The following is a 124712-nucleotide window of genomic DNA, read 5'->3' as shown; positions in this document are numbered from 1 at the left end:
ATCGGTGAATACTCTTATAATAAGTGGTTTAGCAGAAGACACACGCATTAGAAACAGTCGAGGAAGAAAGCAAATTCAGTTGTCACATCTATATCACTGATAACTCTTTTGGTGCTTTTTCTCTGTGTAGGCGTGGCAGAGCTGGGAGTAGAGTCTCGTCAAAAGTGAAAGAGGTCTGGAGATCTGAGCGGGGAATACTTTGAAATATGTTCCCAAAGCCCAAACTTGGAGGTGAAAGTCTTGGGAGAAACTCAGGCAGCTAAAAGGACAAGGATCCTGCTTCCCTGGACAACCTACTTTCAGGGACTTGGTGTCGTTGCTGGGTAGGGCTCTTGACCTCTCCTTGAACTTGCCCCAATATAGAGCCATCTTTTTCCACTTTGATCTCTTGCATCTTTTACTCTTACACTTAACCCCTGTCCTAATGCCCTTTTTAGGAGCTTCCCTTCCTGTCCACCTCTGCCTCTCTCTGTCTACCCTTGCTGTGTTTCCCTTATTTCTGGAGTTGTTTTCAGTGGGAGTGACTCCTGGCAGCTTCTTTGTCCCTGCTGTACTCATCCCTGAGAACCAGTTCTCACTGGAATCACTCTCCAGTGAGCTGCTGTCTTCCAGTTTCAATCCTGTGCTGTCTGTGCCTCTGAAAACCGAGGGTTTGTGGGTCAGGTGGTTTGTTAAGATGGACATCACTGGTGCCTACTGTTCTGGTTGTTTGGGTGGTAGCCCTGAGTCCAGATCTGCAAAGGCAGAAACTCACAATCCATGGATTTTCAGAAAGTCAGCCTGTTCCCAAGGCTTCAGGAGAGACTTCTTCATTCCCTCCTTGACTACTTCCCTCCTCCAGCCATTGGGTTAGGGTGGCATTGACAGCCCTCCCTCCTGCTCTCAGGATTCTAGCCTCCCCTTGGTATAACACTACTGCTACTACTAATAGGCCTTTCTTATTCCCTAATCACTTAGATCATCAAGAATGAAGCAAGAGGGCCATCTCCCCTAGATCACTTGAGTATTACCTGCACATAATGTTCTGTTGACATAGGTTTCATCATGTTCATCAAGTTGGGGTAACTCCCTAGCCTTATGTTACCCGCAGGGCATGAATGGTGATGACAGTGGTAATATCTAGATTTGTAAAGTACTCTGTGCCAGACCACGTTCCAAGCACTTTTACATATGTAAACTCATTTAATTCTTACAACCCTATGACATACTATTTCCCTTTTACGTATGAAGAAACTGAGGCACAGAGAGATTAAATAACCTTCCCAAAGCAAGTGAATAGGTGAGTTAGTATCAGAGCTCAGGTAGTCTGCCTCCAGAATCTGTGCTCTTTGTACCAGCTTGATAAGGGACTGGATGACTGAAGAGTAGAGAGTTTTGTTGTCGAGGATGTCGTTCAGCCTAGTTTAGAGGGCAGAGAGGGCCAAGCTTCCCTTAGCTGAGCCCAGGCATATCTACTTGGTCCCTCATAGCCCACACAAGTAAGACCTAGACCCTCTGTGGTCCCCCATATTTCTAGGGGACCACCAGCTCTGGCTTTACCTGATTGTACTGCTAGACTCTTACCAGAATTCTGTCAGTGGCTTGACAGCATCCAGCTGCCTCCCCTGGTGCTGCAAGGAATATAGGGGCAGGCCCTCTGGAATTAAAGGTGGTTTGAAACGAAATGGCTAAAGAAATGTGGCACAGAACTTGGCGGGTAGGGCTGATATGCATGCCCAGAAAAGGAAGAAGGGTCAACAGACTCACATTAGGGTATAAAGGTGAAGAGATGCGGGCATCATGAAATGAAACCAAACTCTTCTCTAACTCCTGGGAGGGCTCCAGGTCTCACTTAATCCCCAAGCCAGTTCTCAACAGGAAGATGTACTGCCCTCTAGGGGCTGTTTTGGAAGTCCATGGGGGTATTTTTTTGGTTGTCATGATATGTAGAGGGGTGGGGTGGGGATGGGGGAGGGTTTCCTGGTATTGAGCTTTCAGAGGTGAAAGATGCTAAACATACTGCAATGACCAGAATAGTGCTGCACAAAATAAAATTGTCCCCCATCCCACATGACTGTTAAAAATACCATTGTGTATTAATGTGAAAAACCTGTTATAATCTGAGGGTACCTGGAACCCAACTGCATTTTACATATGAACACAAAGTACTTTTTGCACCATTTTAAACACTGAATTTTCAGAAATGCAACTAACATGTAGATTGAAGGAACTTATAATTTGTTTTGTTCAGAACTTTATCATGAGTTGCTTACCGTTTCAGAAATCCACGTCGTCAATGACAATACTGTTTATGGTATTTGAGTCACTGATACATATGCCCCTATCAGTTTGCATTTGTTGCTGTTGTATTTACAGTGATTCTACATGTAGGTTCAAGTCTCCGCTATGTTATATGCTTCCAGTGTAGTTATGCCTGAACATTACATATTAAAATACAGACAATTGTATTATAAATTAATCTTTTATTTCACCTTTATAATATGGTTAGAGTATTATATTTACTTTTTGAAATTATGTTTATAGTTTATATTACATATGAATATCATTCCTGGATAGTAAAACGGGCACTGTGTCTGAGGGGTTTGGGAACTGTTGACCTAAGCTTTTGGAAAGTCATGCCCAGCACTAGCCTGAAGATTCAGGAATTCATCTTTCCCCTGCCTCCACCCCTTTTTTCTCTAAAAGAGGCCCCCAAACCTTACTGCCAAGCTGTAAGTCTTTACCATGAGCTGGACACTCAGAGAGGGACCACAAGATAAATAGTGGGGACTCAGCTGGAAGCCACACTTAATGCCTAGAAAGGAAAGCCTTTGCAGGACAAAAGGATCATGTCTGTGTTGTGATGATGCCTGAATTGTGAAGCAGACAGTAGTAGATGGAGATCTGACCTGTGGGCAAGTTAGGCCCCCCTGCCTGAGTGCGTATTGGGGGAGAGGTTCCCCACTTGCTTCAACTGAACAGAGGGAAAAAAGGGAGGAAGAGGATGACTAGGAACTAACATGGATGGGGCTTCCACTCTATGCCAAGTACTTAGTGACATGGTTTACATATATTCTCAATTTCTTCTTTTAAGTGCACCATAGGATAGATATCAACTTAACAAAACTCAAGGTTCCACAGTCACGTGATTTGTCCCAGGTCACAGAGAGCTTCAACAGGAATTAAAGCAAGACTGGTTTGATCCGTGTTTTAGGTTGCCAAAAACAGGGGTGAGTTCCTTCTTTAGACCATTCCTAATTTTGGGTTCTTTTAGAATAAGCAAAGAGGGACTTCCCTGGTGGTGCAGTGGTTAACAATCCACCTGCCAGTGCAGGGGACACGGGTTCGAACCCTTGTCCGGGAAGATCCCACGTGCCGCGGAGCAACTAAGCCCGAGCGCCACAGCTGCTGAGCCCGCGAGCCACAACTATTGAGCCTGCGTGCCACAACTCCCGAAGCCCACGCGCCTACAGCCCGTGCTCCGCAACAAGAGAAGCCACCGCAATGAGAAACCCGCGCACCACAATGAGGAGTAGCCCCCGCTCGCCGCAACTAAAGAAAGCCTGCGCGCAGCAATGAAGATGAAGACCCAACGCAGCCATAAATAAGTAAATAAATTTTTAAAATGCTTTAAACAAACAAACAAAAAAATCTTCTAGATGACTCCAAAGCTGAGTGCCTAATATGTCAACAGCAGAGACCAACACTGAGTCCCTAATATGTACTACTCCCTGGGGGGGACCAGCCAGACACTTGATGTCAAGTTAATTACATTGGATTTCTTTCATCATGGAAGGGGCATAGATTTGTCTTCACTGGAATAGACGTTTTGGACATGAATTTGCCTTCTTTGCTCATAATGCTGCTGCCAGCACCAACACTGGGGGAATTCACAGAATGCCTATTCATAGTTATGGCATTCCCCATAGCATTATGTCTAATCAAGGAACTTATTTCATAGCAAAGGAAGTTGAGTAATGGGCTTGTGCTCATGGAATTAAGTGGTCTTACCATGTACCCCATCATCTGAAAGCAGAAGCTTATTTGAAACGTGGAATGGTTTACTGAAGATTTACAGCAGCAACTGGGAGACAATACCCTGAAAGAATGAAGTTCTGGCTTACAAAATGCAATATATGCTTTGAATCAGAGACTATTACATGGTGTTTTCTCCTCCATGGCCAGAATACAAGGGTTCCAGAGTCAAGGGGTAAAAGTGCGGGTGGCTTTTTCACTATTACACCTAATAACCAACTCACAGAAGTTTTGTTTCTCCTGGCAACTTTGAGCTTTACTGGTTTGGAGGACTTAGTCTCCAAAAGAAGAATGCTTCTACCATTAGACACAATGGTTCCACTGAATTAGAAGAGGAGACTGCCACCTGGTCATTTTGGGCTCTATACATCACTGAACCAAGAGGCAAAAAAAAAATGATTACTTGGCTGGCTGGTGTGATTTATCCTGATGACCTAGGGGAAGTTGGGATGCTGCTACACAACGGGAGCAAGGAGAGCTATTTCTGGAACCCAGGAGATTGTCTGGGGCACCACTTAATACTTCCTTGCCTAATAGTAAATGTTAACATAGTAACCAAAAAAAAAAAAAAAAAGACAGGACAGATCTTGAGTCAGAAATGGAAGTTTGGATCACTCTACCAGGTAAAGAACTCTGACTATCTGAAGTTCTGGCTGAAGACATAGGAAATATGGAATGAGTAGTTGAAGCAGTTCACAGATATTAATTACGGCTTCTTGACCAATTACAGAAAAGAGGACTGTGGTAACTTGGCATATTTTCTGTTTGCTTGTTTTAGATATGTGTTTGTCTAAGTTAACCATTTTATTCATCTCTCCCTTTCTTCTCATTTTTATGTTATTATACTAGTTGTTGGAAGTGAACTCCAGAATTTAATCTTTAGGTAACAAAAAATTAAGTGGAACTCTGGGTTTAAGGAGTAGCTAATATAGCCAGAGATGGACATGATGACTGGTGGCCTGTTTGAGGAACTGTGAAAAGCTCTGTTTTGTAGTCTGACTTTACCTCCCTTCTCCAACTTCACTCCCACACATAAATATTTGTCCAATTTCTTAGACGTTTTAAGGCAGAGCAGCAAATTCATGTTAAGGGTGGTCGGGCAGGTAAGGAAATGAGAGTAGTGAGAATTCAGGCCCTATCTAGAGGAAAAAAACTATATTCAGTTCAAGATGATTGTTGCCCTGTGACGCTCAAATGTAGCCTTAATTTAAATAAACAAACACACTTCGTGAGGGACAAAAGATGTCTTCCTGGTTGTTTCAATCTCTACTTTAAAATTGTCATGCAGTTTTCAAATACATAGGAGAAAAACCATCAGTGTGTTTCAAGGAAGCCAAGAGATAAAGTGTTATCAGAAAGAGGAAATGGCCATTAATGTTAAATGCTGCTGAAAGGGTGAGGAGGACTGAAAAATGACCATCAAATTTGGTGAAATGGACATCATTAATGCCCTTGGACAGGAGCAGTTTCAGTAGAGTGATGGGGTCAGTGTGTTGAAGGGAGAATGGGAAGTAGGAGATAGTGCCCTAGACTTGTTCAAGAAGTTTTGCTATAGAGAGAAGCAGAGAAATGGGACAGTAGCTGAAGATGCGAATAAGGGAGATATTAGATTGTTATGTGTAGGAAGATATTTCATTTGTGTTGTATTTTTCTCCACAATTACCAAGTGTCTTTTGGTTTCATTTATAATATATTCTGCCATTAAAGAGGTTCAAGATTTTATGTACTTCCTTTAAGATTTCTGGACTTCCTGTCTTGTTTAAAGGCCTTTTCCATTTGAGGATTAAATGAATATGCTTATTTCCTTCAGATACTTGTATTTTATTTCTTAATATTTAGATTTTATTTTTATATATGGCATGAGATAAAGATCTTACCTTGTTTTCTTCTAGACATATGTCAATTGCACCAATACCTTTTGTTAAATAATCCATTAATTTACCACTGAAGTGGAATGTTATTTTTATAATAAAATATGTTCCCATGCTTATTTGCATTTCTGGACTCCATATTCTGGTCTACTGATAAAGACTCTTTAGCTTAGATATTCCCAACTTCATTGAGTTGTGACTAAGCTTCCTCTCCCACCCTGAAAAAGCTATGTAGACTCTATTAGCTTTTATTTTCCAATTTTAAAAAATGTGGTAAAATGCAATTAACATAAAATTTACCTCTTAACCATTTTTAAGTGTATAGTTCAGTGGTATTAAGTACATTCATAATGTTTTGCAACATCACCATTATCCATCTCCATAACTCTTCATCTTATAAAACTGAGACTCTATCCCAATTAAACAATAACTGTCCATTCTCCCATTTCCCCAGCGGCTGGCAACCACCATTCTACATTCTGTCTCTATGATTGTGACTAAGTACCTCATGTAAGTGGAATCACAGTATTTGTCTTTTTATGCCTGGCTTATTTCACTTAGCATAATGTTCTCAGTTCATTCATGTTGTAGCATATGTTACAATTTTCTTTCTTTTTACAGCTGAATAATATCCCATTGTATGTATAGATATACCACATTTTCTTATCCAGTCATCAATTGTCCAGGGACCTTTGGGTTGCTTCCACATATCCGCTATTGTGAATAATGCTGCTATGAACATGGGTGTACTAATATATTTTCAAGACCCTGCTTTTAATTTTTTTTGGATATATACCCAGAAATGGAACTGCTGTATCATATGGTAATTTTGTATTTAATTTTTTTGAGGAACCTCCATACTTTCCACAGGAGCTGTACCATTTTACATTCCCAGCAACAGTGCACAAGGGTTCCAACTTCTCCACACCCTTGTCAACACTTTGTTTTGGATAGTAGCTATCTTAATGGGTATGAGGTGGTATCTCATTGTAGTTTTCATTTGTATTTACCTAATGGAATCTATTAGCTTTTATATTAAAATGAATTTGGGTTAATTTTTCTTTTAAGAGAAGTGGAAGACAGCCCTTGAAATAGATGGAAGCACTCTGGGTTTTGGCAAAGCTGCTGTTAAAAATCTTATCTTTAACGTCTTAACAAGGTGAAGAAATGACTTGTGAGAATCTTGGGTTTTTTGCTATCAGTAACCACCAAGGGAAAAAGATATATATGTTTTTCCATAATTATTTAAGGATTCCAGGATATTAATGGTGTATCATTAGCATACCAACAAACCAGCTAATGAGCTATTAATATTATACCTAAAATGCACCAACAAAACAAAGTTGTGTGTGCATGAGTTTGTAGGGGTGAATGAGATTAGTGCTAGTGTGTAAAGTGTAATCCTTTAGGCAAGATTGAAAGGACTCCATCTTTAAAGGACTGATCCTCAATATCTTAGTTGTATATCAATGTATAGTTTACAAAGGTTTCCATACACAGGATGGAATCATGTGATTCTTACAAAAATCCTGGGAATTCAGTAGGGCAGGTATCATTATCTCAGTTGTTTACAAATGCAGAAACAGGCTTACCTAAGCCAAGTGACTAGCCCTGGATCAGCTTGTGAGTGGCTGGGATATTTTAAAAATACAGATCTTGGTGAAGAGGGAATCTGTTATAACCCATGTAAACGCAGAGCCTGACACACAGTTTAGCACATAGTACAAACTCTGTGTACTATAGTACGAACTCACTGAATATTTGTTGAATGTATGAATGTGTCTTATGAGCCTATTTCAGAGTTCTTTCCACGATACTATGTAACCCCATGCCATGAAATCAAATTCTTAACAACTGAAACCGGTTGGGGAGAAGAAGTTGGGGAGGAGAGGGATTGGGGAAGGTGGGAGGTTGGGGATGGGATAAGGGGCAGGGATTATTCCCAGAAGAATGAGGAAATTGGAGATGGAGGCAGCAGCTTCTGGAAATGTCAGTGTTTATTAAACATTTAAGGAGATTTGGGGGTTTGAGAAGAAATATACAGAATGTAGAAAAATCCTAAGAATCCCCTGTGGCTAGGAGTGCAGCCTCTTCCCTTTCCCCCCTGTTTCCCATTTGTTTTTCCTGCTTTGTCTTTGGTTATTGAAAAGCTATTTCTTAAGGCTCATTTGTCCCCTCCTCAACCCCCTCACCTATGAAGATCCTTTGTCTCTCCCTCTCCTTTCCCGTGACCTTGAGTCCCAGAACAGTGCTCCAAAGTGGTCAGGGGGCACCATTCCTGTAGCTGAGGTTTGAGGATCAGGGGCCCCTCTGCTTGGGCTGGCTCTCCGTTAAGGATTTAATGGGGGGTGGGGAATTGCCAAAGCCGCATGACGTCATTGGTACTCAGTCATGGGGGGAGGGTAGAGCATGGTCACAGATCAGATAAACAAACAAACAAACAAACAAGAATGGATTAAAAAATAAAAAATAACTAACAACCTAAATAAAACCTGAAGGAGAGTCTGATCTGGGTGACCTGGGTGTTAGCTGGGAGGGCAGAGTCTGGAGCTGGGCCACCTGACAGAGGGGAGGGAGGGTCAGAGAGAAGAGAGTCAGAGGGACAGGCTAGGTGGTGCAGGGGATGGGAATATCAGGTGGCCTGGAGTTGAGGCAGGGGGTATCAAGGTCCCTTTCTTCTCAGCGCCAGAGGAACGGGCACCAAACACAGAGTCCTTGGGGCAGGTGAAGCGTAGGATGGAGCCCTGGGCTTCCAGAAAGCCAGGGGGTGAAGGTGGGGGAGAATATGAAGTGCCTGGGGAATGAATTTTGGAATGAAACTTACATCTCAAAGGGAAGTGAGGGCAGGGCAGGGCTGGGGAGCTAAGGAGGAAAGCACCTAGACGGGGGATAGAGGAGCCTAGGTTCCCCTTTTCTGGCAGGGCCTTGGTGGGGGGGGGGTGATCACTTTTCTGAGTCCAGGCCCATCATGTTCTTGAGGGCATTCTTGAGGCTGGTTCTGCTGGGGGACTTGACAGCAGGCCGGAGCTCCGAGCTCTGCTCATCCTTTCGTAGCTCCATCTCTATGACCACCATCTGAGAGCCTTTGGAAGACTCCGCCCCTGACCCCTTACCCCCCGCCTGGCCCGCTAACCGCTATTTCTTATCCTTGCGAGACTCCCCCAACCCTTTAGTCTTCTTCTCACTGGCAGCTTTGGTGCTTCTGCTGTGGTCCAGCATGGCATACAGCACTGGCGTCTGTGGAGAGGAGTGCACGCATCAGTCACCGGTCTGGTGGGGCTTGACTGTTCCCATCCTGCCCCTGACTGCTGCCCGGAGGCCCCCCAAGTCCCGCTAACCTGCCGGCCGCGCTTCGACGAGTCCTTCACAGACTTGTGCAATTTCCCCTTCTCCATGGCACTGCAGGGAAAGGGGGTGCGATGGATTTGGCCCTGTTGGAACCCCTCGTAGAGGGGTCAAGGCTTCCTTTTCCCTTTGGCCCTCCCACCCATTGGGTTAGTCTCCGCCCAGATGGGGAGTAGTGGGTTAGGGAAGGGGAGTCGGCTCCGCCCTTTACCTGAGTCTCCTCTGCAGGGCCGCCTGCCTGCGTAGCCAGCAGTACCGAATCAGGTAGAAAAGCAGCAGCAGCAATAGAACACCCCCCAAAACACCCCCGATCACGGCTCCCAGCACCACCCCGTACCTAGTAGGCACTAAAACGGGAAGGAAAAGAAGTGGGGGAATGAGCAGGGACAAGTATCTTTGGTTCCTAGCCCCACACCTATTCCCTACGGTTCGGGTTGTAAGACACCCCAACCAAGGCTGCCTTCTGCCCACTCTCCCAGAGGCTGAGGGGCATTAGCCCCGGCATTTTGCCCCTTCCCCCAGCCTCTCAGGGAGGCCCGATCCCCTCTCTGAACTCCCTCCCATACCCACATCCCATCTCCTCTCACACCTTTTTCAAAGACATAGAGCGTGACCTGAGAGGTCTTGCCCACTATGTCTGGTGGGTTTTTGACGTCACAGGTGAAAGTGCCGTTGTCACTATAGTCCAGGTTGTGTATGACAATGGAGCCATCCTTCCAGAGAGGGTCCCCTACCCACTGAATGCGCTCTTTGAAGGTCCCCACCTCATCGATGTAGGGTTGTCCCTTGGCATAGTGGAAGATCTATGAGGAATGAGGGGAAGCATGTATTTCTAGCCTCAGGGTGAGGAATTCTGGGCTGGTGACGGTAATGCTGGGGAGGGGATTCAGCCCTAGTCAGGGTGACGAAGATTGCCACTTACCTTGCCAAAGATGGGGTTATGGCTCATAAAGGATTTCCCCTTCCTTAGCCCAAGTTCTCTTTTCTGTGGTTCTTTGAAGCACCCTTTCTGTTATGCAATCTCAGGATTCCCCCCAGGCACTCACCGAGATGGCATCGCGGCCTCCTTCTGGCTGGTAGCGCCAGGTGAAGGAGATGTCATCTGAGACCCACTCACTGGACCAGAAGGAACAGTGCAGGGTCACCTGGGAGCCCACAGCACCGTGGACCTCCTTGTCCGTGTAAACCACAATGGCCTGGGCTGGGGAGAGCACTGCAAACATAGAGAGGGAATCAGATGCACATGTGGGCCCAAAAAGGGATATAGAGCGAGTGAGATCAATAGGAAGTCAAGCCTGAGTCAGAGGCCATAGCAAAGACTGGGACAGAAATGACGAATTCTGAGGTCCAGGTCTCTCTCGCCTAATTGAATAGATGAGTGGAAATGCTGTGTTGGTTCGAGCTCTTCAGCATGTTCATAGAAGAAATGAAATCAGCAGTACCAGAATTCTCCTGAGGACTTCCAGAAGTTGAATTCTGTCTCCAAGTCTAACTTTCCCTTGGGATCAGTATCTAATTCTTAAGCTATCCCTTAGATGCAGGCTTTACAATTTTTAAAACTTATTATAAATTATACAGGTAACACATAGTGCATTCTTCTTATAACTATTCAAGCAATAGAGATAAAGAGAGCTAAAGTCTCTCTTGACCAATTCCTTTACTGTAGTCCCCTCCCAGATATTACCAATGTTATCAGTTTAATGTGTAACAAGTTTCTATGTGTCAGACTCAATATAAACTCAAGATACACACGTACTTATAAGAAATAGTTTTTTCCTGTGGAGCTTTCTTTTCTTTCCTTTTTTTTTTTTTAACATACATTGCATTATAGTCTACTTTTTTTTTTTGCTTAAGAATATATGTATAAAAAGAATATATGTATCTATTGGGAGTGTTCCACTTTGATGCACACAGATCAATATTATTTTTAACAGCTACATAGTATTTCACAGTACAACAAACTCAAATTTCTTGCAGAAAAATTGAAGATAACTAGAGAATGTAAGTCTTCTTCCCTGACCCAGCTGTCTTCATTGCTGAATCTCTGATTGCCATACAGCTGCTCTTGACTGGGGGGTCACGGAAGGAAGGACCTCATATCCCTCTCAGGGGAAGCTTGATTCAGAGCAGGACCCCCAAGCCCAAAGCTCAGATGACTCTGCATTTGAGCCCCTTGTGGTTCTGGTTTGACCCTCCTCACCCTCCTCTTGGCCATTTTGTCCCAGTGCCACTCCCAAGACTCACCCACACAAGGCCATTCCAGGGAGATTATGTGTGTGGGCTGGCCCTGGCTGGGGGCAACTGTAGACCCTTTTGTTCTGTGGGAGGGGGAGGAAGCAACCAAATAAATAGAGACCCATTGTCTGACCACTGACCAATGTTGGGGGCTCATGCCTCCCCTCCCCTCACTGCCCCCCGCACCCCGCCCGGGGTCCATAGTCCCAAATCTCCCACCTCAGCATACAATACCAGTGACTCACCTCCTGGGACTCAGCCTTAGAGCCTTCTTGGGTATCCCAAATGTAACAAGGAAGGTTATTCATTGGATCTAACTTCTATTCCTCCTGTTCAAATATCAACCACTGCCCTTCAGCTCTGTTCAATGGTGCTATGAGTGGGACAGAACTCTCTCTCCCTCTTATACTCCAAGATTCCCTCTCCCCATTTCCCTCACCACGCCCTTCTCCAACTCCCTATCTTTAACATTTTCTCAGGGTACCTCTGAATAGTCCAGTACAGTCCAGAAGAGTCTAGCTTCTAGGTTTAGGACTCAAGGAGCTGACAGCAGAGAATCTCAGACATTCTAACCAGCCCTTCCTCCCCTCCCCCCATTTGCCCTACTTCTCACCCACTGCACTAGGCTTCAGGGCAGTTTGGAGAAGGGAACAATCCATTCAGATAACCCTGCTTTGAACTTCTCTTCCTCACCCAATATCTGCCCTGGGGCAAGGAAGGGGCTGGTCAACTTATGTGGAAGATAGCTTTAGATGGGACAAGACCCTAGAATCTCATAGAACCTCCCTTCTACTCTGTTCACCCACATAATGGACGCAGATCCACAGAGAGAAACTGAGGCACCAAGAGACAAAGGATCTGAGGAGTTGGGACCACAAACCTTGGGCTCCTTCATTAGATCACATTCCCTGACTTTTCTCTTCAGGGAAACTAAGGTTAAGTTACCTTCTGCACGACTAGGGAATGAGTAGGGACCAGAAACCAGATGTCTGAACATGTTCCTTACCAAGCTCTAACACTGCTTCCTACTAGGCCTTCACCACCGCTTTGGGGGCATGTTATTGGTTTCCAACCCGGGTACAGTCAGGTCCACTTCAGGAGAGCTCTCTACACTCTTTTACCTTTTCCCTTCACAGAATACCTTTACCTTTACAGCCTCCCTCCAAACTATATATATATTTTTTCTCTGCATAGAATATCACCTTCCTGCTCTTGCTCACTCTTTCTTTGATTGCAGTGAGGAGCACAGCGAAGGCAGAGGAAAGCTTGCTGAGAGACAACCTGAGCCCCGGGGCCCCCAGACTGGGGTGGCTCAACTTACCCAAAGAGGAGAAGAGTAGCGCAGCCAGGACAGGACTGGGGCTGGAAGAGGGAGCCCCAGGAGCCATAGCTGGGGCAGGGCTAGGGCCTGGAGCGTCTGCGGGGTTGGGAGAGTGGGGGACAAGGAACTGAGCGGGGGTTCCTGGAACCCGCTTAAAATCCCCCAGGGCCCCAGTATGAGGGGGCTGTCCTGAGCCAGTAGCCAATTGCAGCCTGGCATGTGCAGTTGAGAGGTGGTGGGGAGGGGGGCAGAGTGCAGGGAGCAGAAGGGGCATTGTGTCCTCTGGGTGGAGGGGTGGGGGGGACACATACCACCCCATACACTGAGGGCTTTGTGTCTGCTGGCCTCCCCCTGCCCCAGGCTGGAATGTCGGGGGGGGGGGTGAGGGGGAGGGACAGAAAAAGGGACACAAACACATTTCTCTGAGGGACAGATGGGTGGAGGAAACTGAATCCTAAGGCTATGAAAAGGGATTCCTCCCTAGCCTCCATGCCTGAGAGTGGCTCCCCTAGAGCTCTAGGAGTTAGAGGCGGGTTTCCCCCAGAGAACTTTGAAAACAGGATATCCCTGTTATCTTGACTACTATGGGCTGCATTACAGGCTTCTTGAGATGACCAAGTCCTTTGGGTGTCTTTTTTTTTTTCTCTGCATCTTGGGTGATTCTTTCCAGATAAAAAACTTTTTTTCCATGGGAAAATATCCAGGGAAGAATCCCTGATTTTTCCCTTTTTTTCAGGAAGTCCTTCACTGCCTAATGCTGCAGATTAAGTCCATTTCAGTTAAGAGCAAGGCAACAAAATTATATTGAGTGCCAGCCAGCTACATATATGAGTATGCGAATATGTGGGTATGTGAGTAATAGAAAGAGGAATAAAAATTAAGATCCTCCTTCAAGGAGTTCAAAATTTAGTTTGGGGAGACAGAGAGGGGAGAATCAGAGGACAAACCCATTAACAACGAAATATAATAAACCATGATGCTTGTATAGCAGACTGATGAACAAAGTGCTGAGAGTATAAATGAGGGCACATAGAGCTACATTAGGAAAATTAAGTTATGTAACAGAGATTAAACACAAAAATATCAATAATTTTCATTTAATAAATGAAGTTCAGAGGAAGGGGGAGTCATGTCTAGAAGGCAATATTAGATGTGGACCAACCTTTAAGGATGCATGCCATTTTGAAAAGGAGAAATTGGCAGTGAGGGTATCTAGGCAGATAGAACCACAAAAGCAAAGACAAACAGATAAGAAAGTGTGTGTGTGTGTGTGTGGGGGGGGGTGGGTAGGTTTGTGAAGTTTTGGGAATATTCAGGGCAGATCTGGTGTCCTCCATTTTTACTCGATTTGGGGGATCTTGAACAGGCATCAGAGGAAAGGAGTCTGTATAGGAAAGTTGAAGCCAGTTTGTGGAGGGCCTTAAATGACAGACTAAAGGGGGTGGATTTAATTTGGTACATCATAAGAATTTGCTCATGGTTTTGGGATGGTATTTGGGGTTAGGAATGGGAGTGTCTACATGGTCAGAGCTGAGTTTTAAGACAAATACGTTACGTGAAACATTTGAAGAACTAAGTGAAAGAGGCATCCATTGGATTTGTTAATGTGAAGCTTCCGAGGGCCAAAGCAAGATCAATGACTGGAAGATCAATAGCAGAAAACTGTATTTTACCATAACAACTTCCTAATGACTAAATTGTTTACTAAATGAAACTTGTTTTTTGAGGTACCCATTATCGAATGTGTTAGAACACACTCTTGAAGATCAGCTGTCAGCAGCGCTACAGAGGACATTCCTGCACTGGAGAGAAAATCGGGTTGGAGAGCCTGTAAGGTCCCTTCCAGTCCAGAAGTTTATTAAAGTGCTTTCTTTGCCAGCATTATAGAAATGCAAAATAGTATATTCATTTGATGTAGAAATAAATGAATCTGTGCTATTTAAGTCCTGAAAGGAAAAGTACAGAAGCCCTAAATATAAATAAAATCTGAATATTAATGTAACGAATATGTTTTTATTGCTGAACAGGAGTTGCTCTGGGCTGTCTGCTTCACTTCTCCTCACCCTTCCTCCTCAAAAGAGGCTCAAGAACTTTTGCGCTTTTCCGTTCCTTTCCACTTGCTTGTTTTCTCCCTTATGTTATAAGTGCTCTGGAAGTGATTGCTGTGCTTGGGTTCCTCAAAACTGTTTTTATGTATATAAATCAAAGCGAGTTCTCCCCCACCCCTACCCCAGGTTCTTCTAGCAGTGGGTGTCACCCACATAGCCCTGAAACAAGGAACAAGGGAGCGTTGTCTTTGGTTAGTGGGCATCTAGCTCATGCAGCAGCTCAAGCCCAGGAATTGTGAGACATAAAGCTAATCGAGGTGGTTAGAGGACGCTCCCCATGCTCGGAAATGGTGCTCTGAGAGGTTCTCTCCCCCATGGATCTCAACTTGTGCACTATCTCTGTATTGGTGAAGACGGTTCACATAAGAATGGGAAGGAGCCCAAAGTATCTTTACAAAAAAATTTTTTTTAATTGAAGTATAGTTGATTTACGAAGTTGTGTTAATTTCTGGTATACAGCAAAGTGATTCAGTCATATATATATTCTTTTTCATATTCTTTTCCATTATGGTTTATTACAGGATATTGAATATAGTTCCCCGTGCCATACAGTAGGACCTTGTTGGTTACCTATTTTATACATAGTAGTTTGTATCTGCTAATCCCAAACTCCTAATTTATCCCTCCTCCTTTCCCCTTTGGTAACTATGTTTGTTTGTTTTCTATGTCTGTTTCTGTTCCGTAAATAAATTCAGTTGTACCATATTTTAGAGTCCACATATATGTGATATCATGTTATTTGTCTTTTTCTTTCTGACTTACTTTAGTATGATAATCTTTTGGTTCATCCATGTTGCTGCAAGCCGAAAGTATCTTCTTCCCTGCATGTCTCAGTCACCCTATAATACTTTTTAGTCCCACCTGGGAGGGGGAAGGCATGAAACTAGACTGAGAAGTCCTCAGTGAAGAATCTGGGCAAGTCCTCTGCTTTGTGGTGCTAAACAAAATGAGTGTGTTTTTAGAGGTGCTACCTGTGAAGCACCTCTAAAAACAAAAAGGTAAAACGCAGACTGCAGAATTTGAGCCAGCGGCAGTCCTGCGGAAAACTTGTCACTTTCTAGAAGTCAGCTGAGAGAGGCGGGGTCAGAGACTAACTGCGCACAGAAAATCTGCGAAGAGTCGGAACTAGGGAAGAGCCGGAGACGCTCCCAATCCTCTGAAAGAGCTGGTGTCGTCACGTGACAGAGGCCCCGCCCCCTCCCCTCGCCCAGAGGTGGTGGGGCCGTCGGCGTCACTTCCGTCCAGGCCGGAACCCAAGATGGCTGCGCTCTTGTTGAGGTGACTTTAGTGGGGGGTGGGAGTCGGTGCCGGCGGCTCTCGGGAGAGCTGCACTGGCCCCTCACGTCTTGCTAACAGCTATTTACCCCGTGCCTCGGCAGGGAAAGGACCTGTGGGTGGAGGCCACGCGCTTTGGAAACGTAGAGACCCTTCCCCTCCCCTAGCGTCTCCTGTGCACCCTGTAGGGCTTCGGGGTCCCTGGCCGAGTATCTTTTCCTTACTCGTTGCGGATGGGTCGCGGGGCTCTCGCCGCTTCTGCTTTCCCACTTCTAAAATAGTTTTTCCCCATTTCTAAAATAGTTCTTCCCCAGATTGCTCTCGGGGCTGCAGCGAGAGCCGAACTCCAAGAAAATAAGTAGGTCTAACTTCTCTTATTTGGGGCTTGGGCCTCGAGGAGAAGGATCTTGGTGTACTTTACCTTTGCGTTTTATTCCTGCAAACACCAGCCGCTGGCAATGAGTGGGCACTGTCCCAGTTCCTAACGGGCCCCTGGCAGAGAGTGCAGGAGGCCTAGACCCCTATCGGGGTGACGATTAGCAATAGCGCCGATAGTGGTCGCTCTGCTGCCCCAGAGCAGCCAGGAACTTCAATTTTAGTTTATTTTTTTACTTGGTGGGTGAGGGGAGTAGATGCCCCAGTTTTTCTCTGTAGTGTCAACTCCTTGTCCAGAGAAATATCCTAGATTGTCTTCCATTTTGAACTGTCCACTGTCTACAAACCTCGTTCTCTGCTCAGAGCCTTTCTAGCCATAGCGATTTTAGACGCTCTTGGTACGAATCCCAGCATAGTTTCGTGCCAGCACTATTTTTGGAAACTATTTGTTATGGAAAGTTAGTTTTAATGCAGTTGAGATTTAATTCCTGATTTCCCCAAATGTCTTCTCATTTCTCTTTCCACTTCAATCACCCCGTATAAAAATAGACGGACTTTATTTAGTTTTTCTCTGTGACAGAATGATTCCTCTTGGAGCTGAGATCAGGAATGGTTTATCTTAATCCTTCGTTTTTCTCCCTGACTCTTATTTCCAATTGTGTCTTTTTTCTAAAGCGTGTCAGGGCTAGTCTTGCCAGATTGCCTCCTTTATTACAAGTAGTTTGACCATAATTGAATGCTTTTGAATTCTTTGATATATCATATTTTAGAAGATGTCACAGGCTTTTTGGTGGAATTAACGTTTAGCTTGTAATGATCATATTGGGTCTAAACAGTTCATTTTAGGAGTTTCATGATTAGCGCTTAGAAACCCAGGATCACTGAACACGTTGAGTATGTCCAATCTGTATCATTTTGAGCTGTGTAAGGCTGTCATCACTAGGATTCATTAGTGGTAGTACAAAACTCTTATGGAAAGGGCACCTTAAATTCTAGGAGCTAGTTTCTAGTTCTAGTAGTGTCACTAATTCCATTTATTTTGGACAAGTCAAGGTCATTGATTGCATGATTGTGGTTTCTTCATTTGTGAATGAAAACAGTGATAACTTGAACTCACTTAAGAGAAATATTGGCTAAACATTTTTAATGCTTGATTAACTAAAAATTATTAGTTACCACAGTATTGTATGTCATGGCTTTTGAATAGTGCTCTATATTTTGTGTACTCCCTAAAGTTCATGGACTAGCTAGGGAGGAATAACCAGCTAAGTAGCACAAGCTCCATTGGCAGTCAGTCAGGGAATGACTTGCCAAAGCCAAGACCGAGATAGAGAACTAAGAACAGCTAGGCTTCTATCTAGTAATGTTCACGCAGCTTAAGCACAAAGCCACCAAGTCATTAACCCTCCGAACGTTGCTCATTATATTAAATGCTACACGTGAAGCACCTCCAAAAACAAGGTTTAATTTAAAGTCTAAATTCTTAAGACTGCTTTTTAAAATAAGCATACTAATTCACAAATCATTTTTTTGAGCCTCTTCTGTCATATTATTATAGGTGCTATAGATGCAAAGTATTCCAGTTCTATTCTTGAGGAGCTCAATTTTAGGAAAGGAGATAACTGGATTAATTAATAAGCTACATAATGTTGATTTAGATGTATGAACAAGTGATGTGGGAGCATGACAGGTGCAGCAGGTAAGGCTAAAGGAGTGGTGAAGTTGCCATTTGGGAGTTGTTGGATCTTGAAGGATGAGTTTATCAGGCTGCGAGGGAGGTCCACTCAGAGAATAGTCTGAGCAAAGGCATGTGGTAAAAAGAAACCATGCTCTGTCTGGGGGTAACGTAACATTCAGTGTGGTGGAAGTATAGAGGGCTGAAGGGGACTTGTGGGAGAATAGCTCTGGAGAATTGGATTAGGTCATGTTGAGAAGGGCCTTGTTTGACTGCAGTGTGAACCTTATAAGTAGTGGGGAACTGTTAAAGACTTTTAGGCAGATGATTGATGAAGTCAGCTTTATTTTTCAGTAATTTAACTCTGGTAATATTGAACGATAGGGAAGAGATTGGTGCTAGGAGATCAATTCAGGAGCTCCTGTTATAGTCCTCCTAGTGAGAAATGAAGAGAATACATACTAAAACAATGGACTGAAGTTTCCTAGATAGTATTGGTAGGATTGGGTGATGCCTTGCATATATATGGGGGGATGTAAGAGAAAAGAAATCAAGAATGACTTACATTGTATCTTTGGAGTTAGTTGGGTGCTCATACAATTAATCAGAAATTTTGTATATAAGTGATTGCTCTTCATTGTGTCCTTCAAGGTTATATAAATATTTCAATGTTGCAGTTACCTCAGACATTTATGAAACTAAATTTTGACATGCCATCAGATCAAGTTTAGAGGGCATACAAGAGAAACTCATTATATTATAGTCACATCTTGTTTTGGACCAAAAATGGATCTTATTCAATTTGATCACATAGACTTGGCTTTGAATAACTTTTGGTTTTTTCCAAAAGTCAAATCCATTTTCAGCAGATGAATATTTTTACACTGTGAAGAGTTTTAAAAAGAACGTGATGTGAATTCTAAAGACCTTTGGGAGACCAGTGAAATAATACCAAATTGCATATATGTGGTATATTGCAGTTTAGAGAGTGCTTTCCTATACATTTTCTCATGCAGTCCTCCCAACAACCAATAATGTAGGTATTATCAATCCTATTTTATAAATGAAAAAGCTGAAGCTCAGTGACTCACTAAGTTACACAACTTATGCAGATCTAGACCTCCAGTCTGGCTTTTTTACTTTGTCCAGTGTTCTTTTTACATACTGTTGTTGCCTCAGTACAGAGAAGAGTTTCAAAAACAATTTGAGCCATGATTACATTTTGGGGGAGACATGTATAATGCATTTAGAAAGGGACTGGCACTAACTAGAAATAAGTTCTGGCTTGTTAATTAAAAATAAAACAAAGAAAGTACTATTACTTTCTAGCTATAACATATAAAGCACTCTTCCTGGGTGGAAAAAGAAATCTTTTCAGGGTTCCTGGTTTCACATGAAAGGCAAGGATAGATTAGATATCTACTCTTGTCATATTTCAAATAAGGTTATGCAGTTGTGCAACTAGTTTCTGTTAGGGCCTTGTGGAAAGATTACATTGGTATTTGTCTGGGAGACAATGGCACTAGACAGAGAGTGCTGTAGATTCCAACCCACATCTGCAAACTCTTGCTGGGTAGCTGAGTGACTGGATGTAGCCTGGTGTGAGGAATGCATGCCCTGCAACTTCAGAGTCACAATTACTTCAATTGATTTAAAGAGATTTGTTCCCACTTCTTTCTTTCTGGGAGTCTTGGATACACAATGTCTGTATTCACCTCTTGCCTCCAAAGCTGGAAAGAGGGAAGAGCTGAAGGAAGTGTTGGTTGGATTATTTTTCCTTCAAATAGTGGGCCCTTCTAGTGTTCTAGTGTAGAGTGTAATGTTCTTGAAATGTTTATGCATCTAATATCAATGGTATGAGGGACATCATGAGCTTTTTTAGAAGATCATTGGATCCTAATGTGATCTTGTATCCCCACAGTGCCTTGCACATAGTGTATATACAATAAACTTTTGTAGAATCTCAATGTATTTGGTCCCAGAGCTTCACTCTGAAAACTTTCTCAAATACCTTTGGAAAGATTCGATATAACGTGAGTTAAAGGGGTGTAGTGATCATGTGTTTTTCATAATACCATGTAAACGCTGGATCAGTTAAATTCTCTTTAGATAGAATGCCTGGGTACATTTTAGTCTCAGACTTGAAAAGCAGTTCCGGTATTGATATATACATTTCAAAAATAGCAACATTTTAGTAGAAAACTTGTGTTACCTTCTTCAAGTACCTTTTCATGTGGATAGTAAAGAAATCTACATTCTCATATTTTTGCACTATTATGTGACAGCCTTTTTTTTAAAAAAAATTTATTTATTTATTTATTTATTTATTTATTTTTGGCTGTGTTGGGTCTTCGTTTCTGTGCGAGGGCTTTCTGTAGTTGCGGCGAGCGGGGGCCACTCTTCATCGCAGTGCGCGGGCCTCTCACTATCACGACCTCTCTTGTTGCGGAGCACAGGCTCCAGACACGCAGGCTCAATAGTTGTGGCTCACGGGCCTAGTTGCTTCGCGGCATGTGGGATCTTCCCAGACCAGGGCTCGAACCTGTGTCGCCTGCATTAGCAGGCAGATTCTCAACCACTGCGCCACCAGGGAAGCCCGACAGCCTTTTTCATGTAAAGTTCATCCAGGTTGTCTGGAACTTGTTGGTAGTTACTAAAATGACAGCTTAATACTTGGGACCCTGCCTCCTCAAACCCCTTGTTCTTTAAACCTTTTAAATTCATCCATTTGCATCAGGTGTCTGCTTTGGCTAAGTTGTATAGTACTTGGTGTTGCCACTGGCTTATTCTGTACCCAACCCCCTTTTTAAATTTTATTTTATTTTTTATTTTATTTTATTTTTGGCCATGCCTCGTGGCATGCAAGATCTTAGTTCCCCGACCAGGGATCGAACCCTTGCCCCCTGCAGTGCAAGCGAGGAGTCCTAACCACTGAACTGCCAGGGAAGTCCCCCTCTTTTTTTTAAACCCCTGTCTTTTAACCATCACCTTCTTTAACATCTAGCTTAAAAAATTTGCTTTCTGTATTTCTTTGTTGAACATTACAAACTCTGATTATTCTTTTACCTTGTATTATTTGTGTTCAGCTAAAACCTTATTTTGCATTTGTGAGTAATATTTGTGATTATTCTCAAGTTATTTAAAGTTGTAGCTTTCCAACTAGAAAAAATCTCAAAGATCCTGATACTGTCATTGTTTTCATCTTATTCCTAATTTTCCCCTCCACCCCAAGTCTAATACAGTAAAAAATAGAGAAGTTGATTTACTGAAGTAGGTCTCTAAATGTATATTGACTGTTGGTTCTCTTATCTTTCAGACGTGTTGGCCATCATTGCCTCCGTGCCCACCTTAGTCCTCTGCTCTGTATCAGAAGGTAAGTTTCTAAATATGGAGATTATTATTAACCTTTTTTTCATCAGGGAAAAGCAGTAGGTTGTTGACTGATATTTTGGGGATATGTACGAAAGCAGGTAATTGTAGATGGTTCGCTGAAAATTTAGTGATTGTGGTACCTATTTTTCTCATCTGGTAGTAGAAGAAGGAAGGATAAGAATATATCTTTGGTTTTTTCTTAATTTTCCTCACTTTAAGCTTTTCTGCTATATCTAACTTTATTGATTTGCATTTTGGGCAGCTCCCAGGCCTTAGTCTTTATATCTGTTTCTTTCTGCTATATTCATTTCTAGTCTATTGACTTCAACAATTGTCTCTTTGTGGTTCTTTTCTTTTTTAACGTTTAATTTTAGAAATATTTTGTACTTCCAGGGAGTTCCCTAGTGGTCTAGTGGTTAGGATTCAGTGCTTTCACTGCCACGGCCCAGGCTCAATCCCTGGTTGGGGAACTGAGGTCCCGCAAGCTGTGTGGTACTGCCGGAAAAAAAAAAAAGAGAGATAGAAATATTTTGATAATTGGTACTTTCAGAAAAGTTGGAAGAATAGTACAAGGAGGTTCTGTATACCTTTCACCTACATTCATCAGTTGTTAACATTTTGCTGTGTTTACCTATCACTCTATATATTTTAGGTTGTGCTATATGAAATTGCCATTTTTGTGGGTCAAAACTGGCCTAGTAGTGACAATTTAGTGTGGTTCAGCACAATTTAATTATTGTGATTATTTTCTCTGAATTCTTTGAGATTAAATTGCAGACATCATGACCTTTTACTTCTAAATACTTCTAAGGGAATTCCCTGGCGGTCCAGTGGTTGGGACTCCGAGCTTCCACTGCAGGGGGCACCAGTTTTATTCCTGGTCGGGGAACTAAGATCCCACATGCTGTGTGATGCGGCAAAAAAAAAAAAAAAAAAAAAAAAACTTCTCCTAAGATCAAGAGCATTATCTTATAAAACACAGTATAATTATACAAATGCAATTATCAAATTTGGCAAATTTAACATTGATGTAATCTTATCTGATATACAGTTGTTTTTCAGATTTTCCATTTGTCCCAAATAATGTACTTTATAGAAATACAGTCCACCTGTCCCCCATCCAAGATCTAATTAGGCTCACATATTATATTTAGTTGTCATATTTCTGTAGTATCCTTTAACCTGGAACTATTTCTTAGCCTTCCTGTGTCTTTTATGACATTGACATTTTTGAAGAATACAGGTCAGTTATTTTGTAGTCTCTTAAGTTAGGTTTGTCTGATTGTTTTCTAATGACTAGATTCAGGTTATCCATTTTTGGCAAGAGTAATACATAAATGATGTTGTATTCTCAGTACATCACATCAGGGGCATATGATGTCATTTGTCCCATTAGTGATTTTAACTTTGATCATTTGAATACAGAAATGTCTGCTAAATTTTTTCCCAGTATGGAGTTACTGTTTTTAACTTTTGCAATTAATAAGTAATCTATGGGGAAATATTTTCTTGAGGGGGATAGATCATGTTTAATATAGGCACATAGTAGGTTAAAGTGTTGAACACAGCTGTTTAACAGTTGGCTTCAGGGACTTCCCTGGCAGTCCAGTGGTTAAGACTCTGCACTTCCACTGCAGGGGGCGCAGGTTCAATCCTGGTAGGGGAACTAAGATCCCATATGCCCCACAATGCAGCCAAAAAAAAAGGAAAAAGAAAAGAAAAAGAAAAAAACAGTTGGCTTCAGCCTAGCCCAGTGACAAGGAAAACCAAGAAGCTATTCAGAGGTACTGAGCTGAATCCACTTCTTGATTTTTGAGAACCTAAAAAGGAGTCTTGAAGAGCCAGATGAGAGCAGGTGGTAATGTATGAGATATCACCCATGGCCTGGGAAAAGGATAATCCATTTATGTAAATGGTTTTGAAATATATTTGCCCTGCTGCCCAACAAGAAAGAAGTTTAGCCTCCATTACTGGACCTGTGTGTTGGGGGATTGGAAAGAAGAGTTATCCTCTGATATGACCTCACTGGGTGATTGAGGTTATTAATAACTGAGTCAAACTTGGCAGAAAGATAAGGTGAGTGGACAAACCATGTTTTCCTAATACATAGGTTCATCTAGCCCAGCTTACCTTTTTATATTTTAACTTTTTGTTATGTGAAAATTTAAACCAAGTTTACTTTTAATCATTTTAAAACCTTTTGGTTTTATTTTAGTGCTGTCCCTTTGGGAACCACAGCCAAAGAAGAGATGGAGAGGTTCTGGACTAAGAACACTGGTTCAAACCGTCCTTTGTCTCCCCATGTCACTATCTACAGGTAAGGGCTCTGGAACCAGGGGATTTAGTAGTAGTGGATAAAAGTTCTGGAGGTTGCCCCATAGCCTCCCTGATTATTTCCCTTAGGCCTTTTTTATAACAAGATGACTAAATTCTCTCTTCTGGCCTTAGAAGGGTAATCTAGCCTGCAAAACTACTATTTGGAAAATTCTGGTAAGTCAAAATGTAATTCCTATTAATTAAAAAAATTTATTTTGAAACAATTTCAAATTTACATAAATGTTGCAGAAGTAGTGCACTGTGTTCCTCTATACCTTTATGCAGATTCCCAATGTGTTATAACATGTCTGAATGATTTAAGAACAAGTGCAGTGTTGATGATACCCCATTATTCCTGTATTAGGTTTCTATTGCTGCTGTCACAAGTTACTACAAACTTGGTGGCTTACAACAGCACATTTACTATCTGACAGTCCTGTAGGTCAAACTCTGGCTCATGTCTTACAGGGCTAAAATTAAGGTGTTAGCAGGGCTGCATTCGTTTCTGGAGGCTCTAGGGGAGAATCTGTTTCCTTGCCTTTTCCAGTTTCTGAAGGCTCTTCTGAATTCTTTGGTTTGTGGTCTTCCTCCATCTTCAAAACCAGCAGTGGTGGGTCAGGTTCTCTCATCCTATCACTTTGAACCTGCTTCATTGTCACATTTCTTCTCTAACTCCCTACTTCTGCCAGACCCTTCCACTTTTAAGGACTTTAAAAGGATTATATTGGGCCCATCCAGCTAATCCAAGATAGTCTCCTTATCTTAAGGTGAGCTTATAGCAACCTTAATTTCACCTGCAACCTTAATTCCCCTTTGCCATTTAAGGTAAATACTCAACAGGTTTCAGGGATTAGAATGTGGACATCTTTCTGCCTACCACAATCCCTGAATACTTGAGTGTATGTTTCCTAAATTCAAGGAAACTCTCCATACTACAACCGTCACAGTCAAAATTAACATTGATCCAGTGTTACCATCTAATCCTCAGATCCCATTCAGATTTTGCCAGTTGTCCCAATAATGTCCTTTACAGGTCCAAGAGCCAACTCACGATCATGTATTACATTTAGTTGTCTCTTTAATCTCCTTCAGTATGGAACAATTTTTAGCCTTTCTGTATCTTTTATGATCTTGACAGTTTTAGGATGTTTCCCAGTTTGGGGTTTATCTGATGTTTTCTTGTGTTTATGCATTTTTGGCAGGAATACCTCTGAAGTGATGCAATGTTCTTCTTAGTGCATCCTATCAGAGGGTGACACATGATGATGATTTATCCCATTGGTAGTGATGTAACTTTTTTTTTAAAGATTTATTTATTATTTATTTATTTATTTAATTTATTTATCTTTGGCTGCATCAGGTTTTAGTTGCAGCATGTGGGATCTTCGTTGTGGTGCATGGGCTTCTCTCTAGTTGTGGCGTGCGAGTTTTCTCTTCTCTAGTTGTGGCGTGCGAGTTTTCTCTTCTCTAGTTGTGGGGCACAGGCTCCAGGGTGCACGGGCTCTGTAGTTGTGATGCATGGGTTCCAAAGCACATGGGCTCTGTAGTTTGTGGCACACAGGCTCTAGTTGAGGCACTCGAGCTCAGTAGTTGTGGTGCACGGGCTTAGTTGCCCCGTGGTATGTGGGATCTTAGTTCCCTGACCAGGGATCGAACCTGCATCCCCTGCATTGTAAGGTGGATTTTTTACCACTGGACCACCAAGGAAGTCCCTGGTTGGTGATGTAACTTTTTATCACTGGTTAAGGTGTGTCTGCCAGGTTTCTCCACTATAAAGTTAATGAATAAAGATGTATTTATTAATTCTTATTTTGTGGGGTGGTACTCTGAGACTATAATGTTCTATTTCTCGTCAGATGTTTACCCATTAGCATCTTTCGATGGTAGTTGCCTGAATCAGTTATTACTGTGATGGTTGCCAAATTGTGATTTTTCTAATTCCATCATACCTTGTTTATTACTATAGGGTAAAGCTTGCTTGCTTGCTTTCTCTCTCTCTCTCTCTCTCTTTCTTTCTCCAGGATTTCTAACAGGAAAAACTCTTCTCTACTCTTATGACACCAACTAAAGGAAAGACACTAATGTTTCCTCTCTACTCTCAATACTTCTGATACCAAACGTGTACGGGTTTTCCCACATCAACCAATTTTTCAACTCTCCAGAAACCAACTGGGTGTCCGACAATTCAGTTATGACACTAACTACTTGGAGTTAGCACAGACCCCCCAGGTTAGAGGCTCAGTCCCACAAGACTGCCTGCCACTTCGGATGCCAATCGCAAGTCCCAGGTTGTCACCTGTACTTCTAAAACTAATCAACTATAAATCAAGAGTTTTCACAACACCCTCTGTGGAGTCAATAATTTGTTAGAATGGCCCAAAGAACTCAGAAACATTTATTTAAATTTACTAGTTTATTATAAAGGATATTACAGATGATACAGATGAATAGCCAGGTGCCCTTTTTGGTAGTTCTGTGTCTGGAAGGATCCTGAGCACACTAGCTTCTGTCCCCATGGAGTTGCGGTACACTACCTTCTTGTCGTGGATGTATTTACCAGCCTGAAAACTTCCCAAACCCTGTACTTTGGGGATTTTTATGGAGGCTTCAACACGTAGGCATGATCAATTATTAACTTAATCTCTAGCCCTTCCCTCCCTGGAAGGAGGTGGGGGTGGGGCTGAAAGTTCCAAGCTTCTGGTCATGGTTTGGTCTTTCTGGGGACCAACCCCCATCCAGAGTCACCTCATTAGAACAAAGATGGCTCTTACCACCCAGGAAATTCCAAGGGATTTAGGAACTGTGTGTCAGGAACCAGAGCCAAAGACCAAATAAAAAGATACTCCTAGCACCCCTATCACTCAGGAGATTAATAAGGGTTTTAGGAGCGCTGTGTCAGAAACTAGGAACAGATATATATATACACATATATATATAGACTTCCTTGGTGGCGCCTGCCAATGCAGGGGACATGGGTTCGAGCCCTGGTCTGGCAAGATCCCACGTGCCGCGGAGCAACTAAGCCCATTAGCTACGACTACTGAGCCTGCGCTCTAGAGCCCATGAGCCACAACTACTGAAGCCCATGCTCCTAGAGTCCTTGCTCTACAACAAGAGAAGCCACCGCAGTGAGAAGCCCGTGCACCACAATGAAGAGTAGCCCCCGCTCACCACAACTGGAGAAAGCCCGTGAGCAGCACCAAGGACCCAACGCAGCCAAAAATTAATTAATTAATTAATTTAAAAAATATGTATATATATATTTTTTCCTATTATTGCACAATTCCTATTTTGCCCAAAGAGTTACACTGTTACTCTGATTTATTTTGTTGTTCAGATTGTCCCAGACTTAGCTAGTGGGAGTTCTTTCAAGATGGCTCCTGTGAAATCAAGGTCTGGGTGCTAGATGTGCTCATTGCTACCAGGATATCATTGCTTCTAGGCTGTTTCAGTAGATAGAGCTATGAGATATATGTATGAATACACACATGTACATGTGTATATGTGAGTATATACATATGCATACGTACATCTATTTCTGTTAATTTGTTGTCTTCAGAAGTAGCATTGATGGCTGTTATGCTGGTGTCTCCCCAGAAAACCCCTATAGATCTGCTCCTTTCTAGCTAACTCAGCAAATCATCTTGAGCTCAGCTACCATCTTTACTTGGGTTCCTGCCAGGGAGGCTGGTCATTTTTTAACCACCTCCACAAATACCACAACCCTTCAGATTTTTTCCAAGCCAGATTCCAGAAATAATTCTGATTGAACAGTAGAAATTGGCCATTCTGCTAAAACAGAAGATTAATAAGTGTTCTCAATCCTTGCTACTTTATGGTAAAACTTTTTTTTAAGAGATGAAAGATGTGGGGGAGGATTATAATGATGAAGAACTTCTCAAATTATTTTGAGTCTATATTTAAAGCCCTGGCCTTTTTTCACAGGTCATATAACAAACAGTAGTAAGCTGATGAGACGAGACTCAAACTACCTTGTTTGCTCTTCTGGTTATGAAACTCTAGACATATTTATGGGAAAAAAAAATAGCAGGAAACATAGAGCTGTTTCCAAGGTGAAATGTCTGGGAAAGATGTCTGAGATATCTGGAATCATATATTTTCTGTTGCTAACTTTTATAGATTTTTGGAGGTGGCATGGAAGTATATGGTCAAATTAGCCCTTTCTGAAGTACTCTTTTTTTAAAATTTTTTTTTAAATAAATTATTTATTTATCTATTTTTGGCTGCGTTGGGGCTTTGTTGCTGCACGCAGGCTTTCTCTAGTTGTGGTGAGCAAGGCCCGTGCAGAGCACGGGCTCTAGGCTTGCGGGCTTCAGTAGTTGTGGCTCATGGGCTCTAGAGCGCAGGCTCAGTAGTTGTGGTGCATGGGCTTAATTATGCTGCAGCATGTGGGATCTTCCGGGACCAGGGCTCGAACCCGTGTCCCCTGCATTGGCAGGCGGATTCCTAACCACTGTGCCACCAGGGAAGTCCCTGAAGTATTCTTTATCTCTTTTTTTTTCTTTTTTAAATTAGTGATGTCAGAGCTTTTGTTTTCCTTTTTTAAATTCTTTTGTGCATTTCTTTTTTTTTTTAAATAAATTTATTTATTTATTATTTATTTATTTTTGGCTGTGTTGGGTCTCTGTTTCTGTGCGAGGGCTTTCTCTAGTTGTGGCAAGCGGGGGCCACTCTTCATCGCGGTGCGCGGGCCTCTCACTATCGTGGCCTCTCTTGTTGCGGAGCACAGGCTCCAGACGCGCAGGCTCAGTAGTTGTGGCTCACGGGCCTAGTTGCTCTGTGGCATGTGGGATCTTCCCAGACCAGGGATCGAACCCGTGTCCCCTGCATTAGCAGGCAGATTCTCAACCACTGCGCCACCACGGAAGCCCCCTCTTTATCTCTTAATAAATTAAGTCAGTTTATCAAAGTAAATGTGTGTATTGGGATTATGTTATTAGGAAAACAAGTCATTCTAAAGGACGTTAGAAAAATAGTTTTAAAAACTTAAGAGTTAGAAATGTTCTTAAATTTTAATTTAATCTTCAACCTCATTGGTTTTAAGACTGCTACTTGGGGCTTTGGATATTCCATTAAGCTTCTGCAGATAGTTGTGTGGGGCTGGCCAACATGCAGATTGCACTGTAGGCCCTTAGTTCTGGATAACCAAAGCAACTTGACTTTAAGGATTTTGCATTTGAAGAAAGGGTGCTGCTCAAAAAATAATAATAATAAAAAAATTAAAATAAAAAAGTTTAAAAGCCACTATTGTACCTAATGAGTGAATTTCCTCTGCAGTATTTTCATAAATGGATGTCTACCTATGCTTGCACACCTCCAGAGACAAGGAACTCACTACCACCCTTTTCCAATTTGGGAATTTCTCTTATTATCAGAAAGACCCTCATTTTATTGAACTTACTACAACTTATATCTTCTGTACAGTGGTTCTAGTTCTACCTTGAACCATATAAAATAGATCTAAGTCCATTTTTTTTCTGACAACCTTTATTGACGTTGAGTATCTTTTTATGTGTTTATTGGCCATTTGTATATCTTCTTTGGAGAAATGTATCTTCAAGTCCTATGCTCATTTTTAAGTTGGGTTGTCTTTTTACTTTTTTTAAATTGTGGTAAAATGTATATAACATAAAATTTGCCAGTTTAGCCGTTTTTAAGTGTATAGTTCAGTGGCATTAAGTACATTCACATTGCTGTACAACCATCACCACTATTCATGTCCAGAATCCTCTCATCTTCCGAAGCTGAAACTATACAATAATTCCATTCCCCTCTGCCCCCAACCCCTGGCAACCACCATTCAAGTTTCTGTCTCTATAAATTTGACTACTCTAGGTACCTCATAAGGTAGAATCATATAATGTTTGTCCTTTTGTGTCTGGCTTCTTTCATCTGGCATAATGTCTTCAGGGTTCATCCATGTTGAAGAATGTGTCAAAATTCCATTCCTTTTTAAAGCTGAATAATATCCCATTTTACGTATATACCACATTTTGCTTATCCATTAATTCGCCCATGGATTTTTGTGTTGTTTCTATCTTTTGGCTCTTGTGAATAATGCTGCTATGAACATGGGTGTACAAATATCCCTTTGAATCTCTGATTTCAATTCTTTTGGGTATATCCTCGAAGTGGAATTGCCAGATCATATGGTAATTCTATATTTAATTTTTTTTAATATAAATTAATTTTTTTCTTTATTTTTGGCTGCGTTGGGTCTTCTTTGCTGTGCGCAGGCTTTCTCTAGTTGAGGTGAGCGGGGGCTACTCTTCGTTGCGGTGCGTAGTTTCTCATTGTGGTGGCTTCTCTTGTTGCAGAGCATGGACTCTAGGTGCATGGGCTTCAGTAGTTGTGGCTTGCGGGCTCTAGAGCACAGGCTCAGTAGTTGTGGCGCATAGGCTTAGTTGCTCCACAGCATGTGGGATCTTCCCAGACCAGGGCTCAAACCTGTGTTGCCTGCACTGGCAGGCAGATTCTTAACCACTGCGCCACCAGGGAAGTCCCTATATTTAATTTTTTGAGGAAGCAACATACTGTTTTCCACAAGGGCTGCACTGTATACATTTCCACCAGCAGTGCACAAGGGTTCCAATTTCTCCACATCCTTGCCAACATTTGTGGTTTGCTGTTTTTGTTGTTGTTGTTTTAATAATAGCCATCCTAATGGATGTGAAGAGGTATTTCATTACGGTTTTGATTTGCATTTCTCTAATGATTAGTGATGCTGAGCATCTTTTCATATACTTACTGGCCATTTATATATCTTCTTTGCTTTTTACTTTTTTGGTGGTATTGTTTGCAGCGTAATGTTAGGTCACTTGCTGAAAATCATATATCTTATGTCTCTAGCTTTTCCTTGACTAACATTCTACTAACAGTCAAAAAAGGAAAAAAATTTAACACACTTCAAATCAGTAGATATTTGTTAATTGCTCACAGTGTGCTTGGTACTTTTTTAGGAGTTGGAAATACAAAGATGAATAAGATATAATCTGTGTTCAAAAGGATCTCAGTATTTCCTGAAAAAAAATTTTCCAAAGGGAAATCATACTGGCTCCTAGTGATCATCTTTTCTGTAAGTGAATTTAAACAATCTTGATTTTCTGTGCTTGACTCTTATCTAATGTTTGAAAGGAAATAGTGGGGAAGATCTGTCTCTGCTCCATGATGTCTGAAGCCTCAACTAGAGAACACAAGGCTGGGACTGAAATAATTTGAAGATCCGTTTACTCACATGTCTTGGGTTGATTCTGGCTCTTAGAGGGGACTTTGTTTTTCTCTCTATATGGGTCTTGTTACATGATCTCTCTGCTGAGGCTATTTTGGGCTTCCATATTGCATAAGAGAGGGATGGACGAAGGGATGGAGGGATAGAAGGAGGGCAAGTGATTTGGAACTCGTGCAGTGTCAGTTCTGCTGCATTCTATATCTTGAGGCAGTCAGTCATGAAGTCCTGCCCAGAGTCAAGGGGCTAAATATAAATACTTGCCTGATGAGGAGTGACAAGATTCTGGAAGATCATGTGAGACTGGAAATAATATCATGGTTGTTTGGAAAATAAAATCTCCCTTACCTACTCAGTACTAGGCTAACCAGGCTATGGTTTTAACCATTTTTAAAAATTTTTTTTTAAAATTAATTAATTAATTAATTTATTTATTTATTTTTGGCTGCATTGGGTCTTCGTTGCTGCGTGCTGGCTTTCTCTAGTTGCGGCGCATGGGCTTCTCATTGTGGTGGCTTCTCTTGTTGCAGAGCACGGGCTCTAGGCGCACGGGCTTCAGTAGTTGTAGCACATGGGCTTAGTTGCTCCGCGGCATGTGGGATCTTCCCGGACCAGGGCTCGAACCCGTGTCCCCTGCACTGGCCGGCGGATTCCTAATCACTGCGCCACCAGGGGAGCCTAACCATTTTTTTAAAATTAGGGTAACATTTGACTCCCATTTTCCATTTCAATATGTCTAAAAGATTACTAGAACAGTGCATATGTTCCATGTGTTAGCTCTTGGGATTTAATTCATCTTGCCAGGAACCCTAAGTGCACTTGGAATGCTAAGCAATGTCTTATAATTTCCCCACTTTTTTTTTTTCTTTCAAATCAATATTTGTTCTGTCTTTTTCAGTCTGATAATCATTCTCTTTGACAAATAAAATAGTTGAGCAATCTGCTTTGCACTCTGTCATCCATTAACATAAAATTGTCAACCCCAGTTAGGAGGCTGTCTTTCCCTGAATACAATTTTAAAAGCCCCTTGTTGTTGTCCTTGACATTTTTGCAAGCCTCAGCTCATTCTGGGTTTTAGTCTCCTGATTCTTCTAATCAAATTATGCCATTGTTCTCCGCTTGTCCTTTGTTATGAGGCTCTTCTTCTGCCTTTTATATTTATCTTGTTAGTCTGAGTTAATCAGAGTGGTGTCTAGCCAGTTATTTTGGTTTCTTTAGACATTACTCCTTTCTTACAGTGACCATTTTTAATACATAGAATTTCCTTTTGTGGTCCTTTCAACCTACTTGACTTGCTTCCCTTTAGAGTATGGAGTACGTGGTCTGATTATGCTCTGCATTCCCTATCTAAGCTGACTTTCCAGGATGAATGTTAACTTTATCCAAAGATGCCTGTTCTTTCCATTTCACTAACCAGTTCCCTCTTGAGCATGAGCACTAGGTCCAGAATGTAGCAGTGTTGGTTGTCCTTCCATGGAAATGCTTTGGCAGATAGACAAATCAGAACATGATTGATATTAATTAATTAATTAATTAATTAATTAATTTTTGACTGTGTTGGGTCCTCGTTGCTGCGCGCGGGCTTTCTCTAGCTGCGGCAAGTGGGGACTACTCTTCGTTGTGGTGCGCGGGCTTCTCATTGTGGTGGCTTCTCTTGTGGTGGAGCACGGGCTCTGGGTGCATGGGCTTCAGTAGCTGTGGCTTGCAGGCTCTAGAGCGCAGGCTCAGTAGCTGTGGCGCATGAGCTTAGTTGCTCTGCATTATGTGGGATCTTCCTGGACCAGGGATTGAACCCATGTCCCCTGCATTGGCAGGCGGATTCTTAACCACTGCACCACCAGGGAAGTCCCAGAACATGCTTTAAAAAGTGGTTTGATGACAAAGTATTTTAAAACTACTGTGGATTAAGAACATATACTAAATCCAGCAAAATGAGATTTTAAATTTGGAATAGGTAATATATTAGGGAATGACTGATATGCTCAATTTGGATATTTTGGGGTATATAATAAGAAAGATCATGGATGACTATATGTTATATGAAACAGTGGATAAATAAAACTCAGGTTTTCTTCTACTTCTGTCTTATGACTGGAGAAATGGAAGGACCCAGGTGGTTGTAATCTAGTGTTTATTTTCTAACTGTATGCAACTTTAATTAATGTTTTTGACCCATGTTCCTTCTTCTTATGAAAGGAGGAGTTTGAGTTTTAATTGATTCCTCCTCTCAGCTCTGTTAGTGATGCAATCTGGAAAAGGGAGTAATGCTTCTCCTTAAGTAAATCATTGTTCTTATTTTCAAATTAGAGAGTGGAAACACAGGAATGTGAAAGCTGTTTGTTTTTGTTTTGTGATAAATGGTTGCCTATTTCCGAAGTGGTTTATATTCTCTTTGCCAAGACGGACTCTCTACTATGGTGTCATCTATTCCTTTTTTTAATTGCTTTTTTGTGTTTCTTTTCAGATGGTCTCTTCCCATGGTGATGTCCATTTGCCACCGTGGCACTGGTATTGCCTTGAGTGCAGGTATGTATATGTGTTTTTATGCGCACGTGAACACACAAACACACACACACATACTGCTTTGAAAAACTTTTCTGTTTCTTTGGCTCTTGGCAATGCCTCCTTGGCAGTGCCTCCTCAGAAACTTGATTTAGAGAAAATGATAAGTCATTTAAGCTTATTGTTTGTTCATTTCTTTAACAATTAATTATGAGTTCACACAGTGCTCAGGTTCTTTTCTTAGCCAATTTTTTTTCTTTTTTTAATTCTTTTTCTTATTTTTTCTTAGCCAATTTTTAAATCATCCCTAGCATGTCCTGATAGTATGTTTATTGACATTACAGAGAACAGATATACAAATATAATGGAGATAGACTGGCTGACTGACCAAACACAGTCCAAGATTAATCATCAACCTTATTCTTTCAGAAACTCAGTTTTAGCACCCAGTTTTCATCACCTATAATTGATCAGATGCAAAAACATTAACTCATTCTCCAATCTCAAAAAATCTTGGTTACAAATCAGAATGTCTATTTATTTATTTATATAATATGAAATACAGCTGCAGAGTGAGTCGTATGCTGGTCTTAGTGCATCCTTTTCAGGTAGTAAGGTTTATTACAGGTAGGATGTACAGATCATAGTCAGGTTTCTGGAGTCTGATGGATCTTTCCACAGTAGGGAAGTACCTTATGAGAGGATCAGCTGTATTTTAAAAGTTTTCTCTGGCTAGTGCTGGAGACATGGACGTATTTTTGTTTTTCATAATATCCTTTGGGCCCCCTCCTAGGCTTCCGTAGAGTATGTTTTCACTGAAGTGGTCATCAACAGGACTAGTGGCTCAAATATAGGGATCCTGTATTTAGGGAGCTGCTGCTGAGACATTGGAGGAATTACCCAAAACTAAGTCTCTGCTATTAACAATTAGATTAGTTTTGTTGGTAAGCAAGTAAAGATAGGAACTCCTATCTAAGATCCGATGTTATCATTCCTTTGTTACCATTCCTTAGGTTATTATATAACTTGTAATTATTTTATTTGCTTAGTTTTTATAAATCTGTCTCTTTTATTAGGCTGTCAATTCTTCATAGAGTAGGAACTGCATCTATCTTATTTACTTTTCATATCCTCTAGCACTCAGTAGATGCTTAGTAAATCTTTATTTACTAAATGAGTACAACCATGTAAATCACTTTGCTCATAGTGGTCATTTCAGATATGTTCGTTCCTTCTAACTTCTAATTAATCTCCTGTTATGCATTAGAAATTGGATAGTGATAATAATAGCCTCTACCCTCAAAGGTGAAAGAGTCTAAGGAGTAAGACAAATAAATATTTAGAATGCACTGTGATAACTTTTTAATAGAGGTATGAGATCCCAGTGGGGAGAACAACTCTGCAGGAATTGGAGAACTTGAAAGAAGGATGAGTAGGAGAATTCATGAAAAGGAGGTAGAGGAGGACTTTCCAATGGACAGACTACCTTATGCAAAGGCACAGGGTTTGGAAAGCATCCAGAGTCCTGGATAATGATAACTAGATCTGCTTGTTTAAGAGTTGTGTTATGGGAGAAGCAGCAAAAGATAAGGCTGGAAAGTGTGCCAGACAGTAAAGGACTTTGACTGCTGTGCTGAGAAGTTGGAACTTGATCCCGTAAACCATGGGAAGTCATAAAAGGTTCATGTTCTCACTTGTTTGGCCTAGACAAATCCATGATTAGGTATTTATTCAGACTATAGAGATTTTGTGGCCGATATATAAATTCTATAAAGCATGTTGAACTAAAAAAGCATGATGACACTAGTTTGACTTTATATAGAATTTATTGAGGAAGACCTTTACAAGCAGTCCTTTAAAAGGTGGAGAGAGAAGGCTAGTAACACTCTTTCATTGCTTAGATTCTGTAGGGATTAAAATACTCGTGATTTTTCATAGTGACAGACAGTATAAAAATCTAGGTGAAATTAGGTAAATTGCTTGAGAATGGCAGGTAGCTGAAGCTGCAATGTGAATGAGACTGGGAAAGGGTTATCAAGATGCAACATACAACAATAAAAAGAATGAGATTCAAAAAAGAAAATATGAGTGCCAAACAACAGATATTTTAGAGGAATACAACTATAAATAAATTGTACAATTAACTTGAATGGGTAGAAGAATGGTCCTGAATGTTTTGGATAGTCTTTAAAAACAGGTTAGATTGGAGAATCAGAACTTCAGTGAAAGGTCACTTGACTGTGTAGGCAAACCTACTGCTCAGGCAATCGTTTCTTTTCTAGAAAAGCCAAAGGACTTATAGATATATAAAGTAACTAATGGAACTCTGAAATGACTGTTTTTTTCATCTGGGCTTTTCATGAGATGGGACCGGAGTTATTGATTCTCAAATGTGATGTGTTATACCCTGGTCATTCCCCACTGAGGCAGTTTAGAGAAAGAGAAAAGAGCACAAACTTTGGAGTTAGATCTGAGTTCAATTCCAACTCTGTCACTAACTAGCTACTGTATCATCACTTCTTTTTCTGGTTATAATAATGCCTAGTTAGGACTGTGAGAATTAAATTAAATATATAAAATTTGAGCTGTAAATCAGGGTTCCCATGACCCCTTCCTCAGGTTTGATAATTTGCTAGAAGAGCTCACCATAACTCAGGAAGACACTTTATTTAGACATACTGTTTTGTTTCTTTTTTTTTTTTTTTTTGCCATGTGGCTTGTGGGACCTTAGTTCCCTGACCAGGGATTGAACCTGTGCCCCCTGCATTGGAAGTGTGGAGTCCTAACCACTGGACCGCCAGGGAAGTCCCAAGTCATACTGGTTTTTAAAATAAAGGATCAACTTCTTTATTTTATTTTATTTTTTAAACTTGCTTCAGAACTTTTTTTTTTTGGCTGCCTTGGGTCTTCGTTGCTGCGCTCAGGCTTTCTCTAGTTGCGGTGAGTGGGAGCTACTCTTCGTTGCAGTGCATGTGCTTCTCATCACGGTGGCTTTTCTTGTTGCGGAGCTCGGGCTCTAGGAGCGCAAGCTCAGTAGTTGTGGCGCACAGGCTTAGTTGCTCCCACATGCGGCATGTGGAATCTTCCTGGACCAGGGCTCGAACCCGTGTCCCCTGCATTGCAGGTGGATTCTTAACCACTGCGCCACCAGGGAAGTCCTCAACTCCTTTATTTAAAAAACCAAACAGAGGAGATACACAGGGCAAGGTATGGGGGAGCAGAGAGGGGAGTGTGTATGGAGCTTCCATGCCCTCTCTGGGCACACCACTCTCCCAGCACATCTTTGTGTTCAGTGACCTGGAAGCTGTCCGAGTCCTGTAGTTTAGGGGGTTTTATGGTGGCTTCATTGCCTAGGCAAGGTTGATTAAATCATTGGCCATTGGTGATTAGCTCAATCATCAGCCACTCCCAGGTGTGGTGGGGTTGGGGGAGGGAGGTGGACAGGGAACGGGAGGGGGAGGTATGGGACTAAAAGTCCCAATCCTCAAATCATGCCTTGGTCTTTTTGGCAGCTAGACCCCATCCTGAAGCTGTCTAGCCGCCCGCACCCGGCGTCCCCGCCCAGCTACTAATTATCTCATTAGCATACAAAAAAACTTTCCTTTCACTCCAGAGATTACAAGGGTTTTAGGAGCTGTGTGCCAGGAACTGGGAAAAAGACCAAATACGTATTTCTTATTGTATCACATCTTCAAACAAGGAATATCAAGTTAATCAGAAGCGATTTTGGCCAAAGCTTTCCTTTTACAAATGAAAAGTATATGAGAAGAAATTAAATATGAAATTTCCTAAATCATCCTCTGATGTCTAGTGTACTGGGAGGCAGGAAATAGCCTCTCCTCCTAGAACCTGAGTGCCTGAGGAGGGACTCCTCTAACAGCCAAACAATTTAAATTATGAAAACAAAGCCACTGAAGCTGTCCCATCTAATCACTAAGAAAAATTAAATGGTGCTTTCACTTGGCTGCCAGGACCAATTTCGGCCTGCTCCTCTGCAGTTAAGTGCTACATACAGAACGGTGCGGATTGTCAGTAAGTCCTATTGCCACTTCCAGAAGCCATCATAAGTTCCTTCAGACACTTCCTCCCAGCAAGCCTCTGCAGATGTCACCGCAAAGAGAATGAAAACATCTAAAAGGGACTTGGTGGACCTGTCCAAATGATGCTTAAAACTCAGGTTGGCAGTACCTGATTGCTGTCTTAACTAAAGTGTTGTCAAACTAATCTCATCATATATTCTGCCTGTCTGCTTCCCGGCAGCCTTGTGGGGGGGGGGGGGCGCGTGGCGGGCAGGAGTAGTCATGCCTTGAGGGAAAACAAAGCATTTCTGAGAAGCATTTTCTCCTCTGGTGACAATCAGTTTTTCCAGGTCATCCCCTCTTGACAATTCAAGGACCAAGACATGGAGTAGGAAGGGCTAAGAATGAGATTTTTAGCTACAAATGATCAGACATTTTCTGAGAGGTAAAAGATTAAATATTGCAACTATTAATGTAAATAATAATCACTACCAGGCCTGTATTAGGAACTTTATATATATGTATTTAATTTAATTCTCACAGTCCTAACTAGGCATTATTATAAGCAGAGAAGGAAGTGATGATATAGTAGCTAGTTAGTGACAGAACTGAACTCAGATCTGTCTTAACCAAAGTTTGTGCACTTTTCACTCTCTCTACACTGCCTCTGTCTGGAATGACTGGGATTCCTAACATATGACATATCACATTTGAGAATCAATAATTCATGTCCCATCTCACAAAAAGCCCAAGAGAATAAAACAGTAATTTCAGAGTTCTGTTAATTACTTTGTAAATCTGTAAGTCCTTTGGCTTTTCTAGAAACGAAGCTGACAGCCTGAGCAGTAGGTTTGCCTGGTCTCTCACTGAAGGTCTAATCCTCTAATCCGACTTGTGTGAAGGTCAGTGTGGAACAGGAAGTAAGGATGGTAATGTCCAATTTAATTTCTGTGGTTTGAGATGTACGATATCCAACAGCATATTAGTACGTAACTGTGGTTATTTAAGAATAAAATTTTTTTCTTTCCATTTACAAGGATATTTTTTTCAAATAGCTGCTAAATTATTAGGACATAAATATTTAAGTTGTTTGAATCTAACTACTTAATAAACAGAACTGTTAGGTTTTTCTTTTGGCTTAGGGGCATCATGAAAAAAATTCCTGAAAACACTGAGGTACCATGGAACTGAGATAGTTTGAGAAGGTTTGGGAGGAAAATATGACCCAAGAGCATTCAAGGATCTTTGACAGTCTGGATAGATAGGAAGCTAGACGATCACAGGAGCTCCCCATTATCCTCTGAATTTCAGTGCAAACCTGAAGTTCCGAAACCTCGACAGCCACACATATGCCTCAGATACCAGGCTCAGCTCTGATCTGTGCACCAAATGTGACAGCAGTCTAATAACTGAGTCCCAGGAATGGCCACTCAGCCACACTTACCTCTAGGAGACCAGACTCTGATGTGGCTGCCTCATCCTAGGGTGTGAACAGCATGTCTTCCTTCAGCCTTTGCTTCTCCTATGAATGCTATAAAATTCTGACGCATCTGAGGTTTCATCAAAGAGCTGGAAGCCATGGTAGTTATTCTCAGCACCAGCATTCTTCCAGACTGATGGAGAAATGGACAGTGCCCAAAAGTTTTTAATTTTGATGAAGTCCAGTTTATTATTTTGTTGCTTCTGGTTTGGTGTCATATCTAAGAAACCACTGCTAATCCAAGGTCATAAAGATTTACTCCTTTGTTTTCTTGGTGTTATGGTTTTAGTTCTTACATTTAGGTCTCTGATCCATTTTGAGTTAAGTTTTTGTATGGTAGAGATTTGAGTGATTTAAAATTTTTTCTCATTCTTTTCCTTGGACTGAATGTACTGTTATTATTTTTTCTTACCGAGATGATGATATAGATGCAGCCAGAGGTGGCTTCTAAAATGGTGGGTGAAGTTTTTATAGAGAGAGATGTTGAAAGAAGGAGCAATATGCTAAAATATATGGCAAATTTAAGAGATTAGGGTCAGATTCCAAGTAGCGAATCTTTCACTGCAAATGTGAACATTAGTTTAAATCGTCCCCATTTTAAAATGGTTTAGAATTGTGTGAAGTCCTAGGGGCTGTCATAGAACCCAGTTTTATGTGTTACATTGGTTGTAGCTGATGTGTAGCTGTGACGGGCTTACTTTGTTTCTCCTCAGGGGTCTCTCTTTTTGGCTTGTCAGCCCTCTTGGTCCCTGGGAGCTTTGAGTCTCATTTGGAACTTGTAAAGTCCCTGTGTTTGGGGCCAGCGCTGATCCACACAGCCAAATTTGCACTCGTCTTCCCTCTCACGTATCACACCTGGAATGGGATCCGACACTTGGTAAGTTAATTGTAGACTTGTGCATTTTCTGGGTGAAAGGAATGGAGAGCCTGGAAGGATTTTCTCTTTCCTGGTGTGGGTTTAGTGCTGTTCTTAAAGTTAGTTGTGCTGGACCTTTGTTCAAGGGCCTCTTGGGGAAAGCTAAACTAGATGCCCTGTGCGTTGCCAGGTAGCGCAGCTGGTGATGTAGCTGAGACTGCACGTAGGCCTGGAAGATACTTGCAGGGTCTCGGTGAACTCTTTTAGTTTCGAGAGGGATGTTACTAAAAGAGACCCATGAAGCCAGGCCATACATCTGGCATAGAAGGCATATTTATCAGACAAATAATAGTTACTGCTTTCAGTCTAAACTTCCTATCAACACAGAGTGACAAATCTGGCTGGAGTCAAATATACTGACGTTTATTATCTTGTTATTGGATTGTGTTAACTGCTTTTGTTTTTTGTTTGTTTTGAACTATTAGAGAGAATGGGGCCAACTTTAACAAGCACCTGGGTGCTAGGATCCCAATACTGAGTTTAGGAATCTTTTGATAGCCTGAAATCAGACCATGTTGCTTCCTACATGACCTTGGGGTCAGTTCAAACTGGTGTCTCCTTCTCTTTATTAAGGAATTAAAGCTTAATGAAACCTGCCCCAGGTCAGAGATGAATCGCTCCTATAGCACTTTAAGATTTATATTTTGTGGTCTCCCTACCCCTAGTCTTGCTTCCTTTCCCAGGAAGATAATTACAGCTTCATTCTTTCTGGTTTTCCATTATTTCTCAACCTAAGCCATCTGTCAGTTGGATGCTCTTGCCTTAATTAGACCTTTCATAACTTCCACATCAGAGCCTAGAGATAAGCACTTTCTGAATTGTAGTCTGGTCCAATAGACAGTTTAATGGAATCAGAAAAGTGAGAGACTAGATGATCTACTAAATTAAGTGTATCTATCAACTGTTCCCTGGGGCAGTGTTCAGTTTGATTCAAAATGACTTTACTTCCCTCAGGAGGAGGGGATGGAGAGGGAGGGCAATTTCCATTAATGACTTCTTATTCCACAGAACAAAGCTCTCCAATGGAATCAGCTGATCAGCTTCCTTTGTTGGCATCCTGGCTCAGGCAGGGACTTGCCATATATTTGCTTTTGTCTCAGTATGGGGGGAGGGAAGGGGAAGAGATTTTATAAAATGTCAGAACTCAGTCAAGGCTTTTCTTAATCCCTTAAATCTGCTTTTGTTTGTTGTTTTAGCAAGTCCTGGCTCTGAGTGTGGGACAGGATTTTATCTGTTCTCTGTGACAGTCCATAGTTCTTGCACTCTGAGCTTGATAATTGCCTTGCCAGAAGATCTAGTGGGGGAGTGGAGGGTGGAATTGATATTAAGAGAGTAGGAAGTGACAAGGTCTCTGGTATGCTAGAGAATATTCCCCCATCACCACCACCCAGTAGGTCTCGATTTTTTGGTAAAACAATGTGCCTTTATAAGCAAAACGGCTTTTTGTGGAATCTGTTTGACTCCTAATCTTATCTAGGTAGAAGCTCTTTGGCAGCTGAGGTAGGGGCATCTTCTCATCTTGATTATTTTGGGAGCTCTCTAATTTTTCTCTGAAGCAATCCTAATTTATTCAGTTTTACATTCAGGGTATAGGTATATGTGTGTGTTGAGACAGTCATATGTGGAAAGTATGAAACCTGAAGACTCTACTTTTGCCTGAGGGGATCTTTTAGAGTACAATATGTTAATGTCCCTAGGGCACAAGAGAGTCTAGATCAGTATTTTTTAAATTGTGTTTTTTTGACTCAATGGGTAGAAAATCAATTTAGTGGATTGCTACCAACAACAACAAAAAAATTTAAATAGAATACAACATATAGAATATAACACACATGGTAATGATAAATATTGCTTATTGTTTCGTGAACTTTTATATAGTATATATTTTATATATACACACACACAGACACACACATACATACACACACACACACACTGGGTACTAATTAAAAAGATATTTCTTAGTTGGGGGTGTGGGTGACAGTCAAAACAAAATTGAGAAATAATGTTCTAGACCCCAAAGAGTATTTTTTAAAAATATTGGTCCTGGACTTCCCTGGTGGCCCAGTGGTTAAGAATCCGCCTGCCAATGCAGGAGACACAGGTTCGAACCCTGGTCCAGGAAGATCCCACATGCTGCAGAGCAACTAAGCCTGAGCGCCACAACTACTGAGCCTGCGCTCTAGAGCCCATGAGCCACAACTACTGAGCCCTTGTGCCACAGTTACTGAAGTCCGCGTGCCTAGAGCCCATGCTCCACAACAAGAGAAACCCCCGCTTGCTGCAACTAGAGAAAAGCCCGTGCGCAGCAATGAAGACCCAGTGCAGCCAAAAATAAATAAATAAATTTATTAAAAAAAAAATACTAGTCCTCTGATGGACAAATGTTCCTTCTCAAAGGGGATTCTGTGGTTGGCTATACCTAGGAAATCATGTATATTATATCCATTTTGGAGATTAACAGTGTGCATTAATAAATTGTTTGAGAAGTCTTGTAGTTATTAAACTTTTACCAAATTAATTTGACCACAGAACTTTTTTCCCCCATGTAATGCCTTTTAACATTCTGAGGAACTAGTTTTTGGAGAAACACACTTTGGGAAACACTGATCAGTTTTTTTGTCACGAGGGAAAGTTTTTATCTATTCATTCTGGAAGATCTTACGGGCTGAGGATGGATCCCTTTACTGTCATTGGGATAAGTGGGTGGTCGTTACTGTATTGTGGGTTTTGAGGAAAGTGAAGGTCAGGAATATGGGGAGAAGAGCTTTTCTCTAGAATCATGCTGAGAGGAATTGCCTGTTCCTAGGTGGAGTTTCTTTCTGAGAAAGGAGCTGTGAGAGTGACCAGGACCCTGATTGCTGAAAAAAAATTTTTTTTTCTTATTTCTACAGATGTGGGACCTAGGAAAAGGCCTGACGATTTCCCAGCTGTACCAGTCTGGAGTGGTTGTCTTGGTTCTTACCGTGTTGTCCTCTGTAGGGCTGGCAGCCATGTGAAGAGCCGACGTTTCCAGCATCATCTTCCTACCAGTTATTGCATTGACCTATCTACCTGTTTGTTACTCTTATCTTAGGCCATGGCAAAGTTATCTTGATTTGTTTAGACCCTTTTGTGCTTGCAGATCCCCTTGGAGCTCAGCAGTAAGAGTACCTTATAGAACCAGAGTAGTGGAAAAGGATCCAGTTTTCCCCTTATTTCTAAAGATGGAATGACTGTAAAAACTCCCTTTTCCTGCCCCCAGCTTGCAGCCTACTCTGGGCCTGGGAGCCCTCATTCTCTCTCCATATTAGGCCTTGATTTGTGCTGAGGGTCAGCTTTTGGCTCCTTCTTCCTAAGACAGTGGAAACAATGCCACTCTGTGGCCTCTGCCTTGGGGACTGGGAGTGGGGCTTGGGTTGCCACTGCCTGTGGGTTGCTGGCTTAAAGGACAATTCTGTTAATTGGTCAGAGCCCAGGGTCTTTAACACCCACACAGTGTGACTGAAAGAAGAGGGGTGGGGGTGGAGGGGAATTAGCCTGTCCCGGCTAGAGGGAGATGAAGAGAGTAAGTTGGCTCTTGGAGAACATGCTTTGGGCAGAAGAAGATATATAGCTTTTGATGCAAGGGGAAGATCCAGAAAACTATCATTGAACCTATTAAGGATTATTTCTCTTCCTTGCATTTCCAGAAAAACCAAGCCTCTTATTGTCATGTTTTCTAATCCAAATTCATGTGACAGCTTTTTCTGAAATGGAATTAAAATTATTATTTTGTCTTTGACTCTCCTTGATATCTTGAGAAACCAAGACAATGGTGATTGGGGAGGAGCCAATTTCCTCCCCCTCCCTCTGGTCTCAGGCGATTACATCCCCCAATCCGACCTTTCTCAGGAGGGAAACAGTTTGTCCTACAAGTGACCACTGGAAAAATTTTCAGGGAATCAAATGCAAGTAGCCAGGGTTTTAACATCTTGCCGAAACCTCAGGGAAGGAAGGAGCAAGAGAGAGGAAGTTAAGCATGTGGAGAGATGTTTGGTTATTACAGGCTCCAAAATCCCACTGAGAACTGATTATTATAAGCCTTAAGGTACAGTTCAGCAAATTATGATCCAGTGGAACAATGGAGGGGACAGCCACGGGACTATGAATATGAACTAAGTATGTCCATTTGGGGAGAAAGGGGAGTAGAGGTAAGAAAGGAGAGATTGTTGGAAACCTGGCAAACATTTGTAGTTTAATGAGAAAACTTGCTACTTTTATAATCCATGTAGGCCAGGCTTTTGGGTCCCTAACTGCCTTGACAGGAGTGCTGCTTTGATAGTCTTTGGAAACTCTGGGGTGACAGATCTATCTTGCTGTCACTCTGAGTTTTTAGCCAACCAGTTAAAGCTGTGGGTTGGAGAGAAGTAACAGTGGCTGTAATTGGTGTCAGTTGGAGAGGAAGACCTTACTTAGTTGCCTCAACAGTCTTCATCCCAGCTCCCAAGTAGTCTTTGGCTTTAAGTGATGATCACTTCTCCCTTTTTGCTACACTGGCCCTGGGAAGTCTTTGTAGCCTTCCTCCAGCGTATACATATGTCCTCTGTACTTGTCCTTGGAGTTAGGCATATGTGTTTATCAGGGAACAATTGGGCACTGGAACTGGGAAAGGTTTGGCAAGGGCATTAAATTTAACAGCCAGTGCCAGGAAGATGCAGAATGGGGATAATGATAAACAAATTGGAGGCTGGGAAATAGATAAGGGACTTTTTTGGTGGCTTCTTATCATTCAGGTGATTGGGGTGGGGGGAGTGGCAGTGTGGTCATCATGTATGTTATTCTGTCCTAAATTTCTACTTGTTGTCTCCCTTTATTTTTCTTCTCTGTCTTCTAATCACTTCTATATCTTCAGTTTTCAAATTATATTTGTATTTTTGCTTGAGTTTTGCTTTTATAACTCTTTCTAATTTGTTTTCCCTGTGTGTTCTGTCATCAGATAATGAAGTGTTAGACAAGGATTGTGTCTTCTACTCTGGCTTTCTGTACCTTTTCTTCCCCACCTTCTCCAAATGCACATACACACACTCTACCCTAAATGATTGTACTTCTGACTTTGAAGTTGTAGTTCATGCTCAGGATGAAAAGTGAGCGAGTAGGGGTGACAGACTTGTTATTTGAGGTTTCTTTTGCTGTGATTCAGACCAGCTTCCTCCTGGTCATTTCTGGAAATGACTCAATCCTGGTAAAAATGTGTTCTACCCCCAAGCCACTGTCATGTTCTTTTCCCTGCTCTATTTCCTCCAACCCTCCTCCTAGTTATGGGTTAAAAGAGGCAGACATAGCAGGAGGGAAAAATCCAAATCAGTAGAAGATTCAACAAAGAATGTTTATTTTCCAAATTTGCCTTTATTCCCATCCATAATTTCCCTGACTGGGGGGTCTTGCTTACATCACTCAATCTCTAGACAGGTTTTCTTAGTGTGGTCCCTTAGTCCCTAATGGAGTTCCAGGTTTGCATTTCTGGACCTCGGCTAAATTAGGACCTGCACAGTGTTCTAGCATACATGGGCTTCCAGGTGGACTCTTTGGAGAGTTGGGTGGGCTTTGGGGACCCGGAGTGTGACCTTCGGAGGGGTGTGAGCTTTGGAGTTGATCTGGGGAATTGAGATTTGATTCTGGGGAGCTTAGGATTGTAGTTGGACTTGGTGCTTGCTGTACAGTCTTTGTGATAGACTTCTCAAGTTTCTTCTGACTATCTGGATCACGGGGCTGTCAGGGGTGGAATAGAAGAGACAATTATGTTTCAGGTTAGGCCTAGATCATTCCCAATCCATCTCAGAATTCTAGATCCCTTTCTCCCCATTCCATGAACAAAAGGTCAGGTTTCAAATAAGAGTTAAATTTGATACTGTTAACTTCCCCTTGAGATCAGCTCATTTTGTACTGTGTGGAGGGGGTGTGAGTGGGAGGGTGTGGATAAGATGCCCTTAGCTTATCCCTTCAGGCCTCAGAGGTTGTTTAAGGACTAGACAGGGTAAGACAGAATTGGTTAGAGGTTCCCCCTGCTGGGATTGTGGTAGTATAACATTAGGCATTTTTGAGGTTGAAAAGAAGTGAAGACAACAGGATTGAGGTTAGATGGGAGGAAGAGATACCTTGCCTAAGATTTCAGGATGTAGCCCATTGGAGGCCTTGAGTAAATCAGGATTTTTCTGTATCCATTTGGTAAGGGAGGCAGCACCAGCAGCTGTACGGGAGGTCAGGGTCACCCGAGCAGGGGGTACCTTCAGAGGCATTTGCCAGGTGCCCATGAAGGAACCCCAAGGACTTGCCTAAAAGGAAAAATGGGATTCCTCAACAGGGCTTCTCACTCCCAGTAACTGACCTATTGGTGGGCCTTCTGTTTGTCTTATTTCCATCCTTTACCTTTGGGAATGCATCGTCATGAAACAAGAATGAAAGCATAATTTCCCCACTCTTCCTTTTCCCCCTCTCTCATTTAGGCTACCCTAATTTTTTCATCCCCTTATCTCTGCTGGCTTAAATTCCATATCCTTAGGTTAAGTTTGGCAGCGTACCCACTGCATAAATGTTATCACCTGAAGGTGTTCATTTTATACAGATCATTCATCAGCTTAAGGAATTCTGGGTGTTAAACACAACCCTGTTCTGTTGGATAAGCTGGCTGGAAGTTTGGGGGCACTCGTGTTACAGTGTGAATTAGATTGCACTTTAATTTCCCAAATAGTAGCTGCAGGAGATTGCAAGTCTCCCCGCTCTGTTACTACAGTTCTGTGCCTCAGTTCTATACCTTTCAAGATGAGAATGGAGGTGAGTATCTCACCTTGGAACGGGGCACTGAAGGCAACAGATGACCACGATCATTGGCGATAATCTGAGTGTAGCCTTCATGAGAAGAAATCCTCTGGGGTAGAGGTGGGGAGAGAAGTGCTTGTGAAGATGGAGTGGAAAAGTGGAAGAAAGTATCTGAAGGGCTTGAATTAAGGGCTGAGGGAGAGGAGGATATGGGAATTCAAAGAAGGCTGAAAGAAGTTAGGTACCAATGAGTTACATAGAGTATGACGTAAAGAGCCAGAAACTGGCATTGTGCTGTGCTGAACGTGGAATACCTCTTTTGTTGGCTTGGCGAGAGACCAGTTCTGCAGATACTTGGGTGAGAAAGCTTTTTCATACTGTGGAGAAAAAGATGAGAATCCCTATGAGACTCAAAGGCCCCAAGCCCAGGAAATGATAGCTAGGCACAGTTCTTCAGATTTGAAGACCGAAGACATGAACAACCATGCTAAGTAAGCTTTAACTCACTTTAGAGAGAATGTGATTTGTTTCATCTGTGTGCTGTCCAACAGGGAGCCACTAGCCACATGTGGCTATTGAGCATTGGAAATGTGACTAGTCCAAATTGAGGTGCTTTGTAAGTACAGTTGACCCTTGAACAACATGGGTTTGAACTGTGCAGGTTAACTTACAATAAATAAATAAATATGTACTTTTCAATAAATATGTATTACAGCACTACATGATCAATAGTTGGTTGAATCTGTGGATGTGGAACCCGGGTTATGGAGAGCCGACTGTAAAGCTACATGTAGCTTTTCAACTGTGTGGGGATCTGTACCTTAATCCCTGCCTTGTTCAAGGGTCAGCTATATAAAATACAATGGATTTTGAAGACTTAGTACAAAAAAGAATGTGAAACATCTGATTATAACTTAAAATATTAAGTGTTGGAAATAATATTTTGGACTTAACTGGGCTAAATTATGTTATTATTATTATTATTATTATTATTATTTTGGCTGCGTTGGGTCTTCGTTGCTGCACGCAGGCTTTCTCTAGTTGTGGCGAGCGGGGCCACTCTTTGTTGCAGTGCGTGGGCTTCTCATTGCGGTGGCTTCTCTTGTTTTGGAGCACGGGCTCTAGGCACGTAGGCTTCAGTAGTTGTGGCACACGGGCTTAGTTGCTCCACGGCATGTGGGATCTTCCTGGACCAGGGATCAAACCTTTGTCCCCTGCATTGGCAGGTGGATTCTTAACCACTGCGCCGCCAGGGAAGTCCGTAAGTTATATTATTAAAATTATTTCTTTTTAATTTTTTTCACGTAGCTACTAGAAAATTTAAAGTTACATTTGTGACTCACATTATCTTTTTATTGCAGTGCTGGTCTAGACCAGCGGTCAGCAAACTCTGGCCTGGGCCAAATCCATCCTCCTGTCTGTTTTCGGATGGCCTGAGAAAGCTAAGAATTGTTTTTATAGATGAACATTTGCAGTTGATTTGATAAAGGGGAACACTAACTTTGTACCCCAATTAAGCGAAATATTTTCTCATTCTATAAGAATTTCATGCTTTTCATTAATATTACAAAAAATTGCACTCAGTTATTGTATTTTGAATTTTGTCAAAATTTTATGGAAAAGTGTTTTCTCTCATACCTATATAATATCTCTGATTTTGTCACTCGACCCACAAAGCCTAAAATATTTATTCTCTGGCCCTTTTCAGAAAAAATTTGCTAACCTCTGGGTTAGGGCCTACAAACTTAACCCAGAGATACCTATTACTTGTCCTTAGGCCCTCCCTCCCCTGAGGAGCTGAGGAGGTAAAAAAAATACTATCTCACCTGACTCTTAGCTATATATTCAGTCATCAGAATCCTATGGGAGGGGTCAGGCCAAAGGTGGAATCTGGAAAGCAAAATTAAACGTTAAAGAAATGGGAAAGAGTACTTACTTGGTTGGCACTGTAGTTAGTGGCCATGATCCTGCCACTTCCTCTGTTTACCTGTGTTGCCTGGCAACCGCAAGAAGGCCGACCTTCTCCGACTACCTCCCAATTAGCAGGGGCTGCCTTTTCCTTCTTGTTAATCACTTTCTTGGCTGACACTGCCCCCAGTCTTTTCCCCTGAAACTTAGGTTCATTTTCATTTTAGAGATGGGAGGGGCAGAGTAAATAAATGTGAGAAAATTGGTTGAATAGTGGCCCTGACTTTTTTCTAGCATAACTTCCCCTGCTTAGGAACTTCCAGGTTGTCTTTGACTGGGGTCTTTAACTACCACAACAAACCATGGAGCCCCAAGAGCTGTGTTCATTGGGCAGTGTGGTGTAATGTACCATAGACTTTAGAGCCAGACACTGGGGTTTGAGTCCTTACTCAACACAGGAACATAGGAGCTGTATGGCATTAAACAACTGACATCCCTTCGCTGAATTTCTATAGTCATTTGTATTGTGGAGATAATAGAACAATTACAGGGTAAATGAGGTGAGGTGAATAAAGTATCTAGATAATGTCATACCATGGTAGGTACTCAGTACTGCCAAGACCCTGTTTACAGGGTCCACTACTTCATTTTCTCAGAATAACAAAGGAATGATGTTTTTATTTATTTATTTATTTATTTATTTATTTATTTTAAATAAATATATTTACTTATTTTTGGCTGTGTTGGGTCTTCGTTGCTGCACGCGGGCTTTCTCTAGTTGCGGCGAGCGGGGGCTACTCTTCGTTGTGGTGTGCGGGCTACTTACTGTGATGGCTTCTCTTGTTGCAGAGCATGGGCTCTAGGTGCGTGGGATTCAGTAATTGTGGCTCATGGGCTCTCTTAGAGCACAGGCTCAGTAGTTGTGCCGCACGAGCTTAGTTGCTCCGTGGCATGTGGGATCTTCCCAGACCAGAGCTCGAACCCGTGTCCCCTGCATTGGCAGGCGGATTCTTAATCACTGCGCCACCAGGGAAGTCCAGGAATGATGTTTTTAAAAGCAGCTGATTCAGATTTGTCCCCAGAAAGAAAAACATATCCTTAGTCCTTAAATGACTCCTGTCTCTTCCATCACTCTCTAGAATCACAGAGCCTAAAAACAAAGGTGCTTGATGTTGGCTGGGATGAGGTGGAATCAGGAGCTGGTGCCAGGAGATTGAGCAGGGATGATGAAAGAAAGCTGTAGTGTGGAAAGCATCAGATTTAGAAAATTAAGTGGTGGTGCTATGACACAAACCTAATATTTGTTGGACTAGGAAACCTGTCTGAGACTAATCTAAAATGGCATTATCAGAACCATCTACTGGGTTGTTAGGGAGAAAGTAGAATTGTGTTTTCTGAATTATAAAGTTTATCCATAAGGTATTAAAATGAAAGGAAAAAACTAAGAAGTAAGTTGTCCAAAGAAATAGATCATTGAGAACCAGGGGAGCATTTTAATGGATGATTGTAAATCCCTTCTCCCTTCCTTCTTCTCCCAAAGTCCTCATCCCAACCAACACACCAAGTACAAGAACACTCCTACACTTCTAGAGATGGAGGTAAAAACAGCTCTTGTTTTACAGACTCTGGCAGTTAACAGATGTGCTTATGTGAGGTCTGGAAAGGGGACTCATGTGCTTAGTCCCTGTGGTTCTCATTACTCTCTAGAGTGATAACATTTTGGTTCCTAAAGCCACAATGATATTTAAGCAAGCATCATTTCTCTTGGAACTTCTGTCTTTAGCTGGTATGCTTTTCTGATAGAGATGCAGTGTTATATGATGGCTGCAATCTTATTTTTTTAAATTAACTAGTTTTTGTTTAATTGAAAAAAGTGTACATGGGAAAAAAATTCCACTTTTACGGAAAGGTATTTAATGAAAAGCAAATCTCCATTTGACTTCAACTCCTAGTCTTGCTCCTCAGAAGCAACTACTGTTATTATTTTCTTGTGTCTCCTTCCAGAAATATTCCATACATTCTAAGATTAATGGGAGCAAGCCGTTCACGCTGTTTTGTGATTTGCTTTTTTGACTATCTTGGGGATTTTTTTTTTCATGACAGTTTATTATTTCATTTTAGGGTGTACCATCATGTATTTATTTAGTCTCATTTGGATGACCATTTAGGTTATTTCCAGTCTTTTGCTGTTACATACATTGCTGCAATGAAAATCTATATCTACATATATATCTTTACGAATATAAATATATATAGAGAGAAATATATGTATATATCTTTAGGAACATATGCGATTAGTAGGATAAATTTCTAAAAGTGAATTGTAAAGTCAAAGGGTTTATGAATTTAGAACATTAGTAGACAATGTCAAATTGCCACTCAAAGACATTGTACCAGTTTATACATCTGCCAATGGTTGTATGAGAGTGCTTAGTTCTCCACTCCCTTACCAACGTTTTTCCTGTTTTTGTCAATCTAATAATAAGAACTAATGTAGTTACTATATGCCAGGCACAGTCCTAATTGCTTTTTATTATATTTTCTCATTTGGTTCTCACAAGAACCCCAGCCTAGGAAACTGGGGCATGCACAGTAAGGAGTAGAACCAGGATTTAATCCCAAGTATTCTGTCTCTAGAGTGATCAGTTTTTGTTTTGTTTTGTTTTGTTTTTTTATAAAGTGTATGTCTGTATTATTTAAAATTTTTATTTATTTATTTTTGGCTGTGTTGGGTCTTCGTTTCTGTGCGAGGGCTTTCTCTAGTTGCGGCAAGCGGGGGCCACTCTTCATCGCGGTGCGCGGGCCTCTCACTATCGCGGCCTCTCTTGTTGCGGAGCACAGGCTCCAGACACGCAGGCTCAGTAGTTGTGGCTCACGGGCCTAGTTGCTCCGCGGCATGTGGGATCCTCCCAGACCAGGGCTTGAACCCGTGTCCTCTGCATTGGCAGGCAGATTCTCAACCACTGCGCCATCAGGGAAGCCCCAAAAGTGATCAGTTTTAACCATTACACTGTATTGCTTCTTAAGCTGTAGGTGAAACATGGTGTATCATTGTTTTAAACTTTCATTTCTTTAATTACAAGGTTTTTTCCTTATGTTTATATGTTTTCTTTTTTTTCCCCTGAAAATAGCCTTTCATGTTTTTTGCCATTTGTTATTGAGCTGTTGATCACTTTTATTAATCTATTTGAACTTTATGTATTAAGGAAATCAGCCCTTTTGTCAGTTATGTTGCAAACATTTTCCCCCAGTTTGTCATTTAAATTTATGTAGTCAAACTTATCACTCTTTCTTTCTGTACTTCTGGATCTTATGCTTTGAAGGCTTTTTGTAAATTCCAATATTTAAAAAATAATTCACCCCTGGTTTCAGTTTTTATATTTAAATTTTTATTACGTTGGAATTTATTTTGGTGACTAAACTGAGGTCAATCTCCAGATACCTAACTAGTTGTCTTGGCATCATTTATTGAATAAGCCATCTTTCCCCTACTGATTTGAAATGCCACCTTTATTGTATTCCCTAATATATTTGGGTCGGTTTCTGGATCCTCTAACCCATTGTTCTGCAGGGAGAGGTGACCATTTTAGGTTATTTGTGTCTTTTTCAAATCCATGGTTCAATCCTGGCTGGGTCCTGTGTGAATTCTCCAATTAGAATTTCACAGACACTAGGAAATTGTAATATAAATAGTAACAGGCAATTTCAAGCTTCTAATAAAATTGTATTGAATTTTAGCCTTTCTTCAGATTGACTGGTTGACTTTAGGTACAGCTGTTGTTCTTTCATCGAACCAGATTTAACTCTTTCAAAGTTAGAAGGGCTCATAAAGGCCCCACTCAAAAAATATGCCTCACGATATTTTCATCATTTGATTCGGTTCTCTGATACCTGAAATTAGACCATTAGGAAATCTTTTATTTGGGTTGAGATCATCTGCCATTGGGCTACAAGTTTACTTTGTGTCTATAGGAAGTGTATAAACTACCTAATAGAGGGCAACTACCAACTTGAGCACTGGAGTCAGATTGCCTGGATTAAATTCTGGTTCTGCCTAAATGTGTGACCTTGGACAAGTTACTTGGTCTTTCTGGGTCTGAGAACCCTTATGGTGTGAAATGAGGATAATCTGAGTTTTGAGAATTAAACATATGTAACATGCCTAGTAGGGTGCCTGATGCATAGTGAGTGTTCAATAATTTTAGCATTAGTATTAGCTCAAGACTGCCCAGTAAAAAGAAGTACCTATTCAGGTTACCTGAAACAGAAAAGGGGGGAATTTAAAGTTATGGAATATTTATAACAGATTCCAAAAGTAGGAAGTATAGTTTGGGCCTTAAAGGGTACTAGAATCTGGAAGATAGAACATGATCAAGAAGAGGGATTTTTTTTTCTCCATCTCATTGTTCTCTGCAATGCCTTGTTCTTATTTCTCTGCAAGTCAGCCAATATGATTTGCTTCCTCATTGACAGCCACCATCCTGAGATGACTTGGGCTTGTACCTTTCTTGCAACCTAGTAAGAGTCTTACTAATACAACAGGAGGGAATGGGAAGAACAAAAAGAATGCTGGTCAGTTTAAGTGGAGAGAGACCATAGAAGGTAAAGCTTTTGCTTTGAACCAATGGATCTTCTTTTAAAAAATAGGTAATAAACTTTCCCACAATCAGTTATCAGTTTTTTCTGTAGTTTTCCAAGGTTTTGTGCATATTCAAGAATAGATATAAAAAATAGAAATATATATTTTATTCATCACCATTACCTTTTACACAAATTATAGCATAACATACTACTTTCATTTTAAGATTTAAAAATATATTTTGAATATCATTAAATATTAGTACATAAAGAGCTTCCTTGCTTTTTTTATAGCTGCATAGTATACATTAATGATGTATTATAATCAGTTCCCTATTGTTGAACATTTAGTTTGTTTTTAAACTTTTGCTATCATAGTGCAGCAATGAATAACTTTCTACATGTCTTGTTTTGCATTGTGTGAGTATATTTGTAAGATAAATTTATAGAAATGAAATTGTGAAGTCAAAGGATATGTGCAGTTTGATAGATACTGCCAAATTGCCTTCTAGAGGTTATATCCCCTCCAGCCATGTATCAAGAGTTCTCTGGCAGATCTTGAAGGCTTGATAGATTGATTAGATCTCCAAGTTTGCTTTTATCCCACATCTCTTCCCAGACATTAAAGAGATTCACAGCAACTTCTCCCTCAAAAATTTGCGTTGTTAGGTAAACTACCTCATTTAGTGATTTCGAATTTATAATAGCCAAAAGTTAGCAACCTGAACTTTCAATGTATTTTTCTTCCCATGGCAATTTTTTTTTCTTTTTCACCACGCAGCTTGCAGGATCTTAGTTCCCCGACCAGGGAATGAACCCAGGCCCTCGGCAGTGAAAGCGCAGGGTCCTAACCACCTGACCGCCAGGGAATTCCCCCCCATGGCAATTTTAAAACCAGAAAAATCATTAGTAACCTCATTAGTAAAAACCTGAGCATCTCATCTATTACATAGTTTGACCAACAGCTCTCCAAGTTTTCTTCCAGATAGTTCCAAAGTACCCTGCATGCTAGTTCACTGGGGCAGGTGGTAGTGGGTCTTGGATTGGAGACCTGGCTTTTGCCTGTTATACTGAGCTAACAGGATCTTATCCAACCAAGCTCCTGGACCAACTTTGAACTATTTACACCTCCCTGTTTTCTATATATTCCTTTATAGGAACTGAAGACAGTTCTGTACACAGTAAGCACTGAAGAAATGGATGGCTGCAAATATAGACACCATTTCAAAATTTCTCTATAGATTACAAATTTTTTATCCTATTTTCTTTCCTTTGAGGAACCTAAGGCTCCCTCTATTGGAGACTGCTATTACGTCTCCCCTCCCATACCCCATAAAAGAAGAATATTCTTGATAAGAACACTTCCTGAGGAATCTAGAGAACAAGCTGTAGACAATCACAATGACTGAAGAGACATCAGTGTCTCTCACTAGTGGAGAGAATTAAATTTATGTTTACTTGAATAACCAAGAATAAATGATGGTTCTAATGGAAAGTGTAGTTATGTGATAGCTATGTGCTTTGACGATATACACAGTGGCCATAAAGTCTGGGAAAAGATACTATTTTGTTCTGTATTGAAATATAATACCAACAAACCATTAATATGTATTCATTTATGTTTCCAGATTTCTTGGCAACCCTGTAAATATAGTACAGCTAACAATGAGAGATTAGATATGTGAGGTAGATTAGGTAGTATGTGAGAAGTATCAATAGAATAAGCCCTGATTATCATATACAGATATTAACTAGAAATAAAAGGATTTGCCTCAAGTTAGGTGCTAGGGGAAAGCAATGGGGGCTGGTGGGGGGAGTGACTGATTAAGAGATTCCTAGATAGTTTCAGTGTTGCTCTATATTAGGAAAAACTCCAGTCCTCCTGTGTTTCTCCTTTACTCTCACACTACTATCTCATTAACAACACTTCTGACACCAGACAAGGGGGTTTTCCCCACATCAAGTAATTCCATGACACCAGCTGGGTGTTCTATAATTTAGCTCAATTCTAACGCTATCTACCTGGAGATAGCGTCAGATCCCACGGGTTAAGGGCTCAGTCCCACAAGACCGCCTGCCCCCCCACCCTTCAGATGCCAATTGCATGTCCAGGTTGTTACTTGTGCTTCTGATCAATCAGCTGTAAGTCAGAGATTCCCATGACCCCCTCCTTGAGTTTAATTAATTTGCTAGAATGGCTCACAGAACTCAACAAAATACTTGAGGATATCTGTGAGGATATGATAAAGAATACTGATGAACATCCAGATGGAAGAGATGTTTAGGGAAAGTATGTGGGAAGGGGCGTGGAGCTCCCATGTCCTCTCTGGGTCTGCCACTCTCCCTGGACACTCTCCAAACCCTATCTTATTGGGATTCTTCTGGAGTCTTCATCACATAGGCCTGATCGATCGTTAATTCCATTTCTAGCCCCTCTCCCCTCTCCAGAGAATGGGGGATGGGGTTGAAGTCTAAGCTTCTAATCATGACTTGGTCTTTCTGGTAACCAGCTTCCATCCAGGAGCCCACCAATAATCACCTCATTAGAACAAAAGACACCCCCACCCCTATTACGCAGGAAATTCCAAGCACCGTGTCAGGAACCAGGGTCAAAGACCAAATGTTAGCACAAAAGATGTTCCTAGTGCTTTTATCACTTAGGTATTTACAAGGGTTTCAGGAGCTCTGTGCCAGGAACAAGGGGCAGAGACCAATATATGTATTTTCTATCATCTCACGTGCTCATATAGACAATAGCAAAAAAGAGACAGAACTTACGTATTGTATAAAAGTATTAGGATAAAGTTAACCATTAGAACAAAAATACAAACTCTTTTAAATACCAGAAGGTATGTTAAAAAAAAGTGGGGGGTGGGGAGAGGAGGAAGCATATGAAATAGATCACATGGTGAGAGACCTACATATATAAAAAATATGTAACATAAAACAGTAAGGCAGATCTAAGGCCAGAAATATTGATTGCATCAAAAAATATATAAATGGGCTTACCACACCTGTTAAAATGATTTTCACATTGACTACAAAAGCAAATTCCAACACTATGCTGTATAAAAGAAATATATCTAAATTGAAGAGATTCAGGAAGCCTAAAAATAAATGACTAAAAAAGTACCAGAATGTTTTTCTTAAATTAAAGCAGGGGTTGCAATTGTAATTATCAACGAATTAGAATTCTGACTAAAATGGTTTAAAAGAGATAAAGAATTTTTTTTAATTTAATTTTTTATACAGCAAGTTCTTATTAGTTATCCATTTTAAACATATTAGTGTATACATGTCAATCCCAATCTCCCAATTCATTCCACCAACACCTCCCCCCCGGCCGCTTGCCCCCCTTGGCGTCCATATGTTTGTTCTCTACATCTGTGTCTCAATTTCTGCCCTGCAAACCCATTCATGTGTACCATTTTTCTAGGTTGCACATATATGCGTTAATATACGATATTTGTTTTTCTCTTTCTGACTTACTTCACTCTGTATGACAGTCTCTAGATTCATCCACGTCTCTACAAATGACCCAATTTCGTTCCTCTTTATGGCTGAGTAATACTCCATTGTATATATGTACCACATCTTCTTTATCCATCCGTCTGTCGATGGGCATTTAGGTTGCTTCCATGACCTGGCTATTGTAAATAGTGCTGCAATGAATATTGGGGTGCATGTGTCTTTTTGAATTATGGTTTTCTCTGGGTATATACCCAGTAGTGGGATTGCTGAGTCATATGGTAATTCTCTTTTTAGTTTTTTAAGGAACCTCCATACTGTTTTCCATAGTGGCTGTATCAATTTACATTCCCACCAACAGTGCAAGAGGGTTCCCTTTTCTCCACACCCTCTCCAGCATTTGTTGTTTATAGATTTTCGGATGAAGCCCATTCTAACTGGTGTGAGGTGATACCTCATTGTAGTTTTGATTTGCATCTCTCTAATAGTGATGTTGAGCATCTTTTCATGTGCTTCTTGGCCATCTGTATGTCTTCTTTGGAGAAATGTCTATTTAGGTCTTCTGCCCATTTTTGGATTGGGTTGTTTGTTTTTTTACTATTGAGCTGCACATATATTTTGGAGATTAATCCTTTGTCCGTTGATTCATTTGCAAATATTTTCTCCCATTCTGAGGGTTGTCTTTTCATCTTGTTTGTAGTTTCCTTTGCTTTGCAAAAGGTTTTAAGTTTCATTAGGTCCCATTTATTTTTGTTTTTATTTCCATTACTCTAGGAGGTGGATCAAAAAAGATCTTGCTGTAATTTATGTCAAAGAGTGTTCTTCCTATGTTTTCCTCCAAGAGTTTTATAGTGTCCGGTCTTACATTTAGGTCTGGAATCCATTTTGAGTTTATTTTTGTGTATGGTTTTAGGAAGTGTTCTAATTTCATTCTTTTACATGTAGCTGTCCAGTTTTCCCAGCACCACTTATTGAAGAGGCTGTCTTTTCTCCATTGTATATCCTTGCCTCCTTTGTCATAGATTAGTTGACCATAAGTGCGTGGGTTTATCTCTGGGCTTTCTGTCCTGTTCCATTGATCTATATTTCTGTTTTTGTGCCAGTACTGTATTGTCTTGATTACTGTAGCTTTGTAGTGTAGTCTGAAGTCAAGGAGTCTGATTCCTCCAGCTCCTTTTTTATTCTCTCAAGACTGCTTTGGCTATTTGGGGTCTTTTGTGTCTCCATACAAATTTTAAGACTTTTTGTTCTAGTTCTGTAAAAAATGCCATCGGTAATTTGATAGGGATTGCATTGAATCTGTAGATTGCTTTGGGTCGTATAGTCATTTTCACAATGTTGATTCTTCCAATCCAAGAACATGGTATATCTCTCCATCTGTTTGTATCATCTTTAATTTCTTTCATCAGTGTCTTATAGTATTCTGCTTACAGGTCTTTTGTCTCCCTAGGTAGGTTTATTCCTAGGTATTTTATTCTTTTTGTTGCAGTGGTAAATGGGAGTGTTTCCTTAATTTCTCTTTCAGATTTTTCATCATTAGTGTATAGGAATGCAAGAGATTTCTGTGCATTAATTTTGTATCCTGCAACTTTACCAGATTCATTGATTAGCTCTAGTAGTTTTCTGGTGGCATCTGTAGGATTCTCTATGTATAATATCATGTCATCTGCAAACAGTGACAGTTTTACTTCTTCTTTTCCAACTTGTGTTCCTTTTATTTCTTTTTCTTCTCTGATTGCCGTGGCTAGGACTTCCAAAACTATGTTGAATAATAGTGGTGAGAGTGGACATCCTTGTCTTGTTCCTGATCTCAGAGGAAATGCTTTCAGTTTTTCACCATTGAGAATGATGTTTGCTGTGGGTTTGTCGTATATGGCCTTTATTATGTTGAGGTAGGTTCCCTCTGTGCCCACTTTCTGGAGAGTTTTTATCATAAATGGGTGTTGAATTTTGTCAAAAGCTTTTTCTGCATCTATTGAGATGATCATATGGTTTTTATTCTTCAGTTTGTTAATATGGTGTATCACATTGATTTCTGTATATTGAAGAATCCTTGCATCCCTGGGAGAAATCCCACTTGATCATGGTATATGATCCTTTTAATGTGTTGTTGGATTCTGTTTGCTAGTATTTTGTTGAGGATTTTTGCATCTATAGTCATCAGTGATATTGGTCTGTAATTTTCTTTTTTTGTAGTATCTTTGTCTGGTTTTGGTATCAGGGTGATGGTGGCCTCATAGAATGAGTTTGGGAGTGTTCCTTCCTCTGCAATTTTTTGGAAGAGTTTGAGAAGGATGGGTGTTAGCTCTTCTCTAAATGTTTGATAGAATTCACCTGTGAAGCCATCTGGTCCTGGACTTTTGTTTGTTGGAAAATTTTTAATCACAGTTTCAATTTCATTACTGGTGATTGGTCTGTTCCTATTTTCTATTTCTTCCTGGTTCAGTCTTGGAAGGTTATACTTTTCTAAGAATTTGTCCATTTCTTCCAGGTTGTCCATTTTATTGGCATAGAGTTTCTTATAGTAGTCTCTTAGGATGCTTTGAATTTCTGTGGTGTCTGTTGTAACTTCTCCTTTTTCATTTCTAATTTTATTGATTTGAGTCCTCTGCCTCTTTTTCTTGATGAGTCTAGCTAATGGTTTATCAATTTTGTTTATCTTCTCAAAGAACCAGCTTTTAGTTTTATTGATCTTTGCTATTGTTTTCTTTGTTTCTATTTCGTTTATTTCTGCTCTGATCTTTTTCTTTTTTAAATAAATAAATTTATTTATTTATTTATTTTTGACTGCGTTAGGTCTTCATTGCTGCAGGCGGGCCCTCTCTAGCTGCGCCAAGCAGGGGCCACTCTTCGTGGTGGTGCGTGGGCTTCTCACTGCAGTGGCCCCTCCCACTGCAGAGCACAGGCTCCAGGCGCACAGGCTTCAGCAGTTGTGGCCCACGGGCTCCAGAGTGCAGGCCCAGCAGCCATGGTGCACAGGCCTAGTTCCTCCGCAGCATGTGGGATCCTCCTGGACCAAGGCTTGAACCCACGTCCCCTGCACTGGCAGGCGGACTCCCAACAACTGCGCCACCAGGGAAGCCCTCTGCTCTGATCTTCATGATTTCTTTCCTCTTGCTAACTTTGGGTTTTGTTTGTTCTTCTTTCTCTAGCCCCTTTAGGTGTAAGGTTAGATTGTTTATTTGAGATTTTTCTTGTTTCTTGAGGTAGGCTTGTATTGCTATAAACTTCCCGCTTAGAACTGCTTTTGCTGCATCCCATAGGTTTTGGATCATTGTATTTTCATTGTCATTTGTCTCTAGGTATTTTTTGATTTCCTCTTTGATTTCTTCAGTGATCTCTTGGTTATTTAGTAATGTATTGTTTAGCCTCCATGTGTTTGTGTTTTTTACAGTTTTTTCCCTGTAATTGATTTCTAATCTTATAGCACTGTGGTAAGAAAAGATGCTTGATATGATTTCAGTTTTCTTAAATTTACTGAGGCTTGATTTGTGACCCAAGATGTGATCTATCCTGGAGAATGTTCCATGCGCACTTGAGAAGAAAGTGTAATCTGCTGTTTTTGGATGGAATGTCTTATAAATATCAATTAAATCTATCTGGTCTATTGTGTCATTTAAAGCTTGTGTTTCCTTATTAATTTTCTATTTGGATGATTTGTCCATTGGTGTAAGTGAGGTGTTAAAGTCTCCCACTATTATTGTGTTACTGTCAATTTCCTCTTTTATAGCTGTTAGCAGTTGCGTTATGTATTGAGGTGCTCCTGTGTTGGGTGCATATATATTTATAATTGTTATATCTTCTTCTTGGATTGATCCCTTGATCATTATGTAGTGTCCTTCCTTGTCTCTTGTAACATTCTTTATTTTAAAGTCTATTTTATCTGCTATGAGTATTGCTACTCCAGCTTTCTTTTGATTTCTATTTGCATGGAATATCTTTTTCCTTCCCCTCACTTTCAGTCTGTATGTGTCCCTAGGTCTGAAGTGGGTCTCTTGTAGACAGCATATATATGAGTCTTTTTTTTTTTTTTTTTAAAGTAATATCTTGGTTTGTTGTTGTTGTTTTTAAATTATTTATTTATTTATTTATTTTTGGCTGTGTAGGGTCTTCGTTTCTGTGCGAGGGCTTTCTCTAGTTGCGGCAAGCGGGGGCCACTCTTCATCGTGGTGCATGGGGCCTCTCACTATTGTGGCCTCTCTTGTTGCGGAGAACAGGCTCCAGACGCGCAGGCTCAGTAATTGTGGCTCACAGACCCAGTTGCTCTGCGGCATGTGGGATCTTCCCAGACCAGGGCTTGAACCCATGTCCCCTGCATTAGCAGGCAGATTCTCAACCACTGCACCACCAGGGAAGCCCTATGGGTCTTGTTTTTGTATTCATTCAGCAAGCCTGTGTCTTTTGGTTGGAGCATTTAATCCATTCACGTTTAAGGTAATTATCGATATGTATGTTACTATCACCATTTTCTTAATTGTTTTGGGTTTGTTTTTGTAGGTCCTTTTCTTCTCTTGTGTTTCCCACTTAGAAAAGTTCCTTTAGCATTTGCTGTAGAGCTGGTTTGGTGGTGCTGAATTCTCTTAGCTTTTGCTTGTCTGTAAAGCTTTTGATTTCTCCATTGAATCTGAATGAGATCCTTGCTGGGTAGAGTAATCTTGGTTGTAGGTTCTTCCCTTTCATCACTTTAAATATGTCATGCCACTCCCTTCTGGCTTGTAGAGTTTCTGCTGAGAAATCAGCTCTTAACCTTATGGGAGTTCCCTTGTATGTTATTTGTTGTTTTTCCCTAGCGGCTTTCAATAATTTTTCTTTGTCTTTAATTTTTGCCAGTTTGATTACTATGTGTCTCAGCATGTTTCTCCTTGGGTTTATCCTGTATGGGACTCTCTGCGCTTCCTGGACTTGGGTGGCTATTTCCTTTCCCTTGTTAGGGAAGTTTTCGACTATAATCTCTTCAAATATTTTCTCAGGTCCTTTTTCTCTCTCTTCTCCTTCTGGGGCCCCATAATGTGAATGTTGTTGTGTTTAATGTTGTCCCAGAGGTCTCTTAGGCTGTCTTCATTTCTTTTCATTCTTTTTTCTTTATTCTGTTCTGCAGCAGTGAATTCCACCATTCTGTCTTCCAGGTCACTTATCCGTTCTTCTGCCTCAGTTATTCTGCTATTGATTACTTCTAGTGTATTTTTCATTTCAGTTCTTGTATTGTTCATTTCTCTCTGTTTGTTCTTTAATTCTTCTAGGTCTTTGTTAAACATTTCTTGCATCTTCTCGATCTTTGCCTCCATTCTTTTTCCGAGGTCCTGGATCATCCTCACTATCATTATTCTGAATTCTTTTTCTGGAAGGTTGCCTATCTCCACTTCATTTAGTTGTTTTTCTGGGGGTTTATCTTGTTCCTTCATCTGATACACAGCCCTCTGCCTTTTCATCTTGTCTATCTTTCTGTGAATGTGGTTTTTGTTCCACAGGCTGCAGGATTCGAGATAAAGAAATTTTTACCACAATTAAAAAAAGAGAAAGAATTACACTTTATATGGGAGAAATAGAAGCACATCAATAATAGGAGACTTTAACAAATCAGATCTAGAGAGACAAAGTGAACAAGAAATTAGTACAGATACAGACAACCTAACCAACATAATAAATAAGATAGATTTAATATATATTAAACTCTGAACCTTGATAATAGAGAATATGGCTTTCTTCCCCCCCCCAAATGCATATAAAGGATTCACAAAAATCACAAAAATGTGGCACATTCACATCTTGGGCCACAGAAAAAATCTCAGTAAATTCCAATTTAAATTTCCAAATGGGAAATTTAAAAACTTGCTGTTAACCACTTCTGGGTCAAAGGAGAAATGCAAAACAAATCGAAAATATTAATAATGAAAACAAGAATCTATGGGAAATAGTTAAAACAACTATCAGAGAAAGATATAATATTAAATGAATAAAAGTTAAAAAGCAAAGATAAATGAACATTATGTCTCAAAAAACTAGGGGGAAAAAAAAACAAGGCAAACCAAATGTCAGCAAAAGAAAGAAATTAGTAAAAAGAAAGGCAGTGTTAATGGGTTTGAAAACTACAACAACAAAAAGTAGAACTCTTAAAACTGGAAATTAAAATTCTCTTTTAAAATAAATAAATCCAAAACTGTTTCTTTGAAAAAATTAAATTGATAACTTCTTAACTAAACTACTCAAAATAAAGGGGGGGGGGAAGACAGCACAAATACATAAAGTTAGAAAGAAAGAGACACAGAAAAGAAAAATTTTTAAATATTCTATGTAAATATGTTCGAAAATCTACATTAAATGTATAATGTTGTATAAAACCCCAATTTAACAGAATTGACCCCTGTGGAGACAGAGTAAAAACAGACCATTTAACATAAAAGAATTAGAGAAACTGGTTAGAGTTACCCCACAAAACAAAACAGATCCAGATAGTTTCACAGAAGATATTATCAAATTTTAAAAAATAAATCCTTAACTTTTTAAGATATTTTAGAGCATGGCATAAGAAGGAAAATTCGCAAATTCATTTTATGAAGTGGGTGTAACATTGATTCCCAAACTTGAATTTTGGAACCATGACAAAGACTAAACAAAAAACACTATAGATCAACTTCACTTATTTTTTTTTTTTTTTAAAGAATTTTTTTTTTTAAGGCATTGTTTACTTTGTTTATTTATTTATTTTTGGCTGTGCTGGGTCTTCGTTTCTGTGCGAGGGCCCTCTCTAGTCGTGGCAAGCGGGGGCCACTCTTCATCGCGGTGCGCGGGCCTCTCACCATCGCGGCCCCTCCCGTTGCGGGGCACAGGCTCCAGACGCGCAGGCTCAGCAATTGTGGCTCACGGGCCCAGCTGCTCCGCAGCATGTGGGATCTTCCCAGACCAGGGCTCGAACCCGTGTCCCCTGCACCGGCAGGCAGACTCTCAACCACTGTGCCACCAGGGAAGCCCAACTTCACTTATTAATATTGATACAAAAATCTTATATAAAATATTAGTAAGCAGAATCCAATAGTATGTTAAAAAAATTGTATCATGACCAAGTGGATAATACTCTATGGATGCAAAGATGGAGAGTCAAAGGAAATCCATTAATATAGTTTATCATATTAATTGATCCAAAGTAAAAAAAAAAAAGCTCATCGCCACAGATGCATTGATAAATTTTAATACATAACAACACCACCAAAAAGTAAAAAGACAACTGGGGGAAAAAGTTATACCACAGGCAAAGAGTTAGCATCTTTGATAAAAAGAACAACAGGGACTTCCCTGGTGGTCCAGTGGGTAAGACTCCACACTCCCAATGCAGGGGGCCCAGGTTCGGTCCCTGGTCAGGGAACTAGATCCCACATGCCACAACTAAGAGTCCGCATGCCACAACTAAGAAGCCCAAACACCGCAACGAAGATCCTGCATGCCACAACTAAGACCCGGCACAGCCAAAATAAATAAATAAATAAATAAATAAATAAATAAATAAATAAATAAATAAATATTAAAACAAACAAACAACGACAACAACAAAACTTCTAAAAATACAGAAGAAAAAAACTAATAACCCTATAGAAAACTGGTTATAATGAGGCATGTCACAGTGAAAGACATACAAATTGCTGTTAACCATATGAAAATTGTTCAGTATTGCTCATAATTTTAAAAATATTGAAATTAAAACTGCATGGAGATACCACATTTTACCCACGAGACTGCATAAATCCAAAAGTTTGATAACGTACTCTGTTGGTCAGTCTATGAGGAAACAGGCATTCTAATACGTTGAGTATGGAAATGTAAAATGGTACAGCCTCCACGATGGAGACTTTGGCAGTATCTAGCTAGCACAATTATCAATGCCTTTTGATTAAGCAATTCCATTTTTAGAAATCTATCCCAAAGATACTCTAGCAAAAATATGAAAAGTGTCAACTATTATATGCAGCATTATTTGTATTAACTACAGACTGGAAACAACTCAACTGTCAGTAATATGGTATCTCCACACAGGGGAGTACTACACAGCTGTGAAAAGCAGTGAGCAAGATGCTTCTGTGGAATGATGTCCAGGAAATACTTTAAAGTGAATAAAGCAAGGTGTAGGACATGTGAATAGAGTGCTATTGTTTATATTAAAAAGGAGATAGAAATATATGTGTTTCTAAGAGAAAAATGATGGAAAAATAAGTGGTATGATTAGTGATTACCTTTAGGTAGAGAGGAGAAATAATGAGGAAAAGACAGGGGTAGAAGATAAACTTCTTTGAATATACCTTGTTCTGCAGAGTTGATTTTAGAACCATGTAAATATTTTACATAATTATAAAATTAAGATTAAAAAAAGGTAATTCCTAAAATAAAAAACAAATGAATTCTCATTATTTTCACAACAGTTTTTTTTTTACAGAGATAATTGGCTACATACAACAGCTATATAAATGAGTTAATAGCTCTACTTCCTCTAAACGTCACGAATTTCATAACCAGTTTTCTTTCTTAAGACTAAGTCTCCCTCTAGTGGAGATTAGTTTTACAACCAGTCCCCTACCCCCTACACCACAAAGGAAGAAACCTTTTGCCCATTGTCTCCTGCCACCAAATCCTTAAATTACATAAGTGTTAGAGTCATGAGGAGGAGTATGTGATGGAAGATATTGAGCAATGGGATAGCAAAGAGTCAGGGACAGAGTCAAGTTTTAAAAAGAAGTGGGGGGAAGAGAGACTCTAAGAGCCAAGAAAATTTGGTTATTCAACCCAGAATGGGGAAGGAACTTCAACTTCCTGTTGTTGGAGGATTGCCACCAACTCTGCGCAGAAAGATGCGATTAATATGTCAGTGTCGCTGTGTACTCAGGGAAAGAGCTCCCCCTAAGGCATTGCTTTAGGGAGAAACCTGGGTGAGAAATAGTGATGAGTAGATGAAGAGTGATTCTCTTGAGCCAGATAAAGTGTGATGGGGGTAAACTCCAGGCATCTCTCCCATCCCTCAGGATGCTCCCAGAGTCCCACTGACCCTTGAGGTCAGATGCATGAAAGCTTTGCCTCCTTGGAAGCTGATCATGGGGAAAGGTACTGGCACAGTCTCTTCAGTTCCTGGTAGGGAGAGGAGAGTCAGAGACTGGCCCACATTGACAGTGGCCTCTGGGGATATGATGGGAGGAGGGTCCTTGTGTTCTGGGCTGTCCTAGGTCTCATCTGACCTCACACAGTGGAAAATACTCAGAGGAAAACTCCTTTAGAGTAGAACCTCTCCTAACATCTACTCCAGTTTCTAAAAGTATATGCCATTCTTCCCCTCTCTCTGTCACAGTGTGGTCTTACCATCTGTAGAGAACGTTTGAGGCTTGCCACCTCAGCATGTATCTCCAATCTCCTGTACAGTTTTAAATAAGAATACAAAAAGAAATGAACACTAAAAACAGTCTAGTTTCCCAAGTTCATTTTCTGGTCCTATAGTATCTAACTCCTTGGTAGGGAGGGATAAATTAGGAGTTTGGGGTTAATACACACACACTACTATAGATAAAATAGATAATCAACAAGGACCTACTGTATAGCACAGGGAACTCTACTCAATATTCTGTAATACCTATATGGGAAAGAATCTGAAAAAGGATGGTTATATGTATAACTGAATCACATAGCTGTATACCTGAAACTAACACAACATTGTAAATCAACTATACTCCAATATAAAATAAAAATTTTTTAAAAATCCACTTCTTGGTATATACCCAAGAGAAATGAAAACATATGTCCACACAAAAATGTATACATGAGTATTCAAAGCAGCAATACTCATAATAGCCAAAAAATAGACGCAACTGTAATGTCCAAAAACTGATGAGTAGATAAAATGTGGTATAATCACACAATGGAATCTTATTCAGTAATACAAAGAATGAATTCATGCTATTATTTCTCTCATCTACTAAACAAACAAAGAAATGAATTACCAGTACACGCTACAACATGGATGAATCTTGAAAACATTACACTAAGTGAAAGAGGCCAGTCACAAAGGACCACATACTATATGATTCCATTTATATGAAATTTCCAGAATAGGCAACTCTGTATGGACAGAAAGTAGGTTAGTGGTTGCATAAGGCTGAGAAGGGACCTGAGGGTGATGGCAAATTGCTACGGGATTTCTTTCAGGGACGAGGAAAATTTTCTAAGGTTGTGGTGATATTTGCACAACTCTGTGAATATACTAAAAGTCAATGAAGTGTGCCCTTGAACTGAGTGAATTGTATGGTCTATGAATTATATCTCAATAAATCTGTTACCAAAGAAATAAATAAATGAGTAAATGTCCCCCCCTACCCCCACCAAATCTAACTCCTTAATTCAGTTCTGGGGGCCTGCTCTTCTACATATCTAGCCTAAGAATACTGTCCAGGAAATTACTCATTTGAATGATTATTTCAGCCAATTCCCACACCTTTCTTTGTTCTGCCTTCACTTTCTCCCTTTAAAAGGTGAATTGAAATCCTAGATGGAAAAAATTGTCTTAACTAGGTGTGGTGACACTTCCTGTGGGCAAAATATAAGAAACATGTCGCTAAAGGCTAAAGTTCTTAATATAACAAGAAGTAATGTGAACGTTATACAATGAAATATTATCAGCCTTAAAAAAGCATGAAATTCTGACATGCTACAACATTTGGATGAACCTTGAAGACATTATGCTAAATGAAATAAGCCTGTCACAAAAAGACATACTGAATGATTCATTTATATGAGGTACCTGTACTTAGAGTGATCAAACATCATAAAGGCAGAAAGTAGAATTCTACTGGGTCTGGGGGGGTAGATGGGGAGTTATTGTTTAATAGGTACAGAGTTTCGGTTTTGCAAGATGAAAAAAATTCTGGAAATGGATAAGGGTGTTGGTCATACAACAATATGAATGTACTTAATATGACTGAACTGTACACTTAAAAAGGGTTAAGATGGTAAATTTTATATGTATTTTACCGCAATAAGAAAAAAAAAAATTTAAGTGTTGTGTAATGGGAACTTTACTGAAGACTGCCAAGAAGTAATGAAAACAGGTACCGATGAATGCTGCTAGGATAAGATCTCATGTCTCATTTTAACAAGTACCAAGAGGAACACCAGAGCTCTCCAGAGTTCTGTGTCCCTCCTTGTTACATACAAAAATCACTCAATCATCATTCATACCTCTTCTCTGAGAATATATTGCCTCAGACCACTCCCAAATTTTACCCTCTCCTTCTTCGTTTGTCAGAAATCAGGCACAGAGTCAGTAATTTCCTAAAAAGTCTAGATCAGAGATTTTATTCTCACAATTATCAAAAATTTTTGAGCAATGAAAGTAAAACCAAAGTTTTTAAACTTATTTTTGCATAGCCCCTTGTAAAATGAGAATAATATTAGTACATTTTATATGTGAGAAAACTGAAACATAGGAAGGTTAAATAATTTGTCCAAGGTGCACAGCCAGTAAGTTGCAGAACCAGTTTTCAAACTCCCAAACTGACCCGTTCCTGAAAGTCCAGACCCTAAAATCTGAAATCTCGAGCCCTCATTTAATCTGATTGGATTAGTGAAACAAAACAAGTTTTCTCCTATGGGAAGTCTCAGATGTTTAACTTCCAAGCGTATATTAAAACTCTTCAGTAGTGGAAAGGGGATATAATATAGAGCATTTCCTCAACTTATTTGACCACTGGACTTATTTTTCATGGAGCATCTCAAGGAATTTTCTTAGCTGAAATTTTGCAAAACTTTACATGTAATACAGAATATTGCTTTGTCTTTTTCAACTACTTTAAGAGAATATTTGAATTACTTTCTCTCATTTGGAAAAAATTTTAAGTTGAGATATTGAGAAACTTAATGATTTGCCTAAGGCCATAACCAGTTAATATTGGAGCTGTAATTAGACTCTAGGTCTTCTGGCCACAATTTCAGGGATATTTTTTAAATTTTTTTTTTTAAATTATAGAAGGAATATATTCACATTGTAGAAAATCAAACAAATCAAACAGAGATATGCAAAGACTCCCACTCCGCCACCCCCAGCATTCCGACCTCATCTTCCTTGGGGAAAAAACTATTCTAGTTAAAGTAGATTTGGCTGCAAGTGACAGAAAATTTAAAATGAGTAGCTTAAAAATATAGAGAGGTTTATTTTGCTCCCATGAAAATGTCCAGAGGTATGCAGTCCTGGGTTGTTAGGGGAGCTCTGCTGCTTGAGGACCTCAGGGTCTTAGATTCCTTCCAGCTCATTCTTTCTCCATCCCAAGGGTGGAACCCTGATTCTCATAATCCAAGATGGCAGTAGTTCCAAAGGGCACGCAGCAGCTGTCTTTTAAGGAATGATGCTTGAAGCTGTCACACAAAGATGTTCCCATTTTCATCTCATTGGCCTGAACTTAGTCACTGACCATAGCTAGCTGCAAATATAGCAGGCTAGGAAATATACAGTTTTTATTCTGAGAGGTTATATGCCCAACTAAAAATTATGTTACTAGAAGAAGTGGGAGAAATTATGTCAGGGAACTGTTTCTGAAACTAAATAATCTTCAGCACTTATTATGCATCCTTTCAGATTGTTTTCTTGTACTATACACATTACTCTGCAACCTGCCTTTTTCACTTAATATATCACTGAGGTATCAGAGTCCTCAGCTGAAAGAAACACAAATCAACTCTGGCTAATTCAGTGGAAAAATAACTTATTAAAGGATATTGGGTAGTTCATACGATTTCTAGGGAGATAGAGAATTAGACTTGGATTTTAAGTTATTCCTGTTAGTCCTGACGAATTAGTACCCTGAGCTGCCACTGCCACTGGGCACGACCACTGCGGCTTGCATATCTGACTTACTCTGCCCTGGCTCCACGGGCATACGACCTATGCAGTCCCATAGGGCCCTGCACTGAGAAAGGCTGTGCCCTCGGTTTAATTGTCTGTTGTTCCCGTCTTGAAATTCTTAATAATTTTTGAACAAGGGGCCCCACATTTTTATTTTGCACTGGCTCCCAAAAATCATGTAGCCAGTCCTGCGTTCTGGACATTGGGTGCTACTATTCGAGTCACTGTGACTACCACCTCTAGAAACTGGCTGAAGCTGCCGCTGTTGCCATACCCCTCACCAGGCTGCGTTCACTGCCTTCCCTGCTTCTTCCCCTCACCTGTTTCCAATTCAAGATGTGGGACTGGTGGTCTAATCTGCAGATTTTCTAGCTGCAACAGAGGCTAGAAAAGTGAATAGCTGGCATTTTATGGTGGGAGAAAAGCTGTATCTTACAAGGCTGGGGCAGCGGTGGTTGGGTGGGGATCCCCCAAACATAGGAAGTAGGTTCAGAGGCTCAATAGTCAAAAGGAATCAATAAAATAGAACCACAAAGTATATATAAATTTATCTCATTTTCTTAAACAGTTGCCTAATATTCCATAGTGGAGACATTTATTCAATCATTCCCCTGTTAATGGGCATTCAAGATATTTCCACTTTTTGCTACCACAATATTGTAATAAACATCTTTATATATTTGGCCTTCTATACTGATGGTTTTATTTCAGTAGGCTAGATTCTTAAAAGTAGAGTTGCTGGACAAAAGTGAACATGTATTCTTATTTTTAGTATATATTGCCAGGTTACTTTTTTTAAAATATAGTAATTTATATTCCCACCAGAATGATACAAAAGTGCTGTTTTCTGCCATCCTTTTAGTCCCTGAATATTATTACTCTTTTTCTTTTTATCAATCTGATGAGTGAAAATGATATATTATTCTTTTAATTTTTGGTTTTTTGACTACCAGCACCTTTTCATATGTTTATTGGCTATGCTGAATTTCTTTTTTATGAATTGCCTATTCATATCCTTTACTCACTTTTCTATTAGTTTCTTTTTCTTATCAATTTGTAGGCACTCTTTGTGTGTTAGAGATACACTTTTTCAGTCATATGTGTTGGAATTATTTCTCAGCATGTTTCTAGTTTTTTGTTTTTTTGTTTTTTACTTTATTTAGGGTGTCTTTTGTTTTAATTTCCTTTAAAAGATAGTTAAATATGTCTTTTCCTGTATGGCTTCTCCATTTGGTTGGTTATTCTTGCTTAAGAAGTTTTCATTGTACATGTATGTGCTGATTGGTTATAATAAGCACATATTTCTTTTGTAATAAAAATATTTTTTTTTAAAAGGAAAAGAAGGGGCTTCCCTGGTGGCGCAGTGGTTGAGAGTCTGCCTGCCAATGCAGGGGACACGGGTTCGAGCCCTGGTCTGGGAGGATCCCACATGCTGCGGAGCGACTAGGCCTGTGAGCCACAACTGCTGAGCCTGCGCGTCTGGAGCGTGTGCTCCACAACAAGAGAGGCCGCGATAGTGAGAGGCCCGCGCACCGCGATGAAGAGTGGCCCCCGCTTGCCGCAACTGGAGAAAGCCCTCGCACAGAAACGAAGACCCAACACAGCCATAAATAAATAGATAAATTTAAAAAAAAAAAAAGATACATAAATGGAGAATGGATTGGAAGATGACAACTATGGATGAACTGAAACTGATTAGGAGCCTTCTGCAGTTGTTTAGGTGAGGGGTGATGGTAGATTGAACCAGGATGAGAGCAAAGGAGAATGTAGAACAAGTGAGTCAGCCTTAAAAGTCTCAGTTGATCATTTGGCCCATCTTGGGTGTTTGTTAAGTCACAGCACGCACTCAGATGATGGACAGATATAGGTCCAAAACCAAAATTAATCTTCCTATTTCCCATTCCGATTCACATTTGTTCTCCAGTTTTATGTCTTAAGACTAAGACTCTTTCTAGTGCAGACCAATATTTTGACATAAGTAGTGGCTCACAATTTACTCATTACATTCAGATATGCATGGGAAAAAAAATGTAGCCTATTTTATAATTGATCTAACCTGTTCTTAAGCCTCTATCCTACAAGATGTGGAGAAATGGGGGAAATTTTAACTGCCCAGTTAAAGATCTCTAAGTTTTTTCTGTTTAAGTTGTGGTGGTGATTGTGTTTCCAAAGATGACAACAATATCTCCCACCCCATAAGCTCTTTTGAAATGTGACCTGGACAATTACCCTTCAAGAGGTAGAGTCTATTTCCCTTCTCTAGGAATCTGAGAACTGCTGATATGTAAGTTCCAGGGTGGAGCCTTAACAGATCTGTAGCTTCTGCCTGCCTTGGTTGGAACATTCCCTCTTGCTAGTCCGTGCCATGTAAGAAGACCAGTTACTTTGCCAGAGATAAAGGCCATGTGGAGAAAGGCCTAAGGCTATCTTGATCATTCTAGTTCCAGCCAAATTCCCATCTGAGCCCCTGCCAACCAACAAAACCATAAGAAATAATAAATTGCTATTTTAAGGCACTAAATTTTGAGGTGGTTATACAGAAATAGATAACAAAACATGGTGTTTGGGGGTTAACTCAGTCCCTATAGGAATATGCTTGGTCTTTCATCATTCCTCTTAATTTTTCAACAGGGTTGCAGCTAGATATTCCATAGCACGTGCTCTTCTTAAATGTGATGCTGACATTCCTCCCACTGAGGAGTCTATATTCTCTCCTCTTGAATTTGGGTGGGCCTCTGACTAAGGTGGAAGGGATGCAAAGTCAAAGGTGACAGCTCCTGCTTGGTCCTCTTGGGATGCCACCTCTTGGAGTCCAGCCACCTTGGATCTGAGGAAGTAGAGAGACCTCATGGAGAGTCCACTTGTAGGTGCTGCTACTGACAGCCTCAGCTGAGATCCCAGCCGACAGCCAGCATAACATCCAGACATTTGAATGAGCAACTCCAGATGATTCCAGCCCCCAGCCGTCAAGTCACCTCTGGCCTCCAAGTCTTCCCAGCTGAAGTCCCAGAGATTTTAAGCAGAAACAAACTGTCCCCAACATACCCGTTCCAAATTCTTGACTCTGGAGTCATTTGTTACACAACAATAGATAACCAGAACACTCTCTTATTCTCCTCAAGGTGGCATCTAGGTGAAGGTGGACCTACCATGACCTAGAGGTAGCAGAAAAGGGAGGCAACCCTGTGGCTGGCAGCTGGCACCTTACTGCTCTCAGATGTGTTGGGCTGGCCTTGTCCCTGGGTACCATGTGCTAAGTTGCAGCTATTTCTGTTGGGCCTTTTGCCATCCTGACATTAATTGCTCAAGTCCATTGACCCATCCCATTCATTTGCCTCTAGCTGCAAAGTCTCTGCCCAGTAAGCTGTTTTGTCTCATTCCCAGACTTCTACAAAAGACATTTGTTCTAGTCTAGGTGTCTTCCCTTGGAAGGAGATGGGAGTTAAATCTATTCAGAATCTATTCCTCTCTCCTCCCCGCCCCCCACCAGCAACTCCCAGTGTGACTGTATTAGACCAGATGGTGGGTCAAGTTCTCACCTCCTACTCTTAGGGGGTTTTTGTTCGTTTTATTTTGTTTTTTTAATCCATTCCTCAGGAGTGGGAGGCTCAGAGTCCCTTCCAGCACTAGCCTCACCTTCAGGGTTTCATTAGAATATTGGGGAGTGTTCTGCAAGGGGTGTAGGCAGGAGCAGCTGTGTTTAAGGTAGCAAGAAGTACTACTGGCACCCCAACCTCAGTTTCCTGCAGTTTCCCCACTGCCTTACCTTGTTGTCAGAAACCAGGAAATTCACCTCTTCAATGGTAGGGCTGGGGCTCACATTCTCTTGTTTGACTTGGACCTCACAGATGCTCCCTCCAAGGACTCCAAGACAGAGTACACTCTTTATAGGCCTGGTCTCAAGTGATGCTCTGGTTTAAAAAGGGATTTGTGGACAATCAGTACAAATGACCTGGGTTTGGATCTAGCTCCATCACTAGAATGGGAACTCAGGCATATCTCTTTACAACTTTATTTCCTCATCTGTAACATTTTGATGATTATCTCATAAGATTGTTAAAATGATTAAATGACATTGTAAACTACTGTGATACAAAGTAAATGTAAAACAAACGTTAGTCATTATGATTAGGAAGTGTATATTAGCACGTTTAAAAACTCCGAAAGCTATTTAATTAGAGGACTGCTCAACTCTGTTGAACCAGAATTTTCCTGGTTAATAACGTCCACAGGAACACTTTTAAATAGCACACCTATAATTGGGATTAGGTGGAGATGGAGGAGCTGGAGTGAATGGGACCCGGCTGGAACACGCACATGACTATGAAGTGTTCAGATCTATGGGATCGCCACTCTCCTCGGAGCAATGACAAGGCCCAGTCATTTCCAGCTCCTGGGCCCGAAGTGGGGACGCCAACAGGAGGCTGCCTGCGCTGTGCTCCACTTCCCTCCCACCGATGTGTGGCCGGTATCGTGTCACGTTGCTTCCACTGTCGGGAACAGATCAACACTTCCCAGCTTTCCGGTCCTGACTCAGGCCTGACTTGCGGGAAGGCTCCCCACCACGGCTGCCCTGGCAGGAGCGGGGGCGGGGCCGCCTGCGGGCGTGACGGCGGGCAGGGGGCGGGGACGTCCGAGGGCTGCGGCCAATCGGCCTTCTCAGACTTCCGGGAAACGCTGGCGCGCCTTTTCTCCAGGCCTCAGATTTCCGGCCTTGACATAGGTTTCTCAGGTTGTACCGTTAAGCCGAATGTGGCCTTTGTGCAGGTTTCGTGCCCCGGAGACGGTCTCAGGAGCCCGGATTTCAGGTGTGTCTGGGGACCCCTGGGCGTCTCGGTTGACTCGCGCGCTGCCCAGCTGTTGGCCCTCGGAGTCTGCGGAAAACGAGGAAGGAGGGGTTAGGTGCAGCCTGGACGCCCCCAGGAGTAAGAAGGCGAAATCACGCGACGAATTAATTTTTGGAGATATTCGCGTTTTTATTGTTTAGTTAATGTGTCCATATCTTCTTTGTCTTTGTAATGAAAATTTATAATCTCTCCTTTGCCTAACTAGATTGCTCTTTTCTCATATTACGTGTCTTTTTTTTTTTTTTTTTTACCATGTTTGAATTTGTCTGCCCACTCCAGAAAAATGTCCACTGACATTTTCACTTAAAGTTAGGTCACATACACTTCTCGTTTCTATTTAGTCTTAATGGTATTTTTTTTCATCTTAAAAACATTTGATAGTTTTTGAATAGGTGATACATAAAAGTAATAAAAATAAATCCACACACTAAGAAAGTTAACACAGAGAACAAACAGGTGGTTGCCAGAGGGGAGGGGTGAGAGAGGAGAGAAATAGGTGAGGGAAGTTAAGTGGTGCAAACTTCCAGTTACAAAGTAAATGAGTTAGGAGTATGAAATATACAGTGTGGGGAATATAGTCAATAATAATGTAATATCTTTGTATGGTGATAGATGGTAATCATTTTGAAATGTATAGAAATATCAAATCACTATGCTGTGCATCAGGAACTAACGTAGTGTTGTATAGATCAAATATACCTCAAAAACGAACAAACATACTAATAGAAAAAGAGATCAGATTTATGGTTACCAGAGGCAAGGTCTGGGGAGAAGTAGAATTGGATGAAGGTGGTCAAAAGGTACAAACTTCCAGTTATAAGTTAAATAAGTACTAGGGACATAATGTACAATATGATAAATGTAATTAACACTGCTGTATGTTATATATCAAAGTTATTTAAGAGAGTAAATTCTAAGAGTTGTCATCACAAGGGAAAAAAATTTTTTTTTTTTTTTTACTTTTATTTGCATTTATTTTTTGCAGCATTTATTCCCGGGCCATGAGTTTTTGTTTCTTCATTTTCTTCTGGGATATCTTTTTCTTCTGGGCAACCTCCTCTTCTGGTTTAGGAACAATCTGTTCTTTTTCAGTAAGGATCATCTCAATGTGGCAGGGAGAGCTCATGTATGGGTTTATCCGACCATGAGCTCTGTATGTCCTGCGCCGCATCTTGGGGGCTTTGTTCACCTGGATATACTCAATGACCAGAGAATCTACATCTAAGCCCTTAAGTTCAGCATTACTCTCTGCATTTTTGAGCATGTGCAGTAAAAATTCAGCACTCTTTGGGCCACTGACCCTGCGTCCAGCCCCACTGTTTGGCCTGGGCACACCTACCAACTTCACCATTGTAACGACGGAATGGCACACACTGCTTCTTTAAAGTGACATCCTTCAGATACTTGGTGGCTTTTCGGATATGCATACCCTTAATGGCCTGGGCTGTTTCACGAGTGTTCTTAAAGTTAACACGAAGATTTGAACCTCTTGACTTGCATGATTTTGTGGGGTTTTCTGGGTCAAGTGAATAGCGAACCATTTTTGGAGGTCACCTCAGGCCGCTGACCGGAAAAGCAAAAATTTTTTTAATGTTATTTTGTATCTATATGAGGTAATGGATGTTCACTAAACTAATTACAGTAATCATTTCATGATGTATATAAGTCAAATCATTATGTTGTACATCTTAAACTTACACTGTGCTGTATGTCAATTATATCTCAATAAAACTGGAAGGGGAGAAAAATCGTTAAAACAAAAAACAAATGGAGACTGGCTTTGAAAATTCCCTGAGCAGACAAAACCAGTTTAGTTATACAGCAAAGCTTAATTTAGCTTATTTTGCAAAGCAAGGGAGACTAATTTGACCTTAGTCACTTCTTGCTCATGCCTCTGGAAATCATAGGCACAACTTAAACTCTTCACCAAAATTGATATGAGGTAACCACTAACCAATTCCCTGTCACTTAAGAAAATTCTAAAATTGTAACCAATCACTGTGAATTATAAGCAGTCACTGCCTCCTCACTAATACAAGCTGCTTTGTAACAATACAGTTGGCCCTTCCTATTCGTGGCTTCCACATTCTTGGGCTCAACCAACCAAGAATCAAAAATATTTGGAAAAAAAAATTCCAGAAAGTTCTAAAAAGCAAAACTTGAATTTCTCACAAGGCAGCAACTATTTACATGGAATTTATATTGTATTTACAGCTATTTACATTTACATTGTATTAGGTATCATAAGTAATCTAGAGATGATTTAAAGTAAATGGGAGGACGTGAGTAGGTTAGAGGCAAACACTACACCATTTTATATGAGGGACTTCAGTGTTCAAGGATTTTGGTGTATGAGTAGAGGTCGTGGAACCAATCCCCCACAGATATGGAGGGATGACTCTATACCCCTGAGTTTTCCTCCATGTTTTGGAGTGAGTGCTCCTGGTTTGTGAACTTTCTTTTTGTTGTGTGCACAGTAAACTTTTACTACTTCAGTGATTCATTGGTTTTACTTCTGCTGTTTCTGAACTTTGGACAAAGTATTGGGTTGGCCAAAAAGTTTTTATTTTCACCAAGAACTTTATTGATCAATGTATACACCATTTTGTTCCACTACCTTCTGCCATTTTTCAGGCAACTTCATAATTCCATCTTCCCAAAATTTTTTATCTTTTTGAACAAAGAACTGTTCCAAGTGCCTTTTACAGTCTTCCAGGGAATTGAAATTTTTTCCATTAAAAGAATTTTGTAAGGACTGAAATAAATGGAAATCCGAAGGTGCAATGTCTGGTGAATGTGGCGCATGAATCAGAACTTCCCAGCCAAGCTGTAACAGTTTTTGCCTGGTCATCAAAGAAACATGTGGTCTTAATTTATGACAAAGGAGGCAAGAACAATGGAGAGAAAACAGCCTCTTTAATAAGTGGTGCTGGGAAAACTGGACAGCTACATGTAAAAGAATGAAATTAGAACACTACCTAACACCATACACAAAAATAAACTCCAAATGGATTAAAGACCTAAATGTAAAACCAGACACTATAAAGCTCTTAGAGGAAAACATAGGAAGAACACTCTATGACATAAATCACAGCAAGATCTTTTTGACCAGCCTCCTAGAGTAGTGAAAATAAAAACAAAAATGGGACCTAATGACACTTAAAAACTTTTGCACAGCAAAGGAAACTATAAACAAGACAAGAAGACAACCCTCAGAATGGGAGAAAATATTTGCAAACGAAACAACAGACAAAGGATTAATCTCCAAAATATACAAACAGCTCATGGAGCTCAATATCAAAAAAACAAACAGCCTGATTAAAAAATGGATGGAAGACCTAAATAGACATTTCACCAAAGAAGACATACAGATGCCAAGAGGCACATGAAAAGATGGTCAACATCACTAGTTATTAGACAAATGAAACTCGAAACTCCAATGAGGTATCACCTCACACCAGTCAAAATGGCCATTATCAAAAAAATCTAGAAACAAATGCTGGAAAGGGTGTGATGAAAAGGGAACCCTCCTGCACTGTTAGTGGGAATGTAAATTGATACAACCACTATGGAAAACAGTATGGTGGTTCCTTAAAAATCTAAAAATAGAACTACCATATGAACCTGCAATCCCACTACTGGGCATATACCCTGAGATAACCATAATTCAGAAAGAGACATGTACCACAATGTGGTACATTGCAGCACTATTTACAATAGCCAGGACATGGAAGCAACCTAAATGTCCATCGACAGATGAATGGATAAAGAAGATGTGACACATATATACAATGGAATATTACTCAGCCATAAAAAGAAACGAAATTGAGTAATTTGTAGTGAGGTGGATGGACCTAGAGTCTGTCATACAGACTGAAGTAAGTCAGAAAGACAAAACCAAATATCGTATATTAACGCATATATATGGAATCTAAAAAAAAAAAAAAAGTGGCACTGATGAACCTAGTGGCAGGGCAGGAATAAAGACGTAGACATAGAGAATGGACTTGAGGACACGGGGGGCGGGGGAGGGGGAAGCTGGGGTGAAGTGAGAGTAGCATCGACATATATATACTACTAAATCTAAAAATAGATAGCTAGTGGGAGGCAGCAGCATAGTACAGGGAGATCAGCTTGGTGCTTTGCGATGACCTAGAGGGGTGGGATAGGGAGGGTGGGAGGGAGGCTAGGCTCAAGAGGGAGGGGATATGGGGATATATGTATGCATATGGCTGATTCACTTTGTTGTACAACAGAAACTAACACAGTATTGTGAAGCAATTATACTCTAATAAAGATGTATAAAAAAAAAAAGAAAAAGAAACATGGTGTTGCGGTATCCTGATGGAAGGTTATGCATTTTCTGTTGACTAATTCCGGACACTTTTTTTCGAGTGCTGTTTTCAGTTGGTCTAATTGGGAGCAGTACTTGTTGGAATTAATTCGTTTGGTTTTCCGGAAGGAGCTCATAATAGAGGACTCCTTTCCAATCCCACCATATACACAACATCACTTTCTTTTGATGAAGACCGGCCTTTGGTGTGGTTGGTGGTGGCTCATTTCACTTGCCCTATTTGCCCTTCTGTTCCACATTATTTAAAAATTTTTTTTAAAATAATTATGGCTGCGCCAGGTCTTAGTTGCGGCATGCGGGATCTTCGTTGCGGCATGTGGGATCTTCGTTGCAGCATGTGGGATCTTCGTTGCGGCATGTGGGATCTAGTTCCCTGACCAGAGATCGAACCTGGGCCCCCTACCTTGGGAGCACGAAGTCTTAACCACTGGACCACAAGGGAAGTCCCCTGTTCCACATTATTGTACAGTATCCACTTTTCATCGCCCATTACAATTTGTTTTAAAAACGGAATGTTTTCGTTACATTTAAATAGAGAATCACATGCAGAAATACGGTCAAGAAGGTTTTTTTCGCTTAACTTATGTGGAACCCAAACATCAAAGCGATGAACATAACCAAGCTGGTGCAAATGATTTTCAGTGCTTGTTTTGGATATTTTGAGTATGTTGGTTATCTCCTGAGTGTTATAACGTTGATTGTTCTCAATTAATGTCTTGATCTGATTGCCATCAACTTCAACTGGTCTACCCGACTGTGGAGAACAGTCCAGCGAGAAATCTCCAGCATGAAACTTCGCAAAGCACTTTTGACACATTCGGTCAGTCACAGCACCTTCTCCATACACTGCACAAATCTTTTTTTGCATTTCAGTTGCATTTTTACCTTTCTTGAAATAATAAAGCATAATATGCTGAAAATGTTGCTTTTTTCTTCCATCTTCAATATTAAAATGGCTACACAAAAATTCACCAATTTTGATAAGCTTTTTTAAAAAATGCATTCTGATATGACAGCTGTCACAATACGATCTAACAAAATTGTTTCAAATGAAGTTAAAGATAACTAAGTGCTACTAGAGCCATTTGACGCAAAAAAACCGAACGGACTTTTTGGCCAGCCCAACATATACAAAGAAAAGTAAGTTTCCTTTCCAGCTCTACCCTCAATTCCCCATTCCTTTTCCCAGAAGCAAGAATGGCTATCAGTTTCTTGTCTGCCTTTCCTAGATAACTAAACACATATACATGTATCTATATGTGCATAGATATATTTCCTCAATTTTTCCTTACCCCAATACTACATATTATACACACTGCTCTGCACCTGAGTCCTTTTCAATTAATATATCTTGGAGACTTTGAACAAGTCTAAAAGCAGGATGGTATGCAAGATGAAGAGTGATTAAAAACTGTCCTACTATGGCTGGGCTCTAAAGCATTTCCATCTCTTTGCCAGCGTAGGCAGATGGCCCAACCATGGGAATTACGGACGCTTTTCCAGCCCTTGACATGCATTGGCTGTTTCTTTCCAAACAAAGGGAAAAGTTTGCTCAGTATTCTTACTGAAGTTCGGCAGGTTGTGATACCTGAGATTCCTCACTCAGCCAGATGGACCCTGTTTCCCCAGCAGTGTGTGTAGCATTCACCCGAAGTCCCTAAGCCTGGGTAGAATTACTGGCCTGTGCAGAGGCCTCTTTGAAAGCCAAGGCTGCTTTTATATCAATGGGAGATCCCCGGGGCCTCCCCAAACAGGAAGTAGTTGTGCAGACTACTCATTTCAGACCCAAAGTGCATGTGACCCAACCATTTTTTTAAAATTTCTTAGATAAGCTTCACTGATTCTATCCTGAAATTCTTCAGAAGGCTCATCATACTTTCCTCAGACCGGGGGTGACAGCAGAGAAGGGAGTTCAGTGAGAAGACCACCTTAGGGAAATGCTAAGCTCAGGGCCAATGCTTACTGAAGTTTACCTCACAACCTCCCCGGAAAGCCATGGTCTTGTTTGCTCTCGTAAACAAGGCCTGTCTCCCTGCCCATGGATTTCCATTTTGTGTCCCACCAAAGATCAGACTGGAAGATCCTGGCCAGTTTGGGTGGTGCAGACCTATCACCCTACTATTTCTTTGTGCTCTCCATAAAGTCCTGAAATATTCTGACCAACCAGGATGAACTCTTTTCAAGGTCCAGAGAGCTCTGAGGAATTTGCCCATTCTCTTCCTCCCCAGCTGCCCAGGTTACTGGCGTATGCTCAGAAAGGAGCTAGTGGAATGGGTAACCTAGCACTGCTAGAGTAGTTGGTCTGGGACAAAGGTGAGGGAGAGGAATCAACCACTTTGGACTCAGAGAGGAAAGCAGGGCCACCAAGGGAGCTGTAGTTATTCCTTCCATGTTGCTATTTGGCTGTAGTTTCTCTCTTCCATACCATCAATGAGCCCCAGTGAAACCACAGGTTGTGCTGTTTATTTGTATTTTTGCTCTCAGATTCATTCTCTACCCTACCTCTGCCCTATTCTGCAATGCAGGGAAATGCATTTCCCAGGCTCCCATATCATGCGAAGTGAAAATGAAATTCCCTACAATGTCTCACAAGGCACTCTACCTCCCCCTAGCTCATTCTGATCCAGCTACACTGGTCTTCTTGCTATTTCTGTAATATAATAGCTAGCTCCTGCTGTAGGACCTTTGCACTTGCTGCCCCTCAGCCTAGAAGCTTGTTCCCCAGATTTCTACATGGCCAGTTCCCTAACTTCTTTCAGGTTTTAACTCAAAGTTACTTTCTCAGGGGCCCTTTCTTGGCCACACTATCTCAAATTTCACACACACATCCCAAACATTTAATATCCTGCTGCCCTCTTTATTTCTCCTTAGTATTTATTATCATCAAACTTATTATATATTTTATCTTGTTATCATTTGCCTCACCCACTAGAATGTAAACTACATGTGGGCAGGGATTTGGTTCTGTCTTTTTTTGTAGTTAATGAATCCCTGGAGGTTAGAACAGTACCTGGAACTTAGTAGGTACTCTATAAATATTTGTTTAATAAAGAATGTATGATGGCATTTTTTGTCATATCTTAGAGTGGGTAACAACCTAGCATCTATCATGGGGGAAAGAAAAGTAAAATGGGTGGGTGCCCACTATGAAATTATTTACAGCAGTCAGAAACACAGGACTAAATGTGCACACAGAAACTTGGGTAGAACCCAAAGTCACAATGCTGAGTGAAGAACATACACAAAATTAGGAAACAATTACACACAAAACAACTACACAGTCTACAAGGATACATACAAATTCAAAATACATGTCAAACACATTAGAGAGGGGGTGAAAGTAGGTAATAGGGATAAAAGAAAGTAATAAATTAAGACAAAAATAAATAAAGCAAGAGAAGAGTCTTGCACCCATCCATGTGGATCAAGGGCAATGAATTGAGATTAACACTGTACCTGAGGTCCATCCCAAAATTATTTAATGTTGTGAATACATATTTTAGTTTCATACAAAAATTTTAATAAGAAACTTAAAAATATGTATTTGTATGAGTATCCAGAACAGACTTCAAATACATGTTTATTTATTTTTTTCTGAGAAATATTAAAACAAATTTTAACAGCTGTATTAGGCATAACTGACATACAGTAAATTGGACATATTCAAAATGTACAGGTTAAGTTTTGGCAAATGTATCACTCTATGAAATCATCCTCACAATGGGGGGTCAAATTGCCCATCAGGCATGGTAGGCATACACCTACAAAAATATTTCAACTTATTTTAAATCCAAAATGCTTTAATTTTTAAAAAAAAGATCATTTAAATTCAAAATAAAATAATGAAATTTTACAAGTGATTTTATATAATATTAATACCTTCATCTTTATACCAATGCAGCTGTAAAATATCTTATATTAATAAATTATATATTTAAGTCATATATTATATATAATAGTATATTATATTCAATTATATATTATATGTTATATATAAATGAACTATATTAATACATCTAAATTTTAAATTAAAGAAAATATTTTTAATATTTAAACATTATTTTTTATGAAGAGTCCCAGGAAGGTCAAAGTGTCTAGGGCCAATGAAAGTCATAATGCAGCCCTGTCACAATTAAGATAGTGAACATATCCATTGTCCCCGCAATTTTCCCTTTCTAATCCTTATTGCCTGCCATTCTCCTTCCACTTACCAAGCAATCACTGATCTGCTTTCTGTCATTATAGTTTTCACTTTCTACAATTTTATATAAGTGGAGTCATATAACACTCTTTTTGACTGGGCTTCTTTCACCCAGTATAATAGTAATAATAATAATTTTTTTTTCTTTTGCTGAGCAGCATTCCATTGTATGGATGTAACCATAATTTATCTTCACCTGTTGGGTGACGTTTGGGTTGTTTCCAGCTTTGGGCTGTTACAAATAAAGCTACTATGAGTATTCGTGTACAAGTCTTTCTATGAACATACACTTAATTTTCTCTTGGAAATACCTAGGATTAGAATGGCTGAGTCTATAGTAGTAGTTTAACTTTCAAAGAAACTGTTAAACTGTTTTCCAAAGTGGATGTGACATTTTACATCCCCCCACCCCCCATCAGTGTATGAGCGTTCCAGTTCTTCCACATCCTGGACACCTGGTATGATAGGCATTCTAACACATGTGTATGATATCTCGTGTTTTAATTTTGCATTTCCCTAATGATTAATGATGTAGAACATCTTTAGATATGCTTATTTGCTATCCATCTATCTTCCTTGGAGAAGTGTCTGTGCGAACTGCCGGGTGTGTGTGTGTGTGTGTGTGTGTGTGTGTGTGTGTGTGTGTGAAAATAACTTAATTAAAAGAAAATATACATTGTTTCCACCTGATTTAGAACCAAGGGCTTAGGGCCTTAAGATTCCCTGTGGGGAAAGACTCAGAGGAGAGAGGGAGAAAGAATCTCCATGACTGGGAACTTAGAACTGAATGCATGGGGACAGCTTAAATCGAAAAAAGAAATAGGCAGGTTTGGTGGGGGTGGAGAGCAGAGCGACTTGTAACACTGGCTCTGCAACTATGTTCCATTCTTTCCTCTGGACTGCAGGGTAAAGATACCCGCCCTTCAGCTTAAAGCGAGATAATGCCAGGCACACAGCTGGGTCTTGATACAGGTTTGCAAATTCTATGGAGGAGACAGCCCCTTGCAGACCCAGCTGAAGAAGAAGGAGCCTGAGCAGAGTCTGAATAAGGGACCAGCCTGAGTTTCAGGACACCGCCCTGAACCAGAACTTGGTTCTGGGGATCCGGATCGGAACCGATGACTTCATTCGAGTGGCCAAAAGTACTTTACCTTTCTGGTGTCAGAAAAGATAAGAGAAAAACTGGAGGACCGCCGCGGGGGTCAGTGCTCAAACAGCGAAAAAAAAGAAATAACACGCATTTTGTTTCCGCCCGGTTTCGAACCGGGGACCTTTCGCGTGTGAGGCGAACGTGATAACCACTACACTACGGAAACAGCCGACAGCTGTCCTTTCAAAAACTAGCCTTGAAATGTAGCAGCTCGTCACTGTGTCCCCGCCGGTGCGAAAAGTTCCAGGGCGGGTCAACCACAGCCTAGGCTCGCCCAGAGGCCTGGAAAGTGGCAGGCAAGGCCCGGATGCGCGCCCGGCAAGGCCCGGATGCGCGCCCGGCATCATGGCTACAGCACCAGGTGAGCTCGATGGTGCCTCATCAGGAAACTCCCAGCACAAGTGAAGCTCCAGCCAGTGTCCTTGCTGTTGAAAGCCTGAGCCTGTGGGCCAAAGCTCCAGGCTTCCTCAAATGCTCGTCGTGCAGTTTTCCGGATCCTGCAGGTCCCGGAGGAACGCTTGGCGGGGAGCCGGACCACCCTGGGGTCAGGTCACCCTCTGGCACTTAGCGCGTGTCCCCTGTTCTGAGACTGGAGAAAAATGGTGCAATAACTACAGGTAGGAAGAGACTTAGGTGACAGACTCGGCCAAGATAAGAAAAAACCAGCTCATCGGTGAAACAAATATACACCTTAAGTTTGCCCAGTACTTATTTTAGAAAGCAATTGTAATGGAAAAACTGTTTTCTCCTTCCTACGTCTTTCTTCCCTTTACTACTCACACCACCACTTCACTTCTGGTCACCAAGTGTGTGGAGGTTTTTGCCCCACACCAAGCAATTCTCTGTCTCTGACACCACCTGCGTGTTCCATAGTTTAACTCAATTCTGACACTATCTACTTGGAGATTAGATTAAAGGCTCAGTCCTACAAGAGTGCCCTCACCCCCTTCATATGCCAGTCTCAAGCCCAAGTTATCACCTGAACTTTTTTTTAAATTTTATTTTATTTACAGCAGGTTATTATTATCTATTTTATACATATTAGTATATATGTCAATGCCAATCTCCCACTTCATCACACCCCCACCCCCACCCCCCGCTTGGTGTCCATACATTTGTTCTCTACATCTGTGTCTTTATTTCTGCCTTGCAAACTGGTTCATCTGTACCATTTTTCTAGATTCCACACATATGCATTAATATACGATATTTGTTTTTCTCTTTCTGACTTACTTCACTCTGTATGACAGTCTGTAGGTCCATCCACGTCTCTACAAATGACCCAATTCCATTCCTTTTTATGGCTGAGTAATATTCCATTCTATATATGTACCACATCTTCTTTATCCATTTATCTGTCAATGGGCATTTAGGTTGCTTCCATGACCTGGCTATTGTAAATAGTGCTGCAATGAACATTGGGGTGCGTGTGTCTTTTTGAATTATGGTTTTCTCTGGGTATATGCCCAGTAGTGGGGTTGCTGGGTCATATGGTAATTCTATTTTTAGTTTTTTAAGGAACCTTCATACTGTTCTCCATAGTGGCTATATCAATTTACATTCCCACCAACAGTGCAAGAGGGTTCCCTTTTCTCCACACCCTCTCCAGCATTTGTTATTTGTAGATTTTCTGATGATGCCCATTCTAACCAGTGTGAGGTGATACCTCATTGTAGTTTGATTTGCATTTCTCTAATAATTAGTGAGGCTGAGCAGCTTGTCATGTGCCTCTTGGCCATCTGTATGTCTTCTTTGGACAAATGTCTATTTAGGTCTTCTGCCCATTTTTTGATTGGGTTGTTTGTTTTTTAATATTGAGCTGCATGAGCTGTTTATATATTTTGGAGATTAATCCTTTGTCCATTGATTCGTTTGCAAATATTTTCTCCCATTCTGAGAGTTGTCTTTTCATCTTGTTTATAGTTTCTTTTGCTGTGCAAAAGCTTTTAAGTTTCATTAGGTCCCACTTGTTTGTTTTTATTTTTTCACTTGTTTATTTTTGTTTTTATTTCCATTACTCTAGGAGGCTGGTCAAAAAAGATCTTACTGCGACTTATGTCAAAGAGTGTTCTTCCTATGTTTTCCTCTAAGAGTTTAATAGTGTCAGGTCTTACATTTAGGTCTTTAATCCATTTTGAGTTTATTTTTGTGTATGGTGTTAGGGAGTGTTCTAATTTCATTCTTTTACATGTAGCTGTCCAGTTTTCCCAGCACCACTTATTGAAGAGACTGTCTGTCTTTTCTCCATTGTATATCCTTGCCTCCTTTGTCATAGATTAGTTGACCATAAGTGTGTATCATCTAAAACTGGGAAAAATACCCAAATGTCCATTATTGGGAGACTGGGTAAATAAATTGTGGTATATTTATATAATGGAATACTCACAACAAAATAACTATATACTGATATCTTCAACAATATGAATGTATTTAATAATCATCATGTGAGTGAAAGAAACTATACACAAAAGAGAACTTACCCTGTGTTTTCATGTATATGAAATTTCAAGAACTAATTGTGATAAATGTCAGAATAGTGGCTCCCTCTGGTGGGGAGTACAAATTGAGAAGGATTAGGAGAGAACCACCTAGGATGCTGGAAATGTACTATATCTTAACTTGAGTGGTGATTGCATGGGTGTATACATATGTAAAAACTCATCAAGCTGTAAGTTTAATGTTAGTGCACTTTAAATCTCAGTAAAAAGGAAAAATGAACAAAATACAATTCCTTAAAAATTACAAGTGTGGGACTTCCCTGGTGGTCCAGTGGGTAAGACTCCATGCTCCCAATGCAGGGGGCCTGGGTTCGATCCCTGGTCGGGGAACTAGATCCCACATGCATGCCGCAACTAAGAGTCCGCATGCCGCAAATAAGAGTCCACATGCCACAACTAAGACCCGGCACAGCCAAAATAAAAAATAAATAAATTAAAAAAAAATTTTTAAAAAATTACAAATGCAATTTCTTTTCACTTAGCAATTCTTCTGTGAATTTATTCTCCAGATATAGCTGCACATTTTCAAAATGATACGTGTACAGGTTATTCAAGCAACATTCTTTGTAATAGTAAAAGATTGAAAACAACCTAAATGTCCATTAATAGAGGATTGGTGAAATAAATTATGAACATCTACACAGTGGAATACTATACAGCCACAAAAAAGGAATGAGGAAGATCATTTAAATGAATAAGGCAGGTGTAGAAAAATATATATAGTATAATACCATTTGTATAAAAGGGGGGGTATAGACATTAGGTGAATAGGGGTGTTTAGGCTTTTCCTATTCCTAGTTGGTTCTCATTATCCCTCACTTCTTATCATGGCCCCTGACTCCTTTTGTGTGAAGCCACAAAATCTGCAGTGTGCGCAACCATGACCTTTTAAGCCACTGTCTGGGGAAGTCTGAACAGGTAGCAGCCTCTCTGCAAGAGTGGGATGTTTGAAACAATTGTATCAGATAATGGTAAAGGATCTCCTGTAAGCTTTTCTTAACAAGCAGACTTTACTCAACCCATTTAAAAGGCTGGTTAACCTTAGTATGTATATGAATGATTTAAGATTTATCTTTCATCTACAATAGAAATAGAATGATTCATAATAGTTTGTTTTCTCTAAAGCCCTAATACAATGCAACGTTTGTCTTTTTAATTTGTTTGTTTTGATAACTTATATCTTTCACAGACCCAAAGGGCTGAATAAAATGGGAACTACACCTGTTTGTAGACTATTTTAGTTTGACTGTAACTGAAATGAAATATCTTGTCTGGAACTATATAATCAGTTAATCCAAGATGGCAAGTCTACAGGATGGGACATTGAAATACCCTAGAACAAAAGGCAATATGTTACGCAAGTTGGTAATCAATTTTTAAAATGTGCAAGGATGGTTTCTGAGCTGCTGGGATAAGAGTATTTGAACACAAAACCCTCTATTCCTCTACACAAAGATGTGTGGGTTTTTCCCCACTGACCAGTTCTCTGATACCAGCTGGGTGTCCTAAATTCAACTGAATTCTGATACTATCTACCTGTGGTTAGCACAGACTGCACAGGTTAAGGGCTCAGTCCCACAAGACTGCCACCGCCATTTCAGATACCTATCGCAAGTTCAGGTTGTCACTTGTGCGTCTGATCAACCAGTTATAAATTGGAGGCTCCCATAACTCCCTTCTCAAGTTTGATTATTTGCTAGAATGACTCCCTGAATTCAGGAAAACAGGTTACTTACTAGATTATCAGTTTATTATAAAAGAATGCAACTCAGAAACAGCCAGATGGAAGAGATGCATAGGGCAAGATATGTGGGGAGGAGCTCAGAGCTTAGATGTCCTATCCAGGTGGACCACCCGCCTAGCACCTCCATGTGTTCACCAGCTTGAAAGCTCTCTGAATGCCCTAGTTAAGGGATTTTTATGGAGGCCTCATCTAATAGGCATGCTTGGTTATTTTTTTTTATTGAAGTATAGTTGACTTACTATAGTTTCTGTTGTGTTAGTTTCTGGTGTATAGCAAAGTAATTCAGTTATACATATATGTACATATTCTTTTTCATACTCTTTTCCATTAAGATTTATTACAGGATATTGAATATAGTTCCCTGTGCTATACAGTAGGAGCTTGTTGTTTATTTTATATATAGTAGTTTGTATCTGCTAATCCCAAACTCCTAATTTATCCCTCCTCCACCCCCTTTCCCCTTTGGTAGCCAAAAGTTTGTTTTCTGTGTCTGTGAGTCTGTTTCTGTTTCATAAATAAGTTCATTTGTGCCATATTTTAGATTCCACATATAAGTGATATCATATGGTACTTATCTTTCTCTTTCTGACTTACTTCACTTAGTATGATAATCTCTAGGTTCATCCATGTTGCTGCAAATGGCATTATTTCATTCTTTTTAATGGCTGAGAAGTGTTCCATTGTGTATATACACCGCATCTTCTTTATTCATTCATCTGTTGATGGATATTAGGCTGCGTCCATGTATTGGCTATTGTAAATAGTTAGGCATGCTTGATTATTAACTCAATCTCCAGCGCCTCTCCAAAGGATGGAAGTGGGGGAGTAGTTGGGGGGCTGAAATTTCCAAACTTCTAATCGTAACGTTCTTTCTGGTGACAAGGCCCCATCCTGAAGCTATCCAGGAGCCCACCAAAAGTTCCCTCAGTAGAACATAAGATGCTCCTATCATCCAGGAAATTCCAAGGGATTTAGGAGCTCTGTGACAGGAACCAGGTCAAAGACCAAATATTAGAACAAAAGATGCTCCTAGCACTTTTATCTCTCAGGATATTACAAAGGTTTTAGGAGCTCTGTCCAGGAGCCTGGAATAAAGACATATATATATATATTTCTTATTATAACAAAATATCACAGTACCTATATGGGGGTCTCTCAGACACGTGGCATAACAACACTGGGCATCATTATTTTACAAGTCCTAGCACTAATTATTAAGCCAGACAGAGACACCAGCCCCTTCTCCCACTTTTGGAGGAAGGGAGGAGAAAGGGCCCACACAGCCATAATTCTCAAGAGAAACAAAGGGCAGTGTCGAACACCCGGTTGCTAGGCTGATCAGCACCTGAGCGGAGGCTGTGAAGGTTGAAGATGTCCTTCAGGTAATTCCAAAATGCCCACCCCATTGAGAATCACGTATTTATTTATTTATTTATTGCCTCGCAGCTTGCAGGATCTTAGTTCCCAGACCAGGGATGGAATCCAGCCCCAGCAGTGAAAGCGCTGAGTCCTAACCACTGGACCACCAGGGAATTCCCTGATTTATACTTTAAAAAATTAATTTTCACACTGAAACATGCACAATATTTCAGATATCTTCTAAATCTTGAAAGGTTTTATTAGCATAGGCACAGCATTAATAATTATGACACTTTCTCCCACTTTGAAATATTAAAAATAGTTAAAATTAGAGTTCTAGGAAGCCCAGTAATTTTACCTTTTTGGTCTTTCCACTGGTGGCTGTCACCAGGTGCCTCATAGGGAAATTCAGAGCCACTCAGTACACTTACTGAGCTTGCAAAATCAGAGATGTCATCCATTTGTATTTCTTGTAAAATAAGAGTGTATTTCTGTATAGTAACTAACTGGTTAATTTTACTTGTAAGCCAGGAAATAAAATGAATAAACAAATGTGATGTGGTAACAAAATTAATTAAATATTTGGGAAATCAAATCCTAATCTCCATGACAGATGATAATAATCACTACTATACTAATGAGGAAGGATATGGGGCGTTTCATCAAAGTTGGTTATCTCCTTCAACTGCCTGGGTCTACCCTGGGTCCAGCTAGCTACAGACATTGATTGCTCTGGTCCAATTAGCTCCCAGGCTACCAGCAGCATCCAGTCCCCTGCAGAAAGGAGAGAGTGAGAGACCAACATAGAAGTGGCACATGGTGGAAATGCCAGAAACATTGTCGGCTCTCCACCCCTCCCCCACCGAAACCCATTTGCTCCCCGCAGGGCTGTGGTAGGCGGTCATAGAATGAGGAGGCTGCACTGCTGTGGTCTGGGAGGAGCAGACGCTAGGTTTGGCCTAGTGGAAGCAACGGGTCAGGAAAATCCAACCACGTGCTCTGGCGAGATGCATGCCCTGTTCAGCTCCTGCCTGAGCAAAGGGGAATGAGGTGATCGCAAAGGACGGACTAGGAAGAAGCCGTGGACTTCTATCCGAAATGCAAAGGAATTAAAAAAGCAATCAATTGGGCATAAGGGCCAGCTGAACGCTTGAATGGGAGGTGCAGCGTGGGCATTCTGGAGTTCTTTGGCTGCTTGATCAAGGCCTAGAACAATGGAAATGTTGATGGCACAGTATCAGAAGCTTAGTAGTAAGAAGGAAACAAAATAGATAACAAAAGCAAGACAAACTCCAGCTGGGAAGTTTGAGAAAGAAAGTCTTAATAACTAAAATATAAATGTATACCAGGAAACCCATCTTACCTTCTGGTACCAGGATCAAAATTATGGGGCCTAGTGTAAAATGAAAATGTGAGACCCCTGTTCAGAAAACAGCAAGAAAAGTACTGTTCAACGTAGTGAAATATAACACTTTTTCCTTTTTTTCTGTGGTCTCTCTCTCTTGACTTGTTCTGGTGTTTTTTATTTGCTATTTAATGTCATTCTATGTAAAGAAAAATTAAGAATTTAAATAGCATGAATTTTACTTGTCATCTTTATATTGTGCAATGCCAGTTTTAAATGTTGACCAAGTTCTCACTATTGCCCATTTCTTATACTCTGCTTTACCTTGACCTAACTTTAGTCAGGCTTCTCTACTCCCCCCAGGCCCTTAAACTTTGGATTGTCCCTGAGATTGAACAAGCACTAAAATGCAGAATATGTCCCTTTCACCAGCTTATCCTGAGAATCATCTGGCCAAAAGGAGACACATTTCCTGGGAAACTGCTCTGATCATGCCATCTATTCACTCTCCATTGATTCCTCAACTTCCCCTTAACAGTTTCTGGTAAGCTCTGCTTACCCCTCCCTCTGAAAGAAACACCTTTTTCTGTTTGATTTTGAGATGCTTGCAGATTTCTGAGATTGGAACATTCTCCCTATCGCAATAGTCCTTTTGAAAAGTCTTTCATTATCTAAGTCTAGATTTGTTTTTATTTCACAATGAAAATATAAAAGCATTTAATTCATATGCTGAATCACTGAAACGACACAATCCATATTTCATAGCTCCTATGTGCACATGAATTTTTGTCCCTACCAGAACAGTGGAAATGCTGCACAGGACTAACTCAGCTGCTTTTATTTTACTTCTTGATACACACATACTACCAACATTTTCTATCTTTGGCTTGCTGATAAGTAAGGACTGAAAGGAAAAGGAACTATGGGTTGTTCTGTCTTTCTCTTTCCTTCTATGTCATCGTTTTCAGCATAAGTGGTTGGCTAATTCAGGGAAGTGATATGATAGGATTCCCTGGTCATTTGTTTTTCTTAGAATGTCACTGCCTTTTGGCGTCTGAAGCAAGTTCTGCTTTGAAGGGAAAGTGCAGCCTCTGGGGCAAGCAGGTCAGCTTATTCAGTCATAGAGGCAATGTACTTACCTTATACTACTCATCTTAGGTTTTTGAATTCCCACTGCATAGTGGGTCCATCCGGAATTCTGTGTTCATCAAGCATAGCAAGTGCTATATACAAATGGGTGACAAGGAAGGCAGATAAGAATGTTGCTGGTATCTGCTTATTGAGCAGGCTTCATTGTCCCACCGGGCTCCAGTTACAAAACTCTCGGTCAAAGATAAAAATATTTAAAATTTCAGGGACATTTTTCGGGCATCCCTAAAAGTTTCTAATATTTGTTTGAATCATTCCCAAGATCTTTTTCTAGAAGGTGCTGTCTGTCCTTTTTAGTGCCCTTCCCTGGTGGTCTAGTGGTTAGGACTTGGCACTTTTACCGCCAAGCCCCAGACTCGATTCCTGGTCAGGGAAGCTAGTTCTGTTTCTGATCACCCACATTCTATTGTTGCCATGGCTGCTGCGGCTTCAGTGCCTGAGTCTTTACCGAGGCTTGCTTGCCCGTACCCCAAGTCATCTGGTCCTGAGGTATATATTTACAAAGGGAACAAGGTGACTGTGAAAAAATGAAAAATTCCTCTGTGCAGATTCGAACTTGCTTACATGTGCCTCACCACACTGGGAATTACTGATTTCTGTGGCTTGTCGTCCCCCACCCTCACTGTGCAATATAAGTAATTTCTACATGAAACGAGTGAGTTATTGCAAATGGTTTATAAATCTATTAAGGCTTTATTGGCATAGGCACAGTTTTAGTAATGGATGTAATTTCCACCCCCCGCCCCCAGTTCATTGAAACCCTAAGAGCAGTTACATTCAGAAATGTAGACAGCTCAGGTAATTTTACCAGATCCACTGCTGTTTCTGCTGGTGGCTGCAGCCGGGTATTCCCAGTTGCCCCATTAGGAAGTTGAAACCATCTATTATGCTTCCTTACATATTTTAGGAATAGAAAACCATACTTCATCCGTTTGATCTTTTGTAAAAATAAGAACACATTTCTACATGATAATTAGTTAACTTTACCTGTAAGACAGGAACTGTAATAAAAAGATCAAGGATGATATTATTAAAATGGCAAGTTACATGGCAACAGTCCTTCCTTGGCTGTCAAGAGACGTCGTCCTGCAATTCTCAAAGTTGACTTCAGGATAACCTGGAGAAGTTTGAGAGGCATGAAGACTTCGCATGCCGCCCCTTAATCTGAGGAGCTCCAAGTTCAGCATTGGTGGGCAAAAATCAGGAGCCATGCGGTCACTTGCGTATCTCAAAGATTGCACGCAAGCAAGCCTTTGCTATAACAGAGGCGGTGGGAGTCTCAACAGCAACAGAATATAGGTGACCAGAAAGAAAAAACAGCTTTCCCTGACTGGAAGTCGAACTTGGGCTGCGGCGGTTAAATCCTAGCCACTAGACTACCAGGGAACAGGGTCAGGAGGCTGCAGGCAGCACCTTGTGGAAAAAGATCTTAGGAATGATTCAGATATGTGTTAGAAAACTTTCAGGGATGTCTGAAGAATGTTTTGAAGTGGTGAGTGTGGTGGTGGTGCAGTGATTGCCACCTGGGTCAAAGGGTGGAAGGGAACTTTAGTGGCAGAAAAGTTGGAAGAAAGATTGTGACAAGTCAAGCCAGGCAGGAAGAGGATAATTTTTCCTACAACATTTTTGTCACTGACTCTCTGACCACAGGGGTTTCTCTTCTTTCCTTCCTTCTTTCTTTCTTCCTTCTTCCTTCCCTCCCTCCCTTACTACCTTCCTTCCTTCCATTCCTAAAATTTGTGTGCCTCTCTCCCTTCTGTAGTTTCCCTATGTTTGACTGAGGAAAACATGTCCTTTTTTGCCCACCCTTCCCCTAAAAGGACAATATTCCTGGTCTTCTCCAAATTTACCTCTCCCTAATGCAGAGGGGGAAACATTCAGGGTCAATGGGAAATGCTCACCTGGAGCTGCACCCTTCTTCTTGGCTGTGCTGTTATTTGCGACCTGGGAATGACCTGCACAAATGCCTGAATTCTGATGAGGCTTCTTCGCCCATCAGTATTGCTGAGGTGGGTGAGGCCTCCAGTGCATACAGGCAAGGATCCACAGGTGGCCAAAGGAAGGCTGTTTGCAGGGGTTTGAACAGAGCTTGGACATGGGAGGTGAGGTGCCCTTTCAGTGCAGAAAGGAGCTAGAGTTGATAGAGGGTCCTCCCTGTGCCACCATGCTTAGGCACAGAAGTGTGAGGAGTCCCATAATTCTAAATGTAAAACTGGCCTCACAGATCCTTCAGAAGGTATTTTTGTCAAGGTAGGAAGAAAGATCTTATTTTATTTTGCTCTTTATTAACTTAATTTATAAGTTTAAAATATTTAAACATACGGTATGTGGGCCTCCATTTGTACTCATTCCCACAGCTGCAGATATTAGGGCACACTGATTTCTCTGACTTTCCAGGCCCACCCATGTATCAAGCTATCAGCTCCTTGCCCTGACCACTTGGATCTAAGGTCCTTCTTTCCTAAACTGAGTCATCTTTCTCCACTCCCCCCACCAGGAACCTTTTCCCGGGTCCCACCTCTAGTGAATCATAGCACCCTTGGAAATAAGCTCAGAACCTTTCCTACCCACTGTATCCATTAAGCATCAAGTCCTTTCTGTTTCATCCTCTGTGGCTTCCCCTCCAGTGAGGACAATGCCAAGTTCTCTGGGGAGTGTTTTCACCTCAGTAGCTCAAGCAGTTGCCATGTAGTTTGAAGGTACGGGGCTAAGGGGTGTGCATGTCCCTCTTAAAATTGTATTCAGTATCATGTTTCCAAATTTTAAAGAAGATTCCTTTAACTTGAGGAACACTCAGATATCCTACTAGAAGTTAATGAGAGGAGGGAGGAAAGGAAGCCTGTAAAGTTTCTCGGATGTTGGACTGGATGGATGGTGTGTTAGTCAGGATCTCCTAGAAACAGAACCATTAGGGGATCTGTATCTATCTATGTCTATATCATCTATATTTATATCTATATCTATATCTAGAGAGAGAGAGATTATAAAGAATTAGCTCATGTGATTATGGATCTGCAGTGTGAGTTGACAAGCTAGACACCCAGGAGAGCTGATTCAAGGCCAGCAGGCCCCAGACCAAGGAAGAGTTGATGTTCCAGTCCAAGTCTGAAGGCGGGAAAACCCCAATTCCCAGTTTGAAGGCAGTTAGGCAGGATGAGTTCTTTCTTACAAGGGGGAGGACAGTCTTTTTGTTCTATTTGGTCATCCAACAGATTGGATGAGGCCCACCCACATTAGGGAGAGCAATCTGCTTTACTCAGTCTTCTGAGTGAAACGTTAATCCCATGAAAAAACATCCTCACAGAAACACTTGAAATAACATTTGACCAAATATCTGGGCAACCCATGGCTCAGTCAAGTTGACACATAAAACTAACCATCACAGATGGTGACACCGTTATACTAAGCACACAGAGAGAGACTTGCTTTGGTTGGACTTTAGTTTAGGATAACTGCTTTTTCAGAGCATTTTTGCTTCTACCCTATCTGGATGTAGTGCAAAGATGCTTTCATCTGGTTGCATAAGAGGGATGAATTAAGAAAGAAAAAGTCCCTTCTGGCAGAGAAACAGCAGGGCTGGGCAATAGTAGGCTAAAATACACTTCCCTGGGAGCGCTTGAACCAACAATATATTGATTTACAGTTAAACCTGCTGACCATCGGACATCAGGGACCACATTGAATTTTTTTTAAGTGAAATTCACATAACATAAAATTAACCATTTTAAAGTGAACAATTCAGTGGCATTTAATACATTCTCAAGGTTACACAACCACCACCTCTATCTAGTCCAAAACATGTTCATCATCCAAAATAAAACTCCATATCCATTAAGCAATTATTCCCTAATACTCTCTCCTCCCAGAAACCAACGTTACCTCAAAAAATTTAAAGTTCAAACGTCCAGGAGTGGGATTAGAACCAATGACCTTTACACCTAACAGCCTAACACACTAACCACTTGCACCACAGAAGCCAAGGCAACATATTCATCCTTGCAGATTATATTCACAGATCTTTAATCAAACACCACGTTCCTCCGCTAAGATTTCCACTTCTTCACTTTCACATTGCAAGTAGGTCTGACTTGTGTGATTCTAAAAACTAAAACAAGAAATCATCCCTGCATGTGACACTAGGATCCTTACTTCCTTTCTTCCCAATTCCAGGAGGAAGCGACTGCCTCTTTCTCCCGAAGTTGAGACAGAGACACGAGTAAAACTGAATTCACTACTTGAGGGAAGTGAGAATGGCTTGAGGGAACGGAGAATGAAGCAGGGGTGGGTTTTGGGCAAATAGTTCGCTGCTAATTTGAACTAATGATCCCTGCTTGGGAAGTCAGCCTGATGTCCTAATTTCAGTAAACGTCTTTGAAGCCCAGTTTCATTGCCTCTTTCTGAATTTTAAACACAGATGCTGGGTTTATTCAAAGACATAAGTTCAATATGGCAGTGAGCTCCGAAGCTCTCCCTGAATGATTCTCAAGGAGTACCCAAATACATCAACTGGAGGCAGAGCAACGTCTGGGGACCTGAGAGACTGTAGGTTGAACACTCCCCCCCAATACTACTCCTATTAACACACGTAGTGATACAAAAATTTTGCTGATGGGCCATGGCTCACTAGTTTTTAATGAGTATCACTGTAATTTTTTATTCTGAAACATGAAACCCACCTGCAAGTTACTTTGAATCAAGAAAATCAGTTTTAGTAATGAACGTAGTTACCCCAGATTCTTTGGAATTCTAAAAGCAGTTAACTATTCAGAGTTCTGCGCAGACTGGGCAATTTTACCAAACGCTCTGACATTTCTACTGGTGGATCCTGCCATTCAGAAGTTCCTCAATAGACAAAACCAGAGCGTCAATTACACTTACTTAAGGTCTGAAAAAGCTTACTTATTGATTATTAATTACTTAATAATCATTAGTGTTATAATATTAATGTATTAGCATTATCACATTTATCATATAATTATATAATGAAAAAAGTACTTAATATATTACTATTAATGTAATTAATATTATATTAATATCAATTAATTATTAATTAGGTGTTAATTTACCTATATATTCATATGGTTAGTTTTTCTAGAAAAAAATTTTGATGCTGCTATGTGTAAAACCAGATCAGAAATGATATTCAGAAAATGAAAAATAATATGATGTCATTTCCTAGCTAGGAGGTAAAGCAGATACAAATGGAAGACACCACTTCCTCCAGGGAAAAAGTCGATTTGATTCAAAAGGCTTTTGTAAAAATTCCATAGACAAGTTTTGCTAGAAGTGCAAGAGGCATAGAGAAAGTCTGGGTCCACAGAGTGGAGAGGCTTCTTTTTCTTTTTTTTTCTTAAAATTTTTAAACAAGAGTCAGATGATCAAAGTCCTATTTAAAAAAAAGAAAAAGGAAAAAAATAGCAGCTGAAGAGTCTAGAAGAAGAACTGAACGCAAAAACTTCCACATGAATAGAAAGGTAACTGCCAAGGAAAATATTAAACAGAAATAACAGGAGCTGGAAAGTGAACTAGATAAATCTCAGCACCAAGGAGAATGCCATTTCCCGGTAAGGGAGGATAGTGACAAAGAAAAGATATAGCGGTGTGAAAAAGGTGGGGAGTTGTCCTGGAAAGAAAGGCCGGGTGGAAAAGAGAACAAAAGTCAACGCCAGAGTGTAAAAGGAGGTTATGTGAACGTATCCTTAACAAACGCAATTACCACAATGTTGCAGCCATCTGGCCTAAAAAAAATGAGGGCTGCGATTTACTATGAGAGCATCATCAGAAGAAGACAGGTACAGGGGTGGAGAGAAGGATGGTGTATCCTGGGTACACAGACGGTAAGGCAGAAATGGGAAATTATTAGGTCATATCTACGTGAGGGGCGTGTGTGTGTTTGGTTGGGGGTAGGGGAGGGAGGTATTCTCGGTAATATTCTTGCCTCACTGTGATAGGATTGAGAGCACTGGTCATGCAACTGGAACAAGATGACGGCTGGTAGTCCACCCTGTCAGGCTTCTGCCTCCACCGCCTCCCACCTGCTTGGCTAAGTTTGCCCGACTGGCCTGCGGTATCTGCCTGCTCTCTCACTTCCGCTGCCTGGTGGTGTAACTACTGGCACGTGTCCAGATTCATTTTCACATCTCTGGACCCCGGGTGCCTTGGTCCGCCTCTCTGCTCCCATGGCCCGCACAAGACCAGGACGCCCTTGGAGCACACCACCGACACACGGGAGTCACAGGCAGCCCAGGAGCTGGCACGCAACGGGGAAGCTGGCCCCAGCGGTTGCTGGCATGACCGACGAGATGAGGGAGGCGAGTCCAAGCAAGTGGCCCGACTTGGAGATGTAGATCCCTCTCCCGCACCTTCGGCTGTCGCCGCCGCCGCCGCCGCCGCTGAAAGTGCGCAACACTGCCACACCCGACCCACCACCCCTACCTTTACCACAAACAGCAGCATCAGCACCAGCACAACACCGGTACCACCGCCGCCGCCACCGGCAACACCAGAAGCAGCAGCACCAGCACCTCACGAGGAAAGAAGGGGTGGGTGGTCAGAAGGGAGCGGCGTCGTGGGGGAAGCAGTGCTGCTTGAGACTGCAAACACAGGCGGGGACGTTTGCTCGCGGCCACGGCCACGGCGGGGAGAGGCGCGGCCCCGGCCACTCGTGTTTGGGGCTGAGGCAAGCGTCCGAAAAGGAAGACACGGGACGTCGAAGGCCTCGAGTGGGCGCGCGCCAGTGCGGCCAAAAGGTTTGGCCGGGGAGGGAGGGTGGAGGTCGCCTGGCAGGGCTTGGGGCTGGAGGTGCAGGGCACCGGGCGGCTCTTGTCGGGGCGCCGAGGCCGCGGAGCAAGCGTGGCCTAAAAGTGGGATGTGGACGGTGGGAGGTAGAGAGGAAGAAGAAAGGCTTCCCTGACCGGGAATCGAACCCGGGCCGCGGCGGTGAGAGCGCCGAATCCTAACCACTAGACCACCAGGGAGCGTCGGGCTCTACCCCTGCTCCTGCTGGACCCATAGCACCCGCTCGGCGCCACCTTGGCGCCAAGACCCGGCCTTTCCAAGTCCAGCCACGCGCCGCCCCTGGCAATCCACGTGTCCTACCGTCCTTCCTGCTTGCAGCGCCCTCAGAACACTGCGCGCCTGCTTCTCGCACACACAAGAAAAGCCGCTGGGGCCAGCTGGCTCCCTGCTCCCAGCTCTCCCTCACAGGCCCCCGGCCGGCCGGCCGCCCGTGGAGCTCGGTAAAAGGGCAGCCCGCTGCGTTGGCCGGGAATCGAACCCGGGTCAACTGCTTGGAAGGCAGCTATGCTCACCACTATACCACCAACGCTGCACAGCCCGGGCCGCCCCGAGACGCCGGCACCGGGCTCGCCCGAGCGCACTCTCGTCGCCGCCGCCTTCTCCTCCTCCTCCTCCTCCTTCTCTTCCGACTCCTCCTCCTTCTCTTCCTCCTCCTCCTCCCCTTTCTCTTCCCCGTCCTCCTCCTCCTCCTCCTCAGCCGCCGCCGCCGCCGCCGCCGCCGCTTGGAACAGCCCTGCCCCGACGCCCCGCCGGCCGGCAGCTCTGTGACGTCACAGGCGCCACCAAGGCCCCCCCGCGCCCCACCCGCGCCAGCCCTACGAAGCTGCCCTAGGCCACCGGCCCGACCGCCTCAGGGGGGCGCTCTCGCTGCCTTGCTGCTCCAGGGCCCCTCCGCTCCACGCCGCGGCCCGCCCCCGCCCCCGCCCCCGGGGCACGCGTCTTCCAGACCCCGGCTCGCCAGAGCCCTTCTCCACCGGGCGCTGGGCCAGGCCACTTCCCGCACCGACAGGGCACGCCACTCATCCGCCTCCCACCCGTCCCGGCAGCTGTGCACCTATGCCGCTGTGCACAGCTGCGCAGCTGTGCGTCGCGACGCAAGGAGCCCACTGAGACAGCCACTTTGGGCGGGCCGCAACGTCATCGGGCCCTTGTAGGGTCCAGAGGAGGCCCTCGCTCGGCCCTGGCGACTGAGCGCCCGGCGAGGAGGAAGGGCTGGGCGGCTGGAGGGGGGCGAGGGTGGGCAGGCTGGGCACGCGCTGGCGCCCTGCGCCTCGCTGGAGGGCGGAGGGCGGAGGGAGGAGAAGAAGGGCCCTTGGGAGCCAGGCGGCAGGACAGAGAGCGGCGCCAGCCGCCAAAAGAGGGCGTGTTGCCTCCCCGTCGGGGAATCGAACCCCGGTCTCCCGCGTGACAGGCGGGGATACTCACCACTATACTAACGAGGACGGCGGCCACCGCCCCCGCGCCCGGCCGCTCTCGGGCTGCCTGCCGACGCCTCCCCCTGCCCTCCGGCCCCCTGCCCACCACGGGCGCCCGGCACGTGCCCGACCCGACCCAACGCCACACCAACCGCGTCCTCCAAAGCGGCAGCCCCCGACCCCGACAGGGACCCGGACCCGCGTGGCCCTGCAAACTCCGAGTGCGCGCTGCCTGTTGCCTCCGACGCGGGGATCGCGCCGGGTGGAGGGGGCCCGAGACGCAAAGCAAGGCTGCGAGGAGGGGGTGGGCGCGCGCCGGGCCATGGCCGGCGAGGAGACGCGCGGGTGGGGGCCGGCGGCAGGGGGCTGGCCCGACGCGGCCCGGCTGCGTCCGGGGCCAGGGCTGGGCGAGGGCGCCACCGCGGCGCAGCCAGGCGCGTCGTCTGGCCGTGCTCCCCGTCGGCCGCCGCGCGCCCGCTCCGTCGCTCACCCAGACGGCCGCGCGCCTGGCGCGGAGCACCGCGTCCCGCCAAGGGCACCGGGGTTCGCGTCGCGTCGGGTCCCAGCCAGCCGAGCGGCCACGCGCACGCCCAGGCCCGCCGTCAGGATGGCCGAGCGGTCTAAGGCGCTGCGTTCAGGTCGCAGTCTCCCCTGGAGGCGTGGGTTCGAATCCCACTCCTGACAAGCCAGCCTTTTGGCCCGCCCGACAAACGCACCCGGCCCTATGGCAGCGCTTTACTGCCTTCCAGTCCGTTCGCGCCTTGCACTCTTGCGGCCTCTCCAAACTCCGGCCCGGACATCCACGCCTCTCAGACGCGGGACCTTCTCAGCCACGGCCGCGGGCCTGGCAGAAACGGCGCACTAGGAACCCTCCGGCGACTGGCTTTCCGGACAAACGCCCTCCCCGCCAGCTCCTAAGCCCCCTCCTACCTGCACCCACGCCAGAAAAACCTTCGGTCCTTCGCAGCCCATCTTTCCTCACCTGCTTGCGGCTGCTGCTGCTGGTGGTTTTCCTGCCTGCCTGCCTGCCTGCCTGCCTGCCTGCCTGCCTGCCTGCCTTCGTCCCTCCCTCCCACTCCCACTCCCACGCTCCACCCCGCCCCCACCGCCCCACGCAGAACGGCCGCGTGTGGAAAGCCCTCCACGCCTGGCCCGCCCTCCGACTTCGGCCTGGTGAACAGCGGGCTCGCTCTCACAGCCTTTCTTCCACTTCCGCCACCAGCAGCTCTCCCTCTTTCCAACATCCTGTCCTTCCCGCCAGCCCCAAAGGCCCGCCTGCCCATTCCATTCCCTCCACAGCCACACCGTCTTGCCGGCCTGTGGTGCGTGCCCTCGGTGCTTTTTCGCCTTGGGACCTTGGCCGGACCACACCTGCCTGCCTGCCTGCCTGCCGGGCCGCGTGCAGCCCAGCCTCCTGCTGGCCAGCCAACAGGGGGCCCTCCCTGCACGGGGCCTGGCGCAGGAGTCGCTCCCGGGAACGGTGCTCCAGTGAGTAGTGAGCGGAAGCCCTGGCTGCCCTGTCACCCACCACAGACGTCCGGCCCCCAGCCCGGGCCACCCACCTCGGCGCCACAGCGCAAGTCCCTCGGGGAAGCCGCTGCTCCGGCCGGACCCAACCACACCCTGGCGCGCTCCCTCCCTCACCGGGCTGTCCGCGAGCCAGCAGCCAGTCTGCCAAAGTGCTTCTCCTCACAACCAACGCAGCAGAGCGGGACCCCGCGGGAGAGGGGTGGGCCAGAGCGCAGAAGCGAGGCTCAGACACCTTTGGTCTTGTGGCCTGAGCGCCGCTCGGCGACGGCGGCGGCGGCGCCCGGTGTCCATCTCCCACGCTCGCGGTCCCTGCACAGCCCCGAGCTCCGATCCCTGCCCCCGCCCGCCCTCGCACGCCCCGCACCAGCAAGAAAGCCAGCCGCCAGAGGGACTGTGCGTCGGGGCGGGGTGGGGGGGGGGGCGGCTGCTGAGAGGAACGTCGGCGCTCAGCCGCAGCGGCCACGCCTCGCCTGCCCTGACTGGGATTCGGGCGCGGGCCAGGCCGCTTCGGCTCCTGGCTTCCTCTGGCGACACCGACAGTCTCGCGGCGGCCGTGGACGGCAGAGAAAGCGCAGGACGGGCCGAGCACGCCTGCGTCCCTCCGTCCCTCGGTGCTTCCGACCGCCTCGCGCCCTGGGGTCGCCAGCGTGCCCGGAGCCTCTCATTCAGGTGGCCCGTCGGCCTCCTGCTCAAATGGAGCACGTGCCCACGGGGCGAGCAGTGACCAGGGTCCGGCGGTTGGCGGCGAGCGCCGCTGGGGCAGCGCCGGGGGCCGGCGGCCATCGGTGCATGGGTGGTTCAGTGGTAGAATTCTCGCCTGCCACGCGGGAGGCCCGGGTTCGATTCCCGGCCCATGCAGCCCCAGCGTCCCCTTTTGGTTCCCGCAGCCCCACAGCGGAGCTGGGCTTCCCCGCTGCCACACTCAAGGCACCGGTCCTGCAACAGCTCGCTCACCACCGCACCTTCCGGCCCCTGTCCTTCCCACGCAGACGCCCCCACCCCACACACACCCGGGAGCCAGGCCTCCGCGACCTGACACCTTGCGGGCTCAGCCACTCTTACGCCCAGACCCCTTCCTTGTCCTTGTTCTCGTCCTTACCCCGACCCCGCTTGTGTCACGCTTTTCACTGTAAGGAACACCCCACACTGGCACCCGCACAGCCCAACCTCTTCACCTTTCGCCACGTTTCCAAGCTCTCTGCCTCACTCTGCCCGCACTTCGAAAGTTATACTATGTTTGCACAACCAGGAGCAAGGAAGTTGCCACCTCTGGGAGTGATACATCCCACTTTCCTGGAGAGTCCCCAGAGCGTTCACTTGCACGAGGAGTTCAAAAGAAGTCCACACTATCATCGCAGACTGCACTCTAGATTCATGTTCTGACCCTCGACAGAAATACGTTTCCAACACCGGCCCGCTCCTCCACCACTACTGCCACCACCACCATCGGCACGACAAACACCACCCCCTCCCCTGAACCTCTGCTCCCACCAACAGCGTCAGCCCTCGGGACAGCACCACCGGCACCACCACCTCGGCCTCCACCCTACTCCCACAGACACCCCCGTCCCACCCCCTATCTCCCCACTTTTTCCCCGATCCTTTCCAAATCCTACGTTGTCAAGGATCCTGCCCTTGCCTCTGTCCCGTTGCCCTCCTTTTTTTCCCCTTCGTCGTCTTCTCCTTTTCGTAGCAGTACGGTTGATTTACAATACTGTGTGACTTTCAGGTGTACAGCCAAGTGATTCAGTTATATGTCCTTTTCCAGGTTATTTTCCATTATACGTTATCACGACATATGAATACAGTTCCGTGTGCTGTACAGTAAATCCTTGTTGCTTCTGTGCTTTAGGTATAGTATTTCCTCTCTGTTAATCGCAGCTCCGGATTTTTCCCTGCCCTACACTTTCCCCTTGGGTAACGAACAGTGTGTTTTCTATGTCTGTGGGTCTGTTTCTCTTTGGCACATACATTCGTTTGTAGTACGGTTTAGATTCCACATATCTTTGTGCTTCTCTGCCTGACTTACGTCGTGAAGTGTGATATACTCTAGGTCCATCCTTACTGGTGCAAATGGCACTATCTCACTCTTTTGTATGGCTGAGTAATATTCCACAGTACATACGTACCACGTCTTCCTGTGCCAGCCATCGGTTGGTGGGCACTTGGGTTTTGTCCATGTCTTGGCTGTGGCCCGTAGTGCTGCTGTGAACATGGGGGTGCATGGATCTCTTCAAATGACAGTTTCTCTCCTTTGCCGATGTGTACCCACGATGGGGATGGCTGGATCATTTGAGAGCTCATATTTCACCTATTTATTTAGTGTGTTGTTTTTATTTATGCATTTAATATTTATTTATTCATTTACTTATAAGAACTAGTAGCTGTAATTTTGGAAGAAAAGTTGATTAACAATATTGAGTTAGTTTCAGGTGCACAGCAAAGCGGATACTGTCTTCCATGTCTAATATTGTTTCAGATTGCTTTCCATTACAGTTTACTACAGGATATTGAACATCATTCCCTGTGTTATTCTGGAAATCCTTGCTGCTTATTATGTCTTTTATATGAAGTACGGTGTATCTGTTCATCGCAGCTCCTAATTTATGTCTCCACCCCTCCCTTTCTCCTCGGGGAACCATCAGTGTGTTTTCTATGTCTGTGAGTCTGTTTCGCTTTTGCACACGCATTCTTTTCTATTACGTTTTAGATTCCACGTATCTTTGTGCTTCTCTGTCAGACTTAACTTCACTAAGTGTAATATTCTCTAGGACCATCCTTATTGTGGCAAATGGCAATATTTCATTTTCTGAAATGGCTGAGTAATATTCCACAGTACATATATACCGCATCTTTTTCTGTCAGCCAACTGTTGATGGGCACGTGGGTTTTTTCTATGTCTTGGCTGCGGCACACAGTGCTGCTACGAACACGGGGGTGCGTGGATCTCCTCAAACAACAGTTTTTCTCTTTGGCGGATGTGTACCCACGACGGGGATTGCTGGATCATCTGATGGCTCATGTTCCTCCTGTTTATTTTGTTCGTTGTTTTTATTTATTTACTTACTTACTTATAAGTACTAGTACTCGTGGTTGAAGAAGAAGAGTTGATTAACAATATTGAGTTAGTTTCAGGTGTACAGCAAAGGGGATACTGTTTTCCATGTCTAATATCGTTTCAGAGTGATTTCCATTCCAGGTTATTGCAGGATATTGACTATCACTCCCTGTGTTATTCTGGAAATCCTTGTTGCTTATCTCCTTTATATGAACTACTGTGTATCTGTTCATCGAGCTCCTAATTTATCCCTCCACCCCTCCTTTTTAACTCGGGTAACCATCACTGTGTTTTCTAGGTCTGTGAGTCTGTTTCTGTTTTGCACATAGATTCATTGGTAGTACTTTTTAGATTCCACATATCTTTGTGCTTCTCTGTCGGACCTACTTCACTAAGTGTAATATTCCCTGGGAGCATTCTTGTTGCGGCAAATGGCGATATTCCATTCTTTCTTATTAATGGCTGAGTAATATCCCATAGTACCTATATACCGCCCTCTTCTTGTACTAGCGACCCGCTGATGGGCACTTGGGTTTTTTCCCGTGTCTTGGCTACTGCAAATAGTGCCGCTGTGAACATGGAGGTGCTTGTGCCTTTTTGCACTCTTGTTTCGTCATTTCCGGGTACGTACCCGGGAGTGGGATTGCTGGATCATAGGGGACCTCTCCTTTGGCCTCTTTCAACCTCAACCCCTCCTCCCCCCACCCCCGCCGCCACACACACCTGAGACCGGATGGTTTCTCCCGATGAGAGGCGATGTATGTCTCTGGGGCAGTAGAATGCCCCCACCCCATTCGGACCCCGCCTAGCCCCTGTGGCGCGCTCCGTTTCTGTTGTTCTCTTGCCTGCCTCCTACCCACCGCCCCCAGTCCCAACCCACTGGTTAGCCTGACCACCTTGCCGCACAGCACACCAGTCTGGCGCGCTCACCCGCCACCCCACCGCGAAGGGGTCCTCTCCCACCATCTTCCTCGCCCCACAGCCCACTCACACACCCCGCCCTTCCCCCCAGCCTGCAGGCTCGGACCCCTCTCCCCGCCACCTTCCCCTTGTATCCCAGGCCCGACTGTCACATGTCCTGCCCGGAAGTCTCACTTCCGCCAGTGCTCCTCAGACGCACTCCTACTCCAGGCCCACCCCGCCCCCTGATCTGACCCACCCGTACACACGTGCCGGGCCAGGTGCTGCCACCACCCCAAGCTTCTGCTGAGCCCCTGCCTGAGTGGCCAGCCGCTCTCCCGGGCCAGGTCCCCGCCAGCCCAACACCTCCCGCTCCTGCCCGCGCTCCACCCAGACACCCCAGGCCCTTCCTCGCACCTCCCAGCACGCGGGCCCACCGCCGCCCTCTCTCCATGGGGTCGTTCTGCTCCGTTCCCTAACCCGCGTGGGCTGGCCACCGACCACGGCCACAAACACCTTCATCCCACACTGTCAGCCACCCCCACGGCACCGGCAAGGGCGTTCAGGAAACCTGCTGCGGTGGTGCGAAGCACCCGTCTGCCCACCGGTGCTCCTTTCCACAGGGGATCCGGCTTTGTTAGAAGGCACCGCGTGTGACACCGCCGTCGCCGTCGGCGCTGCCACCGCTGTCGCCGTGGGGGAAAAGCAGTGCTGATGGAGAGTGCAAACACAGGCGGGGGCGTTTGCTCGCGGCCACGGCCACGGCGGGGAGAGGCGCGGCCCCGGCCACTCGTGTTTGGGGCTGAGGCAAGCGTCCGAAAAGGAAGACACGGGACGTCGAAGGCCTCGAGTGGGCGCGCGCCAGTGCGGCCAAAAGGTTTGGCCGGGGAGGGAGGGTGGAGGTCGCCTGGCAGGGCTTGGGCTGGAGGTGCAGGGCACCGGGCGGCTCTTGTCGGGGCGCCGAGGCCGCGGAGCAAGCGTGGCCTAAAAGTGGGATGTGGACGGTGGGAGGTAGAGAGGAAGAAGAAAGGCTTCCCTGACCGGGAATCGAACCCGGGCCGCGGCGGTGAGAGCGCCGAATCCTAACCACTAGACCACCAGGGAGCGTCGGGCTCTACCCCTGCTCCTGCTGGACCCATAGCACCCGCTCGGCGCCACCTTGGCGCCAAGACCCGGCCTTTCCAAGTCCAGCCACGCGCCGCCCCTGGCAATCCACGTGTCCTACCGTCCTTCCTGCTTGCAGCGCCCTCAGAACACTGCGCGCCTGCTTCTCGCACACACAAGAAAAGCCGCTGGGGCCAGCTGGCTCCCTGCTCCCAGCTCTCCCTCACAGGCCCCCGGCCGGCCGGCCGCCCGTGGAGCTCGGTAAAAGGGCAGCCCGCTGCGTTGGCCGGGAATCGAACCCGGGTCAACTGCTTGGAAGGCAGCTATGCTCACCACTATACCACCAACGCTGCACAGCCCGGGCCGCCCCGAGACGCCGGCACCGGGCTCGCCCGAGCGCACTCTCGTCGCCGCCGCCTTCTCCTCCTCCTCCTCCTCCTTCTCTTCCGACTCCTCCTCCTCCCCTTTCTCTTCCCCGTCCTCCTCCTCCTCCTCCTCAGCCGCCGCCGCCGCCGCCGCCGCCGCTTGGAACAGCCCTGCCCCGACGCCCCGCCGGCCGGCAGCTCTGTGACGTCACAGGCGCCACCAAGGCCCCCCCGCGCCCCACCCGCGCCAGCCCTACGAAGCTGCCCTAGGCCACCGGCCCGACCGCCTCAGGGGGGCGCTCTCGCTGCCTTGCTGCTCCAGGGCCCCTCCGCTCCACGCCGCGGCCCGCCCCCGCCCCCGCCCCCGGGGCACGCGTCTTCCAGACCCCGGCTCGCCAGAGCCCTTCTCCACCGGGCGCTGGGCCAGGCCACTTCCCGCACCGACAGGGCACGCCACTCATCCGCCTCCCACCCGTCCCGGCAGCTGTGCACCTATGCCGCTGTGCACAGCTGCGCAGCTGTGCGTCGCGACGCAAGGCTTTGGGCGGGCCGCAACGTCATCGGGCCCTTGTAGGGTCCAGAGGAGGCCCTCGCTCGGCCCTGGCGACTGAGCGCCCGGCGAGGAGGAAGGGCTGGGCGGCTGGAGGGGGGCGAGGGTGGGCAGGCTGGGCACGCGCTGGCGCCCTGCGCCTCGCTGGAGGGCGGAGGGCGGAGGGAGGAGAAGAAGGGCCCTTGGGAGCCAGGCGGCAGGACAGAGAGCGGCGCCAGCCGCCAAAAGAGGGCGTGTTGCCTCAAGAGGGCGTGTTGCCTCCCCGTCGGGGAATCGAACCCCGGTCTCCCGCGTGACAGGCGGGGATACTCACCACTATACTAACGAGGACGGCGGCCACCGCCCCCGCGCCCGGCCGCTCTCGGGCTGCCTGCCGACGCCTCCCCCTGCCCTCCGGCCCCCTGCCCACCACGGGCGCCCGGCACGTGCCCGACCCGACCCAACGCCACACCAACCGCGTCCTCCAAAGCGGCAGCCCCCGACCCCGACAGGGACCCGGACCCGCGTGGCCCTGCAAACTCCGAGTGCGCGCTGCCTGTTGCCTCCGACGCGGGGATCGCGCCGGGTGGAGGGGGCCCGAGACGCAAAGCAAGGCTGCGAGGAGGGGGTGGGCGCGCGCCGGGCCATGGCCGGCGAGGAGACGCGCGGGTGGGGGCCGGCGGCAGGGGGCTGGCCCGACGCGGCCCGGCTGCGTCCGGGGCCAGGGCTGGGCGAGGGCGCCACCGCGGCGCAGCCAGGCGCGTCGTCTGGCCGTGCTCCCCGTCGGCCGCCGCGCGCCCGCTCCGTCGCTCACCCAGACGGCCGCGCGCCTGGCGCGGAGCACCGCGTCCCGCCAAGGGCACCGGGGTTCGCGTCGCGTCGGGTCCCAGCCAGCCGAGCGGCCACGCGCACGCCCAGGCCCGCCGTCAGGATGGCCGAGCGGTCTAAGGCGCTGCGTTCAGGTCGCAGTCTCCCCTGGAGGCGTGGGTTCGAATCCCACTCCTGACAAGCCAGCCTTTTGGCCCGCCCGACAAACGCACCCGGCCCTATGGCAGCGCTTTACTGCCTTCCAGTCCGTTCGCGCCTTGCACTCTTGCGGCCTCTCCAAACTCCGGCCCGGACATCCACGCCTCTCAGACGCGGGACCTTCTCAGCCACGGCCGCGGGCCTGGCAGAAACGGCGCACTAGGAACCCTCCGGCGACTGGCTTTCCGGACAAACGCCCTCCCCGCCAGCTCCTAAGCCCCCTCCTACCTGCACCCACGCCAGAAAAACCTTCGGTCCTTCGCAGCCCATCTTTCCTCACCTGCTTGCGGCTGCTGCTGCTGGTGGTTTTCCTGCCTGCCTGCCTGCCTGCCTGCCTGCCTGCCTTCGTCCCTCCCTCCCACTCCCACTCCCACGCTCCACCCCGCCCCCACCGCCCCACGCAGAACGGCCGCGTGTGGAAAGCCCTCCACGCCTGGCCCGCCCTCCGACTTCGGCCTGGTGAACAGCGGGCTCGCTCTCACAGCCTTTCTTCCACTTCCGCCACCAGCAGCTCTCCCTCTTTCCAACATCCTGTCCTTCCCGCCAGCCCCAAAGGCCCGCCTGCCCATTCCATTCCCTCCACAGCCACACCGTCTTGCCGGCCTGTGGTGCGTGCCCTCGGTGCTTTTTCGCCTTGGGACCTTGGCCGGACCACACCTGCCTGCCTGCCTGCCTGCCGGGCCGCGTGCAGCCCAGCCTCCTGCTGGCCAGCCAACAGGGGGCCCTCCCTGCACGGGGCCTGGCGCAGGAGTCGCTCCCGGGAACGGTGCTCCAGTGAGTAGTGAGCGGAAGCCCTGGCTGCCCTGTCACCCACCACAGACGTCCGGCCCCCAGCCCGGGCCACCCACCTCGGCGCCACAGCGCAAGTCCCTCGGGGAAGCCGCTGCTCCGGCCGGACCCAACCACACCCTGGCGCGCTCCCTCCCTCACCGGGCTGTCCGCGAGCCAGCAGCCAGTCTGCCAAAGTGCTTCTCCTCACAACCAACGCAGCAGAGCGGGACCCCGCGGGAGAGGGGTGGGCCAGAGCGCAGAAGCGAGGCTCAGACACCTTTGGTCTTGTGGCCTGAGCGCCGCTCGGCGACAGCGGCGGCGGCGCCCGGTGTCCATCTCCCACGCTCGCGGTCCCTGCACAGCCCCGAGCTCCGATCCCTGCCCCCGCCCGCCCTCGCACGCCCCGCACCAGCAAGAAAGCCAGCCGCCAGAGGGACTGTGCGTCGGGGCGGGGTGGGGGGGGGGGCGGCTGCTGAGAGGAACGTCGGCGCTCAGCCGCAGCGGCCACGCCTCGCCTGCCCTGACTGGGATTCGGGCGCGGGCCAGGCCGCTTCGGCTCCTGGCTTCCTCTGGCGACACCGACAGTCTCGCGGCGGCCGTGGACGGCAGAGAAAGCGCAGGACGGGCCGAGCACGCCTGCGTCCCTCCGTCCCTCGGTGCTTCCGACCGCCTCGCGCCCTGGGGTCGCCAGCGTGCCCGGAGCCTCTCATTCAGGTGGCCCGTCGGCCTCCTGCTCAAATGGAGCACGTGCCCACGGGGCGAGCAGTGACCAGGGTCCGGCGGTTGGCGGCGAGCGCCGCTGGGGCAGCGCCGGGGGCCGGCGGCCATCGGTGCATGGGTGGTTCAGTGGTAGAATTCTCGCCTGCCACGCGGGAGGCCCGGGTTCGATTCCCGGCCCATGCAGCCCCAGCGTCCCCTTTTGGTTCCCGCAGCCCCACAGCGGAGCTGGGCTTCCCCGCTGCCACACTCAAGGCACCGGTCCTGCAACAGCTCGCTCACCACCGCACCTTCCGGCCCCTGTCCTTCCCACGCAGACGCCCCCACCCCACACACACCCGGGAGCCAGGCCTCCGCGACCTGACACCTTGCGGGCTCAGCCACTCTTACGCCCAGACCCCTTCCTTGTCCTTGTTCTCGTCCTTACCCCGACCCCGCTTGTGTCACGCTTTTCACTGTAAGGAACACCCCACACTGGCACCCGCACAGCCCAACCTCTTCACCTTTCGCCACGTTTCCAAGCTCTCTGCCTCACTCTGCCCGCACTTCGAAAGTTATACTATGTTTGCACAACCAGGAGCAAGGAAGTTGCCACCTCTGGGAGTGATACATCCCACTTTCCTGGAGAGTCCCCAGAGCGTTCACTTGCACGAGGAGTTCAAAAGAAGTCCACACTATCATCGCAGACTGCACTCTAGATTCATGTTCTGACCCTCGACAGAAATACGTTTCCAACACCGGCCCGCTCCTCCACCACTACTGCCACCACCACCATCGGCACGACAAACACCACCCCCTCCCCTGAACCTCTGCTCCCACCAACAGCGTCAGCCCTCGGGACAGCACCACCGGCACCACCACCTCGGCCTCCACCCTACTCCCACAGACACCCCCGTCCCACCCCCTATCTCCCCACTTTTTCCCCGATCCTTTCCAAATCCTACGTTGTCAAGGATCCTGCCCTTGCCTCTGTCCCGTTGCCCTCCTTTTTTTCCCCTTCGTCGTCTTCTCCTTTTCGTAGCAGTACGGTTGATTTACAATACTGTGTGACTTTCAGGTGTACAGCCAAGTGATTCAGTTATATGTCCTTTTCCAGGTTATTTTCCATTATACGTTATCACGACATATGAATACAGTTCCGTGTGCTGTACAGTAAATCCTTGTTGCTTCTGTGCTTTAGGTATAGTATTTCCTCTCTGTTAATCGCAGCTCCGGATTTTTCCCTGCCCTACACTTTCCCCTTGGGTAACGAACAGTGTGTTTTCTATGTCTGTGGGTCTGTTTCTCTTTGGCACATACATTCGTTTGTAGTACGGTTTAGATTCCACATATCTTTGTGCTTCTCTGCCTGACTTACGTCGTGAAGTGTGATATACTCTAGGTCCATCCTTACTGGTGCAAATGGCACTATCTCACTCTTTTGTATGGCTGAGTAATATTCCACAGTACATACGTACCACGTCTTCCTGTGCCAGCCATCGGTTGGTGGGCACTTGGGTTTTGTCCATGTCTTGGCTGTGGCCCGTAGTGCTGCTGTGAACATGGGGGTGCATGGATCTCTTCAAATGACAGTTTCTCTCCTTTGCCGATGTGTACCCACGATGGGGATGGCTGGATCATTTGAGAGCTCATATTTCACCTATTTATTTAGTGTGTTGTTTTTATTTATGCATTTAATATTTATTTATTCATTTACTTATAAGAACTAGTAGCTGTAATTTTGGAAGAAAAGTTGATTAACAATATTGAGTTAGTTTCAGGTGCACAGCAAAGCGGATACTGTCTTCCATGTCTAATATTGTTTCAGATTGCTTTCCATTACAGTTTACTACAGGATATTGAACATCATTCCCTGTGTTATTCTGGAAATCCTTGCTGCTTATTATGTCTTTTATATGAAGTACGGTGTATCTGTTCATCGCAGCTCCTAATTTATGTCTCCACCCCTCCCTTTCTCCTCGGGGAACCATCAGTGTGTTTTCTATGTCTGTGAGTCTGTTTCGCTTTTGCACACGCATTCTTTTCTATTACGTTTTAGATTCCACGTATCTTTGTGCTTCTCTGTCAGACTTAACTTCACTAAGTGTAATATTCTCTAGGACCATCCTTATTGTGGCAAATGGCAATATTTCATTTTCTGAAATGGCTGAGTAATATTCCACAGTACATATATACCGCATCTTTTTCTGTCAGCCAACTGTTGATGGGCACGTGGGTTTTTTCTATGTCTTGGCTGCGGCACACAGTGCTGCTACGAACACGGGGGTGCGTGGATCTCCTCAAACAACAGTTTTTCTCTTTGGCGGATGTGTACCCACGACGGGGATTGCTGGATCATCTGATGGCTCATGTTCCTCCTGTTTATTTTGTTCGTTGTTTTTATTTATTTACTTACTTACTTATAAGTACTAGTACTCGTGGTTGAAGAAGAAGAGTTGATTAACAATATTGAGTTAGTTTCAGGTGTACAGCAAAGGGGATACTGTTTTCCATGTCTAATATCGTTTCAGAGTGATTTCCATTCCAGGTTATTGCAGGATATTGACTATCACTCCCTGTGTTATTCTGGAAATCCTTGTTGCTTATCTCCTTTATATGAACTACTGTGTATCTGTTCATCGAGCTCCTAATTTATCCCTCCACCCCTCCTTTTTAACTCGGGTAACCATCACTGTGTTTTCTAGGTCTGTGAGTCTGTTTCTGTTTTGCACATAGATTCATTGGTAGTACTTTTTAGATTCCACATATCTTTGTGCTTCTCTGTCGGACCTACTTCACTAAGTGTAATATTCCCTGGGAGCATTCTTGTTGCGGCAAATGGCGATATTCCATTCTTTCTTATTAATGGCTGAGTAATATCCCATAGTACCTATATACCGCCCTCTTCTTGTACTAGCGACCCGCTGATGGGCACTTGGGTTTTTTCCCGTGTCTTGGCTACTGCAAATAGTGCCGCTGTGAACATGGAGGTGCTTGTGCCTTTTTGCACTCTTGTTTCGTCATTTCCGGGTACGTACCCGGGAGTGGGATTGCTGGATCATAGGGGACCTCTCCTTTGGCCTCTTTCAACCTCAACCCCTCCTCCCCCCACCCCCGCCGCCACACACACCTGAGACCGGATGGTTTCTCCCGATGAGAGGCGATGTATGTCTCTGGGGCAGTAGAATGCCCCCACCCCATTCGGACCCCGCCTAGCCCCTGTGGCGCGCTCCGTTTCTGTTGTTCTCTTGCCTGCCTCCTACCCACCGCCCCCAGTCCCAACCCACTGGTTAGCCTGACCACCTTGCCGCACAGCACACCAGTCTGGCGCGCTCACCCGCCACCCCACCGCGAAGGGGTCCTCTCCCACCATCTTCCTCGCCCCACAGCCCACTCACACACCCCGCCCTTCCCCCCAGCCTGCAGGCTCGGACCCCTCTCCCCGCCACCTTCCCCTTGTATCCCAGGCCCGACTGTCACATGTCCTGCCCGGAAGTCTCACTTCCGCCAGTGCTCCTCAGACGCACTCCTACTCCAGGCCCACCCCGCCCCCTGATCTGACCCACCCGTACACACGTGCCGGGCCAGGTGCTGCCACCACCCCAAGCTTCTGCTGAGCCCCTGCCTGAGTGGCCAGCCGCTCTCCCGGGCCAGGTCCCCGCCAGCCCAACACCTCCCGCTCCTGCCCGCGCTCCACCCAGACACCCCAGGCCCTTCCTCGCACCTCCCAGCACGCGGGCCCACCGCCGCCCTCTCTCCATGGGGTCGTTCTGCTCCGTTCCCTAACCCGCGTGGGCTGGCCACCGACCACGGCCACAAACACCTTCATCCCACACTGTCAGCCACCCCCACGGCACCGGCAAGGGCGTTCAGGAAACCTGCTGCGGTGGTGCGAAGCACCCGTCTGCCCACCGGTGCTCCTTTCCACAGGGGATCCGGCTTTGTTAGAAGGCACCGCGTGTGACACCGCCGTCGCCGTCGGCGCTGCCACCGCTGTCGCCGTGGGGGAAAAGCAGTGCTGATGGAGAGTGCAAACACAGGCGGGGGCGTTTGCTCGCGGCCACGGCCACGGCGGGGAGAGGCGCGGCCCCGGCCACTCGTGTTTGGGGCTGAGGCAAGCGTCCGAAAAGGAAGACACGGGACGTCGAAGGCCTCGAGTGGGCGCGCGCCAGTGCGGCCAAAAGGTTTGGCCGGGGAGGGAGGGTGGAGGTCGCCTGGCAGGGCTTGGGCTGGAGGTGCAGGGCACCGGGCGGCTCTTGTCGGGGCGCCGAGGCCGCGGAGCAAGCGTGGCCTAAAAGTGGGATGTGGACGGTGGGAGGTAGAGAGGAAGAAGAAAGGCTTCCCTGACCGGGAATCGAACCCGGGCCGCGGCGGTGAGAGCGCCGAATCCTAACCACTAGACCACCAGGGAGCGTCGGGCTCTACCCCTGCTCCTGCTGGACCCATAGCACCCGCTCGGCGCCACCTTGGCGCCAAGACCCGGCCTTTCCAAGTCCAGCCACGCGCCGCCCCTGGCAATCCACGTGTCCTACCGTCCTTCCTGCTTGCAGCGCCCTCAGAACACTGCGCGCCTGCTTCTCGCACACACAAGAAAAGCCGCTGGGGCCAGCTGGCTCCCTGCTCCCAGCTCTCCCTCACAGGCCCCCGGCCGGCCGGCCGCCCGTGGAGCTCGGTAAAAGGGCAGCCCGCTGCGTTGGCCGGGAATCGAACCCGGGTCAACTGCTTGGAAGGCAGCTATGCTCACCACTATACCACCAACGCTGCACAGCCCGGGCCGCCCCGAGACGCCGGCACCGGGCTCGCCCGAGCGCACTCTCGTCGCCGCCGCCTTCTCCTCCTCCTCCTCCTCCTTCTCTTCCGACTCCTCCTCCTCCCCTTTCTCTTCCCCGTCCTCCTCCTCCTCCTCCTCAGCCGCCGCCGCCGCCGCCGCCGCCGCTTGGAACAGCCCTGCCCCGACGCCCCGCCGGCCGGCAGCTCTGTGACGTCACAGGCGCCACCAAGGCCCCCCCGCGCCCCACCCGCGCCAGCCCTACGAAGCTGCCCTAGGCCACCGGCCCGACCGCCTCAGGGGGGCGCTCTCGCTGCCTTGCTGCTCCAGGGCCCCTCCGCTCCACGCCGCGGCCCGCCCCCGCCCCCGCCCCCGGGGCACGCGTCTTCCAGACCCCGGCTCGCCAGAGCCCTTCTCCACCGGGCGCTGGGCCAGGCCACTTCCCGCACCGACAGGGCACGCCACTCATCCGCCTCCCACCCGTCCCGGCAGCTGTGCACCTATGCCGCTGTGCACAGCTGCGCAGCTGTGCGTCGCGACGCAAGGAGCCCACTGAGACAGCCACTTTGGGCGGGCCGCAACGTCATCGGGCCCTTGTAGGGTCCAGAGGAGGCCCTCGCTCGGCCCTGGCGACTGAGCGCCCGGCGAGGAGGAAGGGCTGGGCGGCTGGAGGGGGGCGAGGGTGGGCAGGCTGGGCACGCGCTGGCGCCCTGCGCCTCGCTGGAGGGCGGAGGGCGGAGGGAGGAGAAGAAGGGCCCTTGGGAGCCAGGCGGCAGGACAGAGAGCGGCGCCAGCCGCCAAAAGAGGGCGTGTTGCCTCCCCGTCGGGGAATCGAACCCCGGTCTCCCGCGTGACAGGCGGGGATACTCACCACTATACTAACGAGGACGGCGGCCACCGCCCCCGCGCCCGGCCGCTCTCGGGCTGCCTGCCGACGCCTCCCCCTGCCCTCCGGCCCCCTGCCCACCACGGGCGCCCGGCACGTGCCCGACCCGACCCAACGCCACACCAACCGCGTCCTCCAAAGCGGCAGCCCCCGACCCCGACAGGGACCCGGACCCGCGTGGCCCTGCAAACTCCGAGTGCGCGCTGCCTGTTGCCTCCGACGCGGGGATCGCGCCGGGTGGAGGGGGCCCGAGACGCAAAGCAAGGCTGCGAGGAGGGGGTGGGCGCGCGCCGGGCCATGGCCGGCGAGGAGACGCGCGGGTGGGGGCCGGCGGCAGGGGGCTGGCCCGACGCGGCCCGGCTGCGTCCGGGGCCAGGGCTGGGCGAGGGCGCCACCGCGGCGCAGCCAGGCGCGTCGTCTGGCCGTGCTCCCCGTCGGCCGCCGCGCGCCCGCTCCGTCGCTCACCCAGACGGCCGCGCGCCTGGCGCGGAGCACCGCGTCCCGCCAAGGGCACCGGGGTTCGCGTCGCGTCGGGTCCCAGCCAGCCGAGCGGCCACGCGCACGCCCAGGCCCGCCGTCAGGATGGCCGAGCGGTCTAAGGCGCTGCGTTCAGGTCGCAGTCTCCCCTGGAGGCGTGGGTTCGAATCCCACTCCTGACAAGCCAGCCTTTTGGCCCGCCCGACAAACGCACCCGGCCCTATGGCAGCGCTTTACTGCCTTCCAGTCCGTTCGCGCCTTGCACTCTTGCGGCCTCTCCAAACTCCGGCCCGGACATCCACGCCTCTCAGACGCGGGACCTTCTCAGCCACGGCCGCGGGCCTGGCAGAAACGGCGCACTAGGAACCCTCCGGCGACTGGCTTTCCGGACAAACGCCCTCCCCGCCAGCTCCTAAGCCCCCTCCTACCTGCACCCACGCCAGAAAAACCTTCGGTCCTTCGCAGCCCATCTTTCCTCACCTGCTTGCGGCTGCTGCTGCTGGTGGTTTTCCTGCCTGCCTGCCTGCCTGCCTGCCTGCCTGCCTGCCTGCCTGCCTTCGTCCCTCCCTCCCACTCCCACTCCCACGCTCCACCCCGCCCCCACCGCCCCACGCAGAACGGCCGCGTGTGGAAAGCCCTCCACGCCTGGCCCGCCCTCCGACTTCGGCCTGGTGAACAGCGGGCTCGCTCTCACAGCCTTTCTTCCACTTCCGCCACCAGCAGCTCTCCCTCTTTCCAACATCCTGTCCTTCCCGCCAGCCCCAAAGGCCCGCCTGCCCATTCCATTCCCTCCACAGCCACACCGTCTTGCCGGCCTGTGGTGCGTGCCCTCGGTGCTTTTTCGCCTTGGGACCTTGGCCGGACCACACCTGCCTGCCTGCCTGCCTGCCGGGCCGCGTGCAGCCCAGCCTCCTGCTGGCCAGCCAACAGGGGGCCCTCCCTGCACGGGGCCTGGCGCAGGAGTCGCTCCCGGGAACGGTGCTCCAGTGAGTAGTGAGCGGAAGCCCTGGCTGCCCTGTCACCCACCACAGACGTCCGGCCCCCAGCCCGGGCCACCCACCTCGGCGCCACAGCGCAAGTCCCTCGGGGAAGCCGCTGCTCCGGCCGGACCCAACCACACCCTGGCGCGCTCCCTCCCTCACCGGGCTGTCCGCGAGCCAGCAGCCAGTCTGCCAAAGTGCTTCTCCTCACAACCAACGCAGCAGAGCGGGACCCCGCGGGAGAGGGGTGGGCCAGAGCGCAGAAGCGAGGCTCAGACACCTTTGGTCTTGTGGCCTGAGCGCCGCTCGGCGACGGCGGCGGCGGCGCCCGGTGTCCATCTCCCACGCTCGCGGTCCCTGCACAGCCCCGAGCTCCGATCCCTGCCCCCGCCCGCCCTCGCACGCCCCGCACCAGCAAGAAAGCCAGCCGCCAGAGGGACTGTGCGTCGGGGCGGGGTGGGGGGGGGGGCGGCTGCTGAGAGGAACGTCGGCGCTCAGCCGCAGCGGCCACGCCTCGCCTGCCCTGACTGGGATTCGGGCGCGGGCCAGGCCGCTTCGGCTCCTGGCTTCCTCTGGCGACACCGACAGTCTCGCGGCGGCCGTGGACGGCAGAGAAAGCGCAGGACGGGCCGAGCACGCCTGCGTCCCTCCGTCCCTCGGTGCTTCCGACCGCCTCGCGCCCTGGGGTCGCCAGCGTGCCCGGAGCCTCTCATTCAGGTGGCCCGTCGGCCTCCTGCTCAAATGGAGCACGTGCCCACGGGGCGAGCAGTGACCAGGGTCCGGCGGTTGGCGGCGAGCGCCGCTGGGGCAGCGCCGGGGGCCGGCGGCCATCGGTGCATGGGTGGTTCAGTGGTAGAATTCTCGCCTGCCACGCGGGAGGCCCGGGTTCGATTCCCGGCCCATGCAGCCCCAGCGTCCCCTTTTGGTTCCCGCAGCCCCACAGCGGAGCTGGGCTTCCCCGCTGCCACACTCAAGGCACCGGTCCTGCAACAGCTCGCTCACCACCGCACCTTCCGGCCCCTGTCCTTCCCACGCAGACGCCCCCACCCCACACACACCCGGGAGCCAGGCCTCCGCGACCTGACACCTTGCGGGCTCAGCCACTCTTACGCCCAGACCCCTTCCTTGTCCTTGTTCTCGTCCTTACCCCGACCCCGCTTGTGTCACGCTTTTCACTGTAAGGAACACCCCACACTGGCACCCGCACAGCCCAACCTCTTCACCTTTCGCCACGTTTCCAAGCTCTCTGCCTCACTCTGCCCGCACTTCGAAAGTTATACTATGTTTGCACAACCAGGAGCAAGGAAGTTGCCACCTCTGGGAGTGATACATCCCACTTTCCTGGAGAGTCCCCAGAGCGTTCACTTGCACGAGGAGTTCAAAAGAAGTCCACACTATCATCGCAGACTGCACTCTAGATTCATGTTCTGACCCTCGACAGAAATACGTTTCCAACACCGGCCCGCTCCTCCACCACTACTGCCACCACCACCATCGGCACGACAAACACCACCCCCTCCCCTGAACCTCTGCTCCCACCAACAGCGTCAGCCCTCGGGACAGCACCACCGGCACCACCACCTCGGCCTCCACCCTACTCCCACAGACACCCCCGTCCCACCCCCTATCTCCCCACTTTTTCCCCGATCCTTTCCAAATCCTACGTTGTCAAGGATCCTGCCCTTGCCTCTGTCCCGTTGCCCTCCTTTTTTTCCCCTTCGTCGTCTTCTCCTTTTCGTAGCAGTACGGTTGATTTACAATACTGTGTGACTTTCAGGTGTACAGCCAAGTGATTCAGTTATATGTCCTTTTCCAGGTTATTTTCCATTATACGTTATCACGACATATGAATACAGTTCCGTGTGCTGTACAGTAAATCCTTGTTGCTTCTGTGCTTTAGGTATAGTATTTCCTCTCTGTTAATCGCAGCTCCGGATTTTTCCCTGCCCTACACTTTCCCCTTGGGTAACGAACAGTGTGTTTTCTATGTCTGTGGGTCTGTTTCTCTTTGGCACATACATTCGTTTGTAGTACGGTTTAGATTCCACATATCTTTGTGCTTCTCTGCCTGACTTACGTCGTGAAGTGTGATATACTCTAGGTCCATCCTTACTGGTGCAAATGGCACTATCTCACTCTTTTGTATGGCTGAGTAATATTCCACAGTACATACGTACCACGTCTTCCTGTGCCAGCCATCGGTTGGTGGGCACTTGGGTTTTGTCCATGTCTTGGCTGTGGCCCGTAGTGCTGCTGTGAACATGGGGGTGCATGGATCTCTTCAAATGACAGTTTCTCTCCTTTGCCGATGTGTACCCACGATGGGGATGGCTGGATCATTTGAGAGCTCATATTTCACCTATTTATTTAGTGTGTTGTTTTTATTTATGCATTTAATATTTATTTATTCATTTACTTATAAGAACTAGTAGCTGTAATTTTGGAAGAAAAGTTGATTAACAATATTGAGTTAGTTTCAGGTGCACAGCAAAGCGGATACTGTCTTCCATGTCTAATATTGTTTCAGATTGCTTTCCATTACAGTTTACTACAGGATATTGAACATCATTCCCTGTGTTATTCTGGAAATCCTTGCTGCTTATTATGTCTTTTATATGAAGTACGGTGTATCTGTTCATCGCAGCTCCTAATTTATGTCTCCACCCCTCCCTTTCTCCTCGGGGAACCATCAGTGTGTTTTCTATGTCTGTGAGTCTGTTTCGCTTTTGCACACGCATTCTTTTCTATTACGTTTTAGATTCCACGTATCTTTGTGCTTCTCTGTCAGACTTAACTTCACTAAGTGTAATATTCTCTAGGACCATCCTTATTGTGGCAAATGGCAATATTTCATTTTCTGAAATGGCTGAGTAATATTCCACAGTACATATATACCGCATCTTTTTCTGTCAGCCAACTGTTGATGGGCACGTGGGTTTTTTCTATGTCTTGGCTGCGGCACACAGTGCTGCTACGAACACGGGGGTGCGTGGATCTCCTCAAACAACAGTTTTTCTCTTTGGCGGATGTGTACCCACGACGGGGATTGCTGGATCATCTGATGGCTCATGTTCCTCCTGTTTATTTTGTTCGTTGTTTTTATTTATTTACTTACTTACTTATAAGTACTAGTACTCGTGGTTGAAGAAGAAGAGTTGATTAACAATATTGAGTTAGTTTCAGGTGTACAGCAAAGGGGATACTGTTTTCCATGTCTAATATCGTTTCAGAGTGATTTCCATTCCAGGTTATTGCAGGATATTGACTATCACTCCCTGTGTTATTCTGGAAATCCTTGTTGCTTATCTCCTTTATATGAACTACTGTGTATCTGTTCATCGAGCTCCTAATTTATCCCTCCACCCCTCCTTTTTAACTCGGGTAACCATCACTGTGTTTTCTAGGTCTGTGAGTCTGTTTCTGTTTTGCACATAGATTCATTGGTAGTACTTTTTAGATTCCACATATCTTTGTGCTTCTCTGTCGGACCTACTTCACTAAGTGTAATATTCCCTGGGAGCATTCTTGTTGCGGCAAATGGCGATATTCCATTCTTTCTTATTAATGGCTGAGTAATATCCCATAGTACCTATATACCGCCCTCTTCTTGTACTAGCGACCCGCTGATGGGCACTTGGGTTTTTTCCCGTGTCTTGGCTACTGCAAATAGTGCCGCTGTGAACATGGAGGTGCTTGTGCCTTTTTGCACTCTTGTTTCGTCATTTCCGGGTACGTACCCGGGAGTGGGATTGCTGGATCATAGGGGACCTCTCCTTTGGCCTCTTTCAACCTCAACCCCTCCTCCCCCCACCCCCGCCGCCACACACACCTGAGACCGGATGGTTTCTCCCGATGAGAGGCGATGTATGTCTCTGGGGCAGTAGAATGCCCCCACCCCATTCGGACCCCGCCTAGCCCCTGTGGCGCGCTCCGTTTCTGTTGTTCTCTTGCCTGCCTCCTACCCACCGCCCCCAGTCCCAACCCACTGGTTAGCCTGACCACCTTGCCGCACAGCACACCAGTCTGGCGCGCTCACCCGCCACCCCACCGCGAAGGGGTCCTCTCCCACCATCTTCCTCGCCCCACAGCCCACTCACACACCCCGCCCTTCCCCCCAGCCTGCAGGCTCGGACCCCTCTCCCCGCCACCTTCCCCTTGTATCCCAGGCCCGACTGTCACATGTCCTGCCCGGAAGTCTCACTTCCGCCAGTGCTCCTCAGACGCACTCCTACTCCAGGCCCACCCCGCCCCCTGATCTGACCCACCCGTACACACGTGCCGGGCCAGGTGCTGCCACCACCCCAAGCTTCTGCTGAGCCCCTGCCTGAGTGGCCAGCCGCTCTCCCGGGCCAGGTCCCCGCCAGCCCAACACCTCCCGCTCCTGCCCGCGCTCCACCCAGACACCCCAGGCCCTTCCTCGCACCTCCCAGCACGCGGGCCCACCGCCGCCCTCTCTCCATGGGGTCGTTCTGCTCCGTTCCCTAACCCGCGTGGGCTGGCCACCGACCACGGCCACAAACACCTTCATCCCACACTGTCAGCCACCCCCACGGCACCGGCAAGGGCGTTCAGGAAACCTGCTGCGGTGGTGCGAAGCACCCGTCTGCCCACCGGTGCTCCTTTCCACAGGGGATCCGGCTTTGTTAGAAGGCACCGCGTGTGACACCGCCGTCGCCGTCGGCGCTGCCACCGCTGTCGCCGTGGGGGAAAAGCAGTGCTGATGGAGAGTGCAAACACAGGCGGGGGCGTTTGCTCGCGGCCACGGCCACGGCGGGGAGAGGCGCGGCCCCGGCCACTCGTGTTTGGGGCTGAGGCAAGCGTCCGAAAAGGAAGACACGGGACGTCGAAGGCCTCGAGTGGGCGCGCGCCAGTGCGGCCAAAAGGTTTGGCCGGGGAGGGAGGGTGGAGGTCGCCTGGCAGGGCTTGGGCTGGAGGTGCAGGGCACCGGGCGGCTCTTGTCGGGGCGCCGAGGCCGCGGAGCAAGCGTGGCCTAAAAGTGGGATGTGGACGGTGGGAGGTAGAGAGGAAGAAGAAAGGCTTCCCTGACCGGGAATCGAACCCGGGCCGCGGCGGTGAGAGCGCCGAATCCTAACCACTAGACCACCAGGGAGCGTCGGGCTCTACCCCTGCTCCTGCTGGACCCATAGCACCCGCTCGGCGCCACCTTGGCGCCAAGACCCGGCCTTTCCAAGTCCAGCCACGCGCCGCCCCTGGCAATCCACGTGTCCTACCGTCCTTCCTGCTTGCAGCGCCCTCAGAACACTGCGCGCCTGCTTCTCGCACACACAAGAAAAGCCGCTGGGGCCAGCTGGCTCCCTGCTCCCAGCTCTCCCTCACAGGCCCCCGGCCGGCCGGCCGCCCGTGGAGCTCGGTAAAAGGGCAGCCCGCTGCGTTGGCCGGGAATCGAACCCGGGTCAACTGCTTGGAAGGCAGCTATGCTCACCACTATACCACCAACGCTGCACAGCCCGGGCCGCCCCGAGACGCCGGCACCGGGCTCGCCCGAGCGCACTCTCGTCGCCGCCGCCTTCTCCTCCTCCTCCTCCTCCTTCTCTTCCGACTCCTCCTCCTCCCCTTTCTCTTCCCCGTCCTCCTCCTCCTCCTCCTCAGCCGCCGCCGCCGCCGCCGCCGCCGCTTGGAACAGCCCTGCCCCGACGCCCCGCCGGCCGGCAGCTCTGTGACGTCACAGGCGCCACCAAGGCCCCCCCGCGCCCCACCCGCGCCAGCCCTACGAAGCTGCCCTAGGCCACCGGCCCGACCGCCTCAGGGGGGCGCTCTCGCTGCCTTGCTGCTCCAGGGCCCCTCCGCTCCACGCCGCGGCCCGCCCCCGCCCCCGCCCCCGGGGCACGCGTCTTCCAGACCCCGGCTCGCCAGAGCCCTTCTCCACCGGGCGCTGGGCCAGGCCACTTCCCGCACCGACAGGGCACGCCACTCATCCGCCTCCCACCCGTCCCGGCAGCTGTGCACCTATGCCGCTGTGCACAGCTGCGCAGCTGTGCGTCGCGACGCAAGGAGCCCACTGAGACAGCCACTTTGGGCGGGCCGCAACGTCATCGGGCCCTTGTAGGGTCCAGAGGAGGCCCTCGCTCGGCCCTGGCGACTGAGCGCCCGGCGAGGAGGAAGGGCTGGGCGGCTGGAGGGGGGCGAGGGTGGGCAGGCTGGGCACGCGCTGGCGCCCTGCGCCTCGCTGGAGGGCGGAGGGCGGAGGGAGGAGAAGAAGGGCCCTTGGGAGCCAGGCGGCAGGACAGAGAGCGGCGCCAGCCGCCAAAAGAGGGCGTGTTGCCTCCCCGTCGGGGAATCGAACCCCGGTCTCCCGCGTGACAGGCGGGGATACTCACCACTATACTAACGAGGACGGCGGCCACCGCCCCCGCGCCCGGCCGCTCTCGGGCTGCCTGCCGACGCCTCCCCCTGCCCTCCGGCCCCCTGCCCACCACGGGCGCCCGGCACGTGCCCGACCCGACCCAACGCCACACCAACCGCGTCCTCCAAAGCGGCAGCCCCCGACCCCGACAGGGACCCGGACCCGCGTGGCCCTGCAAACTCCGAGTGCGCGCTGCCTGTTGCCTCCGACGCGGGGATCGCGCCGGGTGGAGGGGGCCCGAGACGCAAAGCAAGGCTGCGAGGAGGGGGTGGGCGCGCGCCGGGCCATGGCCGGCGAGGAGACGCGCGGGTGGGGGCCGGCGGCAGGGGGCTGGCCCGACGCGGCCCGGCTGCGTCCGGGGCCAGGGCTGGGCGAGGGCGCCACCGCGGCGCAGCCAGGCGCGTCGTCTGGCCGTGCTCCCCGTCGGCCGCCGCGCGCCCGCTCCGTCGCTCACCCAGACGGCCGCGCGCCTGGCGCGGAGCACCGCGTCCCGCCAAGGGCACCGGGGTTCGCGTCGCGTCGGGTCCCAGCCAGCCGAGCGGCCACGCGCACGCCCAGGCCCGCCGTCAGGATGGCCGAGCGGTCTAAGGCGCTGCGTTCAGGTCGCAGTCTCCCCTGGAGGCGTGGGTTCGAATCCCACTCCTGACAAGCCAGCCTTTTGGCCCGCCCGACAAACGCACCCGGCCCTATGGCAGCGCTTTACTGCCTTCCAGTCCGTTCGCGCCTTGCACT

General features: G+C 45.4%; 3 protein-coding genes and 1 pseudogene across 8 annotated transcripts; 1 reads left to right on the top strand and 3 right to left on the bottom strand.

Annotated features, from left to right (window-relative positions):
- Window positions 1-7864: 7864 nt before the first annotated feature.
- On the bottom strand, window positions 7865-12969 carry MPZ (myelin protein zero). Its single transcript, XM_082407569.1, is given in 7 exon segments — window positions 7865-9020; window positions 9024-9122; window positions 9224-9284; window positions 9442-9577; window positions 9820-10033; window positions 10277-10443; window positions 12787-12969. Coding segments are annotated over 7 exon segments (936 nt in total). The 5' UTR covers window positions 12854-12969; the 3' UTR covers window positions 7865-8828.
- Window positions 12970-16077: 3108 nt separating this feature from the next.
- SDHC (succinate dehydrogenase complex subunit C) lies at window positions 16078-43833 on the top strand. 2 transcript variants are annotated; one of them, XM_082407519.1, is made up of 7 exons: window positions 16150-16172; window positions 16473-16527; window positions 21536-21592; window positions 23807-23908; window positions 33618-33679; window positions 39868-40031; window positions 42965-43833. In XM_082407519.1, exons 4-7 carry the CDS (start codon window positions 23841-23843, stop codon window positions 43067-43069), a joined length of 399 nt encoding a protein of 132 aa, XP_082263645.1. In that variant the 5' UTR covers window positions 16150-16172; window positions 16473-16527; window positions 21536-21592; window positions 23807-23840; the 3' UTR covers window positions 43070-43833. The 2 variants fall into 2 exon arrangements, with proteins under 2 accessions (XP_082263644.1, XP_082263645.1); XM_082407518.1 differs by lacking the exon at window positions 16473-16527 and having other exon boundaries at window positions 16078-16172.
- Window positions 43834-45399: 1566 nt separating this feature from the next.
- Window positions 45400-63437, bottom strand: CFAP126 (cilia and flagella associated protein 126). 4 transcript variants are annotated; one of them, XM_082407354.1, is made up of 5 exons: window positions 48674-63437; window positions 47162-47224; window positions 46876-46956; window positions 46187-46363; window positions 45400-45800 (listed from the first exon to the last, which is right to left on the bottom strand). In XM_082407354.1, exons 1-5 carry the CDS (start codon window positions 48698-48700, stop codon window positions 45507-45509), a joined length of 642 nt encoding a protein of 213 aa, XP_082263480.1. In that variant the 5' UTR covers window positions 48701-63437; the 3' UTR covers window positions 45400-45506. The 4 variants fall into 4 exon arrangements, with proteins under 4 accessions (XP_082263480.1, XP_082263481.1, XP_082263482.1 ...); XM_082407355.1 differs by having other exon boundaries at window positions 48784-63437; XM_082407356.1 differs by lacking the exon at window positions 46876-46956 and having other exon boundaries at window positions 48674-60986.
- Window positions 63438-74735: 11298 nt separating this feature from the next.
- LOC309635784 (large ribosomal subunit protein uL22 pseudogene) lies at window positions 74736-76599 on the bottom strand (annotated as a pseudogene). Its single transcript has one exon. The product of its transcript is annotated as a large ribosomal subunit protein uL22 pseudogene (transcript).
- Window positions 76600-124712: the final 48113 nt, after the last annotated feature.

The sequence above is a fragment of the Balaenoptera borealis genome (assembly GCF_965194805.1).
Source record: "Balaenoptera borealis genome assembly, chromosome: 1".
In the NCBI taxonomy this organism is placed as follows: Eukaryota; Metazoa; Chordata; class Mammalia; order Artiodactyla; family Balaenopteridae; genus Balaenoptera; species Balaenoptera borealis.
The sequence above is the reverse complement of the archived record's forward strand: the minus strand, read 5'-3'. Positions and strand labels throughout refer to the sequence as shown.

Bases quoted from the DNA above. Each gene is read 5' to 3' on its own strand.
- SDHC (XM_082407518.1), top strand. From the start codon at position 16,153: ATGGCTGCGCTCTTGTTGAG. The intron at 23,909-33,617 runs GTAAGGGCTCTG...GTTTCTTTTCAG, and splicing joins CCCCATGTCACTATCTACAG to ATGGTCTCTTCCCATGGTGA. The intron at 33,680-39,867 runs GTATGTATATGT...GTTTCTCCTCAG, and splicing joins TGGTATTGCCTTGAGTGCAG to GGGTCTCTCTTTTTGGCTTG.
- CFAP126 (XM_082407354.1), bottom strand. From the start codon at position 48,700: ATGACTGAATATATAGCTAAGAGTCAG. The intron at 46,957-47,161 runs GTATTCCACGTT...CCTCTACCCCAG, and splicing joins TCGCCAAGCCAACAAAAGAG to AGGATTTCTTCTCATGAAGG. The intron at 46,364-46,875 runs GTGAGATACTCA...TTTTCCTTTTAG, and splicing joins CTTCAGTGCCCCGTTCCAAG to GCAAGTCCTTGGGGTTCCTT.